Consider the following 104876-nt stretch of genomic DNA (forward strand, 5'->3'; position numbering starts at 1 on the left):
TTGTGGTACTAGTATAGGTTTGTACTCCAGAAACAAATATCATAAACTCTATGTCATGGAATCCTCATTAAAAAAGAAAGTATAATGAATGCATCTGCTCTTTTGATTATCTTCCTTTTGGAAAAGAACGTCCTTTTTGACTAGGTGTTGTAGAGAATGATTTATAGCTTATAATTTTACACACCTGATGCATGGAAGACTTTTCCAGTTTGCTATCCAAATCTTCCAAGTCTTGTTTCTCCTCTGTTACCCATATTCCTCCTGCTCTGGGCACTGTAGGAAGCTATACAGCCTTGCACCCTCAATTCCCAACCTGGGATGTGTCCTTCCCAGTAGACAGAAGGATTCCTAGAACTTATCTCTATACCAGGATGGCCAGCATAGTTATAGACAGAAGTGAATGTCAGTCACATAAACACGTAGTCCACTAAACCCAAACTAAATGCATCCTGACTCAACTTCCCCTGAGCCTAAACCCCCAAACACGAAGTCAGATGTGACAAAGTGTAAATCAAAGTGGAAAGCAAGCATACTCTTAACTAATTGAAGTTAAAATGTCTCACTCTCACAAATCTTTGAGGCCCTGAAGCTCAAGCTTCTTTAGCCTTTATGGTACATCTGCTTATGCAAATCAGATTATATTAATTAATTAATTTCCATATTCTAGCAACAAACATTTCTTCAGTGTCTGCCATGTGCCAGGCCTTGTCCTGGGTGCCGGACCTAACACAGCACGATCTCAGCTTAGGAAGCTCAGTTAACAGGTCGAGATGAGACAGTCTTTACAAAGCGCTGCGACAGGACAGGATTACACACATACATACGTACACAAACACAGCCTGGGGCATCTAATTTCCCCAACACACGTGCATATCTTCCTGGTATCTTTGCTGGAGAAAACAAAAGCAGTTCTGAGGCCAAAATTATTTGTCCTCAGCCATCTGTCAAGAATTACCCATTTGGAATGGGTATTGGCAAAATGATGAACACCCAAGCCAAATCTTCTGGTGACCCACATGGTCTGCCTTCTTTTAGACGCACAAGACTCTGGAGGAACCAAGGCATGTGTTTCCTCCTGGCTTTAAGGACCCAAGTGACAGCAGATGGTGATGGTGTAGCCATGAGCCGTTAAAACTGGAGAGAGAGATTTAGGCTTGTGTTTTGAGGTAATGAGGGAACTTGGGAGGACAGAGACAGCGTTTGTCATAAGCAAGATGTACACTTAGGTCTGAGAATTTCCTAGTTCTACTGCGCACAACTACACCCCTGCAAGGCCTGACGCATTACTTGGAAGAAATAGAGAAAGCAGCAGGAATTCATCCTTGAGTCAGAGGTTACCAAACTTTCTCAGGGCTTTCAGTGCCTCTGGTTTTTTTCATTACACTCCTAGGGCAAAATAAATAAGCCAACAATTCTGCATATTAAGTAGCATAGGTCCAAACAACTTAATGATGATTTATATCTTAACCACTTAGGAGTTGCTTGAAAAAAAAGCAATATAAATCAAAAGAAAAAAATATTTTTATTTCATTCTTAAATAACCACACTTCCTAGTTGGATGTGTGTACCTGTTGGGCCCTGCACAACGTTTCAAACTTTGGGAATCAGATTGGACACTTCACGTTGATTTTTGTGCAGTACTTGCTTTCCTTTTCGCAACAGCTAAAAACCTCAGCTTCACAAAGAATTTACATAATGCAAAGGAACGTAGCACCATTGAATGATTGTGAAGTCCCTTGAGCTAGTAGTTCACGCTGTGTCCAACAGATGTCGCTGTGTTTCCCTCATAATTTAAACCAATTCCACATGGCCACAGGGCATAGGTTTGGGACCGCCCAGAAACACTAACAAACGGAACAGGCGAAATAAAAGCCCCGAGAAAAGACTGATCTCTGTACCCAAAGGACCAGGGAATGGGAAGCTGAGCAGTACAGAACCCTTTTCACAATACCTGCTCTTTTCCAAATACCACGAATAAATCACACCCTTTCCTCTCTCCACTGGGAACAGTGCCGGTGTAGACTGTTCCCTGTCTATGAGCTGACACGTGGCCCCCATTCTACCAGCCCAGAGGTAAAGTGTCCACAGAGCCTGAGGGTGGTGCCCAGACTTCCACCAAATAAGGTAACTAGCTGGCCAGTTAGAAGATTTAAAGTGGAACTAGAAAAAAGTCCAGAATATCTTCAAATATTACTCATCACACCAAGAACCAGGAGCATCTCATCTCACCTCAGCGAGAAAAGACAAGAATCTGTGTAAGATTTTAAAGCAGTCATCATAAAAAATGCTCCAATGGGCAATTATGAACACTCGTGAAACAAATGAAAAAGCAATAATAAAGACACAGAAAAGAAATACGGGGTAAAAGGAAGAATCAATTGAAATTTTTCAAGCTGGAAAATGAAATAAAAGGCTCATTGAATGCACTCAGTAGCAGAAAATGGAAATGACAAAAGAATCAGTGAGAAACTCCCAAACAGGATAAACCCAAAGAAATTCATGCCAAGATACATCACCATAAAATTTTTGAAAATAAAAACAAAGAAGAGACTTCCCTGGTGGTCCAGTGGTTAAGAATCTGCCTTCCAATTACAGGGGATGTGGGTTCGATCCCTGATTGGGGAATTAAGATCCCACACACCACAGGGCAACTAAGCCCGCACACTCTGGAGCTGGTGTGCCACAACTAGAGAGAAGCCCACATACCCCAACGAAGAGCCCATGTGCCGCAATAAAAGATCAACTACTGAGCCCATACGCCACAACTATAGAGCCCGTGGGCTGCAGCTACAGAGCCCACATGCCACAACTAGAGAGAAGCCCGCGCGCCACAATGAAAGATCCTGCGTGCCGCAGCTGAGACCTGACGCAGCCAAAAATAAATAAAATTTAAAAAAAATCATTACATAGGAAAAAAGTTGTTAAAAAAAAAGAAAAACAAAGAAAGATATTGAAAGCACTCTCTGCTATTCAGTATCTTCCAGTGAAGCCCCGTTTTACTCAAAGAAAAAAATCAAAGTCCATACAACAGCCTCCAAGGCGCTATGTGATCTGGCTCTTTACTAACCTTCCAAGCTCATCTTATATTTCTCTTTTGTTGACTACATTCTAGCCACACAGGCCTCCTTTCTGTCCCTTGAATATACCAGGTATGCCTCCATTGGGGTCCTTGCTCTAGTTATTCCCCTTCTCAGAATTCTCTTTTCCCAAATATTTGTTGAATTAATTGAATGACAGGAGTGGTAAAATGAGAATATCTACCAGACACACATTCTAAAAGGCTTCCATTATTTCACTAAAATATTCTATACTGGCTTCCCCAGGTGCTACTCTGATAACATCCAGGTGTTATCTTGAATGATATGCACTTCTAGTGTCCAGATTATTGTCCCTTGTATTATCATTCAATAATAGCAACTAGTAGGATTTTTTAGAAATAGTCATTGCCAAGTATTGTGCCAGGGAGAGCAAGATGGACCTAGAGTGAATTCAGTCAAGTTACAGGATACAAAATCAATATACAAAAATCTGTTGTGAGAAATTTAGAAAACAATTCCATTTACAATTGCATCAAAAAGAATAAAATACCTAGGAATGAATTTAACCAAGGACATGAAAGATCTGTTCACTGAAAACTATAGGACATTAATGGAAGAAATTGAACAAGACACAAATAGATGTAAAGATATCCATGCTCATGGATTGGAAGAATTAATATGGTTAAAATGTTCATACTACCCAAATCAATCTACAGAGTCAATGCAATCCCTGTCAAAATTCCAATGGCATTTTTCACAGAACTAGAAAAACAATCCTAATATTTGTATGAAACCACAAAAGACCCCAAATAGCCAAAGCACTCTTCAGAAAGAAGAACAAAGCTGGAGGCATCAAGCTCCCTGATTTCAAACTATACTTCAAAGCCATAGTAATCAAAACATATGGTATTGGCATAAAAACAGACACATAGATCAGTGGAGCAGAACAGAGAGCCCAGAAATAAATCCATGCATATGTGGTCAATTAATCTACAACAAAGGAGGCAAGAATATACAAAGGGGAGAAGGCAGTTTCTTCAATAAATGCTGTTGAGAAAACTGGACAGCCACATGCAAAAGAATGAAACTGGACCACTATCTTATACCATACACAAAAAATAACTCAAAATTTATTAAAAACTTGAATGTAAGACCTGAAACCATAAAACTCCTAGAAGAAAACATAGATGGTAATCTCCTTGACATCAATCTTGATGATTTTTTGGATTTGACACCAAAAGCAAAACAAGAGGAAAACAGGAAGAAGAAGAAGAAGAAGGAGGAGGTGGAGGCGGAGGAGGGGGAGGACTGCAACAACAAGTTTCTGCACAGAAAAGGAAACCATCAACAAAAAAGGCAAACCTACTTAATGGGAGAAAATATTTGCAAATCACATATCTGGTAAGGGATTAATATCCAAAATGTATAAAAAACTCATACAACTCAATAGCCAAAAATCTAACGGAATCACTTTGCTGTACACCTGAAATTAGTACAATATTGTAAGTCAACTATACTTCAAGTTTTAAAAAGACAAGAAATAACAAGTTTTGGCAAGGATTCAGAGAAAAGGGAACCCTTGTGCATTATTGGTGGGAATGTAAATTGGTGCAGCCACTATGAAAGACAGTATGGATGTCCCTCAAAAACTTAAAAATAGAGCCACCATATGGTCCAACAATTCCACTTCTGGGTACTTATCCAAAGAAAATGAAAACACTAATTCAAAAAGATACATGCACCACTATGTTCATTGCAGTATTATTGACAATAGCCAAGACAGAAACAACCTCAATGTCCATTGATGGATAAATGGGTAAAAAGGATGTGATTGATATATATATATATTTTTTCAGCCATTAAAAGAAAGAATGAAATCTTGCTATTTGTGACAACATGGATGGACCTTGAGGGCATTATAATAAGTGAAAGAAGTCAGACAGAAAAAGATAAGATCATATGATCTTATATGTGGAATCTAAAAACAAGCAAAAAAACAAAAAACAAAAAACCCAAACTCATGGATGTAGAGGACAGATTGGTGGTTGTCTGAGGTATGGGGTGGGGTGTAGACGAAATGCGTGAAATGGATCAAAAAAAAAATCCAGAGGGAGAGGGAGATGGGGGGAAGCAATTCTATTACTTGCAGCAACAGCGATAGCTTGCTACAACTTAACATTCCATTTCTTCTAAAATTCATAGTTCCCTGCAGGGAGAACATACTACCAAATTCCTATATTTTTACTAATTTCATTTTACAACATATAAATTTCATATTTAAGATGTTTGCTAGTTTAAAAATAAAACAACTGTCAAAGATCTATTCCTGATTCCTCTGGACAACATATAAACAATTCCATGGCTTTCCCAGCAACTCAGATAGACATTCCCCCTAAATATCCAGAAAAGCATAGTACTGCATCTTAGCCAACTCATTAGTAGATTTAGAACATGCATATCATCATAGGATTACAAGAATTATTACAAAATAAGCCATATCACCTCTCCTTGCTGACAAAAATAGACTGGAACTCTGGAAAGGAAAGCTTGCCCTTCATCCAAGAATCTCAACTGATTGTGAGCTGCTGCACAGTAAATTTATCAGGACTCAGCATTACTCTGTGTTCATTCTAAGTTAACATGTCATCAGTTCTTCAAAACTCAGCTGTTGCTGCCGTATCATTTTCCAAAAGGAGTAAATACATTGCAATATGCATTCTATACAGCGAATAATACCGTCCTGATGCACAATGCAGAGCCATGTGACCAGATCGTGAGTGACCATTTCTTTAGGGAAGTTCTGTTGCCCCCGATGCCGGGGAGAGCTCATCAGCCAACACTAATCAAGCACCAGGCACGCTTCATATACATCATAACATTTACTTTCACGCGGACCCTGGCGTTATTACTCCCATTTTACAGATGTGGAAACTGAGGTTCAAAGTTTCGAAACTTGGGCTTCCCTGGTGGCGCAGTGGTTGAGAATCTGCCTGCTAATGCAGGGGACACGGGTTCGAGCCCTGGTCTGGGAAGATACCACATGCCACAGAGCAACTGGGCCCGTGAGCCACAATTACTGAGCCTGCGCGTCTGGAGCCTGTTCTCCGCAACAAGAGAGGCCGCGATAGTGTAAGGCCCGCACACCGTGATGAAGAGTGGCCCCCGCTTGCCGCAACTAGAGAAAGCCCTCGCACAGAAACGAAGACCCAACACAGACAAAAATAAATAAATAAAAAATAAAAAAAAAAAAAAAAAAAAAAAGTTTCGAAACTTGGCCAAAGTCACCAATTAAGGGGCAACATCTGAGTTCTACCCCCAGTCTAATTGCAAAGCCTCATTAGAGAGCAGGATACACAATTCACATTACCTTTAAGATCGGGTATGAGATTTCAAAGGCAGCTACTTTAGGCTGTGTTTCCAGACACAGAGGGGAGGCACTCTTTGGTCCCTCTTTCGGAAGCTTTGGTCTCCTCTCTGCCCCTCCTTGAACTTCTCCGCACTCCTGTTTTTCCAAAGCTGCTACTCTTCCCCAGCCGGCCAGCTGAAGCAAACAGGAAAGTGGAGAGGCACAGAATTTCCTGCCAGGAGACCATGGGGTCAGGTCCAGCTCTGTTACTATCTGCCCAACCTCCCTGGGTTTTCTATTGTAAAATAAGAGTGCTGTACTAGGTTAATGGTTTCCCCTATGTGAGCCTAAATAAAAGATACCTGACTTTTTAGCTGGCATAATCTCAGCTGTCTCCTAGCCTAAAATACCATGACTGGCAGTGAATTCTCATGAAGCCTTTCTTGACAGCTCACACCAGCCCATCCTCATCTCTTTCTTCTCTGAATTCATAGCTCATCATTTGTGTATACAAGGCTGCCCTGACATTTACAGGGCCCAGGGCAAGAATGCAAAGGGAGACCCACATACCATTTGTCTAAATATGCAAAAGTTATCAATAAACTAACAAGCCATTATATAAAACGTGTTCTATCCTTCAAGGTGACAAATAAATCTTCATAACGCACTGGGAGCCCGGACTCAAATTTAGAACCCTCAGACCTCTTGGAGATCTGCACGGGAAAGTGACAGTGCAGGAGGGATGTCATCTTGGCTCAGGACTCTGGCCCACAGCCCTCCCTGCCTCCTTCCCAACTTGGCCCGTTCCCACAAGGAAGGACATCATGTTTGCGGGTGTGAACACAGCAGCACACGCATGCAAGGTATACATGTTCCATCAACCTTCCCCAACACACACACATATACACACACACACACACACAGAGCATCATGAGCATCATGTTCCAGGTTCCATCAACCTTCCCCAACACACACACATACACACACACACACACACACACACACACAGAGCTGTCCCTTGCCCACCGCTGGGTCCTACCGTGTGTGTTCATTCTCTGGAGAAGAGACTTGGAAAAGAACACATTCAGACCCTGAGGGTTGGCTCAGGACCACTGGGATGGGGTGGAATCCTAGGAACGCACAGCACAGTCCGGAAGAAGGTGGGTGGACGCCTCGCCTGTCATACACTCAGCACACTGCTTCCCGGGAAGGTGGGCTCTGTACGGAAGAAAGCTGAGCCCACCAAGACATGGGTGCAGAGCAGGGGACCCTCTTGCTGGAGACTGAAGGCAAGAGGGTCATTCCTTTCATGCTTTCTTACTTTTAGCTCCCCTTATTTTCCTCTTGTCAGATAAGATCTTTAGACAGTTTTGCTTCCTGTGGGTACCAGGTTTAGGTAAGAGAACTGGATATTTTACTCCCAGCCTATTGACAGGGTTTCCTTTGCAGAACACCTTTTCTCTTGCAAGATTCCTTACTTAACATTTATACAGAATTCTAGAAACCCAATCTACCATCAACTGTTTGGATTTAACTATATATCACTAGAGTCATAGCTCAAAACTATTTCCTCTCCACTTCATCTTGAAGTTGATTTTCTAATTTACTTGTTGTTTATTGTAACCAGATTTCTCTAGTATATTCATCACATGAAATATCGATGTTTCAGTCTTTGAAACCACGTATGTCCACGTAGGTGTTTCTGTTGCTACCTGGATGTATGGTTCTTCAGCTGGATGTGGGAATCTTGGATTACAGCCTTTTCTAGCAGCAGTTCGTAAATACCATCTAACGGTCTCCCAGCCTCAAGTAATGACAAATGAGACATTCAACACTGCTCCAAATCTTTTTCTTCAGTAAGTTTCTTATATTTTAGTTCAGAAGCTGTTCTGCTTTGTAGGGGGTGAGCCCAGCAGAGAGTGAGGGGGAAGCTAGCAAGGTCCTCTGCACCTGAATCCTGGCAGATCCCCAGGCAAAATATGGAAGTCTGGAAGCCCAGCAGCTATTTTCCTCAAAAGAAGTAGTTGGGCGAGGAAGGGGGCACAGAAGCATTTGGGTCACCATCTTCCCAGAGAGCTCCCTACATTCACAGCACTTTTTAAATGCACCTGTGAAATCTTGAAGGATTCTGACAAATTACCCTCCACAATGCCATTCCCTACTCATATACCATAATATATGATAATGTTCTTTCTTCTACGACCTCGTAATGATTAGATACTGTCAACCTTTTAAAATTTTTCCATCTAATGAATATTAAATGGTATTTCATTGTTATTGTTTAAATAGCTTTATCGAGATAGAGTTGAACACAGTAAACTACATATTCTTCAATTGTACAATTTTCTAAGTTCAACACATCTGACACCCATGAAACCACCACCACAAACAAAATAATAAACATATACATCACTCCCCAAAATTTCCTTGTGCTTTTTAAAAAAATCTCTCCATCCTGCCTTTCTTCACCCGCTCCACCCTCATTCTGCAGGAAGCCACTGGTCTGCTTTCTGACACGATAATTAGTTTGCACTTTGTAGAATTTTATATAAATAACGTAATTATTTTGAGATTCATCCATGATGTTGCATATATCAATTGCTCATTCCTTCTTACTGCTAGGTAGTACTTCGTTTCGTCGTATGAATATACCATAATGTGTCAATTCACCTATTGTTAAACATTAGAGTAATGTCTAGCTTTTGGCTACTGTGAATAAAATTGCTAAGGGCAGTCATGTACAGATCTTTGTATAGATGTACTCCCTCATTTCATTTATGTAAACACCTAAGTGAATGGCTGGATTTTATGTCAGACCTTTGTTTAACTTTTTACTGAACTATGGAGCCATAGTTCTGGAACATGGTCCTGGGTTCACGCCCATTTCTCTATGGCCTGGAAACTTGATGCAAGAAAATGGGTTAATCATAGGGCTCACCTCTCTTGTTTTCTGTTTCTCTGGGATCACTTTCTTTTGTTGCCTGATGTTCAGTATGTTGGGAACCACTGTTTTCTACATGTTGCCTAGTTTTTTGTTGTTTCAGGCAGGTGGGTAAATCCAGTCCCATCTCAACCATATGCAGAAGTGTACCTTTTCCTAAGCTTTAAATTCTTTTTTATTTTTGTCACTCTTTAAAAAAAATAATAAATACATTTAAGGCTACCATTTTTCTGGTGAATATTTTTTACATATCCCCTCAATTTTTGATACTTAGTTCCTTCTCTGCTCATTTTAATGGCTTCTAATTTCTACTTTGTTATGTTATTTCATCTATTGTCTAAAAGACTTTAAATGACTTTATTATAAAACATGCCCCAAATTTCAGAGAACAGTGCCATGAATGCCTATATACCATTTCCCCAGATTCAACAGTTAACAAGATTTTTCCACATTTACTTCATCTATGCATGTCTGTTTTCTTTTTCTTTGCTGAAGTATTTTCAAGAGAATCCTAGACATGTCATTTCCTTCCAGCATATTTTAGTCCCTAAAATATAAAAACATTTTCTTCTTTAATCACAATGTTATTATCACATGTAATAAAATTAACAATAATTCTTCAGAACCATTTTATGATCAAGTTCTCCTGATTATCTCAAAATATTTGTACACATTGTTTATTCAAAATAGGATGGAATCAGGGTCCACTCATTACATTTGGTGGTTGTGCTTTTTAAGGCTCTTTTCATCAAACTGAGGCCTCCCTTTTCCTCCACCATTGGCTTGTTCAATAAGCCAGACCAGTTGTCCTGTAGAATGTCCCACATTCTGATTTGTTTTTTCGTATCTCTGTGATTTTATTTAACTTCTTTTCTATCCCCTGTATGTCTTCTAGTTCGCCCTAGAGACTTGATTAGATTCAGGTTTAACTTTTTTTTTGGGCAAGAATATGTTACAGCTGGTGCTGTGTTCCTCATATTGCATTACATCTGGAGGCACCTAATGTCTGGTTTCTATTTTTAGTGATGCTAAGACTGATCAGAGGGTTTGGGTGGTGACAGCCTGATCTCTCCATCATAGCTCCCCACCAATCATTGGTCAAGTGATATTATCCTTTGATGACTATTGCCTGATTCAATTATTTCATTAGGGGTGGCTAAGTGATACTTTCATATCATTTCTTTCGTATGTATTAGCTGGAATTCCTCTGTAAATAAGAACTGTCACTCTTCAGTTAGGGCTATTTGTTTATCCTGAAAGGCAAGATAACTCTTTCCTTCTAATTGCCAATTTTCAGAGTAAGAAATTGGTGTCCTCAAGTGGGAAGCAGCCGCATAGCACAGGGAGATCAGCTCAGTGCTTTGTGACCACCTAGAGGGGTGGGATAGGGAAGGTGGGAGGGAGGGAGATGCAAGAGGGAGGAGATATGGGGATATATGTATACGTATAGCTGATTCACTTTGTTATAAAGCAGAAACTAACACACCACTGTAAAGCAATTATACTCCAATAAAGATGTTTAAAAAAAAAAAGAAAGAAATTGGTGTCCTCAGACAAAACTACAATTCAAAAAGCTACATGGTATGATCATAGCAGCATTATTCACAATAGCCAAGACATGGAAGCAACCTAAATAGCCACTGACAGATGAATGGATAAAGAAGATGTGGTATATATATACAATGGAATATCACTCAGCCATAAAAAAAGAATGAAACAATGACATTTGCAGCAACATGGATGGACCTAGAGATTATCATGCTAAGTGAAGTAAGTCAGACAGAGAAAAACAAATACCATATGATATCACCTATATGTGGAATCTAAAATATGACACAAATGAACTTACCTACGAAACAGACTCACAGATGTAAGGAACAGACTTGTGGTTGCCAAGGTTGGGGAGAGGGATGGAGTGGGAGTTCGGGGTTAGCAGATGTGAACTATTATATATAGAATGGATAAACAACAAGGTTCTACTGTATTGCACAGGGAACTGTATTCAAAATCCTGTCATAAACCATAACGGAAAAGAATAACTGAATCGCTTTGCTGTACAGCAGAAACTAACACAACGTTGTAAATCAACTCGACTTCAAAAAAAACAAATGACATTGGCTCCCTGGTACTTCCAGTGATGTCCAATGAGCTGGGCCGCTCTCTCTCTCTCCCTTTCTCTTTTTCTCTCTTCCATATATTCAATTGGTTAAATTAATTGAAAGAATACATGTCTCTTATTAATTCCCCAGCTGTGCCCCTTTGTGAGTTGAGGGTCCCCTAGAGCCAGCAGCTTGGCTTTATGGAAGAGGCGGGGGATAAAATTTCCCTCAGAGAGCTAGCGGCCACTTTTTCACAGAGAGCTGTGATGCTGCTGGCTCAGGTGGGCTGAAACCTTCGCAAGCAGGGCTTGTTGGGTTCTCCGCACCTTGTAGTCATTGAGTTCAAGTTTACCCACCTCAGATGGGAATATCAGGCAGGAGGGTCACCTGGCCTTCATGAGAGCCCAAGAGCCTAGCAGCTGCTTTTCAAAAGCGGGAATGCGGGGTGGGAGCGATCGCATCGGGGAGTGACACGTTCAAGACCCCTAGGGGTGCGTCTGAGTAGAGGCTGCCTCTCTTTGCCTGAGACTCCAATGGGCATAATTGTTAGTCACAGTGACTTATAGCTCAGAGGAGTCAGGATGACAGGTCCCCAATGGTGGTAGTACTTCTCTACATGACCAGAATCATTCCCTCTGGCACTTATGGGACAAGATGTACAAGCACATAACACATCAATCCGTGCCATACGTCCAGATGTAAAAGCAGCTGCGCCAGCGACATTCATTAACTCCACACCTTATTAGAGAAATATACATTTAATATACTTGCTGAAAGGGACACTTGCTGATATCTACTTCTGCTTGGGTCCAGTCAAGAGAAAGAAACCACACCTTAGTTTAAAAGGGAAAGTTGAATGTAAAGAATTAATAACTGTAACAGGAGATTGGAATGATGAGGCGAGAACGAAAGAATGTAGAAAGAGCAGAAACAGGGAGCAGCCACAGTACTTAGGGCTGAGATGGAACCCCCTTTTCTCCACTTACCCCACCAGTTGGGCTGAAATCCACATCTTGTTGAGAGGGCAGGCTGCGGCTTGCTGAGAAGTTGTCGTGGTGTTGTGCTGGCCATATTCCTTGGAAATCTGCCCTAGAGGATGCCAGGGAAAGGTGTTCTTGGGGAAGGACGGAGCTACAAAACTGCCCAAGGGTGCTGGGGGAGAGGGCGGTACGCTGCTGCCACTGATGCTGCTGGCTGCCGGGTGCTGCATGCAGAGCAGTGGCGGAGCTGTGAGCTCTGGGGAAGCCGGGTCCTGGGCAAGCCACCGGCTCCAAAGGAGGCTAACCTGGGGATGTGTGCTGGGCTGAGGGAGACACCTGAACTAGGAGGCAAACCCTGTCCTCCTGCGCCCTCTACTGACAAAGTTTAGCATTGTTCCATCCGGCAAAGGAAAAATCTTTAAAGGACCTACACCTATTTTCGCAGAGCAGGCAAAAAAGGGTGAATGTGAAGCAGAAAGGCAGGAAGCCCGTGATTGGCACCATATACCTGTTGAAAGCGACCTTTGCTTGTATCGACATTTTGAAAAAACCCAGAATAAAATACAATAAAATGTTAAGTTAAAATTGTAAGTGGCAGGACTTTCGGTGTTTATTATATCCATTTTGTAACTTTCTAGATATTTTAAATCTAGTCTTGGTGAGAAAAAGTGCTTGATATATTACTTAAGCTTGAGAACCCTTGAGCTGGTAGATAAATCCCTCTACCTCTAAAGGAACTGATCTACATGAAATTTTTAAACTTGTATGATCTGAATTCTGTTGAAGAAATAAGAAAGAACTTGTTCCCATCCTTTATTCATACTTTAATTTATTCATTAAACATTAAGAGCATCTCTTCTACGCTGATAACCATACCGGGTCCCAACCCTCCTGTTCCTCACATCCAGGAGGCGAGAGACAAAATCTTGGCTAGTTAAACTGGACAGAAGAGAATGTAAGAGACGCTTACACTCATAAGGAGTTTTGGAAGTCCTCCTGGTGCAGTGGTGCCTGTGTTGTGCTGAAGGAAATAATAAGAATTATCCAAGAGAGAATATTTCAGAGAGAAAAGCAATTGTTTGAAAAAAGTAAAAAGTCTAGCTCAATTTTCACCTATGAATTAATTAAACCAAGAGAATGGAAAAATGTATACTCTAAACAAGAAACACCTAAAAATTTTAAAATGAGATATAGTCTAAATAAAGTGAGTAATAAGTTTGACGGAATTGAAGCATTTATAAATGACCTGTGATCCTACAGCTCTCGTTGTGCCAGAAGAGTTAAGAGAGAGAGAGACGCTAAATTTGGGTCACAGTCAATTTTCTGACCATCTGCAATGCTAAAAGTTGTAAATGGTTGGGATAACTCAGCACGCATTTCAGACTAGAACCAACACATTCTGGGACAGGTAACACATATACCTTTCATGAAATGTGCATTTTATCACATTCATCTTCTAAGTGAAAGAACATTTGCACATTCTCTCCTGTCTATCCTGGGCTTCTCAAAGAGATACTGCAAGATAAGATCGCTGTTTTCCATGTATGTGCAACTGAGTATTTCCGATCTTATTGTCTATGTGTTGAGGCATCCTGCAATCCTTTCCTTTCGGAGAAGCCACTGTGCTGTTATTCCAATACCTAGAGTGATTCATATGTCTGGAATGAAAAGACGATCCCAAATTGGTTCCACTGATAATGCCACTATCATTGCTGTGCTTGGCAGAGGACCAAAACTCTAATTAAATTGGCTGATCTTTTGACACATGTGTAAAACACTTAAGCTGCCCTGCCATTCGGGGTTTCAACTTGCACTGACTTGTCGACTGAATTCTGATTTCTACTCAGGGTTTTCTGTACGGGGTTAGAAAAAGATCGACTTGTTAAATTTGTTTCTTGCAGAACACTAAAATGGAACCCATCCTGTACTGCGATTAAAATCTCTCAACTGAAATGTTAAATCTTGAGGTTTTTTATTGTCATTTACTTTTTTAATTAATAACTTTATTTTTTAGAGAAGTTTTCAGTTCACAGTAAAACCGAGCGGCAAGTACAGAGAGTTCCCATATACCACCCCCGCTCCCTCACATGCACAACCCCCATCAACGTTCCCACCAGGGCGGTACCTTTGTTACAATCTATGGACCTGCACCAATACATCATCATCACCTAGAGTCCACAGTTTACATTAAGTTTCATTCTTAGTGTTGTACGTCCTATCACTTTTTTTTTTTAATTTATTTTATTTTTGGCTGCGTTGGGTCTTCGTTGCTTCGCGCGGGCTTTCTCTAGTTGCGGCGAGCGGGGGCTACTCTTCGTTGCGGTGCGCGGGCTTCTCATGGCCGTGGCTTCTCTTGTTGTGGAGCACGGGCTCTAGGCACATGGGCTCAGTAGTTGTGGCTCGCGGGCTCTAGAGCGCAGGCTCAGTAGCTGTGGCTCACAGGCCCAGTTGCTCCGCGGCATGTGGGATCTTCCCAGACCAGGGCTCGAACCCGTGTCCCCTGCATTGGCAGGCAGATTCTTAACCACTGTGCCACCAGGGAAGCCCACATCCTATCACTTTTGACAAATGTATGATGGTGTGGACCCAGCATGATAGTATCATACACAGTAGTTTTACTGCCCTAAAAATCCTATGTGCTTAATTCCCCTTTTTATCCCTAACTCTCCCTTAACCCCTGACAACTACTGATCTTTTTACTATAGTTTTGCCCTTTCCAGAATGTTGTATAGTTGGAATCATACAGTACATAGACTTTTCAGATTGGCTTCTTCCACTTAGTAATACATATTTAAGATTCCTCCATGTCTTTTTTTAGCTCATTTCTTTTTTTAGCGCTGAATAATATTCCATTATCCAGATGGATCACAATTTGTTTATCCATTCATCTACTGAAGACCATCTTGTTTGCTTCCAAGTTTTGCAATTATGAGTTTATGAGTAAAGCTGCTATCAACATCCACATGCAGGTTTTTGTGTGGGCGTACTTTTTCATCTGCTTTGGGTAAACCAAGGAGCAAGGTTGTTGGATCATATGGTAAGAGTACGTTTAGTTTTGTAAGAAACCACCAAACTGTCTTCCAAAGTGGCTGGACCATTTTGCATTCCCACCAGAGGTGAATGAGAGTTCCCGTTGCCCCATATCTTCACCAGAATTTGGCCTTGTCAGTGTTCTGGAATTTGGTCATTCTAACAGGTGGATAGTGGTATCTCACTGTTGTTCTAATTAGCACTTCCCTGATGATATATGATATGGAGCATCTTTTCATATGATTATTAGCCATCTGTGTATCTTCTTTGGTGAGGTGTCTGTTAAGGGCTGTGGCCTATTTTTAAATCAGGTTGTTCATTTTCTTACTGTTGAATTTTAAGAGTTCTTTGTATATTTTGGATAACAGTCCTTTGTCAGATATATCTTTTACAAATATTTTTTCTCAATCTGTGGCCTGTCTTGTTCTCTTGACATATATTTGTCCTTTGCAGAGCAGAAGTTTTTAATTTGAATGAAGTCCACCTTATCAATTATTTCTTTCATGGATGAAGTTTATTTTTATTTGACCCATTATTTTACTTTTAACCCTGATAAACATTGCTGTCCTCTAAGCTTGCTGCTGCCCTCATAGAGATGATTAATTGAAACTTTCCTCCTACACATTGATGCTGTTTCTGTGGATCCCACAAAATTGCTGTGAGCATCAAATGAGACGATGTTTATGAATAGGTTTTGGAAACTGAAAAGCACGTGTACCCACGTCAGGTAGCATTACTAGTCTCTTGATAGCAAACACACTTTTATTTTTTCTTTGGCCAATGGACTGTATTCATGATACCAGTTAAAAAGAGATCAAGTTCATATTACAGTCGACAATACCATTTGGAATCTAAGAAATAAGAGGCAGCAAATGTCATCTTTAATTCCAGAGGTTGTCAACTTTCACTCTCCTACAGAGAGAGTGGGTCTGTTTCAGTGCTTTCTTCTGTCTCTGGAAGCACCAAGAATTATTTTGTGATTTTGCAAGATTTTCCCAGTTTACATTCATCTCCTGCTTCAGGATTTTCTTTCCATTTATTTTGGTATAACTAAATAAAAGTGCAGTACACTTTAACTGAATAAGTGAAGACAAGAAAAAGAAACCAGAGAGAGAGAGGGAGAATAGGTGACGCTCCAAAAGTTTCTGAGTTTTCTTGCTGAAATTCTAGTCAACAACTATAGAAAGAAAGTGTCATTATTGGCAAATGTCCTAACAAAGTGGTTTATGACAGCTCATGTTACCTCTATCTCACTGTAATGAGAGTATATATTTGGAGCTGTCTTTCCACTAACTAGAGGGAAAGATCTTGAAAAAAGACAATTTCTTAGAGCATCTTCAATAGATTTATTCCTTGGTTCCTTATAATTTTGGTTATGTTGCAAATGGCATCTTTTAAAAATTATCCTTTCTAAAATGTTGTGGTTAGTGTATCATATAGTTTTTGTACATGATCTTGTACAAACTCGAACTCTTTCATTAGTTCTAACAGTTTGTTGATAGAATCTATTGAATATTCCATATAGGAAATCCTATGGTATGAAATTTATTTCTTCCTTTGTAATCATTATACCTCTGACTTACTTCCTTGCTTTTATTGTACTGTCCAGACCCGCAGCACAACGCTGACTACGAAGAGTGATAGCAGATGCCTCGTTTTTTTTTCCTGTCTTTGTCCTTTTTCTCCATTTAATATAATTCATGCTGAGGGCTCTCAGAGGATACCATTTATCATGTTAACGAAGTTTTCTGGCTCTTACGTTTGTTTAAAAAAAATCGTGAATGATGTTGACTTATAACAAATCTTTTTTTTGTATCTTTTAAGGACATCATATGGTTTTTCTCCTCTAATCTGTTAAAGGGAAGACTTACACAAATAGATGTTTTTTCCAACAATGAAGGTAGAATTCTTTTCTGATTAGCTCAATAATGGGCAGTCACTGGAGAAAATTCAACCAGTATATGAGTGTGTATGAGACACGCCTTGTGCGGCTCTTCAGATCCTGCTTTCCTGCTCTCTGCTGCCTGACCCTGGGCTTCTTCAGGCCAGGGGGTCGTTTTACATCATCAAGAGAAAGTGCAGAGAGCTTTGCTTGATAGGAACCTATTATTAAGCGAGAAAACAACTCTTTACAAGCGGGGAGACTTGGAGAGGAAAAGTGGTCAAAGCTGAGCTCTCATCAGCTACAGCTCTGCTAGTAAAGAGCAAAGAAGAAAGGAAGCCTGTTGCTTTCTGTTGTGATGGGTCCCTAGGAACTTACATCTCTTCTAGGGTAGCACACTGCAGAGGCCTGCTTGTTCCAGGCTGACCGGCCAGGATGCTGGAAGGTTACCCGACACGGGGAGATCTTGTGTTCAACTTGAGTTTTCTTGCTGAAGATCCAGCCAACAACTGTAGGAAGAAAGGTCATCATTGGCAAAAGTCCTAACGAGGTGGTTTATGACAGTTCATGTTACCTCTAACCCACTGAAATGGGAGTTTTGTTGAAGGTCAGAGTTAGCATAGTGGGGAAATCAGGACAGTTTAAACTTTGGTTATGTGACTACGAGTATTTGGTGTAGGGCAGTTTTCAAACTGGGGCTTCCATTTTGGTTTTTCTTTAATAATATCTTCATTTCCAATATTTTTACTGACTGTCTCTCTCCATCTATATATGAGAGTGTGTGTGTGTGTGTGTGTGCGCATGTGTGATACGTGTCCTTTCTCTCTTCATCAGGTATGTCCCCTTAAGTGCATTAATTTTTCCTCTCTCTGCATCTTGAAGTTCAAGTCCACAGGTGCCTGGAGTTCATGTGCTTAAGCATAATTCTCCTACCAGTTAATAAAAAGGAAGGAGTAATATGAACACATTGGGAAAAAAGATTAAACTTCTTACTGTTTAATATGAAATACTGACACTGAAGAAGATAAAAATAAAACTTATAATTCACTACAAAAACAAGGGCATAGATCACAATCTGGTCAACGAGTGTTGTCAATTCAAAGAATATTTACAGCCAGTCTCTTCATAATTTAAGTGCCCTGTAATCTTACAAGTCATGTATGAAAGAAGCAAATTTGATAACAACCTAAAAATTCACATGACATTACCAATAATGGGTTACAAAGCTAAAAGAAACTTTATCAAAATATCATTAATTATAATAGATTTAAATTAATCATGCCAGAAGAAAAAAACTTTATTAATGTTTTATCTTCTCTAAGAAATATGATATTATATTGTTACCATATAAAGTAATCAAAAAGTAGGCAGGCAAAAATTTAGGAAATATTTTTAAAGTGTGGTAGGAAGTTTATATATTGATAGAGTTTTTAATATATTATTATATAATAATGATTATATTATATAGTTATAATTATATAATGTATTATATAGTTATAATTATAAATTATATACAGTAAATCATGATTAATATATTATTTTTACGTACACTATTTTTCCTCTTTAAAGAATTTTTTTATTGAATGAAAGAGTCTTTAAATTCTATAGTGCTTTACAATTTTCAAAAGTTTCACACACATGATTTTATATAATCCCATAATAAGCCTTATTTTTCTCCTAGCCCTGTATTTCCCTCTCCCTGCTGGTAACCACTAGTTTGTTCTCTATATCTATGAGTCTGCTTCTTTTTGTTTTATTCACTAGTTTGTTGTATCTTTTAGATTCCATATATACTTATTATATAATAATATATTATATTATATATATTACATAATAATAATTATATAATAATATAATAATATTATATAATAATAATATATAATTATTATATAGTTATATTATATAATGCATTATATAGTTATATAGTTATAATAATTATATTTATTATATATAGTAAATCATGATTGACATATTATTTTAAAAATACTCTTTTACATCTTTTAAAATTTGTTAATTTGGGTGATTTCTCATTTTAAATAAATATTACTTTTGTACCAAATTTTGTATTTGTAATTAAAAATTTTTTTCCTTAAAGAGGACACTCCCCCCAGGTTGTATAAACATCAGGCCCTGCCCCAAACCTGGATTTACCCAGATTGCATATCCTGTCTGCCCAAGGACGTATCTTCTGTCCTCCAAAAGCATCAAAACCCCAAAGCCTTTGGATGCCAGGCCTGCACCCAAGTCTAATACACCCCACGCTGTGGTGGCATGAATTAGTTCACTTATTATTGTGGCTTTGATTTCCCTCTTCATTTATGGCATCTAGGGGTTTCCCTTTCTTTCAAGCTTGGATATGCATTTCTAAAGCATCTTTGAAAATACTTTATTGGGTATTTTATGTGTTGGGAATGGAAAGGAACGCCTGCACCATGTTCATCAGTACGTGGCCAGAAGTGAACACTTGCTTTCTTTTGTAACTTTATTGACGCACACATGACATAGGATCCAAATTCCTCTTGAAAGAACTAATGATAATGCTGAACAGGCCTTGTAATTGTCAAAGCTCTTTCATATACTTTGTTTCATTTGACCCCTAAAAGGATCTATGCAGTAAGTATGTAAGAGGTGTTATCATCCCCAACAGATGAAGGAAAGGGAGCCCGGGGACGTGACTTCGCTGGGATCCCACAGTTGGAAATTGGGAGGGCTAGTCTCCCATGGAACTGCCTGCCCCTCTCTGCTCCTCCACACCCCTCTCACTCCTTTTACCTGGCTTGGTACTGAAATCATTCAGCATATCTCCCCAAACCCATGACAGCACAGCCCTAGATGAGAACCCATGCTTCTCAAATGGAGCCTGCCCTAGAATGAGGGGAAAGAATGAAAGGAATTCTCCACTGTGGCCCATCCCAGAAAAGTCCCATCAGGTAAACATTCTTTCCTAGTAGAAATCTGTTGGGAAAAAATTATCTTTCTGAACACAGGTCAACTGCTGCTGCTAAAATTGGAGCATGATTAGTTACCACTAAAAAAAGTCCCTCTAAAAAGTGCCATTTCCAAGCAGCTGATGGCAATATGGAAAGAACAGATGGTATTGGAGGCATCCGCGTCTGGCGGGGAGCTGGAAGGGTTGTTGTAGTCATTTCTGCTTCCTGGGTAATAAAACTGGAACTGAGGGAAGGATCATCTCCCATCCTCATTCTCAAAGTTGAATTATTGTGAAAGGATTTTTTTTCCATACTGATAGATTCATTTGGTTCCATCTATCCTAGGATTAATGTGAGCTTCAGAAAGCTATTGTTTATTAAATGTTAACTTAAGAGGAATGTTACTAGCGAACTAACCCTTATTTCGTAGACACTTCGGTCAGAATTTCTTATCTAAACCTATTGCCCAAGCATTATGTTCCTCCATGTGACTAATATCACAGGCTTAAAGCTCAGCTCCAAAGCATTCTTGTCTCTTTTGATGACATGAACCCTGGCAGTAACCAATTGTGATTTACACACGGTTGCAGTCGAAGATTCTTCTAAAACAGCAATGACATTTCTTTGAGGGGAAATCTGTTTTAAGAACTGGCTTGAGAAAAAATTAAAAATAGAAACAAACAACCAAGTACATCCCTTCTTCGAAATGCATGTAAGTCCGTCAAGGTACTCACGGTTTCCTGTCAGAGCCACTTTGTACGGCGGATAATTTATGGGGAGCCATGCCTTTCCGTGCGGTTAAGTGTGGACTCAAATGCTTAGGACCCGGCATGTGCTATTTTTAAGATGAAAGGGCTATAACTTCACTTGCTGTTTCCAAACATACGGGATGATTTCACTCATACTGTTTCTTCCATCCTGACTGGTAATGTTTGTCATTATATAAAGGGCATTTAAAATGAAATAGAAGCAAATTCTTCTATGTCCACAAGCTTGACAAAATGTAAGTGCTGCCTGAATGTGTTTTGAACTCCTACTTTAAAATGTCTCATGGTGGTCTCTCTTTAACAAGACAAGTAATCCATCATCTTCATGTCTCAGTCAAACCAAGACAAGAAGAGTCCCATTTTAAGGTCCTGCTGTGCAGGCTTCCCATGTCTGAGCCTCCACAGTGCTAGCTGGTCTAAATCTTTACATCTCCCAGAGCAGCGTGAATGAACCCTTTCCTCTGGCACCCTCAGGGGCTCCCCGAGAAATCTGGCAAACGAGGGGGCATTGCAGCAGCCCTAAATCATTTGACAGAACGGATCATGAACTTTGAGCCACTGTGTTACCAAATAGTTGAGGGACCAGAAATTCTGGAATTGCACTTCACTGTGACTAAATATTTTCTGCATAACACACTGAAAATCACACACTTTTTGAATGTTAGTGGTTACCAGGGTTTTTCCGGCACTTCTAGTTTTCCGCTGAGACCCTCACCTCCCTGGAAGTGAATTACCACCGTAGCCTCCCTTATAAGTAAGGATGGTGGACCTATATCTGTCTGATCAGCAACCCTTCCGTTGTAGAATTTCTGGGGAAGGTCACGTGAGAAGCAGTGAGCCTCTCGTTCATATTCTGGGATGGGACTAGCGGCCTGTGGTAAATGGTGATGAAACAATTAAGTTAGTGTCTCTGGTCTCCTGAGAATGCCTGCCTATTGAGGGACAAGCGTGGAACTAGTGAAGAAATGCCATTGTCTAGAGGTTTCAACTTGAAGCATGGCTCCATTCTCTCCAGATGCAATAGCCAATGAGACTAAGATTATCTTCCATTATAGAGAGGATGGGTCCCCATTTTGAAATTGTATTTATGAAAATAAGGAAGTGTGTACGCATAGGGTGGCAGGGAGGGGAGGAGGGCCACACACAACTCTTGCTTGTTATGGGCTCAGCATCCCTCCCGGAGTTGCCTGCACTACTCCTTGTGATGTGGTCGGATGCTTCTCTCACCCCGACCAGCCCTGACTGTGAGGCAGAGCTTAGGACCAAGTTAAGACCAATCAGAGTCATGCCCCCCAGATCTTGAATCTACAGTTACACAAGGCGGAAGGTGAGTGCAGTGAGGGCCCCAGAGCACTGTTCAAAGAGAAGGCCATGAACGCCTGCTGCTGCTGAGATATGTGGGACCAGAGCCACCCTGGGTCCGTTATTTCTGAAGCCCCAGTGCTCAGCCTTCCCATTTGATTCAGAGAAATGACCCAGAGCCCTTCCAAAGAACCCTGCTTGTCCGACCCACGACTTGAATGGCATACAATTTAATACAAGACATATTACTGATGACCTTCTAGGACACCAGACGCTGTGCCAGATTCTTTCAGATGTATGAAACTTCACTTCTTACCATGGGTAAAGGAATGATACCATCTCACATCCCTCGGACACATCAGGGCACTCCATCCGCTGTCTCTGCATCTGTGCCGATGTGTTGGTGTAAAGACAGCCCAGAAACCCTCTGAACCTGCAGTAGAATAGTTCTGAGGTCTGTATTTTGCCTCATTTCCAAGTCTTCCCCCACGGGATTAAGTCTTTTATCACCCCCTGTGGTAGGTATTGCTTCATAAACACCCATTGCTGGTGGCCTCCCTTGCCTTGGATTATTCTCCCTTCCTCACTTCCCCAAATAAACTATTTTCTCTCAAATCCTTGTCTCTGGGTCTGGTTCTGGGAGAAACCAGACAAAGCCAGGGGCTGCAGCGTTGGATCTCTGTGAGGGTGTGGCTCAGAGTCTGGCGTGTATGAGCCACTCTGTAAACGCCAACCCACCCATTTTATGGATGAGGACGCTGAGACGGAGGCGGCAGGGATCAGCCTGCTGGTAGATGGCATTTGCAGGATGGCAATTAGAATTTACCCTGCATTCAACCCATCGCCTAGACTGGGGTTCTCAGCCTGGGCCCTGCTGACCTTTGGGCTGGATGGTTCTTTGCTGGGGGCAGTGGAGGGAGGTTGTCCTGTGTAGAACGTCTGGCAGCATCCCCGCTTCTCTGTACCAGATGCAAATAGCACCCTCCCCCAGCGGTGACAAGCAAAAATTGCCAGATTGTCTCCAAATAGCCAAACGGCCCTGGGAGGAGGGGAGGATTCCCCCTCGTTGAGGACCACCAGCCGAGAGAGCCGGAAGAAAGCCCGGTGATCCCTCGGAGTCCACACTGATGGAGAAATGCAGAGCGGCGGCATGTACGCAGCCTTCTCCTTGACCCTGCATAAACCTTTATCCAATCTTGCATCCTCTGACTCCAAATCTGGCCCACTTTCCATCCTGCTAGGCTCCCCGAGACCAGTTGCTCCATTGCTCAGCTTGTTACAAAATTCTTTCCTGTTGCACCCAAATCTGCCTCCTGGGAACTTACTTCATCAGCGTGTCCTGCGGGGCCAGGCAGGAGGCTAATCCCTCCTCATGAACTGGCACTTCAACTATGGGAAGACAACCCACACGTCCCCTGCCCTATCGATGGACACTACTGCGCGCCCGTGCTCAGACACGCCGGGAACAGCTGTCAGGCGGGGAGTTCAAAGTCCTAGACGCTTTCTTTGATCTTGAACAAGAACTTCCAGGAGCCCAGAGTCTATGTACTTTAAAGCTTCCAGTTAACTCTGAGGTACCCTGACCACAGCGCAGTGTTTAGGAACCTCGGACTAACTTATTCCAGCTCCGGGCAGTGGAGTTCTGATTTGTTTCCTAAAGCAGCTACCGAAAAGATGGTCTTTGAAGAAAGTATTGAAAAGAAACTCTTAAAATAATGGACTAGTCCATACTAGGTCAGAGAGATACATATTTCTATCCAGTTTCATTTTCAGTCAAATAGTTTTGATAAGGTTTATACAAAAAAGCCCAGAAGTTGACACCCAAAAATGTTGGTTCAGTTTCCTTCCCCAGATAGAGGGATTAAAGGAGATTCAAAACATTTTTCTTCTTTGTTCTTTTCTTCATTTTAAGGTGTGTAGAATAAACGTGTGTGTGTGTAAATATATATATATATATATACACACATATATTCGTATAAATTGCGATCAGTTTTTGAGTTATTTATTAAATTGTAATGATGACCATCTTTTTGCTGTTTCTTATAGGGGTGATGACACCTGGTGGAAATAAGTCACAGAAGAGCAGGATCAGTCACAGGTCTGGACCATCTGGGGAAGAAGAAAGTGTTCGAATGACAGGCTTGGAAAAGACTGCAGGTCACCTCCCTTTATTTACGGGAGTGAGAAAGAAGATAGTCATGGGGCCACAGCATGTCCAGATGAAGATCCCGAGTTAAAAGAAATGGACTAAAGAAAAAAAAAGTGACAGCAGAGAAGAGACTTCCAAAGTTGAGTAAAAAACTAAATAAAAATAGGCTCGTATCTACTCAAGCTAAATCACTCACTCAGCTCACTGGGTAAGCGTAGTCCCTCATAAATGTGAAGGATTATTTAATTCTCATTTGCCTAAGGCTTTAATTTACATGCCCTATAGTCTATTTTAAGGGTTTCCAGTCTTCCCAAATGAGCACATGATTTTCCTCCTTCCTTTTTAACTGCCCCTTATTCAACGAAATTAATGACAACGGCTGGCTTTTTTCTGGGAAGAGTTTTCTGATTTCCTGTTCACTGTTGCCCCAACTAACTTTACCCCTTAGGCAACTTTAAGCCTTTGACTCACATCCCTTCTTGTGGATAGATGTTCTCTCGCCCTGCTCTCAGTAGAGTCTTAACATTCTTTCTGGCTGCTGGAATCAGGGTCCAGGACAGAGCCCACATCAGTCGTGCCCCTCCCTTCAGCCACAGGAGTTGGGCTGATGGGCACCCAGCTTGCAGGTTTGTACAAAACTCCACCTGTGCACCCGCCCACTCCTTTTTAAAATGAAACGTAAGTCTACATTTCAAACCCCATCACAGCCACTGGATACCACAGAGGACAGCCTCTATTCTGCTTGAACGATTTTCTGGATCTTTTGAGAGTGATTCCATTTCATGTTGAAAGAAGTGTGTGTGTGTGTGTGTGTGTGTGTAAGACAGAAAACTGAGAACTGAGAAAGGGATAGAGAGAAAGAGAGAGAGTAATTCTAGCAAAGTAATGTGTATGGGTACTGGTGGGTGATGCTACCCTAAATAACTTGGACTTCCACTGGCTGGCTTTTGTTCATAGAATGCTAATCCCCTCAGGTGCAGACCTATATAAAACACTGGGGATTCAAGTCTGCACAGAAATCACAAACCTCTTCTGCTACATAAGGTAAAGACATGTATAAACTAACTGTTCAAAGTTATTTTGAGGGTACTAACAAGGGGTCCTTTTCAGAACTTCCCAATTCTTTATTAAATACTAACATATGATATAGATCATATGATGTGTTGAGCTACTAATGAACACTAGGTAGATTACTGTAGTTATTTTCTAGGTTGCTTTTTGGGGAAAGAATTAATGTCTCACGTCAACTATAATGATGGGGGAGGGGAGTCATTTCATTTCACAAGGAAAAATACTACCTGTTATTGGAGTGAAAACAGGTCTCCTTTTCTTGCATGCAAAATGAAGGAATGTCTAACTTTAATGCACAGAGTCCCGCGGTGCTGGGTGGGTGTCCTGTAAGGAGTGCTGTCTTGCCTGACTACTCTCTGGCTTTGGAGATGAGAATAACAGTTAGTACAGCTTGCGCAAGAGGCTTTGCACAGGTTATCTCACTGAATTCCTACGACCGTCATGTGAGGTCAGAATCACCATTATCCACATTTTCAACAAAATTAGTGCATGGCAGAGCCAGCATTCAATGCAGGGCCCTTCACCGCAGCGCTGAGGCTCTTCCCTGGAGATGCTCTGGGTACTCACCAATAACCGGTCAGCTGTCTTTTAGGGGAACAATTAACCTCCTGGAGTCGGGGGCAAGTTGACGAGAAGGAGCAAGTAAGTATCTGCAAGAGAAAAAAAAACTTCCTGAGTTGAAGAATTGGGGTAAATATTTGATTGTTTGATTCTAGAGCTGGTGAAAATGCTAAATTACCTTCACAGGAACCTCACTGATTTGAAATCCTGTTGCACATTAATGTGAGGGGCACACGACCCCTCCAGGTGTGGAACAGTTAGTAATGCTGTGGCTGGTTGCCATCCCCAGCTGGCCAAAACAATATGACGGGGCAACTCTGGTATATAAAAACCAATTAGGAAAACGATTTACATTTTGTAAAAAAAAAAAAAAAAGACTAGAAAACGTCACTGTGACAACTAAGCATTATGAGTAATTTCAGGGCAAACTCAGCCAGAAAACCCACCGCTGAAGCAAGGCAACTCAAGCCGTGTCCCACCTCATGGTCAAGAATAGAGATCTTGCAGCTGGACCTCCTGGATTTGACTCCTGGCCCTGCCACTGGCCGGCTGCATGCTCCTGGGCTGCTTTTGAATCTCTCTGTGCCTGAATTTCTCTCATCTGAGAGGAGGCATAATAATAGCATCCACTTCATAGGGTTTGTTGTGAGGATTAGATGAATCAATTCACCAAAAGCACAAGAACGGTGTTTGGCAAAAACACGCTAAGTCCCGCGGCGATGTCACGTGTTCTTATTTGGATGCTGATCAATGATCCCAACAGCCAGGTCCTTTTTTCTTAATCAGTAGAGTTTTTCTGAGCTGCACGAATCACTTTTGCTCCCCTGTTTCTTGCCCACAGCCCTAGGAGGTAGGTAGATGTCATCCTTCCCTTTTTTGCTGATGAGGAAATGGTGTGGAGGGGATTAAGTGAGTTGCCAAGAGTAAGAGTGGGGCGCCAACCAGCCTCCTGGCTCTCAGCCCCCAGCGCTTTCTACTGTCCTGCGCTAAAGCCTCAGATGAGAAGGGAGCAGCCCCGCATCTGGGGCAAATCCACGATGTCATTAACCCTGGATCCACAAGGTACCCTTAAAGATATGTACGGCTGGATCAGACCTTCTTCATCAAGATTCAGTTCCAAAAGCTCTTAGGAATACACCCTAGACTGCAGCAAGGCAGCACCTGTCTGGCTACAGTGGCCCTGCTTTTGCGTTTCTCCAGGCGATGGAAAGGTGGGGTGATGTTTCATGGTCTCCTTCCACTTTGCTCTGCAAAACCGGGATGGCAGCGCCCAGGGCGGCTGCTCTCCCCACCCCACCCCCGCCCCGGGGAACTAAGCTGAAATGCAGGTGTTCTTTCCGGCCCAGCGGATGCTAAGGCGATAAGCTGCACCTTGCAGAGGCTCTGGGCGAGTCAGACCCGGAGGAGCGCTCAGTCCAGGCCAGCTCTCTCCTCCCTGGCGGCTCCGGGATGGATGCGTGTCTGCGCTCAGGACAGCAGCCCCAGTCCCTGGACGAGGCACCGAGACCCCCGGATGAGGAGGGTCTACAGACAGACGGCAGCAGCGGACCCCCGGGAGGTAACCTCCTTCCTCAGCTCCACATCTTCTCCCCTCTTTTCCTGGGGATGGCGTTTTGCAGTGAACCTCAGGCACAAGAATATCCATTTCCTTTTAACCCTAGATCTTTTTCTTATCATGATGCTTAGTAGAAAAATGCCTTTATGCAAGCAGAAGCATGACACTAAAGGTAATCCCTATGTTTTTATTATTTACCTATCAAAGACCAAAACTTTGTTTTATCCAAATCTGAGAGAGTTAGATTTTTGTAACAAGAACTTTTAAAAAAGAAATGAAATCTAGATTCCTTCCTGCTTTCCGCCAAAATATATTCCTGGCAGCTGTGTCCTTCAGTGGATCAGTGTAAAGTCAAGTGTACTTTCCCATTATGACAACAGAACCCTTTAGTGTTGCTTTTCTGGGCAGGGAATCAGTAATAAATAAATAACAGACATAACAAATGATGTCATAAGAGCCAAGATATAACATTCAAAACATTTACAGTCAACAGTGGAAAATTATGTCCCAACTCTGTTAAACCAGGATGGTATTCATTTTTACTAAACTGTTTACATAAAAATGCAACTCTGCCTATCCTGAAAATCTGATGTCTCTAAAACTGTCAGACGAGCATAGATGCAATAATTGAAAATCATGTGCAATCAACATAAATTTCTTTTATCTTTGTAGCATGGAAAATGGTCTTATGGAGAATATTTATATGCCCATGTTTCTTTACAATGTTGATCCAGAAAGTACAACCATCAGCTTATGATCTGTCATCTTGTGAAAGGATGAGCCACTTAAAATCAGCACATAGACTTTTCCTACAGTCTTGAGAGAAAAGTTAGCCTTCAGCCGGTTATTTGTGGGAGGAGGGGAGGAAGGAACGGTCTGGGTGATATCGAGGGGACGGAAGCTGGCAGGAGGTGGCCTGGGTCCCTGACGGTCTGGCTGCTCCAGTGGTGACAGGCTCAGAGGTAAAGAGGGCAGCCCGGTACCCACTCCTCATACCAGATGGCCTGTACCAGCTCCTGCATTTCAGGACTTCTGCAAGCTGATTGTTAAACATGGCCATTGTTAAAATTTAAGTCATATAAACGTACAATGAAATGGATTATGTAAAAGGTAAAGGAATATGAAAAAACTTGGGTAATAAATACTCACGTCTCATCAGGAATTATTTTCCTACATTTTACGATGACCTGTGCCCTTGAGGCTGTTGAGGGGTGTCGTATCCATGTGGTAGAAATGCCTGTGATGCTGAGCCGCTTCACCTCTTTCCCAGGGATGGCCACTGTGGGAGCGTTGTCACCATGGTGACGGCCAAACCCTACACGTCAGTCAGTGCTTCCTTACCGCCCCCAGGCTGCTTGTTAAACGTTTCTGGGCACAAGATGGTCTGTTCCTCTGCCTTCTTATTTTCTCTGAAACAGAACTCAGAGTCAGCCTCTCAGCCTATGGGAGAAGCTGGGTCCTCTTTGTTGAGTGATAAATTTCAGGTTCATGTTTTTAGATGTTGGTAGTTTCCCTTGTAAGACATGGGTGAGGACCAAAGGTCCTCTCCTCTCTCCACAGCCTCTCCTGGGGCACATGACAGGGAAGGATGACATCTCAGGACTGACTTGGCCACTATTCATCAGCAGGTTCTTGCAAGCTCAGGGAAGTCCTGGGTTTCTGGAAGCTCGCCTTTGTGGTCAGGACAGAGAATTCTCCTTCCAGGAGATCAGAACCCACAGCCGAGAGCTGCAGGCATCATTGTGCTAATTTACAAACTGGTCATTTGGCCCACACTGTGGTCAAAGACCATTTGGACACTTTTTTGTAAAATGCAACACAAATGAATTTCTGGAAGAACAACATGAAAAGAAGTACAAAGACATACACAATACAAGCTTTGGTTTTTCATAATCAGATTCAACAGATATGGTCAAGTTGTTGTAAATGTTTCTAAGTGTTCACTGCACGTTTCTGGACTCTTCTGGCTGTGACCCTGTTACAAAGCGTTTGCAGAGCCGTGGCACAGAACTGTCTAGTGCGGGTGGAAATCAGTGAAACCTGAACTCTGAGGGGTGGACCCCTGATTAGGCTTCTTCAAAGGCCCCCTACCCCTCACCCTGCACTCATCCTGCCCTCACCCTCATCTACCTCCTTGAGTGTATGTTTCTGGTTAGAGACCCTCAGATGTGCACTGAGTGTTCCTTCCCGCTATTCCATCCCTGGTTACACATCCGCAGGTAGAGCTCAGGCAGCCAAGGCTGGTCTCATGCAAGTTCCCCCCCAAACTCCTCGCTGCCCGTGCCTCTCACCGAGGGTACCAGCAGCCCCCCGTCTTCTGCGCACGACCCCTCCGTGTGCTTAGCATCCTCATTCTGACCTTATTACTTGCTGTTCTTTTTACGCTGAAACCCCCTGCGAAACCTTTGACATTCTGGGCTTCCATGATGTCAGCCCCGATCAGGTGCTCTTTTCCGCTCATTTTATATGACATCTGAGAGCTGCTTGAGTGGGTCACGAGCGTAAAGGAGTATTTCAGGAAGAGTAATTTAATAGCTGGAGCTCATCTGACAACCTCCCCCAGGACTGCGGAGCTGGCCCGTCTTTGGGTGACCTGTACCTTTTGAGGAGCAGTTGTAGAAGGACTTAAGGAACACGTTCCAGCCAACATGCGGGCATGTCACATCACTTCAACACCCAAAAATAGTCAGGTCCACGCTTGCCTCGGTCCTCCTTATGCAGATGGCTCATTCGTGCCATTCTGTCCGGTGGCCTAGCTTCCTCCTCTCACCAAAACAGAGGGAGGGACAGATCGACACCGCACTGTCTTCTCCTAAATCGAGGGAAGGGCCCAGGGCATCCTTGGGCATTTTGTCATATGATAAAAATGTCCCATAGAAATGTTATGTCCCTGTCACCCCATATCATTCAGTTTGTGCTAGTTTGCAGCCACTGTCACTGATAGCACTCCCCCCTCTGCTTCTAGAAGATTGTTCAGGCTCTTCCCATCTGACTAATTGTACCGAGTGTAGATCTGCACTGGATCAACAAATCATGAAACCGATTTAATTTTCTGTCCCACAGATTCTAACAAGATAGAACCATCGCCTCAAAGCCTCCAGAAATTTGTTCCTATGAATTACGCCAGCTACACCCAGGAGTACTATTGGTTTGCAGGCAAGAAGATTGTCATTCAAGAATCGATCGAGAGTTACGGAGCGGTGGTGTGGCCAGGGGTGAGGGAGCTGTCACATTGGGGTGTCGGGGATTCTGGGGATGAGAACAGCAATTTTGTACAACTGTGGTGCCTTGGACGACTTGCCACGTGCTCTAACGTCCTGTGCTTCTCAAACTGAGGGTCCATGGATGCCCCCCCAGGGGTGTTGCTGGTGTACCTAGATGCTGCAGAAACACGGCATCTTTCCTAAAAACAACGATTTTCCTCTATGCCATGTTTCTTGAAACATTATTTTTTCACATTAACATAAACTTGAGTATATTGGGAAGTAGGATGAAAAATTCATATGAATTGTTAAAAAAATTAGAAGAAAAGTCTTTAGAGTTTAGATTTTGTAGCGGCCACCTTTGGGCCTCTCCCACAGAACGTCGGGTATCCACTCGCCTTTTACAGTGTGGCTAGTCCAGTGGAGACACTTAGGAAATGGTGCTTCATCTCATGCTCTCCCTGCAACAGTCCCCAGAGGATAGAGCTGAAACGGGGGCAAACACTGAATTCAGAGCCAGAAAACCTGCTATGTTCTGGCTGAGTGCACTGTTTCCCCTGGCGGGGCGCAGTGCAGAACCAGGCTGGGACGATGGACCTCGGAGGCCAGCGCCTTCGTTCTTTCCACTGCAGAGGTTCTCAGCCTGTGCTTGGAGAGGCTGCAGATCAGAACTGCTCCACTGTTAGCTTAGATGGGAATCCTTCTGGGTTCTTGTTAAATGCAGACTCTGATCCAGGAGGTCGGGCTGGGGGAGGTGGACCGGGGCTGCATTTCTGACCTACTCCCGGGCGACGCAGACCTGCTGGTCCACTGCGTGGCTGTGATCAGAGGTTCCTTGGAGCACCCTTTGCAGTCTGGGTACCAGTGATGGGGGAGATGGAAGGGGGGGAGCAGGGGAGGGACAGCCAAGGGTTCCAGGCTCTTAGAGCTCCCCCGTCACTGACCCCAGCCAAGGAAGCTCGATTTTTACCCCTTATGCTTAATATAAGTATGATTTCCTTCAGCTAAATGTTTTTCTTTGGCTTAACAAGTTTGAAACCACCAAGCGACTCCACAGCTTCCTACTATAGTTGGCAAACAGACACCCAGAGCTGGGTGATCAGAAATCAGGAGTGGAAAAAGATGATTTGTCCACTGGACTGTTTTATTCTTAATAAGGCCTCAGCCTTTCGTGCACCAAACCCTGGCCCTTCTCGGGACCTCAGTCTCCTGAAGGCTGCGGAAGGATCCGTATCGTGTGGGGAAGCACCCTTTCCTTGTATGACTTCAAGAGCAGCTGTGAGAGATGACTTTTCAGAGTTTGCTAATAGGACTAAGAAGCGGGGGAGTGTTTGCTGAAAGGTGTAGCTGTTCCCGAGGGAAGATCCGTCCCCAGATGGCACCCACCGGGCCAGCCTGTCACAGGGCAGGGCCCTTCAGGAAGGACGCCTACAGCCACCCCTTCAGGAACTCCTCAGAGCACACGTCTTGGTGGCTCTGGGTGACACTCTTCCAAATATTGAAACCCCACACAGTGAATAATGCTCCTTTCTCCTCAAGAACCAAAGAAGGCCTCTCCTCAAAACTGCCGCCCCCAGCTCCAGAGCTCCTTGCCACGGGCTGGATGCTGGTGCCACCTCGCACCTGTGCCGTCCCGCCTGTCCCCCCCCCCCATCCTCCAGCGCCCAGGGCCCCTTGACGCCCCTCACCTCCCTACCGTGCCATTGGGAATTGGTTTCCGTCCTCCCCCCACCCCCGTCCCTGGCCCCCGAGTCCCTTGAGAGGAGCCTAGGAGGAAAGGGAGGGACCCAGGGGCTTGGGGCTGCCACCAACCCTGGCGCAGGCCACCGTGAGCGCGGCATGCCTCAAGCGATCCAGGCCGCCCCCTACTGCAGCCTGGGCCCCAGACAGAAAGTGAGTCATAAGGAGCCCAGAGCATCTGCAGGAAGACAAGGGCTAGAAGTGTGTGCAAACGAGAGTGTTCACATTGCCTTTTCAGTGCAGGATTCGCACTCCCAGCTCCGGTAACGCCCTCGCGCCTACGTACCTCTCCCCAGTCTCCCCAGTCCGCGACATCACCAACCGCGACGCCCATTGGCTCACACGGGAAGGGACCTTGATCTTCTGTATAGAAATCGATCTAAATTTATTCTTTTTTTTTTTTTTTTTTTACTGTGTAAAGGATGTAACCTCCTTGCTGCTACCCCCCAAAGTGTGGTCCGTGGCTTGTTAGAAACGCAGCCTTGAGCCCCGTCAGCCCCACTACACGCGGCCGGGCGTCTTTCACCAGGCCCCCGGTGACCTGCGTGTGCGCTAGAGTTTGGGAAGCACTGCCCGGCCAGTCGAGTGTTTCTTAGATGAACTGCTTTAAAAGAAAAATTCCTACGCAGTTGTTCAGTGCAGCAGGCAAAGTCCAGAGCAACCTGAATGTCGGCGGAGTCAGGAGGGAGGGGATGGAGCCGCTCACAGCACAAGTCTTACAGCAGGTGGAGGCCTGACACGACTTAAGCAGAGGGAGGGCTTGCTGCCCTGCGGCCCCTCGTCTCCTGGTTCTGGAAGAGCCGAGCTGACCTTCCTGTTCCTGGAGGCTGGTCAAGAGTCTTCTGGTACAGGCGCTTTCACAAGTCTGTGTCTCTCCTTCCTCTGAGGCATGTTACAGCCTTCATATTCCAGAGGTCAAAACACGCCGTTGTACGTATATTTTGATTCTTGTGAGCCCCCAGTAAGCTGAAACTGTTAACATGTCTTTGAGTATTTAACTTGCGGTGGGGAACAGGGTCCCCGGTTTCCAGTGTCCAGGTTGACAACTGTGAATGTTTTTCAGGCCATGGCTTTGTGCCAGTATTTGGAGGAACACGCAGAGGAACTCAGTCTCCAAGGTGCTAAGACGCTCGAAATCGGTGCTGGACCAGGCCTCGTTTCCATCGTGGCCAGTATTCTAGGTTTGTCTGTCTATTCTCGGCCTTGTTTCAAAAGACGGTTGCGGTGACAACAGTGATAATAACCACTTACTACTGTGGGACGGGCTGTGGTTTAGGTGCTTGGCCGTGATGGCGCTCCCTGAATCTGCCCAGATGTCCAGGCTAGAAGGACTACTGTTATCCCCAGAGATAACTGTGCCTTAGAGGCTAACTCGTCCAATCCATTGATTGTTACCATATGAGAAAGTTGAAATTCTGAAGGTGTGACTCTTGAATTCCTGTTGTAAACAGCTATGTTATGCTGCCTCCTGCTTTTCAGTGCAACTATTATCAACTAATGTTTTGGAAAAAACAAAAAATAAGTGAGTCAATCCAAGGTGAAGGCAGATTTATACCCAAAATGCCAGTTGTGAGTCCTGGGAGCTGGGCAAGAGGCGGGTATGTCTGGCCTACTTCAGCCTACACTATTACAGGTCTTCTTCTATCAAAACCAATCTGGAATTATGATCTTGTGAACCTTTATCACTAGCATTAAAATGCCTAAAAATTAATTTAATGCATTTAGTAGGGGGGAGAGTCATTCAAAATAGATCATCCCTTAGAAAAGAAAACTAGGTGCTGACACCTCACGTAAGAGAAAACCAAAATCTTCAGATAAAGACAGTTTGGGAAGGAAAAACATTATAAATGATGACAGTAATCAAACGCTAAGAATCCTGGTATGTTTAGTTAATTATTTCGAAATCTCTCAAAACTGCACCGCCGTTTAACTTAGTTTCTTAAAAGACGGGAGTGTTATTCTATTTCAATGGTTCTTAACCAAAGGTGATTTTTGCCCCATGAAGGACATTTGGCAGTCTCGGGGGACATTTTTCATGGGCACGACTTGGGGTTTGGGTGGGGAGGTGCTACTTGCATTTCGGGGATGGAGACCAGGGACCCTGCTAAACATCTTACAGGGCACAGGGCAGGGCTCCCCAGGAGAATTATCCAGCCCATATGTCCACAGGGCCAAGGTGAGAAGCCCAGTTCCATTTCCCCCCCTGAGAGTATGTGTACCCTGTGGTTGCCCAAATGTTCCAGGTAATGCGTACAAGTTTCCTCTTTCTCTCTTAGGAGCTCAAGTCACAGCAACGGATTTGCCTGACGTCCTAGGGAACCTTCAATACAACCTTTCAAGGAACACACTAAACCATACAGCACATCTGCCTGAAGTGAAAGAGCTGGTGTGGGGAGAGGGTCTGGAACAGAACTTCCCCAAGTCCACGTGTTACTATGATTACTTGCTGGCTTCTGACGTGGTCTACCACCATTACTTCCTGGACAAGCTGCTCGCCACCATGGCATACCTTTGCCAGCCGGGAACCGTGTTGCTTTGGGCAAACAAGTTCAGATTCACCACCGATTATGAATTTTTAGATAAATTCAAGCAGGTTTTTGACACAACACTCTTGGCTGAATTTCAAGAGTCATCAATCAAACTTTTTAAAGGAGTGCTAAAATGGGACTAAATTAAACAAGATGCCTTTCGAAACATTAGTGTGTCTTTTGAACAGTGTTAGAAATTTTATAAGATTGCAAAGGTAGTGCACGGAAACAACTTGTATAACTAGAATAAACATAATATTACAGCAACTCTCCAAAGCAACCAGTTTAGGATTATCTGCTTCATCTAAATATACACAAATAACATGAAAACATGAAAGTAGCTTTGTTGGCTTCCGAGAGTCTCAATTGAGTGTTTAATAAATTTTACACAAATAAATTAACAAACAAGTGGATTTCCCCTCGTTATTTCTGCTGGAAAGCATGGTCTTAAACCTGTCAATATACTTTTGTCACTTGCTTTTTGAAAATGAGCTTGACAGGGTCAGTGTATCTTAATCTGAAGAGTCTACTTTGTACAGACTTTAACTGTAGCAAAGGGAAAGGGTAAAGAGTAATGGAAAACAGTTCTAGGCTTTACACTGATTAAAACTGAAAAATACGGAAACAGTGCTGGAATGAGAAAATGGATGTCATCTCAGGGGCCCAGAACTAGTGCCGAGCACACACTCTGCACCATCCCTAGTGCTTCTTTCAGAAGTTATTTATTTGTATCCAGCTCTTTCCGTTGTTTTCAGTGGTGTGGTGCAGACATTGGTCACCATTACCTGAAGTAGGAAAACTGTCCCGACTTTTAAAAGAATTTGAAAAAGAATAGATACATGTATAACTGAATCACTTTGCTGTACACCTGAAACTATCACAACACTGGCAATCAACTCTACTCCAGTATATAATAAAAAGTTAAAGAAAAAAAAAGAATCCACTTTATAATATAAAAATAAATAAATAAAGAACCATTTTGTCTCCTGTTATCAATCACACAGAAACGTCATAGTTTTGCCGGGGATGGCTTCTCCTGGAACGTTCTGTGTCGGCATGGAGGCACAGAATAATCTAGCCTGAAAGCAGGGCTGACAAGGCAGCTTGGCGTCACCGCCCCAGATCCCGGTATCACCCACCACGGGTACCACTGATGGACCAACCTTTCTAGGAATCACAGTTCAAAGCAGACTTTGCCAGTCTGTGGCTGTATTTCTAATTTCCACAGCAAACTTAATAATCTTCATTCTAAAATTTCATTATCTGAGAAAGACTTACACCCCACTGAAAGAGAGAAGTAGTAATTACGGATAGAAAAGTCCTTGTTACAACAGAGAGCCGGATGTGGCTCATAGATTTAAAAAAAAAAAAAAAAATTTGCCTGTCAACTTTCACGATGTAGCACGTCCTATTAAAAAGCGCCGTTATTCACCACCTCCCCCTGCAGACATGTACCTCACTCGACTGCTTCCCACTACCAGTCAGGACTGTGAGAGTACGTCCAAAACCCACCACGAACTTAACTTCTCCTTCCACATTAAAAAATATAGCGAAAAGACCAAAACCCGAAGAATAAAGTGAGAGATTAGGGAACTCTGCAACGATGGTGATTTTCATGTAAAAGTTAAGTCATATTTGAAGGATACCAGAATTTACTGTATCTTGACGTAACTCAGAAGGTAGTACTTACGTCAAAATCAATCTATTACTAGGAAGTTTCTAACATTAAAATTACACTAAAATTGGATACTAAAGGCATGTTCTAAAAAAAGGTGTGATTTCAGTGAAACTGGTAGAACTTTTTGTCAGTGAAAAAGCACCTCCGAAAATTCTTTCCTCCGTTAAAGTCATGAGAAAACTGACAAAAATTCTCAGAAGCATGTAGCAATCTTAACCAAAGGCATGTAGCAATCTGAAGCATGTTCACTCAGAACGGCTGAATCTCAGTTAAGAGAGCAACGTGCTTTGTGATGTTTTCAATGGCCCTGTCCCCATCCCATCTCCTGCTCCACGGCAGCCTTGAAAAACAGCAGCCTGGCAATCCCTGGAGACTGTTCCCCAGAAAACACCATGGGCAAGGCCATCTTTGACTGGACTCAGATCTCTCGCAGGCCGAGAAGCCTTTTCCCAGGGGTTTGTCTAGATGATTCCAGGCAACTGTACAATTTTGTGGCTGCCTTAGATGATGGCTAACCGTTGGGACTAATTAAAAAGCTTAAAGGGAAAGGCTGGGAAATGTCCAGAGGGGCTCAGAAAGCTGTCATATTCCTGGGTACCAGCCACGCACATCGCGGGGCTGAATGCATCCTCAGGGAAGACCTGGGAAGGACCCAAGTGCTCACCCCTGGCTGACCCTGGGGCTCTGTGCTGCAGGTAGTACTTACAGAGATGCCAAAGCCGGTTGTAAAACACGTTCTCTAATTAACATTCAGCCAGCAGCATGACCCTGGGGAGTCACCCTACCCCTTCTGAGCATCTCAGTTCCCTGACTGGACTGAACCTGTATATGTGGGAACCTGTATACGTGTAGGGGAAAGTATGTGTTTGTCAGAGAACACGCATGCGGTTGCTCATGGGTGGACTTTAGACTCTAGATGGCTCAGAAACTGTGCAAAATGTCTGCACGCATACTTGCAGCACTTTTTCATAAAGGGTCTAACGTCTTCATCAGATAAAGGAGTCAATTACTCAAAAAAGTTACGAATGACTAAGACCAGATCTCTGGTAGGCCTTTTACAGTAGTAAATTCTAAGGGAAGATTTAAACACCATAACACACACAAACACGTGTGCTATGAGACAGTAGAGGCCTTTTAATATTGTCTACGTGTGTTTATTTTACGGAGGAAGGATGAAAGAAGTATAGTAGCCAGAGAGATAAAAATAAAAAATTAAACCTACACAAAAGTTAATCACATAATAAGATTCGGAAATATATTCAAATAATTGCAAGCCTATAAGAAACATTATAAAAAAAATTATTTCATGTTGAATTTTTTGTCTATGGATTTAATATATTATTCATTTCTGTTCTAACCCCAAATTTTATTTATGAAAAATTAAGACCAACTTTAAGAAGCTTCAATATTCACTTTTATTATTTATTAAAAAATTACGGTATGAGAGTGCATATGGTGTAACTGCGATCTTGGGTTTGCACATTTATTCACGTGTTTACATTATTTCAACTTTAATATAAACATACCATATATGTATCTTTACAATACCTGACACAGATTTAAGCTGTCTTATTAGTTCATTCTGATGCTCTGCACGTCAAGAAGGTGTTAAAAGTGATTGGCCTGAAATAACTCCAAGATGAAGACTGACTGAAGCAGTTATGCTCCAGCGTCTGCCACGCATTTATTTGTGCCGGTTTTATTTTTTCCCCTTAATTGAATGTAAACGTTTGCCAAAAAAAAAAAAAAAAAAAAAAAATCTGGAAATGAAGTTCTGTTACTTTTTAGTCTAATAAATAATTTTAGCTACGCTTAATGTAGCTTTTTTAAGGCCTTCATACAATTGGAAAAAATTAAAGTCGCGCATGTTAAAACCCTGTTCATTTATAAAATAAAAAATAGAATTTTATAGGTTTGCAGTTAAAAGTTACTGTTCAAAACCTCTCATGCATGTAACAGCTGCAACTGAAAGTCCTTGGTGCTGGCAGCCAGGGCACAGCCCGCTGCCAGCAATGTGAGGCATTAAGAAAACACCATGATGTCAGAGGTCTAGATTTACATGTATTAAGCCACACACCAGCAAATTCTCTGATAAATACACATCATTTTAATAATCAGCATTTGATAGCAGATGAAAACATGCATTAGACTAAAAATGCCACAAATTTGTTTTTATATCCATTCACTATAAAACTTTCTTTTTTAAAATTTAAAGTCTTGGTTCCTATTTTAGAATACAGAGTAATCAGGAGGATACATGATGGGGAGCCAGTTTTCAGTAAAAGATGCACAATGGGTCCATCCAAGCAGCTTCATCAGCTATAATAAAACACACACAATTATTAAAGAACAGATGTTTCAAGCTCAGCATTTAGGGTAAATTCCGTATTAAATATTTAGTAATAATAAAGACGTAGCAGGTAGAACTTTCCTTCCATCAACTCACCCACCAACCTTCCTTCCTACCAACCAACCTATCGGGTGGGTGATTATCATCATCCCTGCCAACCCTCCTGCTTTCCCTCCCTTCTGTCCTCCTTTCTTCCTATCGACTTGACGTGACTTGCTCCTTTCCTTCCAACCACCCTAGTTTCCTTTCCCTCATTCTTTCTGAGTGCCTACGGTAGTCAAACACTGTTCTAGGCATTAGGAAAAAGCACTGAACAAACTCACTTCCCACTTTCAGGAAACTTAAGTTCTATTCAGGAAAGCCAAATAGAAAGTCAGCAAGCTAATGAACAGATAACAAATAAGTAAATAATAAGAAATGTATCAGGTATATAGTAAAAATAAAACTTGCTATAATACAGACTGGGAAGTGAGATGGTCAAGAAAGGGATCTCTGAGGAGGTGACACTTAAGCTGAAATCTGAATGACAAGAAGAAACCTACTCTGTGAAAATCTGGGGAAGAGCTCTCCATGCAGCTGGAAGAGCTGGGTCCTCGAGAGGGGAAGGGTGCGCTGTGTCAGCCAAGCAGAGAGGAGGCTGGGACGGCGGAAGCAGTGAGGACGCGGGAATGCGATATGAGATGCAGCTGGAGAGGCCGCTGGCAGAGGCCGGACCACACGGGCCTTACAGGCCACGGGGAGGAGTTTGGATTTTACTCTAAATGTGACGGAGCTTCACCAGGAGGGGTCTAAAGCCATCTTTTCCGGCTGCTGTGTGGAGAACAGACAGCAGGCGAGCAGAGTGGAGGGGAGACAAGTTATGAAACATCCCCTGATGTGAGCATCTGGGTGGATCGTGGGCTTCACAAATGTAAGAGCTCAGTTCACAGCCTACGTGATGAGAAGACATTAAGTTCCAGAAAGAGCTCTCTCAACCTCCTCAAAGATCTGAAGAAGTGAATTTGAAATGTCTTACAATTTGAACTGACAGAAAAGGTCTGAGAGTAAAGATAACCTATAGTTTACTCTAATTACCAGAAATTGCCCCAGGAACCTACAGGTGAGTTTTACATCCAAAGAATACCTTCAATATGAAGACCAGACCCTCGGCCGCCTTTGGCAGGACCAGCGCACCCCAACCTCCATATACCCTTTAAGCATAAACCAACTATACGTGTACAAAGACAAGGCTAGGCTGAAACAATTTCTGCAAAGTTCAGTAAGTTCTTACACTTGACATTTAATTTGTGCAGAGAGCTCAACCACAGAACTTCCCTGCATATAATACATGGTAAAATAAAAAATGGCCTATCATGTCAAATGAAGAATAAGATCAAACATATAAACTCTAGAAGTTCAACCGTTTTAGAACTGAGCCAACATGTATTTAAAAGAAATCATCTGTTTCCTTCGTAAAGGAAACCTGTCTTCTAACTACACAAAATATGCAATGCATTTTGCCTATGTTGAAAACACTAAAAGCCAAAAATATAGGTTTTCTGGACAGGAGTGAAAAATGTTTTAAAAATTTAAACAGCTTACTGACTACCTTTCATGCATTTATTTTATAGTTCATGTTATGTTAATCAGACTAATAATTAGTCATGATAAAGTTGGTACTGTTTTATCACTACCGTAAGGCTTTCTATCTTGTCACTCTACAATATTGAAATGACACCCAACAGTGGCAATTTAAATATCACTTACTTGAATACAATTTTTCCAGTTTTCTTTTGTTGGTTTTTCTTCCACAAGTTTAGTTGCAAATTTAAGGCCTCTCCCATACATTTTATTTACGAAGGCATGCTTGTATGCAAATGTCAAAACCTACGACGTAAAACAAGATACAGCTTATCTACAAAATATTTACAATTTAAGGCATATTGCTTTAATAATGAAAGAACTGGACTTCCCTGGTGGCGCAGTGGTTAAGAATCCACCTGCCGATGCAGGCGACACAGGTTCGATCCCTGGTCCGGGAAGATCCCACATGCTGCGGAGCAACTAAGCCCGTGCACCACAACCACTGAGCCTGCGTGCCACAACTACTGAAGCCCACGTGCCTAGAGCCCGTGCTCCGCAACGAGAGAAGCCACCGCAATGAGAAGCCCGCGCACCGCAACGAAGAGTGGCCCCCGCTCGCCGCAACTAGAGAAAGCCCGCGCGCAGCAACAAAGACCCAATGCAGCCAAAAATAAATAAATAAATAAAAATCCAAGAAAAAAAAATAAAGAAGAAAAATAATGAAAGAATTGAGGCTTTAACAGAAGTGTAGCTTTTCAAATGAACATGTTACATCAAGTAAATTTTAACAACTTTTTAAAACAACAATTAACATCTTTAAAAGAGCTGGGTATCCCACAGAACAGATAATTTATTTGGGGAAAGAAAGCTAGTATGATAAGTCACTAGCTGTTGGAAACCATACCAAAATACCTCTATGCAAAAGAAAGCAGAGCTAACATAAGTGATTACAAAATTGCAAGTCAGAAGTACAAAACTACAGAGGTCACTATGAATTCCCAAAATTGCAAAAGAGGATAAAAGTAAACAAATGAAGTGTCAGATTATATAAACATGTTCTTACTTTCAACTGCTTCCTTTTGTACAAGTTTTCTACCTTTAATTACTGCATCTGTCAAAAATACTCATAACCATTTGTTTATATCTTTAGTCTCCACTTTCAGAATGTGGAGCATGTCCTCAAAGAAAGGAATCCTGTCACACTTACCTGTGTCCTAGAGACAAGGAAAGGGCTCAACAACTGTTGCTACAGACACAGGAAACAGACAGGTGACATAACGCACGCCCCTAACGTAGGAGCGCTGCAGCAAGAACAGAATTCTTTATGACAGCTTTATCGCGATGCTCATCAAGTGTCTATCAACTTGATGCTGGACCAGGCTCTTATTCACCTTTTTCCCAGCACCGAGCGCAGTGTCTGGCACACAGCAGACACGAGATAACTTTGTTAGTAGTCACAGCAAGTATTGCTGACGCCCTTCCAGGTACGTGATACTCATTCATAAAAGCCCGCGGTACGCAGCACCACAGCCCCACATGAGCATTCAGTCACCGCCTACGGTCACATAGGTCAAAGTGGCGGGGGCAGAATCCAAGCTCCAGGGGCCTGATTTCAGATCCAAATTCTTAACCTCTGGTGCTGCTTCCTTCAGTTTCTGGAACATTACTGAGTTCCCTCTATAAATGCACTACTGCACTGAGGTGGAAAAACCTGAAGCAGATAGGAAGAATTTTCTCCTACTTCAGAAGTCTTTACTACCCATCACCATAGTTAATCTTGAAAACAAGCACCTGTCTACTAAAAAACCCCAATAGTTTGTGCTCGAAGAAGAATTCCACTGATTTCATTTCCTTTCTTCTTCCTTTATGTTCAGAAGAAAGGAAGACTGGCAAATACCCGTAGCTACATAATCTCTACTGTTAAGAATTACAGTAGAGAGCTAGAAGGCATTTTACATGTTTTTATACTCTAAACCCAAAAAGTTCATCAATGTTACTTTTTCTAAACTGGGCTTTAAAAACTGATCAGGTATAAATCAAGATGGTAGTTATTTAGAAGTTACAAGAGTTTGGAGAGAAATAACAAATATCTGAACTAACCAGAATACCCCCATCTCCATCCCTGACAAATGAGCACGGGAACAGGTGTGGGAAGGTACGAAGACAGCTTTCAGATGCCCTTAATTTTAGCTGATACATAAATGGCTTAGCCAAAAGCCCGCCACACACGTTCTCCAACTGTCTCCCAAGCTAGCGTGGTCCACCAGGCACCGTGCAGACAGACCAAACAATGGTCAAGTGCTTTCTAAGCCGGGAAGACCAGGGAGGCCTCGCTAAGCGCCTCGTCTTCTTCGGAGCCCAGCTCAGCCTCGTTCCATTTACCCTCGTCCTCTCCGGCCGGGCCCGCTGGGCACGAGGGATCTGGGATGCACCCCCAAGAACTGCAGCGAAACAAGAAGGAGAAAGGGTACCTTACTGTCGAACAGATCAGTCCATTTTGTGGCTTCCCAGAAAGTTTCCGTCAGAGCATCCAGGGCGCTCTCTCCCTCCTCCTCTCGCCCTTCCAGGTCGCTCGAGGCGGCGCCGTCCTGCTCCTGGGCCTGGAGAAGGCGGTCGGCCAGGGCGCAGCCCTTCCTACACAGGGCGTCCACGAGCGTCGACTTCAGCTTGTCCATGTCACTGTGCGCCAAACCGACACATTCCACACATCAGGAGAGCGGCTTCAAGAGGGCGGCCTCACCCGAAATTAACCTCAGGCCTTCTCTGCCTAAGATTTACAACGCAGGAATGTGGTGTGGCCATGGAGAGACGTCTGCATTGCACAACACATGAGCCACTGTGTTCCACACACAGACTAAATGAGTTAGGGTCGCTGTAACTGGTTGAAACAGCAGGCCCTGCGCAACACAGGGGAAAGACTGTTGGGTCCTCAATTCTGCCAGCTAAGAAACTCTCAGAACAGTATCTTTTAAGTGTTTCAACTTCTTATAAATGTCAGTCGCTACATACTTGTGTAGTCGTGAACTGCCACGCATACACAGAGCAAAGGAATACAAGGCTTACTCTAGCATTTTAACACATGAACTCATTTATACTCAAAATAATTCTATGAGCAAGAGACCCTCAGTTGCCTCTATTTTGCAAAGGAGGACATCGAGGCACAGAGAGATCAGGCGATCTGTTTAAGGCCCCACAGTCAGGCAGCGGCAGATCCGGAACTCCGAGCTCTGCGGCTGGTCCTGGAACCCCTGCTCCTAATCGCCGGGGCCAGCGGCCTTGCTCCAGGCAGGCAGCTTTGCTCCTGATGTGTTCCAAATGCCCAGAACAATGCCCGGCACGGAACAGACACTCAATAAATTGCTGCTGAATGAAATACAGCAACAGCCTACACTCCTGGGACAGTACTGGCCCCTAGAATGCTTATTTGACGCATCCTGTCCAACTCCTCTGTCAGATACGTCTAAAGACGAGGATTAAAAGTGCTGAGAAGATGACCAGGAGGCACTCAGATATGGGATGAACAAACAGTCTAACGGTAAGCATGATTTTGAAGGACCCAGAGTGAAACGTGCCACCTACGAAATCCGCTGGGACTATAAAATCAACAATTTGTACAAAAGACAATTAAAATGAGAAGAAGAAGAATTAAAACAAAAACCCAAAACAACGCCAATAACCTGCTACAACCTAAGTTACCCACCTTAATACATTTGCAATGCAGATGAAATTACGCCTAAAAGATGCCCAAGAGTTTATGAGCAAAGAGTTTCAAAGTTTAAAAGAGCCAACTTTCACTCTCTTTCCTGGGAAGCGTTTCTGGGGACTTGAAGTGCTTGGTCACTGTGGACTTAAGAACAGAAGGACGGTCGGGCTTTCATTTACCGACTCCCTCCTCACCCCACCTCTTAGATGCCAGGCGGCGCCTGACGTGTCTTGGCAGTACTTCACTCATGCTTTACAGCAGCCTCAGCGGTCAGCAGTCAAGCGCTTTCCCCACGTTGTGAGGGAGAACGGGGGCCGTGGAACAGAACTGGGCAGGCAGGGCAGGTCTGGATATCCACTCGCCTACGGCATCCTGATTGACTGTCCTGGCCGCCCAGAGGAGGGCTGTAGGATGCAGAGCTTGGAGGGCGAGCTGGGGTGACAGGTGTGCTGGACTCGCCAGGCCTGGATTAAATCACCTTTAAGACCCCTTTCTATTTCCGCATTCTCTGATCGAATAACCTAAATTCCACATATCTGGAATGTTCTCTTCCTACCCTCTTCTAATTTTGAACTGACCTGCTCAGATTAAGTACCTATTAATCCATGATGGTTTCCCTGCTCTCCTTCCCATGGGCTTTCACAGTTTAAAATACTTATTATGACTGTTAATCACAGTCCATCTAGCAATTATCATCTTCTGTATTAGGTTGTATGTTTTCTAAGAGTAGAGAGTGTCTTGTTCATTTTTTTTACATTCCTCTCAGTGGTGCTACATACAGTGTTTGGTCTCTGAATCAAAGTTAGTTAGGGACTGATCAAGGTGGTAATAGCTACATTTTAGGAAGCAACTTCAATTAGATACTTTAGTGGCCTAAGTAAACTGCAGTTTAATTAAAACTTAGATCCCCTACAAAAAGTTAATATTTTTAAGAGTACAAAATGGCCATCTTGCAATTTTTGACACGAGTGACTTAAGCGAAAGCAGCTGGAAATGAGAAATCCATGCCCCAAATAATCCTTTGGATATAACTGGCATTTCATAATGCATATAACTGGCATTTGTATATAACTGGCATTTCATAAATGGTGGCTACACCATCCACTATTATTATTAGCAACAATAAAATAGCAACGTTTCAAGAAGGTTCCTTTGGAGAGTGTGAAAGGGCGCTGACAATGGCCAAGAACCTATTTTGAACAAATTTTATTCCGCTTGAACACTGCTGCTTGTAAGATTCGTTGAGGCCTATAATATCAGTATAAACGATGTAAGGCCAAGAGTTCTAGCAGTTTAAAATCAAGCGTTTTGTATGTATATAAAAAAAATTCTGACCGAAGCAGATGGAATCTTTAAGGGAAACTACCATATTTTCAGGCAGCCTGCACGGTTTCCGTTTATTAGTTACAACAACGCTAAGAGGAGGAAACTTCCACCCTTGTAAGTTAAGGACCCCCAGGGCTGGAAATAAGCCAAAGCGACAGAGGGGAAACTGGCAGTGGGAGTGTTATCAGGAGATGATGGTAGGAGCTCCTGGAAGGGCGAACAGGAAAGCCGCCAGACCGCCACACCAGCAAGTGGAGACCACACTCTCACACGCACGGAGCCTTACAAACGCCCAGACCCAGCTACGCGCCTGCTGTGCACATCACGTCAGAGTTTATTAAGGCTAAACGATAATCCCCCCACCCCTGTTCTCCTCAAGTGGTACTGTAAACCCAGTTTCATAAAACCGAAGTTGCCAGATAATGGTTTTAACCCAATTTTATTTCTTACCACTTTACTAACGAGCATTATAAACTAAATTTGGAGTCTGTCACGTTATTGGTCAATAAACACTTGAAAAGTTAGTTTTATAGGGTGCTCTGTGTTTCCTTCTCCATGTGTCCAGTTCACACATATCCCCCAAACGGCTGGACTGCCTGACCACAGTCACTCAAATCTCTCCACCATGACAGCACCTGATGGTGGAGGAAGCAAACGACTTCTCTTTTGCTTAATCTTAAACGACTAGAGAAAACTACTATAAGATATTTAAGGATGGAGTACCCCCAAATCGGTAACTCCAATGATAAGGATATAAAAAATACCAGAAGAGAAGGATATTTTCAATAATTAAAAAAAGTAACTAAGAAATGAGATGCAAGAAAGAGTATTTACTGGTTAGGTACTTTTTTATAATAGCTGCATCGGGCCTGGGGTCAGTCTTCATCGCGATATAAACTGCTAGGGCCGTCTGATCTATGTGAGAGATAACAGCATTTGCAGCTTCGACAATTTCATTAAGTCTTTTCATTCGTTCCTGGGGAGGAAAAAAAGAAGAAATAAGAAAAAAATGGATGTACCCATGAGCCTCCTGACACATTGCGCTTCTGTGGGTCACGCCCGTGAGAGTTAGGACTCCCGTGGTGCGGGACCAGGTAGGCTGTGCAGCCCAGGGGCTCCGCACTAGCTCCTGGTGTGACCTTTACGACGGTCAGCATCTTTAGAAAACCTGAGCTCAGACGGGAAAATACCTACCCTACACTCCCCACTGGCGCTGAACAGAGTAATAAGCAAGATACGAAGTTCACAGAAATCTAAACTCTTTCCTACAGAGGCAGCTCTTTCCTTGGGTAACTTAAAAGTTCAGAAACGTGATCAGCTATGTTACCCCAGTCCCACAGCACATGACAACAGAAGTAAAAAAAGCGCTAGCTGATGAGACAAATTCTAATTTATTACTGAAATCTCAGAAATGAGAGTAAACAGGAATAGAACCAACAGAGTCTCACTACGGGCACCGGGGTGTCCTGGTGTCCTCAGCAATCTGGCTCCTCACAGGGCCTTCGGGCTCACACTCAACCCTTGAGGACTCTTAACTGATTATGGCTACAAGCACTTTCTACAGCCAGGACTCGCAGTGAGAGCTGGTCCACTGAAGACAGCTGGGAGCTACACGGCCAATTCTTAGAACTTAGAAACAAAGTTAGCCAAGTTAGTGCAGAGGGGCTCCGCTTTTGCTGCAGGTGCCTTAGACTTCCAGCAGGCCACGACCACTGCCTCCTGCTCCCGGCTCTTCAGGTCAAGGTCAGAAAAGCCATCCTTAGGGTTTCCTATCTACTCCTCCTCCCACTGACCAAACGTGAGTCCTGAGTCAGCTTAATGAAAATAGCTCAACAGAACATTCCATCTGAGGCAACACGTTTTCAGTCGGCGAGAAGAGAAGACAAAGACTGCCCCCTTATTGCAAAGGCAAACCTTATCTAATACTGCAAACGCAATAAGAGACTCATGGTAAAACTGAACATGCCCAACCTTTTCCGCATCCAACTGATGAAGTCGTGCAACGTACAGAGGGAGATAATTAGGGTATGTTTCCTTCAATTCATTATAAATGTCACTAGAATCCAGCCTACATATGTAAGAAAGAGAAACAGTCATTATTTCAGTTCTTTTAGAAAGAAAATAACTTGTCTTTTATATTATTTAACATTGTTTTGAAGTTTCCGTCAACGACCTAAGGTATCAATCTGAAATATAATTACTGACGAAGATTGTATTTATTTGTAGGCAGTATAAATATGCTTACCGAGAAAACCAAAAAAAAAAAAAAAAAAAAACCAAACCAGAAATTATTTCATTTATGAGTTCAATAAGATGGTCAGATGAAAGTAAGCACCGACAGCTTTCCTACGTACCAGCTATAAGTAGATTTATCAACAGGAGGGAAAAAAACATTCAAAAACAGTTAAGAAAGATTAAAAGATCTAGAAATGCCTAAGGTCTACAAAGAAGGAAAATTTACACTGTTTTGGAAGAATCTTAAGTCCTGAATGAACAAAGAGACAGAAGTTCCACGTTCCCAGCTGGGGAAGCTGAATAACACCTACGTCTGTTCTTACTGACTACACCGTGGGCGGGAGGGGCAGCGCAGCTGCGGCAGAGGCCGCGGTTCGCCCCGCCTGGCGGGACACCACGGCTCCCAGTAGGGGCGGGGCCGCCGGGCCTGCGTTCTCAGCAGAGCCCACCTGGCAGACCCTCTGCGCCACAAGCAGGGGCTGAGCAGGAGAGAGCCCCCGCCTCCCAACGCAATTCACCCAGGACTTGGCCTCAGCAGCAGGCCGCGGGGCTGGGGTGCCGGCCGACACGTGCCGACCCCCTGCTCCTCCCAGCAGGAGAGTCCTCCAAGCCAAGGGGACAGGGAGCCTGCGGTCCTGGCTGCAGCCAGTCTGGAGGAGGCTCCGTGTCACTGAGCTGGGAGCGGGAGGAGAGTGACCTTGGCTCACATACCAGAGTCTCACTTTTCTTACTGAACTTTTGTAGATATTCTTAAATAGGTGTTTCTCCGTTTGCTGTCTGTCCTTAGGATCAACTTCAGAGGTTTAAAAAGGTTGTTTTAAATTTGCTCGCAATCAAATAGTAACTGGAAAACCAGGACACGGTATCACTCACCTGCGACATGTATAAATACAGAGACAACTAATAATAACAGGACAATGATTATCTTTGGAAAGGGGACAAAAAGTGATTTATTTTCTTTTCTGGACCTTCCAATAAAATTCTCTTCCAAGAGCAGGTCAGAGTAAGGATTAAAATTTTAAAAATTCTTACCACAAAAGGGAATTAAAGACTAAATATAATTACAAGAAAATTGAAGAGCACTTGCAGGCCTATCCACTGTTAACGTTTCTGAATATATAGCCTTTGCATACACACACAATATTGTTGTAACTGGGAAAATAAAAGTAAACACTTAGAGGATTAAAATTCATTTAAAACTTACTTTGTCATCCACTGAATTTTAAGATCTCGTAACGCTTCAGTAAACTCTTCTTTTAAATCTTTCTCTTTTTCTGAATCTTTTTCTTTGTCTTTGCTGCCATTCTTAGTCTTTGTTGGTGGAGATATTAGGTAGTAATGAACAGGGATTACATCCTGTGAAAAATGAACGTGGAGAGAGTCTTAGATTAACATGCTTAATTTTCCTTATTTAAAAATCTTCAATAGCCGAACAGCACGTAACATCGGCTGCACTTGAGCGGTACTACACTGTATTTCAGATTCTAAGGGCCAAAATACATCTAAAGCTCCAATCTGAGATCAAAGTAATTTTCTCCCAAACTTTAAAGCTCATGCTTCTAATAACTCCTTTAAAACAAGGAAATAAGAACAAACTTTTCTCCATTTAAGTGTTATTTGGTATTCTTAGTTTTACTTGACAGACTGACTACAGAAATGTACTGAGCTTTCACATTTTACATCTGAGAAGAGAAAATAATTAAATTTTAAAGAAAGAAAGAAAAGATCCGCTTTTCTAATTAAATTTAAAGAGAAATTTCTTTCTTCATTCAATCCACAGGACTTACTGAGCTCCCGCGGTGCGCAAGGTAATAGCTCCGAAGAGGTGAGGGACAAAGCAGACAAGGGCCTTTCACCCTCTGGGAAGACAGCCAACAGACGTGTAGGTAAATAAACAACTTCAGGAACCACACGTGATATGAAGACAACAGAACAGAGTAAGGGGACAGAGCGTGACTGGTGGGTAAGGGGGGACCCGTGCAGACAAAGTGGTCATGGAGACACTCTGAGGAGCCGACGTCCGACCTAACGGAGCCTCAGTGACCTAAAGGAATAAACTGCAGTGAACCTGAATAACCAAAACGCGGAGAGGCGGAGATGCGCGGGGACAAGACGAGCACCTGCAGAAACCTGAAGGGGGCGCAGCACGCGCAGGGTGAGGTTCTGAGAAAGGGCAGCGGCCACAGTAAGCAAGCAGGGTTGACACAGCACGGGCAAAAAAAATACAGGTTTTATTCTAGGTGCCACAGGAAGAGCTGTATGCAAGGCAGTGACACGATTAAGGATTTTTGCTTTTTGTTTAATAACTCTGGATCCTGTATGGATTAAACACTTTGGTTTTGTTTTGTTTTTTAATAACTCTTGATACTACGTGGAGAATGGATGATAGAGGCCAAAGTGGAAAAAGAGAAAACAAGTTGGGACGCAGACCCAGGTGTCCCGACACTGCCTGGAACTAAAGGACAGGCTATAGAAAAGGAAGCAATAAATGGACACGAGATGTCCCGGGAAGGCAGGACCGATGGTGGTTGCTGGTGGCATTTAAGACGAGGGGCTGAATGAGACCAGCAGGTGTGGGGAAGGGGGAAAAGAGCAAGCCCAGGAGTGGTCCAAAGCTTTCCACTGCGGAGGGAGAGCCTGAGGTCACGGCAGCCCCGGGGAAAAGCCAGCATGAAGATCGAGCGTGGCCGGCTAGTGACAGCTAGCGGAAAGGCGGCGTCAGGTGGGAGAAGTAACTGTCAAACCTGACAGCACAGCGGCCGCTGATCACCGACAGAGCAAGGGCGGCAGGGGAGGCTGGCGGGGGGCAGGGGGCAGAGAGTAAAGCCGAGTGAGAGGGAGATGAGAAGTAAACAGGTATGGGTGGTCCTTTTGAGAAGTTTTGCTTTAAAGAGAGCAAGTGTAACTACACCTATTTGTGTCTATTTTATTAGCACGTGAGTCTTGTGAAAAGTAGTGCAGGATCTGGGAAATGAAATCACCTGTTATAGTTGCTAGATCCGTTTCTGGCACAATAACTAAGTGTCCCTAATTAAGTCATTATTTATTAAGACAATTTCTAAAATTCTATCTTTAGGTTTATATTAAAAACGCTGCTAAACTTAAAATCTTGTATTTGTTTTAATTAACAAAGTTTCTAAAACTGGAACAAATTACACTATCAAAATTGTTAAGGCCCTCATCACATAATTTCAGAAAAAACTTTGCACAGGTTGAGTCACAAACTAGTACTGGCCCCATCTTCCCCTGAGGTGTAAATACTACATAAATATGTCCATTTTAACAGTTTTCACAATTAAACTTTATTTGGGGATATAACAGTAAACATAAGGAGCTACTGTTGTCGTAGCTCTAATAAAATAGCAACCACCATTTCAGTACAACCCATTTAAAGCGCAGAAAACCACTGATGGACGAGAACTGCAGAAAGCCATTTTTAGCCATTTGAGCACCACTCTCCCCTGAGGTCAGGGGGCAAGTCTGCAAGCACAGGTCTTCAGTGAAGTGTGAGCCTGGGAAGGGGAATCAGCCCTCCCCTGGGCAGCCTCCTTGCAGTCCCTGCCACCCATCCTGCGCGCTTTCTCGAGGTTTACTCTGCTAGGGGGACACTGCCCTGAGCTTAAGCCGAGGTAAAAGGGTCTGCAACATTGAGTGGGTAACTGACCACCAAGTTCTCAGGCTAACAGCCCACTTCAGTGTCCTCTGTTTAGCAGAGACAACGCACCTAAGCATTAAAGGTGTACGTGGCCTCCAACATTTACTCTGTTAACAGGGCCCTACTTCCTGTGCAGTCAGGCTCCTGTGCCGCCCAGTGTGCTGGAACGTGCCTGCACCTGCGTTCACTGCGTGCACCCCCCTGCTGTCCCCTCCTCCTCGCCTGAGCAGGGAGAGGGACAAACTTCAGGAGGCCAGGTCTCTCTGTTGTGAGGCAATTCTTCCTCTGAGGCTCAGAGGTTAAGGCATTTGCTAAGATGTTTTAGTAAAGAGAGAAAACAGAATTGAATTTAAAGTGAATAATCCATTAAACTTAATCGATGGTCAACAATGAACTCTAACAAAGATCTGCAAATAGAGAGAAACCAGATATAACAGCAACCATAAACTATCCCTAAAAATGCAAAAGATACTGGGAGAGTTAATGATGAATGGCCTTGGGGTGGGGGTGGGGGGACCAAGATTTTGTAATCGGCATTTTACATAGTAAATCTGTACCAAATTAGTAATCATAAAGGCTGGTGTTATCCTGTAAAATATTTCAGGACAAGAGCTGCTTCTTCTTACTAAATATTATGGACACGGTAGTTTTAGCCCCCAACCAAAAGAGAAATGAAGTTATTTTTCATTTATTTTATCATGGTCATCTGTTCTTTTTGTCAGTAAGTATTTTTACAACTCAACTTCTCAAGGGCTTAGCATAGGGTCCATTTAACAGAAATGGCTGTGTACCATTAAATCATAAGAAATCTTGATTATGATTTAAAAAGACAGTCAAAGAAGAATCTTCAGAGCAGGAATACTACAATATAAGCTCTCTACAGCAGACACTTAACAGTAAGCATATTTTTTAAGAAAAAATTACTCCATTATTACAAAGTATTTCAACAGTGTTTGAATTGAATGATATTTAGAAAATCAAATCGATCTGCCAAACCAATAACTATTTAACATACCACCATTTAAGTTTCAGTTCAAAACATAATACCCTTAGCTCTTATATGATTAAAAACTATAAATGCAAAATTTTAATATCTTTACACAAACTAAAATAGCTATTTAAAAAATTAATGTCATATTTGAGTGCTATTTATGTTAAAAATAACTATATTCTTTCATATTACAATGAACTTAAAAAAGGGTAACATACATTTTCAACTCAAAAGTCACTGAAACCCAGAGGACAAATCCATTGAGGATTATGTGTACAAAGTTGGTATTTTGTTCAGGCAATAAATTATATATTTTGTAATGTGACTATAAAACTGTATATAATAACGATTATTTTTAAAACAAGAGCTTCACGTGCACTCGCACGGAACGTGGGGAGAAATGGGAGGAAGGGACTCCAGCTGCCCAGCTCTAGAAGCTTCACTAACCGTCAATTAACAATAACGTTCCTATTCGATAGTTTCCTATCTCAAATAATCTAATACAAACCAAAGACACCAAAACTCCAAAAGATCCACCAAACAACACAATAGAAAGAAAAACCCCAGCTCTGCCTTCGGGACGTGCACCTTCTCTTTAGCAGGCTCCGAGAATGCCTGCTCCTCATTCTCTGAAGCAGTGGCTTTCAGGCTATTTTCAAAATGAATCAAAGATAATCTGTGCATAAAATGAAATTACAGTTTTATGAGTCTGATGAACGGACATTTTCTGTTTTTATTCTGTTTTTGTTTTAATGCTGGCTAAGTTCCATTAAATGAATTTACATGGCCTTCAAGTGGGTAAAGACGCTCAGTTGAGAAACACGGTCTACAGAGAAGCCGATGTTCCTTTCCCTGGGAAGATAACCCCCAGTGGTGTATTTTGTTTGAACAAAGTCTTTACCACTACACAATCATATAGAATTTTAGAGGTCATTTTAATAAAGGCATTTTATCTATTATAAAATGGTGGTCCCCAGTTTCACATCACTATGAATGAAGAAACACTGAATTATCTTTTGTTTCTTCTTAAAACACTAATTCTTGCCCTGCAGTGCTCCCTGCACGCAGGAGAGAAGTCACTACGATGACGAATGATGTCAGCAGGTCCTCACCAGGCAGGTTTATTTTATAGTTTCAAAATTGTGCTTTTTGTTAAAAAAGCACCTCTGCCAGAGAGCTCATCGCCTATGTACCCCTTTCTCTACACTAGACCTGGAGTACCACTTTTCAAATTAAATTTGGCTCCAGCAGCCAATGAGAGACTGTCAGGTAAGCTGCAGAGAAGCTGCTCGGATCACCTGCTAGTTACGGTCTTACAAGCTTCTCCTGTTCTCGGTGTAAGTTTTAACGTGGGGCCAACAGTCCTCATTTCTGTTTCTGCTCCGCCCACTGCTCCTTCCGTCTCTGCCTTTCCAGAACGCAGAAGATGCAAGAGCAGGAAAAAAACTTCACTTTAAACACTTTAGTAATATTTTATTAATCAAATCATCCAATTTAAGAATGACTTTAAACTTCAAAAATAATTGTTTTGTCATATATAGCTAAAAAAAAATCATTCATCCTTCTATAGGATTTTAGATATGCCAAAGTTCAAATATTATTACTTGGTCATACCTGCAGTAAGAAATGAATAGCATTAACATGTTCTCTATACACATATAAACCAGGGGTCTTCAAGCAATGTATGGTAGGAAAAAAAACTTTAAGAAAGCAGTTTGTCAACACTGATAAGCTAAAAGCGCTATACTGCAGAACTTAAAGAAAGGAAACTAAGGGAGAGTTTTTTTTAAAAAAGATAATAGTGACAGAAAAAGAAGTTTAACTAATAGGCAAATAAGGCTTTAAGACATCTTTTTAAAGAACTGACAATCAGTACCTTTTTAAATTTTCCTTGTCGTTTTGCTGCAGACTGCCCCTGGGAGTTAGAACGACATTCTGTAAGAAAACATGCGTAATCTACACAGGATGGAGATACCACCTCTGTCTATTTTTCTGCCAGTTTCCGTCCCACCTGTATGCGTCACAGTACTTAGAAGGGTCAGGTCTGTCATCAAAATGGCAGGTTTTTAAAGAAAGCAATACTGCCACTTTCATTTTTTTTTTTTTTAATAAAAACGCACTCAAATGTGTTCTTCCTAAGGGTCAATGTTTTTCAGCTTTTTATTTCAAAAGTTTGTAGAGCAAAATTCATTAGTTACCCAAACAGTTTTGAAAACATTAAATTTAGGTGACGGTCCGCAGAGTCAGATGTTCAAGGCTGTCACAACAATCACACACGCCCATGCACTAGAAACAGCATGGTTCGAGGTAACTGGGAATGTCAGAGAGGAGCAAGAGGGACAGTTACCTTCCCAGCTGCCAGAACCGCAAGGAATGCGCCACGACTGAGATCCGGTGAAATAAACAATGTGCTGGGAATTATAATTAACTCTATAGCTTTAGGTTTTCTCAAGAAAATCTACCCTGGTAAGTAATAACTATAGTCAATCCCACCTGTTTCTAATTTAATTTCACAACGGCCTCTTAAAGAATGCAGCCAGGAAGCAGTAACTATCTCTGAATTGCTAAAAGCATACTTCTAATAACAGTGCTCTTCTTCTGTCTTACTCATCACAGGCAGTGGACACTTCAGAAGTTATCTGGATGAGAAGCCTCACTGTCGAAGCCCCATAGCAGAGGCAGCAATATTTCCCATAGCGGAAAATGAAACCTACTTAAAAAGACCTAGACCAGGACTTCTTAAATCAGTGCACCTATGAATTCCAGTAACTACTGATTCACTTCACATTCTACTAAGGCTATATTATACTGAAGTACTTATAATTTATACTAAAGTACATATAAGTAAATAGTACGGACTGAAATGAGACTCAAGAAATGTCAGGGCAAACGACTTGTTCTAAGCACAAAAGTCCTACGTGATGACGCTCCTATGACAGCGAATAAACCATCTTTGGTTCAGCAGTGGTTAAGACATGAGAATACTTGTTAAGATGTTTGAGCTCTATTCATTTTGATAACAGCACTTATAAATTCCAGAATTAGGTGGTAGACTTACTTTGTAAGAACTAATGCTAAAGAGAAATGCAAAACTATAAGAATGACAACTTTTACTGGCATTGAGCTAAAATGACATTATGAGAGGGTGATAGATTTATATAAACACTATTCTCACAATAAATTTGTAATGAAAACAGATGGAAAAACTAAAACAGGTACTATCAAACCATAACAATTATCTCTATAACAACCAGAAACATGTTTTTAACAAAAAGCACAATTTTGAAACTATAAAATAAACCTTAATGCCAAAAGAAATAACTACCTTGTAGCTAACTACATAACTACAAAAAATTCCAATAAGAGAAAGATCTGTACAAGTGAAAAATACTGTTTATTAGTAGTAATTGTCCTGACTGGTTTTTAGAAGTCACCCAAGAAGATCTGATTTATTCCTATATCCACAATATTACGTTAGTTAAAACTCTATAAATTCTCTAATTTTAAAAACATCCCATTCACTTAAGCCAAGTTTGATCTGGATCTACATATTTCACGGGAAGTTCAAGTATATTAGCTGTGCAAGGCAGAACAGGTTCAAGGCCCAAGTACTTAGGCTTGGGAAAAAGAATACTAAATATATAAAAATACAACCAAATATTAATTGACCTTTACTAGCAACTTGGGGAAAAAAACTATTAAATTTCTTTTTCCAGAGAGATCTTCTCTTTTACTCATTCTGAAATGTAGAATTAATTTCCATTTTTAAGGAAATGGAAATTTTGGAACAGGCACTTTCAGTGTAAAAAAAAAAAAAAAACCTAATACTTACAGCTTTCTTTCCGAGTTCAGTCTTTGACAACGTTAAGGATCCTGCAAGGTAGCATCCAGGTCCTGCCCCTTTAGGTATTCTAATAAGAAGATTCAAAAGAGGGGAAAAGGAACAAAAAAGAAAGTTTCACAAAGAGAATTAGGGGGAAAAACATCAAAACAATTGCATTCTGAAATAATTTCCGTAGCTAAGATTTCAAAAACCAAAGGGAGAAATAACCTTAGTCTAAAATGGCAAATGACAACACAGCGTAAGTGTAGCCTAATATTATAAACTAGCATTTAAGGATTACAGAGTGTAAGATGGAGAGTGAGTGTTAAGCAATGTTATCACTTACTTGTCATCAGGTAAGGAAGTAACAAAGAATGGCTGGTTATATTTGGGTGGTAATGTCAAGTTACTTGATTTCTTCTTTCCTAGAAGTGCAAGACTATGATTTTCATGAATATCTAAGCTCAAGGTATTAGACAACCTATGAGAAACAATAAATGGAAGATCTTTAAGACGTTCCAAATCACTGATTTGCTCATGACGAATCTGTAGTCGAATTGTATAATCTCCTTTCTCCAGTTTCAAAGAATACTATAAAAGAAAAACAACATTTGGGAAAAGTAAGGTCTAGCCACATGAACGAAAATTACAGTAAGAGGATAAACAGTAAGAATTACCACTTACAGAGTGCTTACAGTATGTGAGGTACAGTGCAAGTTACGACACACACATGACACGCACACAACGCCCCGACTGGACGTCCAGTGAGCTGGTCAAGGTCACATCCAGAGCAGAAGATAAGGGAGCTGAAGGCAGCCAAGCCCTCAGCCCTCAGCCCTCCCACAACAACAGGCCACTCCTAGGCGCCCAGCTGAATCAGCATCCGCTCAAGACTGGAAAAGGCAACGATTTTCTAGTTCCTGGGTCTTCACGGGCACGGATAAAACGACACCAAGAATGAGCAAAACTGAGGTGCTGTGTGATATCTACGACAGACACACACACGGGTCTGGCTACACATGACTGGTAACCTTTAGATCATAACCACCATGCCACGCCCATTTGTTGCAGACGGGAAAGACAGGGAGCCAGTGGAGACAAAGGAGTACAGATCTACCACGCTCCATCCAGGCAACCTGCTCAAGAGCACGGAACGCTGTATTCTGCAGCAGCAGTTTCTTCTGAGATTTTAAAAGCAACCAAAGGAACGGCTGCAATAACCCAGTCTGTACTGAGGAGATGTGCCAGGGCCTGGCTTTGAGGAAAAAAAGGAAACCATTCCTTGAATGACTAACTGAAAACCCTGCGTAAATTATTTTTATTATTTAGCATAAAATTATAAAGGTTACAGGAAATAGCTCATTTCTTTGTCACAGTCTTTCAATCAGGGATAAGATTTCTATAAATTATATGATTAAAAGATTTTTTCCCTTCCAAATGACAGTGCCAGGCACAGTGCTGGGCATATAGTAAGTGCTCACTACACAGCTGACCAAGAAGAAACATATTTCAAAGTTCTAATAAACTGAGGACACTTGGCACTGTCGTTGTGCTCTGGATCCAGTTCAGACCTGGGATCACTTCAAGGTGCTCACATATCCCGGATGATTTGCTTTCAACGTTCAGATAGGAGCAAGCACTGGGTAGGAAGGAGAAATACTAAAAATAAAAAGCTCTGCTGGCCAGTGTCTGCGAGCATCCTCCTGGCCCTCCTTTACCCCGAAGCCAGAATCAGCCCAACCGTGGGGCTGAAAAGCTGTCACGGTCTGTCCTGCAACAGGCAGCTGAGCTGCTAGCCGTGTGTCCAAGTACTAAACGCACAACCACACTGGTGTTTAAAAAGCAGGCACGTTACCAGAGCAAGAATCCGGGCTTCATCAGCTCAAGAAACAGCTCCTGTTAATTCTAAAAATCATACCTGATGAGGGTAAGCATCGCCGGAACCCATCTGTCTTTTGTTCTGGTCAAATATAATCCACAGCTGGCTGTCAAATTCTGATTCGTACAATAATTCACAAAGCAGGGGGCAGCTTGGAGTCACTTCCCCACTCTTGGGCTGTGGGGAAAAAAAAAGAATGATTATTTGATGTGGTTTATATGATTTCTAATGTAGATCTGTAATATTGCTATTGATCAGACTTTTACATTAAAAGTATTAAAAATATTTTCTTGCAGTAACCAATTTCAAAAATGCAGAACACATCCAGGATGTCACGACTAATAAAAGGTACTTCTCTTTTACGAGGTTTAAAAAACACAAACCTAGCTAATTGTATTCATTACTAAAGCAATACCTATTCTTCAGGACCTCTAATTAACTGGTTTTTTAATAAAACTAAAAATTTCTTTATAAAGTTGAAATTAGACAATCCACTGAAATCAATCATCTCCCCAACAGTAATTCATATTATGCTTCAATAAGAGTTTTACTAGAATCTTACTGATTCTCCATAAACTTCGATCTGATTTTTATGCCCGTCTCAACTACCTTTACCACCCATTCAACCTAGGAGCTATTCTGATGTCTCACTGTGCCAACACCTGCTTCACAGAGAGCAATCAGGCCTGGTTCCATAATCAGAAGGCATCTGGCTTTGACAAGACATCAAACCAGTGGACAGCTATCAGAGAACAGGCAGGTGTCAGTGACTACAAAAACTAATGCTCAAAGGCCAGGTCACCTACTAAATTAGAATCTGTGACTTCAGATCTGAATGGTACTTAGATCGTTCTATATCATAATTTCCCAAAGAATAATTCTAAATTAACCAGGGTTAATTCCTTGTTTCTATTTCATATATATGTATGTCACACACACACACACACACACACACACACACACACACACAGAATACACTGTCCTTCCATTTTTGATTTTATGATTCATAGAACACAAGAGTTCTTTGTAAGGGTATATAATTGGTTACACAAACACTTACTTGATGAAAGTTGTAAGTCAGGATCATCTCATAAAGTTGACGATTATTTGGCAAAACGTCCCTTGATCCTAAAGGTTTTGTTTTTGCACTCAGTGGGCTGTAATCAGACAATTGCATAAGAGTTCATTTAAATGAGAGAAAACTATAATCAGCAAAATCTATATCATATCACAATAAATGACAAATGAGCATTCCTAGACGCTGTCCTTTTCCGTGTATTTTGTAATATTTTAATCATTAACTTATATAATTCTTTATTGACTGAACCACAGCAATACACATAGTTAAATTTTGCAGTATTACAAAGGTAATCTTCTCATGATAAAAACATTTTCAACCATCAACTGACAGTCTCAACAGAATCAGATCCCAGGACTAGGTGACAATCCCTCACAGTGCTGAAGGACAGGGTTTGACCACAGACAGCCCTGCCCTCGTCACGGGATGGGTCCTGCCAGGTGCCACAGCAAGGGCTCTGGGCACATGTTACTTAAAGCCAGAAGCTGCTGCTGCGGCTGCCTCTCAGAGACCCGCCAGGTTCCCTGGGCTGGAACGTCATGAACTGAATTTTCACGTCCAGCATTCACATGATTAAAAATAAAAGAGACCCTTTCCAAAGAGTGAAGAGACGCCCATCCCCCCACCCCCGTCACACTGATACCCAACATTTGCAGCCCTAAAACATTGAAGATACCGCAGTGTTTGGACCCAGCTCTTCAAAGTTATGCAGGGCGCCAGATCTTCATATTTCAAGGAGGACTGAACATCAAAACGGTTGATTCCTTCTGATGCGTGCTACAAAGGATATTTATCAAATTAGTTTCTCAAACTTTACTGAAAACAAACTGCATTTTTAAACAATACTTGGACCTAAATGTGTCAAACACAAAGTTTATAAGCACCCATGAACAAAGACTATTGTTATTTCCAGAACCATAGGTAATCTCCCCATTAAAATGTAAACCCAACCATTGAAATTATTTCACAGTAACACAAATAACTGACATTGAAAATGATGGAAATGTGGAACTTACAATGTTTAACTGAGGAGCAGTACATACTATCCCATGAAAAGAAACGGTATAATCAATATTGACATCACTAAGACTTGCCCACCAACGAGCAATGCAAAACTCAATTGCTTTCCCACCCTGCAAAGAAAAATGAAATTAAATTATCAATGCGTAAATCACAAAACATAAACAGGTGTTTCAAAGCAGTTCTATGCTTTCAAACTTTTCCTATTTGTACAGCAGGAAAATTCAAAGAACCTTATCATTAGCTATGCTTGAAGTTACACAAATCACGGTTGCTGAGACAGAGTGCAGGTATTTAAATACACAGTTATTTACTCATAACCCTAAACTGCTTGTCGTAAGAGGTCTGAGGCAGCTTCTGAAGTACATGCAATAAAATAATGGTGAAAACAAACTGGAATAAACACTTGGGACCGAAGGAAAAATAATTAAGAACAACGACAAGAGAAGGGGTATGACAGCTTTGTGAGGCATATTCAATAGCCACAGCTGAGTTCTGGGCTCAAGAGCTGCCTGGCAACCAAAGCCAAATGAAATTATGGTCACTCACATCTTTCTTCCTATTAAAAAAATTAAAAACAAAAGCTGTTCTTTGAACACTGAGTTTTAAATTAAGTTTTCTAGTAATCAGTGTATTAGAAAGTTTAAAGTGAACCATATTACTCTGTAACACATACACGGACACAAGTCAAAGTTATCAGAAACATAAGAGATACAGGAAAGATGAGGTAGCCATCTGAAAACACTAAGTAGCAAGTTCAAGAAAGAACATCAGTGCATTCACCTTCTAGAAGGAAGGACTGGGCACCATTTCTAACACTACAGACAAGCCTGGAGATCTGCCACACTTGAAGTAATTTGTAGGAAGGAGTAGCAGTTTCACCTACAAAGCAAATTAACCTCATGGATTCTTAACAACAGGGCATTAATAAAATAACTAAAATAAGTAGAAAACACGGAGAAAAGTCTTAAACATGGATATAATCTACTGTGCGATGAGGAGACAATCTCAACCAGGGTCCACTTTGTGCGGCGTCAGCATCTAGCAGACCAGCACTTTCCTAAGAGATAAACATTTACCTCGACTCGGTCGCACGTATCCTAGTAAGACGACCTATCTTCCCACGTTATTCAGCATTAATAAAATATACAGTCCCAATGTGCTCTGAATACAAACTATAAAATCAAATTCAAATACTCAGTCTTGGCCCACACCCAGAACGAAAGGAAACTGTTTCAGGATTCCAGACTGTTCATTAAAACTTACTAAGACAGGAAAAGCTTCAGTCAGCGTTCCTTTCTCTGGAAGGGAACAAAACTTATAGAACTCATGACTTCGATAGGCTCTCTGCTTCACAAGCTGCACCGCATGAAGAACAAACTTGGCAGACACCTCAGAGGAACAGGAGCACACCGTAACTTCTACGACCAGAAGGGAAGAAGCAACACTTTAACTGACAAGATTTAAAACGGACACAAAATGGCTTTCATAACGCCTACTTCGGGGGAAATACTGTATCAAGAGAATGAAATGATATATTCAAATGAAATCTGCATATTTCCTTAAAAACAATGAACTGACAGAGTATTAATAAAGATGAGAGGGTAGAAAATTTAGCTAATGGAAAATAAATAAATCAGGACTAAAATAAGCAACCGCTATGCTGCAAACAGCAGGAAACAGCAAGCTGTCCACAGATGGACACACAATTATCCTAGTCAGGTAATTTTTAAAATCCCTCCCTCCTCTGTTACTAAGTTCAACCTTTCCCCTTGCTTTAGCTAAAAACCAATCAATTCTTGGTAAAGAGGATTTTAATTTTAGAAACCTCTATTTGTTAGCATGCCTAAGTTCCATTAGTATCCATTTATCCAACTTCACTGGTAACTTTTCCTAGTCTCTCGCTCTTGGTTTATCTGCACTGTTTGCTTCTGGAAAGTATGACTATCAGAACTACATATGCTTAGCTGTGCTCTGCGGCGGAGCTGGAGATGAGCCAGGATCACCGTGAAGCCAGGTCAGCAGCTTATCTAACGAATACCTGGCCCTGAGACAAGGAACTGAAGCAACGCTTAATTCTCTGCTTCACAAGATCAAGTGGGCACAGGGCTCTGGGAACCTAATCACTTGCTAAGAACACAGAATCTAGTGTTATGACAATATGTCTAAGTATTTGAAATAGGAATCATCTGTAGTACGTTTCTTTTTTTTCCCTGCTTTGACTCTTTTTCCCCCCAGTTTTACTGAGAAACAACTGACATATAATATTTTCAAGTTCAGGGTGTACAACGTGATGATTTGACGAATATGTATATGTTATGAAACAATCATCACAATAAGGTTGGCTAACACATCCATCACTTCATACAGGTACCAATTTTTTTGGGTGGAGAGAACATCTAAGATCTACCGTCTTAGCAAATTTCAAGTATACAATCCAGTATTATTAAGTACAGTCACCATGCTGAACATTAGATCCCTCAAACTTTTTCATTTTATAACAAAGTCTGTACCCTTGACCAACATCTCTCCCACCTCCTCCACCTCCCACAGTATACATCTAATCAAAGACTGCTAAATGCTCTGAGCTACTTCTATTCTGGATGATCTGATCAATTCTTATTAAAAACAAAAAACAAACAAACAAAAAAACCAAAGAACTAATTATTTTCAATACCCAACCTAAACAAATCATAATTACGGCATTATAATCACTGACATTTACCAGTAAACAGACATCATGTTCAATATGAATTAACTATAGATCTTTATTCTTTGGTATGATTAGCGCACGTTTTATTAGAGTTCAATGTTACACAATCATTGGGCTTATGTGAGTGGAAGCCCTGAGTTGTACCACGATGCAACTCTGACTCTGATCGTGAACAGAGAAGGCATTATTCTGAACCAAATTAAAATCCTGACTATTAAAACATCTTAAGATAGCCTAGATCAGCGGTCCCCAACCTTTCTGGCACCAGGGACCAGTTCCATGGAAGGCAATTTCTCCATGGACTTGGGGGGGCGGGGGGTTGGTTGGGGATGGATGGTGCAGGCGGTAATGCGAGCGATGGGGAGCAGCAGATGAAGCTCCGCTGGCTCGCCCGCCGCTCACCTCCTGCTCTGCGGCCCGGTTCCTAACAGGCCCCGGACCGGTGCGGGTCCGCAGCCCAGGGGTTGGAGACCCCTGGCCTAGATAGATGACTGACGTATGAGCCAATGCAAAATAGGACTAGATCTTTAAAAAGGTTTGAACCTAATAGCAAATCTAGGGTGCCAGACACCTATTACTGTTGTGAGAAAAGTCTACTGCAGATATATGAACTTTATATGGTCATAATCAGAGCAGAGATAGAATGCACATAAATGTAAATGGGCAAGACAAGACATTAATTTTACTTACCAGCCCATGTTGCACCCTCAGGAACCTCAATAAAATGCCTTCGAATTTGACCAGGTTTAAAATGTACATCTGTCAAGGCTAGATCATAATGGGTTGATTCATTTACTCTGAAAATTAATAAAAATAAATGATTAAACATGACACTCTCATTAAAAGAGCTTTATATTATAAACCCACTGGTACTCTAGATTTCAACAGTTCATGAGAAATGAACACAGGGAGTTAAAAGCTGGTAACAAAACAGTACGCACAATGTCATCTCAGTTTTGCAACACGTTAGCAGAGATACACTGTGGAGATGCTTTTTCCGCTTTTTACCTGTTTGCTTTATAATTTGTCTGAAGTCAGACACATAGCTCCATCTTTTTTGGTTAAAGAAATTCTACAACATTCACAGGATTTTCCAGTTACCAGAATCTGGACTATTGTGAGTCCAAAATATTAAAATCAAAGGTAATGTTTTGTGCCACTGATACCGCCTTATAGTTGAGAGTGATATTTAAATTTAATCTCTTTCATAGCTTCAAAATGCACCCATGCCATAAATGACACAGTAAAGAAGAGAAAGTACTTCCATAGCGTTTCTGTAAGGGATCAGTGAAACATAAAGGTCAAATGTATAATTACCCAACCCAGAAACCTAAAGTACATACTAAGGACAAACTCTAGTCAGTATGACAAACATTTAATGAGTGCCTACTATACCTGAGGCACTGCTATTAGGTGCTACAATTACAACAATGAACATAATGTTTTCCTTTTCCCCAGCCAATCTAGTGGGGACGGAAAACCCAACAGGGACGTTGAACGTAATATGCTCTGGGGAGACAGGAAGCGTTAGTGGAAAAGATGCAAGCTTCCTGGTTCACGAGGAGCGGTCAGGGAAAGCTTCCTGAAGGAGATGAGGTCTCAGCCGACTCCTGAACCTGTACATTACCTTGTCGAAGTTCCTACGGGACTTCTAGGGAATATGCGGCTAAGAATTTAACTGTTCTGCAATTTTTTCACTGTGTGTCACTTGTTACCTCCTCAGTTTCATCCTATGTTTCATATGGGCTGAGACCTACTGCATATTAAATATTACTGTGCAACTAACTCAATAGAAGCTGTTAACTCAGAGTTCTCTATTGTTTCCAGTACTCTCCTCTCCATCTTGCCCTTCATGAACTGAATAATTTGTTTTGTACATTCTGTACAACGGGCTCCATATGGGGTCACGTAAGATGCAGTCCCCGTGTCTTCCGTGGGCTCACAGTCAAATGGGGTGAATTAAAAATGACAACACACTAGCTAAAGTCTGTACCACAGGCAAGTGAAAAGCGCCATGAAGCAGCAGGGAGGGACTCCCTTCACCCGGAGATGACCAAGAACACGCCTGGTCATTAAGTTAAGGGACAGGAAACTGAAGCAAAGAAGTCAGCTGTGCAAATGCACCCGTCCTGAGGAAACCGGGGGGGTCAGCACTGGTGACCACCAGCACTGGTGGTCATGGAAACGTGTAATTTGGTGATGGAGCCGTGGGAAACACTGGCTGTGAAGGGCCACCGTTTGCTATTTTAAGGAGCACGATCCTTGGGCACGCCGCTGAGGTACTTTATACAGGAAGCAGTGTGATCAGATTTCCGGGGTAGAAGACAAGATGGAAAGGGAAGAGTCTGGAAACGAGGAGATAATGGTAATGCCAGAGATAAGGGGGGAATGTGGGCCGGGGGTGGGAGGGGACAAAGTCATTGTCAAACACTGCAGAGGCATCAGGCCGGATGAAGGCTGAAACAGCCTCTGAATCAGGTGTCAGGAGGGCGCCGTCATCCTGGTGGAGGGCGGGTGACAGATGCCATCCTGGTGGAGAGCAGGTGACAGATGCTGTCAGTTACCCTCACCGTGAACAAGGAACACCGTGACTGACTACGCACCACCTTGAATGTTAAGCAAGGAACAGAACCAAAACCCAGTCACCTGGTTCTGGCCTATGGATCCTTTAAAAGTTCACCCCACTTCCATAAACAGCCATTACATAATTACACGTAACAGCAAGCTGTCGGTAACTGGGCACTTACTTTGCTGCAATAGCTGCAGTGATTGGGACTCTGAACAGAGGACCTGCGTTAGGCGATGCTATATCATAGCCACACACCTTGAAAAAGGAATAAGTGTCAGTATCCATAAACAGACTTTTTTAAAAAGAGAAAATAAAAGAAAAAAAGGGTGAATCTACTCAAAGAATAAATTAACCTAATATTAAAATGTAAAGGTCCTAAGTACAAGTTGGCATCAATTTTCTGATGTCAGGCCACATAATTAATGGCAAACAGCCTGGACAAATACACACATGACCATCCCTGACTTACTCAGACTAATGGGGAAATGGACTGTTACACCAAGACTTCTACCCATTTTAAAGACTAAAGAAAGTAAAAATGAAGACACCCCGATAAATACCTCTGTATAATGCAATCCTTCTCTTAAGCCCCTGGGATCCACACGTATGTTTATGTGTCTGCATTGATTCATGAGTTCCAAATGGCTGGGACACTGAACCCATGATGAATTCGAAGTTAAAGCTAAATGAAGCTGAAGGGATATTTTCTCAGAGTTTTCTGGCATTAAAAAGACCAAAAAGTAAAGATTAGTTATTTTCTCCTTTTCTTCCATTTTAAAACGTTCTGTCGTCAAGAAAATTCCGCAGATAGATGTGGTTGGCTGTAAAATGCGGTAGGCACGGGCTCCCGGAACACAGCTTACATACAACAGCCACAGAACCTCCCTCACACTTATTTTAGGATGCTCGGAATCCATTCATGTGTTCCCCCAACACGGCTACAACCTCAACACAAACCATTTTAGTGAATATTTTTCATTACTGCATACAGTTAACAGAATCTGACTAAGAGAAAAGACTCCTAAGTGATGACCATTTTGTTTACACTCGTTGAGCTGGGCTTCTCCCTGGCCACTTCTGCTTCCCACTTGCCAACCAAAAACTCTGTCTTACACCCAAGTAGTAAAAGTGGGAAAGAAAAGGAATTTGATGCTTTACTATCCACAATTTAATAAAAGCTCCAGGTCCCTAAAGGCCCATTCTACTGTTTTTCTGGTAGTCACACTGCTAACCGAATTGCCATTGTATCAGGATCCCTAATTGCCATCAGTGTCCCCTACATCTCTATGAAATACAAAATAATAACATTGTCAATTCCTGCCTTCTCTTTAGAACATTAGCCTAAACAGCATTTCTCTATTGTGGTACAATTCATTCAAAGCATAAATGTGAGCACATCAGCTTACTGTCCGGTTATTACTCACCAGTATTTTCTGGAAATACAGGTTCAATGCCAACACCGTGATCTGAAGGTGCAGCCACCTGAACAGGATCTCGGAGGTAGATGCCACGGTTATTTCCAACAGTAACAGTGAAACCTAATTTATTAGCAAATGATGTATTCTGAACGAGGTAGTCATAGGCTTTATCAACCTAATTAAGGGAATACAAACAGTAAGATATACACGGTTGGGTCAAGAAAGTACTTTATCGCAGATCACCAATTTCTTTTCCGTTGTAGCAAAGTACAAGCAAAAAGTCAGTTTCTCCATCTGCCTCTCTGACCTACACGGAAACCCCATTTAGGAGGGCAATTCTACCTCACTGGACAAAACACTGGTCTAGCCACTGGACTCGCCTTCCACTCCACCCTCTTTACTCCCAAGTGACGAAGCTAGGAAACCTCCACATGCCGTGACGACTGGCCGGCTTCTGCCCTCTGCTGCTCTGCCGTGAACTCCACCCTCTACGTGCCCTACGTCTATTATGTTTCTCCATCTTAGCCCCACAAATCTGTCTTAAGTACAAAATTTGTTTTCATACCCTCTTTGCTTATAGTTCAGAGACTACTCTGGCATATAACCAATTAGAAAAACTCAATCGTCATTATAATAGGAACATTATCCAGTAATCACTAAAATACTATCCTGCTGATTTACAACCCGTTTTTCATACAAATGACAATACCTGAATAATACCGTGTCCTTGGGCAAATACTTCTATATTGTCAGCCTTCACTGCAGTGTTTTCGAGAGCTCTTCTGACTGAATGAACCGTGTAGTTAACGTTATTAGCTTTCAGACCTAAAAGCCAAAAACAGAAAACAAGAAAGTAGTGCCCATCAGGTGAGCTGGTTACTTGAAATGCTCTCCGCTCACTAGTACGGATAGCGTGTACATCCTCTGGTTTTAACGTCTTGTGTTTCAACACTCACTTTTAAATCTTTTTTTTATTAAAAAACAAAAACAAACAACTGACAAACAATCTAACTCAAGCTGCTTGTGTTAACGCAAAGACTTCATTCAACGAAAATTCCTGTGCGCCCACTAGGCAGCGGCATGAACGCGGGCTCTGCACTGGGAATGTAAACGTCTGAGCAAGTACCAAAAGGCATCGAGTGACACCTTCCTTAAAATACTGCGGGTCAAACAACATGGTCACTGGCAGAAGGTCTCAACCCGGGTGCCCATTATAAACAGCAAGGGTACTGAAAGGAGCCAGAAAGATGCTGAGGTCCCGCTGCAATTAGATCAGCACCTTTGAGACTGGATCCCAGGCATGGGCACCGATTAGAAGCTTCCCTGGCAATGCCAGGGAGCAGCGAGGCTGGGGCTGACTGTCCTCTGGGAAGGATGCGGAGGCCGCCAAGCTGTCCACCTGCTGATAACGACTGCTGTTAGAGGTGCAAGATGAGTAACAGCGCACCCCTGTCCTCTCCAGCACGGAACACGCAGACACTCAGGAGAGTGAGCCCTGAGCAAAACAAACATGGGAACGCTACGGCGCTGAGAGCCAATCAAGAAGGTGACCGTTGTGTCAGTGAGAATCCACGAAAGGGTGACGCTCCATGAGAAGATACGTGAGTCGGTATCCCCAGTAGTGTCTATCAGAGGAGACACAGGGAACACACAGGCCGAGACACGGCAGAAAGGAGCTCCAGGCAAAGAGAGCAGCGTGCCACAGACAAGAGGCGCGAGCGACGCCGAGATCCTCGGTGAAGTTGAACAGGACCAGGAGTGTGGGTGGAGAGCCCGGGACTTGACCAGAGGGACGCTGCTGGGGAGGGATCTTCATGCCTGCCGGGCTGCCCGGACGCTGAGCCCTCGTCAGGGCCGATGCCCTCCCGTCCAACACCACGGCAGCCTCTCGCACGCCAGCCTACCGCCCCGTCCGCTTCGCTGGCTCCGTGCCAATATTCACTGTCTTCTCACGTGTAACAGAAACCATTTTTTATTTTGTTCACAGTCTGTTTCTCCTCCAACTTTAACATCAACTCCACACAGGCAGGTATTTTTGATGTTCTGTTCACTAATTTAGCCCCAGAGCTAAAATAATGCTTAAGAGTCATTAACAGCCAATAAATATGCTTGCTGAATGAGTGAATACACATTCAAATCATTATCATCACATAAACTATTCTCCACCTTAAACTTTACTTTGGGCCAGGACATTCCCAGTTGTACCACATTTTCTCACCCTGAGAAATTCAGGAATTAAAAATATCTGCCTGAAATAAGAGAAATTTATTCAATTACTTTTCACGGCCACAATCTGACTTTATTTTACGCTATGAACTTGAAACTGTCTAGATACTTCACACCTACTTAACTAAGCTTATAAATAAATCATACATTTTAGAACCAGGACCAAGATGAAATATAAATGATACTTTTAAAATCCATTTTATCATGGTACTTCTATCTTATTAAGAAAAGTAACGAAACTGTGACTGAAGTACACGCGGAACAGCCAACAACTCACTGTCGCTTCACTGGGAAGCGGAGCAACGGTAGTAAGGTGAGTGACGTCATTACCTGACAGAATCAGGGCGATGCCTCCGCACGCGTTGGGAGAAGACATGGACGTCCCGTTCATAAGCTGAGTTCCGCGCAGCGTCCAGTTGGGAACAGAGGCTATGGCGCCTCCTGGGGCGCTGATGCTCACTCCAAGGGCCCCGTCAGCACTGAACGAAAGCAGTTAGAGTCGGCTTACGACGGTGGACACTGGATAAACAGGGCCTTTGTAAAAAGGCCACTGGCCAAATAAATTACAGTACAACACACGACCATCTGCAGTCACGGCTATTTCGCTATTACGCAGCAGTTTTTTCCCTCGTAAGTGGACAAAACGTCTGTGTGTGTGCGTGTGTGCGTGTGTGCGTGTGCGCGTATCTGGGCTTACGTGTGGCAGGCCATAGTATCAAGTATGTGTTATAGAAGGACAGTAAATGAGTGTCGCTGCTCAGACGCCTGATGAATGTACTTTTCTCGTCTGTAATAAGCAGAAGCACCTGTCCAGGAGAAGCACGTGGGACACACGTGGCATTTCAAGTTTTCTAAAAGCCATATTTAAAAAAAGCTAACCAAAAGATGGTTTACTTAATTTTAGTAACATATTTTATTTAACCCAACATATCTAAAATATTATAATTTCAATATGAAATTGATAGGAAAAAATGAGTTAATTTACATTCTTTTTTGTACCAAGTTTGCAAATCTGGTGTTCATTTCATACTTGCAGCACAGCTCAGTTCAGACTCTCGTGTGACCAGTGGCTGCCATGCTGGACTCGAGCCAGCAGGGTCTGCTGAGTTAAAGCCTGCAGAGTTCACCATCGCATCGTCACCAAACACCAGCTCAACAACTACTGTTGTTCCTGGCTAGGAATATTGGGGCTATTTGGTTTCACATTTTAACAGAGAACTGAAAGCAATGCAAACAACTCCTGTAACGGGTTGGTAGCAGCCCTTCTAGTGACTATCCTAAAACAAATATTATTGGGTAAATATCTGTTGACCTGTAAAGATGTTCTCACTGTATTACCCAGTGACAAAAGTAGGTTATAAAAGTGCCTGAGTAGCGTGTGCTTCCACTTAACGCACACGGCGGTGACTAAAAAGATGCTCTTCGAAATCTGACCCACACACACGACAGATGATGAGGTTTAGGGTGATTCCCACTTTTCTTTTTGCACTGTCTATGCTGTCTACCAATGTTTACACTGAACCTTGATATCTTGTAACTGGAACAAATAACTGGGAAGACTCATGAATTCTGACTACTTCCTTACTCTCTATTAATTTTCCACTAGTCTGTTAAAGTGGCTGATCACAAAGCATTTCTGGTGTTGGAAATAGTGTTCTAAAAATAGGTTCCATAAAATGTAAATAAAACTTTCATTGAAATAAAAAAATAAAATTTTCCTTATATAAACTTTATATATTCTTAGTGAAGGATTGTAGACATGGGCGTAAAATTTATAACAGAATAGTTATGTCATACATCTAACAATGAAATAACTGTAATTTATTTCTTTAATTACCTGTTTCCCTAAAACGAGATTGTTAATCAAAATGAAAATGCAAAAGCCAATAGAAAGAATCAGTAAAATGACCAAAACTCTGCCCCTCCCCACCATGCAGTTTAACAAAATATTTGTAACCGTCCCCTGTAATACTCTCAACCTACCTGGGGCCTCTAGAAGACCACGTGTACTGATTTGCAGGTAATTTCTCTCTCAGAGAATACTCGGCAACCATCATGTCAGGAGAAACGTAGGCACCAACACCTGTGGAGTGGATCCGGTCATTAACAGAAAGACACAAGACAGGGATCCTGATCCTAAACCCACTGCCCCCTCAGCTGTGTGGCCCTGGTAAATCACCTACTCCCCCGATACCACAGTTCTCTCTCACAAAACGGAAAGATAAGAAAATTTAATAACCAAGGCAAGTTTGCTACATGCCAGATGTTACACTAGGTGCTATGCTTTTGTATATAAAAATATCTACCAGGATGATTATGTGGATTAAATATAATAATGTATCTAAAAGTGTATCTATGTGTAAAAGAGAAAGAGAAATGTGTTTCAAATTTTAAAAATATAACTTTAGAAAGATAAGGAATCAGTTGATTGGTCTTAAATTTTTTCTTTTTTTTTTTTAATTTTATTTATTTATTTATTTATTTATGGATGGCTGTGTTGGGTCTTCGTTTCTGTGCGAGGGCCTTCTCTAGTTGTGGCAAGCGGGGGCCACTCTTCAGGTCTTCATTTTTAAATGACCACTGTATCTAAAATTCTTCCAGCTGGCAGCAGCCCTCCCCACAAAAATGGCTGTAGTAAATAACAAACATATAACATACTACAGTCTTTTTTTTTTTTTAGATTTTTAAAAGTCCCTTTTATTTATTTATTTATTTTTAACATCTTTATTGGAGTATAATTGCTTTACGATGGTGTTCGTTTCTGCTTTATAACAAAGTGAATCAGTTATGCATATACATATGTTCCCATATCTCTTCCCTCTTGCATCTCCCTCCCTCCCACCCTCCCTATCCCACCCCTCTAGGTGGTCACAAAGCACTGAGCTGATCTCCCTGTGCTATGCAGCTGCTTCCCACTAGCTAGCTATTTTACGTTTGGTAGTGTAGATATGTCCATGCCACTCTCTCACTTCGTCACAGCTACAGTCTTTTAGATAAATGTGCAGATGCAAACTAGTTAGACTCTGAAATCGCAGAACATAGAGATCAAACTCAGTTCCTTCATTCTAGAAAATTGGAAGCAGAGCCTAGAGAGATTAAAAAAATTTACTGAAGAAAATGACCGGCAGAGACAAGACTTAGAGTCGAAGTCTGCCAACTCCTCACTCCTCTTCACAGCACACATTTTCCGAGCAGCAGGCTGGATACGACGAGTGAGCTAAGAGGGCTCAGGTTAATGACGCTGCCACGTAAAATTGCAATCATTTTGTAAAATTTAGTTTAAAATTTTCAGTGAAACTGGGGATAAGAAAATGACAAAATACTGAGCATTGTGGCAGCGTAGTGTATTTTGACCATTAGATACCTTTGAGATCTATTTTCTGTTTCATTTTAATTTGTGTACTTAAAAATATCTCGAGATCTGGAATACACAAGGGATGTATCACTGGCAGGCACTGTTATCTTAACACATGATTTAACAGAATTACTGAATCAAAAAGTTTCAAACTACATAAAGGGGTCCAGTGGTAAAGAATCCACCTTGCAACACAGGGGACGTGGGTTCGATCCCTGGGAACTAAGATCCCACATGCCGCAGGGCAACTAAGCCCGTGTGCTACAACTACTGAGTCCGTGTGCCTCAACTAGAGCCCGTGTGCTGCAAACTACAGCGCCCATGCGCTCTGGAACCCACATGCCACAACTAGAGAGAAGCCTACGCACCACAACGAAAACGATGGTGCATGCCTCAACGAAGATGCCAGGTGCTGCAACAAAGACCCGACGCAGCCAAAAAAAAACCAAAAAAACCAAATTACATAAAGCAAGCTACACCTTGCTTAAAATTTACAAGCTATAAATAAAAGCACGTCCTATAAACATAAGGTCACTGATATTTCAAAACAAAAACATTTTCAAAAGGACCAGTTTGTTCTAGGCTTTGATGCCCAAATTTTGTTGTGTGTCTATAACATCAATAATATCTTTACAACTATAATAACACCTATGATATGTATGATATGTACATATCTGTGCAGTTTTTGATGGATAGACCAGAAAAACTGTTTGGGACCAGTTTTTATAGTTATGCATCCAATCACAAATGTTAAGAAGTGTAAGCCTTATTTTGATCCCAAATTTAAAAATAAACCAAAAAACTTTAGGCCTCATTTACTACATAAGGGATCTCTCAATTCATCCTCCTCATTCATGCTCATATTAAAAAAAATCAGCGGTGGGTTTCATGTTTTGGGGGGGGGGGGCGGGGGTTGCACAAGGTGGCAGCTACTGTACTATAATGGAAGTTAATTTGATTATTTTCATATTATGACTGCAACTAATTTTGCTCTCCTACAACTCCTGTTGACAGGCATTTTTTCCCGTTAGATTACAGTGAAACAACACTGCATCAGATCCTGAAGACCAAAGAGCGGGAAAAAGCCACATTCATAGAAGAAATGTGATTCGACTGCTTTTCACAATAATGAAGCTCCCTTCCTCTACATCTAAATCTTTCTGCATGTTCCAAGAGAAATTAAAGGAGGAAACGCGACTATAAATAAATTGCCCTACACTATAAATAAGAAGTGAAGCAAGTGTCTTTATTTATGCTGTTTACTTAGCCTGGAAAGCCCTTTCCTTGCTCGTTTCTACCTATTAAAATCCTCATTCTCACACTGCTTACAGAAAGCCTTGCCCAAATTCTCAAAGCAGAGGTAACTGCACATTTGTAATCCCACAGCCCTGGATCTGTACTTCCAGTAAACCCCTTACTCCAGGCTGCTGTAGGGGAAATTCTAGATCAGCAAGTCCCTACTAGATTTCACTTTCCTAAGGATCTACTTAAGGCTCACAGTGTCTTGCATAGAGTAGAGATACAGTTAACATTGGATGAACTGAGGTTTTTTGCCTGCTTGTTTTTAAGTCTATTTGTAAAACAGGAAACTAACCTATCACACTTGATGTGGTTCCTCCTGGGCACCCGACTGTAGAAAGGCAGGGGCCGTTATTCCCAGCACTTGAAACATAAATTACGTTATGCTTCCACACGGCTTCACTAATTACTTCACATATTCTCCTGAAAGAGAGAGACAATTCCGCTGAACATATAAAACTGTCCCACTTTTCAAGAAATATATTACAATATGAAAATATTTTCAAACATGGTTTATATGAAAAAACAAACCAAAACAAGGGTTCTAAGTAGCAGAAGTAAGATGGTGGTCACGGATCAGGAGGGGTGCTTTAGAATCACTCAGGGACATTCTCAAACTACAAGTGCTTAGCTCCTATTCCCAAAGTGTTTATAATACCAAAATACGCTCAAACGCACGGTTAAGTAAATTTCGGCACATCCACCACTGGTGGAACACGATACAGCCATCCCAAGAGATACACCCTAGTTGGATTTTAGTGGAGGGAAGGAGTTAGGAGGCCCCAGGTTAAACATGGGGAAAATGCTAGATACAAAACTGAATATATGTGGGGAAAATAAACTACAAAAGGACCAAGAGCAAAGACTGAACCATTAGCAGTGACTGGGTGGTGGGACAACAGGGGGTCCACCTCCATCTACCACTTAAAGTATTCAGAAATGACTCCTCGGGGATCCCCACACACAGTCGTGACGAGTGGCAAAGGTGAAAGTGGAAATAAGGCACTAAGAAGAACTTAAGTGTAGGATTTAAAATATGAGAAATCTGGTTAGAGCTTGACAGCAAATAAGAAAAATGTACTGGTATTAATTAAAGGAGACGAAGTTAGACCACAAGGAAGAAAATGGGGTCAATATAAAAAATGTAAAGGGCCAAGGACACTCCAAAGTGATAAATGTGAAGGAAAGAACACTAGGGAAAGAAGACTTTAAAAGAAGGAATGTTAAAGGAGAGAAAGAAATACACTGAGGTAATCAAGCTACTGAAGCAAGAGAAGAAGAGGCGAGATTACGTTCATGGATGAAACAACTGAGAGACAGAGGGTACTTGTGAGACATTCCTTTCCTGCCCCACAAGGGACTTAGTACCAGTGATCTGAGAAAATTAAGGTGTTTTTTTTTTCTTTAACTTTTTAAACTTTTTATTTTTTAAATTAACATACAATAAAATTGACTTTCTCTTTGGTGTACAGTTCTATGAGATTTAACACATGTATAGACTGTGCAACCACCACCATAAACACAGTAATAATTTTAGCACCTCATTAAAAAATCTCCCTGGTGTTATCTGTCCATTTGTAGTTACATGTTCCCTTCTAAGCCCTGGCAACCACTGATCATTCTTGATTCCAGTCATTGTGTGTTTTTCAGCATGTCACATAAATACAATCTTGAGATATACAAGATTGGGTGTATGTGGATGGTGGGTGCATGTGGATGGTGGGTGTATAGGGATGGTGGGTGTATGTGGATGGTGGGTGTATAGGGATGGTGGGTGTATAGGGATGGTGGGTGTATGTGGATGGTGGGTGTATGTGGATGGTGGGTGTATAGGGATGGTGGGTGTATATGGATGGTGGGTGTATGTGGATGGTGGGTGTATAGGGATGGTGGGTGTATGTGGATGGTGGGTGTATAGGGATGGTGGGTGTATGCGGGTGGTGGGTGTATGCGGGTGGTGGGTGTATAGGGATGGTGGGTGTATAGGGATGGCGGGTGTATGTGGATGGCGGGTGTGTGTGGATGGCGGGTGTGTGTGGATGGTGGGCGTATAGGGATGGTGGGTGTATAGGGATGGTGGGTGTATGTGGATGGTGGGTGTATGTGGATGGTGGGTGTATGTGGATGGTGGGTGTATAGGGATGGTGGGTGTATGTGGATGGTGGGTGTATATGTATGGTGTGGTGGGGAGTGGGGGAGAGGTGATCAATAAGTAAACACTCTAAATAAGGTAATTTCAAAGTTATTACTGTGAGGGAAAAAGAGGCAAGGCAACATGAGGTCAAGGCTAAGCCAGTGGACTTGGCGGCAGGAAGATCCTAACGGCACAGGGAGGGGGTGGGGCAGTGAGACACGTCCATGGAAAACAGTGAACATACATAACTAAGTTTTGCTGAAAAGTTAAGTGAAGGCCGTGTGAAAAGAAGAGGTTTTTTAGTTAGTTAGTTTTAAAGCTAGCAGGTACTAGAGCATGTCTGTGTAGTAATAACGACAACCCAGGAAAGGAGAGGGATGATGCTGGAGCAGTCTTTGAGGAAAGAGGAGATGAGAGCCAGATCGTAAGTGCTTGAGTGGCTTTTGATCCCGGCACTTCTTTCATTACAGAGGAAGGGAAGGCAGAAGGTTGGGTCAGACAGGTCACAGGAAGGGCATGGAAGTTCCCTCTGAGTGCTTCTATTTTCTCTGGGAAAGAAAGACGTGAGGAGATCAGCTGAGGAATGAAAGGGGAGGTCGCTGAAAGTCTCCGAGGAGAAAAGAAGGTGTACAATAGCCATCCAGGAGTGGAAGGGCACGTGCAGTGTGACCAAAGACGATGCTGACGAACATCTCCGATTCGCGGTCATAAACAAAGTATGACATCAGTGTGACCTCCACAGACCCAGGCAGATGAGTTGTGTGATCACTGAAGGATCTGCCGGGCTTCCACAAGTCTAGATTTTGTCAGGAAAGTACACCTGGAAGAGGTCAGGCTGCGTGTGGATGAGGAATTCTAGTGACGGATGGGCCGTCGGGTCCACCTGGCTGGCTAGGAGGGGAAAACTACATCAAAGGTGTCACTGTGGGAATGGGGCGGGGTTCTCGGAGACAGACAGTTATGATCTACCCACCGAGTCTGCTCTTTTTCAGTTGTAATATCCAATCCAGTTCTAAAAAGCGTTTAATACTTTTCATCAGCTAAGCTTCTATGGCTGACAAGTGCCAAAGAACACTCACCCAGAATTTGGCCAATGAGTTGCTTCTCCATAGCTGTAGTTGACAAGATCACACTTATGATTTATAACCTCTATCATCTATTGAAAAGATTAAGAGTCCAGTTTAGGCAGCCATTTATAGAAACAGATGAGCCAGTACAATAAAGGCATGGAATCCCATAGTTTCTTAACCAATCGTATTCCAATTCAAATCTAAATTTATAAGTTATCCTCAGGCATATGGTTGATAAACTTAAAAAAACGTAGGAGGGAGTCACAGAGTACAGGAAGTAGTCAATAAAAAACAAACTAGCATTTGCAGAGTGGAGTCGGGGAGAGGAAGGGGGATGGAATGGTTCTTATTAAAGTCTAAATTCGCTGAAGTAAAATGCAATTCATATGTTAAAATGAAATGCAGAATAATAAATTCTTCTCACTGATGGAGCGAGCTGGCTAAGAGGTCCTTTTGCTTTTTAAATTAGCTCAAAATAGCTTGCTAAGGGATTTACTAGAAGTGAGAGTATAATGTAAATAATATTTTCATAGTTTCCAAAAAACTTTATCCTAATAATTTCCAATAAAAATATTTTCTAAATGAATAAGCATTTTTGCTTTTAAAAACAAAGTCCTATACACCAAATACAGTTCCACATGTTTTTTGTAAAGCCAGAGCACTTTATAAACCTGAAAATATCCATGATCATTAATCATCAGTCTTCGAAGCCGACAGCTCACAAGTACTCACGGCTCTGATAAGGCCTGTGCCTGTTTCCATGGTGCTCAGTCTTGTGTCCCCGACCTTGATGGAAAGAACCTGAGCACCGGGAGCCACGCCGTTCCGTTCAGGCTCTTCTGGAAAATGCCCAGCAGCTATACTAGCTACGTGCGTTCCGTGAGCTCCTAGAGGCAAAAAGGGGAGAGGAGGATAAAACATCCTCAGAGACTCCAAGTTTTAACCATTAGAGTCAATCTGCACATTATTAATCACAATACAAGTAACAGAATAAAAACAGTCTTATCTTAACATCTAATAGTGTATTATTATCCTAAGTCTCGTAACAATAATTCACAGAAAATGAATTACACACACTATTCTGTCACCCTGGATTCTACACCCCGTTCACTGAGAGTGAAAACGTAAGTCACAGAGGCGAGAAAATATCTGCAACATGTGTAACTGACAAAGAGCTTATATCCAGAACATAATCTTTCGAATTCAAAAGAAAAATGGGAAAAACACTTGAAAAACCATTTCCCAAAAGAGAATAACCAAATGGCAAATATACGTATGAAAAGATGTGTAACGTCATTAGTCACCGGGAAAATACAAAAGAAAGCCACACTGAGATGCCTCTTACTACAGCTCTGAGCCTCACAGTGGCAACTGTGGGTGGGGACGTGCACACACCCCCTGCTGCGGGGCGTAAAGGGAGCAGCCGCTGTGAAGAGGAGCTCCGAGAGTCTTAAATAGGTAACCACCACACCCAACCAGTTCTCCAAGATACTGGTCCAAATTAAACAAAAACATATTTCCACGAAGACCTGTACACAACTGCTGAAACAATCCAAATGTGCATCAACAGGTGAATGGATAAACAAACCATGGTGGATGCACGTGACGAAATACTACTCAACAATAAGGAACAAGCTAGTTACAATCACAATATGGATTCTGAAATAGGCAGGCAAAAAAAAAATTTTTCTTTCATTCCATTTATATAAAATTCTAGAAAAGGTAAAGTAAGCTAGAGAGGACAGAAAGCAGTTCAGCGGCTTCCTGAGGATGTGCGTGGAGACAGGGCTGGGTTATAAAGGAAGACGTGCCAACTTCTGGGGTGATGAATACGTTTGTAATTTTGATTGTGGTGATGGTGTCCTGGGTGTATGCACATATCAAAACTCACCAAACCGCGTGTATGCACACGTGCAGTTTCCTGTACCTCAGCTGTACCTCAACAGAGCTTGCGGAGGGGGAGGGAAAGAGCTGGCTGTCCTACTTCACTCTCCTTCTCCCGCCCCAGAAGTAACCACTACCCTTACCCTGAAGCTGGTACGCACATTCTTCCCACCTATGTTTTTATATTTTTACCACACACACACACGCATAAACATAATATTGTTTGGCATGTTTAAAAATTTTACACAAATGTTTTACCATGAGTACTTTTTTTTCAGTAAAGTTTATGTATCTGAGATTTATGCATACAGGTATATGTAGATTTATTCATTTTCATTCCTATATAATGTATTCCACAGGATGAATAACAGAAGTTTTTTAAAAAACCTATTCTTTTGTTGATGGGTATTTAAAAAGTTTACAACTTTTTCAAAATTACATAGAATGCTGTAGTGAGGATCCTTTTACCTGACTCTTTGCACTCATGGGTGAATTTTCAAGGGTTAATATTTGCAGGTGAAATTACTGTTCATAAGATGAATTATGCTGATGTATTTTTTGTGGTTGGACCATGCTTATGCTCCTCGAATGGAGCCTACATGGCTTTAAAAAGAAGCCAGGGAATTCCCAGGGAATCAAGTCACATCCATTATTCCAGACCTAGTTCTTTAGTAGGGATCATTCGATTAAATGCTCTATAAGGCTGCTTCTGGCTAGAAGAATTTGTCATCTTACCACTTTGTAAGTTTATCTCTAGTTAGCAAATCTGAAGCAGAATACCTCCACTCGTCACTATGGAGAGCAGGTTTCCATCTTCATATATATTAACGGAGTAATTCAACATCTCAGCTGTGCCAAAGGAGCCATATTCCTGGGCCTCTCTGTAATTTCTCAAAACCGTAGATTTACTCAAATCCCCATCTTCATTCGAAGCAATGCAGGCTCTGTAAGATGAGAATAAAGAGTAGGTAATGAAATTTATCTTATTTTCTTACTTTTTAAAAAATCACGCAATACTGTTTCTCGGCTGTCTTCTCACCACTCTATCTGCTTTTACCATAACAAACATGGCAACTGCCTGTTTCACAGAGTCGACAGTAAAGATTAGGTAAAATAACTTACAGGAACCAGCCCTTAAATGAAGTTATGTACAGAGAGCTTTAGGAACTGTCCTTCACGAAACTCCAGGCACAAGACCATCTATCTGCTTAAGGAATCAGACCAAAGCTTAGCCTCGACCTTTAGAATAGTTTAGGGTGATTCTCACAACACAGTTTAGGCCCTGCTTCCTTCTGCTTCTTTTAGAACTGATTTCATGAATCCAACAGCGTAGGCAGGCCCTCGAAACTAGATGAACTACACGGAGCCTTGGACTCATATTTATAACAGCCTTAGGCAAACATTTATTTTTCACAAGAAGCATTTTCTACAGTTTCACGGTTGTCCTCCTGTCTGCTCTTTCCTCATTTTATTAACTTTTTAATTTTTAAAATATATATCCAAACACTTTAGAAGATAGTCTGATTAAAACTAAATAAATCTAAAACAGTCATAAACGAAACGTACGTCATTTAAGGGTCAACATTATGTGTTTAGCTATTAGACCTTTCTGCTCATTTTCTAAATAAGAAGAACGGTGTTTTAACAAGCTAAGTACATCAGTCACAATCGCTATAATGAATTAACGGAAGCCCACTAGTATAGTGTAGAGCGGGCGTTATTATAAATACTAAGGCATACATTTCATTAACACACTACAACAATTTGGAAAGAAGAATCTCTGAAATCATCGGTTCGTTTTTATGTATACTCCAATGTGTGCCTAAAATGATTTACGGCATTTCAAAAAAACACGTACAATGTAGCAAGACACAGGAGAATGAACACTTATGGGGAAAGTGAGGCAAAGAGAAAACAAGCAGCATATCAAATGGAATCAGAGCTGAGGTTAGCGGATAAAACGTATGCCAACAAAGCTTCCACGTTTGCTAGAAAGCGGCACCGTTGATGCCAAAATGTAAGTACCTGGCCAGCCTCCATGCTGGAAGTCACTCTCAAGTCCTCCCTTTCCCTCACGCGGCCCGTCACGCACGGAACTGCTAACAGTTCCCCCATCGTCTCTGGGTCTCCCCCTCTGCCCTCGACCCCTTCCTACCCTCTGCTCAGCTAACTTGTGCTGACCCTTCCGTGACATCTCCTGATGCTTCCTAGTCAGGGTCAGATGTTCCCAGGGAGTACGTGCTTCCAGAGTCTGGAGTCCATGGAGCAGCTTCTAGAGAGTCTGCTTGGTACAAAGAAGCTATTTGCCAAATGATGAAAGAAGGCATCAACATCCTTTAACAACATTCTCACAGCAAATACTGTGACACATTTCACAGAGCACTTCTTATAACCACCATCTACACGGAGGGACTCAACCATTCAAGCACCATAACAAAATATAAATACAAAACTTAGTGACTTCACTAAATAACTCCACAGAGGGCAAATGTGAACATGGTGCAAGGGTATACGTTTCTGAAGGTCTGGTTGGCTTAACTCAAGGGACAGTTGTTAGAAGACAGAGAAGGCCTGTGGACAGGATTAGAGTACGTGTGTGTGAAAAGAATCCACACTTTTCATCAAACTCTCAAAGAAAAACTGAAACGAGGTCAAAAACCACTGAAAAGAAACCAATTAATAGTCTTTCCTTTACGTAGTCCTCTATAAATAGTGTTTCTCCAACCAGGTTTTGCTCCCTATTGAGGGACAGTACTTGACACTATGCATCCTGGCAAATACTTGAGTGCAGTCACACTAGGTTACCTGGTTCAGTGCAGAGACAGGGATTTAACAATTAGCAGAATTGTGTCAGGGGGAGGGCAGACCTGACATTCTTGAAACAAAACAGATTCTTAAGGTCACTTTACCTCCCCTCAGAAATGGTTGGCATTTCTGACATGAGACGTGAGAACACCTGCAGACAGTGCCGAGGTTTGCCTTAGGTGATTTGAGATCTTTAAGATTCGCTTCAAAAAATTCTGGATCTCACCCGGAGATGGGGTGGGGGAATCAAAGCCCCATACAATACATAGTATTGTGCAAAAAAAGTTAAGATTATTTCTAGTAGCGCTTGAAAGCATGATTCTGCTGTATTTTTCATTGATTATACTAACATTTTCTAAAATGTTTTCTAGTTATCACAGATTTCACTTCACTTAATATTTGATTAAATTTCATTTCCAACACAAAAATTCCTCAAGATGTCTCAGCATACTGTTGACAAACTATTACACTTATCACTTTCTTTGTCAATTGCCTTAAAGACCAAGAAAACCTCCTGGAAGCATACACTGGCCCCCTGAAAATCCTAACCCCAAGCCCTTCCCCTCAGGACAACGTAGTCTGCAGCGCTTTCAGCATCTGTAGAAACACTTTAATTGAAACCACCTATTGCTCCGCTACCCAATCCCCACTAACATTAAAGGATTTCCTCAAGTCCTCTTGCGTGTTTTGTAGTAAATTTTCCGCGTACACTGAATTTTGTATCTAGTATTTTCCTCACACTTAACCTTGCTTCCTCTCCCATGACAAAAATCACTGAAGGTTTATGACTGGGATTGACTGTATCGTGTTATACCACGGGGTAGATGTCCCAAAATTTACTAAACCATATGTTTGAACAACTTTTTAATATTACAAACACTTGATCAAAGCTTCTGCAAAGCTTTTGGAAAAAAACTGTCCACAATGTGTGCACACCTGCACATATACACACACCAAAACATACTACAATACACGGAAAAGTGGCATGAATATTAACTATCATCTAGATTGAAATACTGTTATATGCAAATATTTTATTACCACTTTCAGGCCCAAATGGAGTAGAGATTTCCTATTCAACTGACAATTTTACATACCCATTATCAAAGATGAGTTAGTACCCGCATCTGTGAGAGGAAAGCCCCCTTTTAAGTCAGTGCATTATAAACGAAATAACTGGAGACGGCAATCAAATCACTGTATCTTGTTCTGTGTTTGCCACATCTTGGGAAACAATTCTTTGCATATGAGCAGGGACTCAAACTACAAAACAATTTCTGGAAAGGTCCCTGGTTTATTGCAGCGACCCTGAAACATATATATGCCTAAATATCTGTATTAAGAACATATTCCTGCTTCTACACAGATAGTAATTCAAGAAGACATACTAGCTGACACAACGAAACACAACTGCAGTGTATGATTCACTAAGAAAGAAAGTGGAAAATGTACATGACAGGTAACTTGGTATAAATCATCATTAGTAGTAGTAGCAGAAGCAGCAGATACAGCTTACACTTATCCAGCAGCTACTACGTCTAGAAACATCAAATTTACAAAACCCTCTAAGGAGGTACGATTATTATCCCAATTAACAGATGAGGAAACAGGCCTAGAGAGGTGCAGATACAGCATTCAAGCTCACATGCTAGGATTCCGTCTCAGATCTGAGCTCTACGCTGCCGCCCGCATCTCGCTGCCTCGCTTCAACTTAGCTACTAGGTCTCTGTTGGTAAATCTTTACCCAACTTTCCTCCTCTGCTCTTAAAACATTTATAGTAGATGCTCTGCAACATCCTCGTGCACTTACTTTCCAAACTGCCCAGCTTCAATCAGGAACATTTCTACATACACCAATCATCAACCTGCTAATATTATCTGTTTCATGACTACTATCTGGTTAATGAAATAAGATTCTTTTAAAACAGATAAGGGTCAGCTTTCGTGTCTGAAATACTAAGAGGTTCAAAAGGCTTATCTACTAAAACTACCCAAAAGCCAATTTGGCCCTCAAGTAGCTTTGCTTGGAGATATTAATGTCACATAAACCAAATCTCTGGGCAGTTCTGAGGGTTTAATGTTCTTCAGAGCAAATAAAATGATTTTTAAATGAAGAACTGGAAACACACGGCTTACCCCCAGGTCTCACCATCATGCCACACCAAGCAGTCATATACAGGGCCGGGATCACTGTATTTTTTCTCAAAAGAGTTAAGCAATTCCACTTGACTCTGAAGCTCCTCCTTGATTAGTTTATTTGCCTAAACAATGAGAACAGATGTTAATATTAGCACATTTTGTGCTCCTGAAAAGTGATATTAACATACAACCAAAGACACCAAAGACACAGTGTGACCCAATAGTAAAGTCATTTTACCCTGGAAAAATGTAGGAATATTTTCTTTTTATATCCGTGCAACTTGTAGTCCAGTTTAGTGGCAGTAACAATTAAAATATTAAACAGTAAAAAATACTTCTTTTACTATCATATTCAGTCACTCCCTACAGCTGCTTTGGGAAAGACACGGTGCTACATGGTAGTGCTATCATTTGGCCAAGGGTGTTGGTCACATACCTATAATTGTATAACTCATTTCCAAAAGTAATGCTAAAATTGTTATAAAATAGTTTCTCTATCGACTTTTAGATTTTTATATCAGGAACATTTCCATTTCAAATTTGTTTCTTAAGAACCCAAATAAATAACAGGAACCATGAATAGTCTTACCTCTTTTAGAATTCGCTAAGTTAAGTACATACTATGTTCACGACCAAGTATATACAAGCTGCTATTCAACCATTTTGATCTACAAAAACGGGAAATTCATATGCTTCAACCTAGGCACTTTTTAAAACTACATACTATATTAGACTGCCCTACATTCACCTGAATAGTCCTAATGAATAAAAATTTAAGTTTCACATGTTCCCAAAATCTGAAGTTGTGCTTCATTTTTACTTATCCAATATATTCAACATTTACTCCTCCTTAAGGAAAAAGACAATTATATAAACAATTCTGGCATACAATATAAAAAGGATAATTAAATCCAGATCCCTCTTCTATAAAGTTAGTTGTCTATATGTAGCACCTGAAATACTCCATTTCATGTCTCCAATAGGAGGCTGAAGAACAAATCTTGGTCTAATAGAAGATTATACAGCTGTTAAAAAAGGATGACGTACACAGATTAATAAAAGTTAAATGTGTACGTAGATCTATACAGGCCAGTGGTCCTTGACCCAAGCTGCATGTTAATTAAAACTCCTGAAGAGTTTTAAAAATGCTTACCTCCCCTGCAAGGTTTTGATTTAATTCCTCTCTAGGGCACAAGCACTGACAGTTTTTAAAGCTCCTGATGTGACTCTAATATGCACCTAGGGCTGAGAACCACTAATACAATTCCATTTCTGATTAAGAAATGCATGCATTAGAAGCCTAAATAGACATTTCTCCAAAGAAGACACACGGATGGCCAATAGGCACGTGAAAAGATGCTTAGTATCACTAATTATTAGAGAAATGCAAATCAAAACTACAATGAGGTATCACCTCACACCGGTCAGAATGGCCATCATCAAAAAGTCTACAAATAATAAATGCTGGAGAGGATGTGGAGAAAAGGGAACCCTCTTACACTGTTGGTGGGAATGTAAACTGGTGCAGCCACTATGGAAAACAGTATGGAGATTCCTTAAAAAACTAAAAATAGAGCTACCATATGATCCAGCAATCCCACTCCAGGGCATATACCTGGAAAAGACGAAAACTCCAATTCGAAAAGATACATGCACCCCAGAGGTCATAGCAGCACTATTTACAATAGCCAAGACAAGGAAGCAACCTAAATGTCCATCAACAGATGAATGGATAAAGAAAATGTGGTACATATATACAATGGAATATTACTCAGCCATAAAAAGGAACGAAATACTGTCATTTGCAGCAACATGGATGAACTTAGAGATTATCATACTAAGTGAAGTAAATCAGAAAGAGAAAGACAAATACCATATGATATCACTTACATATGGAATCTAAGAAAATGATACAAATGAACTTACTGACATAACAGAAAAGACTCACACACAGAAAACAAACTTTTGGTTACCAAAGGCGGAAGGCAGGAGGGGTAAACTAGGAATTTGGGATTAACAGATACACACTATTACACATTAAATAGATAAACAAGGACCTACTGTGTAGCACAGGGAACTATATTCAATATCTTGTAATAATCTATAATGGGAAAGAATCTGAAAAAGAATATATATATATGTATGTGTAACTGAATCACTTTGCTGTACACCTAAAACATTGTAAATCAACTATACTTCAATAAAAAAATTCATTAAAAAAAAGAAATGCATGCATTAAAAGAAAAACTCAGAAGGACGAATGTCAAGTTGTTGTTACCATCCCTGGGCGGTGGCATTTCAGAGGCTTTCACTTGCTAAACTTTTCATACCTGTGTTGCCCCAAAGTTTCTGCAGCTACTAGCACTCATTATTTTCATAATAAACCAAGAATTATTTTCATTCTATAAACTGATTCACAAAAATGTAACAGCAAGGATGTTGAACAATGGGAGCTCTCGTACGCTTCCTGTGGAATTGGTTCGATCACTTTATAACCCATCAAAAGACAGGCACAAGAATTTTCAAAATAGGATTTTTCATAATAGCCAAAAACTGAAAACAAAGCAAGTATCAATCTGCAGAATGGATACATAAATCATGGCCCATCAATTATATAGCAAGGAAAGTAAACTACTGCAACACCCCACACATGGAGGAATCTCACAAAAAACAACGAACGAAAGCAGCTAGGCACAGAAGAACACACACTGTATGATCCCATTTTACAAAATTCAAAACAGGTTAAAGTCATTGGATAAGTGTCGGAAATCAGGATGGTGGCTGCTTTGGGGAGGAAGCAGCAGTGAGTAGGAAGAGGCAAGAGAGGGGCCGGGGTGCTGCATATAGGGGATGCTCACTTTGTGGCAATTCATGACAATACACTTAGGAGTTATGCACTTTTACGTGTGTGTATTCTATGTTTGTTAAGAACTTTTAAACAATTGATAGATACATATATAAACTGACTTCAGGAAAAATAAGCAAAGAAAAATTAGTAAAAGTAAACAACTTAAAACTTGTGAAAAAGAGTCTATTAATTCTCTAAGAACTCTTAATTCTCTGAGGACATGGTAACGTTTAAATAAAAGCGACTAGCACCAACTTGGGAAGGGCAATTGTTGGCAACGTCGAATTCTTCCTGCTTTCGACAGGCTTCTGCAAGGGCGACTCTGTGAACAGGGTCCCAAATTTTTTCCTTCCGTTCTTTCTGCAAAGACAGAAAAATGACCTTCCGATGAGGTTGACAAATATTCAGGTAAACCTAGACAGTCATTTATAGTTGTTATGAGCTGTGATGCTATACAATTCTCCTATAAAGGTTAAGAAAATCATTTATAATCAAGCTGATAAGGCAATGGATCAGCTATAAAAAATTGATTAGTTAACTCACCACATCTAGGTTTTAAGAGAACAAGTTTACCAAGGCACAACCAAATGTATTTTTACACATCGTATGTCCCAATTTAAATCCTTCCCTTCTCCAAGAATAACTAATACCATGTCAGGTAACTGACTGAAATCCCAGTCATTGAAGAAAAAGTGTATTCTGAACCCTTACAGAACTGGGAAATGCCTTCAGCCAAGAGCAAGCAGAAGACAGGAGTAAGAGTGCCTGCAGTTGCATTTTGATGGACCTGCCGGCTTCCTCAATCTCCTTCCTCTCTAGCCTGTTTTTTTTCCCCCACCCTCGTTGACTTGATAGGGTTCTTTGCTACTGAAATTGGTCTTACTTTCATCTCTAGTGCCTCCCAATGGAAGTCTGCTAGTTAAAGAAATCCTTTCCAGTAAAATAATCAACTCCACTGAGCTAAGGAAGGGGATCCGCTTTAATTTGACCACTCTATTTGTATGTTAATTTGTACCTTAACATGGTTGATTAAATTTAATATAGTGCATAAAAATACTATGCATTTCAGCCTGAAATTTTAAAATAAAATAGTATCCAATAAAAGTTGAGTTATGTGCGCTTATTTTTTGTATTTTTTTTTTTTTCAGAATGATTGGAATCTGACAAATAAGTAAAGGTTATATATGTAAAGTACTGAGTGACTTCGGTTCACTGACCCCTGGAGAAGCAAATCACAATACTAGATTAGATAAAAGGGCCCACAGGTCTTACCCGTGAGGCCCCTTTGCAAGGATCACATCTTGTTTTATAGTTGAAACGTGTATGGGCTACTAGTGTCAGCAGTTCTCTAAAGCAGCACTGTCAAATACGGCAGCCACCAGCCACACGTTGCTATCAAAACTTAAATTTTAAAATATTACATAAAATTAAAATTTCATTTCCTTAATCATACTAGCCACATTTCAAGTTCTCAATAGCTACTTGTGGCTCATGGCCACCACGATGGACGGATAATGAACATTTCAAACCTTTCCATCGTCACTGAAAGGTCTATTGCGTTGTCTTAAAGCAGGCTCCTTCTCTTTCATTTCACAGTTCTTATCTCTCTAATGACAGACTGTGTTTCCTATCCTTCAGCTGCTTCAGGTCTGAGTGATTCTTTCCCTAATACTGAATGATGACTGGGATCAAGAAAGCTAGGTAAAGACTAAGAAAATGGGACAAATTACCATAGAAACAATAGGAACGGGAATAAATAAGGCAATCCACTTTAAATCGACTGTCTTTAACTTTTCTGAAGTTAAAAAAAAAGTCCTTCAAAAATCCAATGAAAGCATATCCCATCTCCCAGAAAAACACAAATACACAAAATTTGAATATAATTTCAAGGTACTCACAGATTCCCTAAACTTATCCATATATCCAAGATTAAGAACCACGAATGGGTGACATTCCATTGAACAGAATCTTGCTTTAAGCAGTCACCATTTGAAAGCCTCCCAGACCCCCCAAACAATTAAGTTAGTGAGATTTTAGGAAATGTTTTTCTTCAGTATGAATAAAATTTGAGGAAGAAAAGAAGTCACTGATAGTAGATCGCACGTTACCTGTATTCTTTCCTTGAGAGCCTTTGGATAGAAATCGTAGCCGTTTTTTATGCCAATGTGGTATCTGCCTGAGGGATTTGTCCAGCTCGCAGGAATCTATAAAAAATAAAAAGTAAATTTCTCACTCACTAAATGCTTCCCAATTCCAATAACGTAGCACCGGGGAAACAGGTGTTCAAACGGCTCCACTTGGGTCAGCAGGCTCACGTGTTAGAGCAACGTTTTTAATATTCTAAGTTGCCACTTAGTATCTCTCTGGCTCTTTTTTTCCATTAATGAGATGGTTTAAGGAGAATATCTTTCATTTACACAATGCTTTATAAAGTGCTTTCAACATCACATTAAACCACTAAGACCTTCAATTCCCACGCATCAAGGACACCTCACCTCCCCCTTCGCCACTCCACTGCCCATCAACCAGGGGGAGGGAAGCAACTTACAGAACCTCTCCACCCTGAGATTTCCCATTAAGAAAAAAAACTTCACTCTGTCCTCTACGATACTACAGGGATATGCCCAGATACTAAAAAAAAAAGAGCTCCTTAAGTTCTTAAGAAAAAAGTTCTATAAAATCATGTTAATTACATATAACATGTTACAATAGTCTTTTCCACTATCTCAAAGTATTTAAAAATAACACTTCCAGCTTTTAATTAACAGAATGATGTAAAGAGTATGCCCAGCTTACAAACGGAGAAAGCAAAGAAGCAAAAAGAAATTAAATTGCTGGCCCAAACAACAGAAAGGTTGAAAAGAAAACTGGAGTCTAGTTCTATCACAGAGACAAAAACGTGGTGTAAGGGATATGGAATTTAAAGTCAGATACACCTGGCAGTGCGCCCAAACTCTGCCACTAACCAGGTGGGACCTACAGGCTTCTGCTCCCTCATATGCAAAGGGAAGAAAATAATCTTTACCTCCCGATTTGCATGCACAGTAAGACGCATGAACATCAACCAACTGGAAATGTCAATCAAGACAATGGGGACCCTTCATGCTCTTTGTCATCACAGGACCCATGATCACTAAAAACAGCTTTTAAATGCGTACAGATTATGAAGCTGAGCCATCAACCACTCAGAGCTGGTGGACTGACCAGTGATTCTTACTCGTGCAGGATCTTCAACCGACTCATCCCCAAGCCCCTCTTCGTCAAATTATTCCCCAGGTAGGAAGCCTTTGGAGGAAATTTTCTCACAACTAAACAGAAGAAGACAATCATTCACAGAACTTCAAAGATGTACTGACTTTAAAAAGCATGCATATCAGTAATCTTTTCTGAATCAACTGGATGTCTGGAGTTTGTGAAATTTCAAATATGTTGGCACACAAACTAGTGCTTTTCATTCAAAACTTATCAGCCTTCTTTAGAGAACAGAGATTCTTAACTCTAACATTCCTGTAACAGCCCGCGACATAACAACAACAATAAATAAAGCGCTGCAACAACAAAAAGGTAAGTAGTCACTAGCTGGCAAATCCAAAGACTATTTCATCACAGGTGTCTCACGACACAGGTTGCTTTGTAACCCTACGCTAGCGACAACGTCTTTGGGCAAAGAGATTACAAAAAGCTGTGAAATGCCAAAGGATTAAATGGAATAACTAATTAAAATGACTGCAAAATAATCAGGTGTTAAGACAATCACAATTACTTAAAATACATATATAATACAATAAAAATAATCCAATAGACATAATTTATATCTAATTAAAATGAGACCAAATTCTGCAGGGTCCAGGAACCAGATACTTCTCAAATCACTACTATATATTTTCCTCAAAGTAAAGGCAGACTAGTTACTTACAAAAATTGAGCTAAAAAAAAAAAAATCAGAAAACAGAAATTATGTATAATCATGGTTCTGCCAGCTAACCTTAACCAAGTTAGAGTGAAGCTAACTTTACTCTGAGGCAATTATCGAGTATGTCATTTTACATACTTGAGTATTTCATAATATGAAGTTACTTTTGGTCTCTTTTAAGAATCAAAGTGCTAAAAAAAAAAAAAAAAAAAGAAAAGAATCAAAGTGCTTATTTTGACCATTTTAAGCTGCTCTCTCTAAAAGAGTTCTAATTACGTGGTAACTACAATGTGGTAAGACCGATTTTCAAACGAGAAACACAATCTCTTTAATTTCTAATTACACCTCATTTCCCTGACTCTTTTTTAAAGAGAGGATGCTTAACGAATTGAAGGTTTTCTTCACTAGACAAGTGTCGTCATGAGTTGGTTAACGTTCCACGCAGGAAAATCTGAGTTTCTGCCTCAGAGCTGTACTTCAGACTCTTCAGCCTCATGGTCCTGCCAGGACACATGGACCCTCTCTCCTTCAGCTATCACTGCATCTAACTACAGTGCTAAACCTGGCCAAGGCATTCACGGTCTCTGGGCTAACCGTTTTTTTTACCATGTGCGGCTAAATAGCGATGATTTTAAAAAATGACTTCAAGTTAAATGTGGTAAAATTTTAGAAAGCACTGTGCTCCCTTCCAAATGCTACTAAAATTAGAATAAGGAAAAGGAAAAAACCAAAAACCCAAAGGACAAAGAATGGGTCACGAGGCTTTAGAAGCCAAAAGTCACCACGTTTTGAAAGTCGCAAAGTAAAAAGAAGGCCCTGAAAATGAGTGGGGCAACTACGGAATTTTAATACATGGTGTTGGGACAAGTGGGTCTTCAGATGGCAAAAAGGATACAGGACTCCTATTTCAAACTAAGCATTAAATCAATTCCAGGTGACTTCTAAGAACAAATATGAAAAGAAGAACGATGAAAGTTTTCAGAAAATAAATATGGGAGAATATCTTCATGATTTGGGGTCAGGAAGGATTTTTTTTTTTTTGCTATCAAATACGATTTTAAAAAACTCAAAGCAGCCCATCATGTTTACTCATTTTGCTTCTTTTGCTAGTGCTTCATTTCTGCTGCTCCATGTTTTCTTCCTGTCTGAAAAGCCTCTTTTTACTATTTTTTAAAAGTGTATCTGCTGGCTATAAATACTCTTAGATTTACCTTATCTGGGAATGTCTTTATTTCACCTTTTCCCCGAACATATTTTCACTGGATATAGAATTTGCAATCGACAGATCTTTTCTTTCTGCACTGGAAAAATGTTGTACCACGTCCTTCTGGCCCCCAGGGTTTCTGAGGAGAAAGCTAAAGTCATTTGAGTATCTTTGCCATCTATACAATGGGTCCCTTCTCTCTGGCAATTTTCACGATTTTTTTCCTTGTCTTTCATTTTTGGCAATCTGATTAGAATGTTTCTGGGCATGAATTTCTTTTGGTTTATCTTACCTGGGGTTCACTCAGCTTCTAGAATTGGTAGGTTTATATCTTTGCCACACTTGGGAGATTGTCTGCCACTATTTTTTCAAATATTTTTTTTTTTCAGCAGCACGCTCCTTTTCCTCTTTCTTGGGGTCTGATGATGCAAATATCTGCCCATTTGTTATTGAGCTACAGGTTCCCAAAGCTAAGTTAGTTATTTTTCAGTGTTTTTCTCTTCATTATTCAGAACGGATATTCGCCATTGGTTGATCTTAAAGTCCACTGACTCAGACTCCTCCGTCATCTCCATTCTGCTACTACATCCACCCAGCGATGCTTTCTTAAAATTTCAGTCATTGTAAATTTCAGTTCTAAAATATCCATGTGAGGGTTTTTACAGTTTCTATATCTTTGCTGAGTGTATTAGTTATTGCTGTGCTATAAATACGACAAACTTTGTGACTTAAGAGAACACACTATTTACAATCTTACACATTCCGTCAATCAGAAGCTGGCACAGCTTAGCTGGATCCTCGACTTGGCTTCAACCGAGGTGCTGGCCAGGGCCCTACTCTCGTCTGGCACTTGACTGGTGATGGCTTTGGCGGAGTTCGCTTCCCTCTGTCTGTGAGACTGAGGGCCACTGATTCTCACTGGTTGTCAGCTGGAGGAAGGACTTCTTAAGACACAAAAAGCCCCAGACAAAAAGGCAGAAGATTGATATCCAACTACATCAAATTTAAGAACTCCTACTCATCAAAAAGCATCATCTGGAAAGTGAAAATACGAGTACAGAGTGGGAGAAGACACCCGAAACACATGTAACCCAAGGACAGGTAATCCCACAAATCATACAGTACGAAAACAACAGACAACTCAGTATTAAAAACAAAGGGCAAATGAACTCGAAGAGGCACTTCACAAAAGAGGAAATCCAAATGTCTAAGCAGCACATGAAAAGGTGCTCCACCTTATCAGTACTTAGAGGAAGGCAAATTAAAACCACAACGTGATACAGCTAGATGCCCAGCCTATAAGCAAAATTTTAAGTGCCTAAAAACACCAAGTGTTAGCAGTGCAACTATTAAAACTCCTATATACAGCTGGTGGACACGTATCTTAGTACATAAACACTTGGAAAACTGTTCGGCATCACCTAGTAGAGGTGTATCTCTATCAGCAACACCACCCCCAAGCACACATCCTAGAGCTACCTGCACATGTGTGCACAGGATCTGTCTGCAAGAGTGTTCTCTGAAGAATTGTTAGTGACAGCTCCAAACTGGAAACAACTCAACTGTTCCCCAGCAGAATGGACAGAATGTGGTACATGCAAACTATGTCACCGGCACAGCAATGAAAGTCAACGCATCATCGCTCCAGGCAAATCATGGCTGAATCTCATGAATCCTGCAAACACCCAGGAAAAGAAGACATGAAATGACACACAAACGAGGCCATTCATATAAAGGTCACAGTAGGCAAAACTAACAAATATATTCCATGTATCCACATAGAGGTGGTAACACTGTAAAGGAAAGCAAAGAAGAGATTATCACAAACGTCAAAATGCACTGGGATCTGGAGAGCACAGAAAGCTTCTGAGGTCTGGCAACGCTCTCGGTCTTACCTGGGGTGGATAAAATGGCGTCCGTTTAAATTACTCATTAAACGGTACATGTGTGCTTTGTGCACTTTTCTTCTTGCCTGTACAATTTACCATGAAAGGTGTTATCCTTCTATTCACTCTTTTGCTTCTACCTGCTCCTACGAGTACCGCTGGCCATAAGTAGCGGACTGCCAGTTTCTCAAGACAGCTTAGGAACAGCATCCTTAGAGAATGAGACGGCAGGAATCTTCAACGCACCTAACCGTCGTTGATCTTAAACTGGCAGAAGAATTAGACATTAACCGTCAGCAGTTTACGGGCTATTTGGAAGAAGCAGAAGTAGAATACAGGTATTTAACTCACTTTAAAGCACGGTTAAATCAAAGAAACTTGAAGACTTTACTGTGCTGCTTTCTGAAAACTGTGTACTAAAGAGTTCTGAGAGATCCCACTAGCTAGAATCCCAGTGACTAACAACATTATTCTTTTTAATGACTACTGCAAAATATGTGAACACCTGCACATGCTTGAAAAAAAATTAACTGAATGTGCGTGTAGCTAAGGTCTGTGTACGGCTGGAGAAGGGAACTGTAACCAAGACGACGGCTGGAAAGTTGGTATGAGGACCACTTAGTCCCCCGCTGCCTACCCCACATCCTGCATGAAGCTGATGAGAGACAGCTGGGATGTGAACTCTCTAGAGAGGTCTGTGGAGCAGAGGGGAGAGATGAGACACAGTGAAGAGTCTGCAAGAAATCTCCCCCGGTGCCTTTCAAGGCTCAGGTCCCCGGATGCTGACGGCCAGGCTTCTCTCTCACTCCTCCGCCCCCAAACTCCAGGCCAAACAGGCGAAGGTCGTCCTCTTTGAGGTAACGAGGCATCTCAACGGAAAAAATATACCATATACGGAGATCCTGGGGCCTCCCATGATAGTATCGTGACCCTACAGTGAGACCCACACCACAGACTCTCCACAAGCAGAGAACTTCCAATCACCTTTCATGTGCCACTAAATCAGAGACAGCTGGGGTGAGGGAACACCCAAGGAAAAGCGCTCATGTCAAAAGCAAAGCACAAGGAAGAACAGGCAGGGGAAAGAGGAGGAGGGTCGGGAGGAGGTGAAGAAAAAAGGAGAGATGAAGAAAAAAAGGAGAGCAAGATCAGGAGGAAGAGGGAGAATGGGAGGAAGCAGAAGGTGAGTAAAAAGAAGAGGAACAGAAGAAATAACGAGACAAAACTTTGCAAGACAATGATATTCTCACAGATAAAACGCTGTACACATGATACAAAAATGTGCTCTGAGGGAACATGAACAGACTTCTGCAATTAAAAATTGGCAATATTCAATACATGAGTTAGAAGAAGATGTTGAGAAAATCTTGGAACTCTCTCAGGAAGGAAAAAAATCAAACAAAAGCAATGAAGAAAAGGTAGAAAACATAAGAAAATTGGAGGATCAACTAAAGAGGCCAGTGTCCACTTAACAGGAGTCCCAGATAAAAGAACAGCAAAAAAGTGGGAGGAAGTAACCCAAGAGACAATGCAAGAAAATTTCTCGGAAATGAAGGACCAGAGAGTTAAACCCTCTTCTTCCACTTTTAATTCTACAGATAAAGTCTAACACTAGGGGGGAAAAATTAAGAATAAAAAGTATTTTAGCTTGTCATTTAAAACTCTGAAGATAATATATCAAAGCCTTAACCCTGGTTGAGCAGGAATTGGTGGTGAACTATGGAAAGGGGACTGAACTTTTCTTTAGAAGCCTTGTAGAAGGTTCTTTAAACTATGCAGACATATTGAATACAATTAAAAATTAAATTAAAAAAACTCACTATACTGATGGGCTGAGAACAGTTAATAGCACAGCTAAAGAAATATATCACCAAGTTGAGAAAGGATGTAAATACCAATCTATCAATCTTCTGATCTTACTTCACAGCCATGTATACGATACACTAATTCTACCTTTAAGCACCAGTAACATTACAAGTGTGGATGGTTTATCTAGAGCATGGGCTACAACTATTCAAAAAAAGATTTTTGAGATATTATTGATACTTTATATGATTCTAAATCTGCCTGACTTACTAAGAATGCTCTCTAGTTTCCCAGAGTACTGTAACTCACAGGAATCCCATGTTTCTCTTCGAAACATACTCTAAATAACAAGGTTGACTTGGGAAAGACAGGCAAAACTAGAGCAATTCAGATGTGCAGACAGTCATTTCCCTGCAGTGTTTCTTTTTAAAGCACGTGGTGCCTCTGTCAGCTTGGGCTGCTGTAAGAAAACACCACAGACTGGGTGGTTTAGGAACAGACATTTGTTTGCTCACAGTTCTGAAGGAGCACGAGATCAGGGTGCTAGGCTGGTCGGATTCTGGTGAGACGCCCTTCCTGGCCTGCAGGCATGGCTGTCTCATGGTGTCCTCACAGAGCAGAGAGCAAGCAAGCTCTCCCTTGGAAGGGCACTTACCAAGGTGCTAATCCCATCACGACGGCCCCTCCCTCATGACCTCATCTAACTAACACTAATCACCTCCCAAAGGTCCCACCTCCCACTACCATCACATTGGGTGTTAGGGCTTCAACATACGAATTCAGGGGTCACACATGCAGTCCACAACATGCGGAAAAAGAAGCAAAACTGGGATATGAATGCCTGCCATCTGCCTGTGACAGGCAGATTCTGCCTTAGAGAAGGCGGAACTGTGAACATAAGGAGATATTACTCCTGTGATTATGTTATGGGAAGTAATATGGCAAAGGGGAAGGGCTTTTTCAGATGCAATTAAGGTCCCTAATCAGGTGACCGAGTTCATCAAAAGGAGAGTGCCCTGGTGGGCCTGACCTAATCAGGCAAGCTCTTTAAAAGAGAGACTGGGGCCACCCCCGAGGTCGCAGAGATTCTCCTGCTGGCCTTGAAGAAACACGCTGTCATGAATGAATTCTCCCAACAACAAGGTGAACCTGGAAGATGATCCTGAGCCTCAGTTGAGACCACAGTCCCAACCAACACCTGACTGAGGTCTTGTGGGACCCTGAGCAGAGAACCACAAAAAGTCACGCCCAGGCTCCTGACCCACAGAAACTGTGAGATAGTAAATGTAGGAACGTATGTGGTAAGCTGCCGTTTGTGTTAATTTGTTGTGCAGCACAGAAAACTAATACACTGCCGTGACGATCTTACTCGAGAGACAAGGTCTAAACATGATTCAGATAGATGGTAAAACATGGGAAGTTAAATATAGCTCTTTAGATATCTAAATAACCACAAAGTTACCTTCCAAACTAATTCTGCTTATTGTTTGAAAAGACAAGAGTACTGATACACAATCAAATTCTTGCCATCTAACAAACCCATTAGCTAATATCTCATGAACTGCTTTATGTTTGTTTCCTAATCATCTTTCATGTTAGCTCACCCCAGCCTTTCTACCAAGTACATGGAATAAGACAAAGTCAGATATTTAAGTACACAAATATTAAAGCCTAAATATTTCAAGTTCAAGTTCCCAGAAGGGAAAAGCAGAAGGCAAAACTACATTCTCATCACTTTTCCCACCTTTCCACTTAAATCTTAAAATTTTTAGAATTCAGCAGCCATACTGGGGAAAAAAAAAAAATCCCAATTCCAAGCCCACTATCAAACAACAAAAACAGTAACTTCCACCAAGATGGACCCTAAGGGTCCACACCACCTGGTACCCATGCCCTTGTAAAATCCCCTCTCTGTAAGCGTGTGCTGGATCTCCTGACTCACTTCGAATGAAAAAAACATGGTAGAGGTAATGGGCATCACTTCCAACCTCATTTTATAAAGGGACCAGAGCCTCCACCTGGGCTCTCTCTGACTGCTCACCCGGGGGAAGGCAGCTGAACGCTGTGAAGCAGCCGCATGGAGAGGCCCATGTGCTGAGGAACCAAGCCTGCCAATAACCACAAATTCCCCTTCCCCAGCCACATCGAGCCTTCAGATGAAATCACAGCCCTGGCCGACAGTTAGCAAGCTCAGGAGAGATCTTGAACAGAGGCACCCAGCTAAGTCACACCCAGATTCCCGACTCACAGAAACTGTAAAATAACAAATGTTTGTTTTTTTAAAGCATGAAGTTTTGAGGTGATCTGTTATACGGCAATAGGTAACTAATACCATACCATGAAATGTAAGGTAAAAACGTAAAATGCTTTGAGGTGATAGTACAAAAAAAAAGAAAAAAATTCAATAAAAAGATAAAAGCTCCAACCTTAAGCACTCTTCCTGAAAGACCAATAATTTCACCATCTTTTGGCTCTACCACTGTAGCAGTGTTCACATCACCACTTCCTGTTGTGTCAATGATATCAATGATTTTCGGTCTTCCATCAGTTGTAACCTGAAAATTGAGACAATTAAAATATGAATTACAGATTTTAGTTTTTATCCTTAAAGCAATGCCAGCTCCCGTATGTGTGTGTGTGCATGCACATGTACCCATACCTAAAATATCCTATAAAATCTGCATTCATTTTAAAAAGAGAACTGAATCGTTTTAAGCCAAAAGCCTGACAGATACTAGCGAGAAGATTTAGTCACAGGAAACAGCACAGAATCCTTCAAGTGGTTTCATGTGTTCAGGTAGATACTTCTTGAGCACTTACCACAGGCCACACCCTGTTAGGTGTCAGGAGTACTGCAATGATCAGTACACAAAATTCCTGACCTCACACACTCTGTGTTACATGGACTCAATAAACAAGTCAAATACATAACATGTCAGATGGTAATCACCACTACGAAGAAAATCAAGCAGGGAAAGGAGACAGGTGGTATGGGGCTTTCAATACTAATTAGGCTGGTCAAGAAAGGTATCACGGAGAAGTTAACATTTGAGAAAAGGTCTGAAGAAGGTGAGTTTTTGGTTGGACAAAACTTTAAGGGGAAAATGTTTAATAACATTTCATTATTGGAGGCCACACTAACACTCAAACTTCTTAAATCAACTTCAAACTTAGCACTCAAACTTGTCTCTCCCCAGGCCTTGCCATCTCAGGAAGCCAACACACACCCAGTTGCTCAAGCCAGAAACTTAGAGAGTCCTCCGATTCTTCAGTTTACGCCTCACAGCAAATCTCTCAGGAAGTCCTCTTCTTCTACCTCTGAGGTACAGTTCAGACCCACCTTCCCTTGATTTTTCACTACTGGTGTCCTGAACCCCTCCGCCACCGTCACTTCCTGCTCACAAGGCGATGCCGGCTCCCGGGAGGCCCTCCACGAGCAACAGTAAAGCGAGCCGGGTTGTGCCGGTCCTCCAGTGAACACCCTCCGTGGGCTCACAGAGCTCGGGACCGGACCCGGCCCAGGGTGCCAGTCACTCCCGCCTCTGGCCACTTGGTCTCCTTTCAAGTCCTCGGACGTGGCCACCTTCCTCCTGCCTCATGACTTTCTGCGCCAGGTCCTTCTGCTGGGAATTCTCTGTTTCTTCAGTTGTTCCACAGGTATCCCAGCTTCACCTTTCCATTTTCTAGTAAAATGCCGCCCCCTTCAGAAAGGCCTCCCTGATGGTCTCATTTAAGTGCCCGTCATCCTAAGCCTGATTTCTCTTTCTCACTGTACCTTGTTTCCTTCACAAAACTTAACTCAATTCGTAATTACAGTTTGTGGCTCTTTACCTGTTTGCACTCTCAGAAGATAAGGTCCATAAGGGCAACGGCTATGTCTATTTTATTCACCAAACTACCCCACACCTAGCAGTGCCTGTTAGGTACTCAAGGCCTATGGGATTGTTGGATGGCCTGACACGAATTACTTAGCATTAAGACTGATTTTCCTCAGCTCTGGTTTCTTGGCCAGCCCCAGACTTTCATTTGGGCCATGCTGACTGCTACAGCTAACAGTAATACTGAATATCCTTATTGTCTTTGTGGGAAAAACCATTTGGGGGCTCTTTCTGGGCTAGCTTTGCAAAGGGAATTTGCAGCATTCAAGATATACATGCTGAGTTACCAGCAGGAATCAGGTGTGGAAACACAAAAAATACAGAAAAATGAAGACCCCCTCCCCCCACCCTCAAGAGAGAAACGGGAATGTAAAAAAATGCCTACAGTGTGACAAGAGTACAGCCTTCAGATTCCTTTTCCACCCGGAGAATTCACCCTCTTTAAGATGAAGTGTAGTGTCCATCACTAGGCGTCTTTCTGGTCTCACGCCCTCCTCCCCAACACCAACCGCAGCGTCCTCAGAGCCCTGCTGTTAAGGTGTACCCGAAAGGAGGCGGGGGAATTCACTATGTGGAGGAAACAAACACACGTGTTTTTTTTCGACAAGGCAAAACAATGGGGTGGCTGGTGGATCCCGGATCTCACTCCAATCATCGACCAACTGGGGGCTGACAGCTCTGTCAGGGGCCGCACAGCTGTTATTTTTATGTACGGTAATTCATCAGCTGGATGTTTATTTCTGGGGGGCTGTCTATACTAGTAACAAGTATTCTAATATACTGAGAAGGCTCAAAATCATAATTAAACAAAAATCACTGCAGAAATCATACGAAACCCTGATAAAATTATGATAAAACTTAAATCAGGGGCTTCCCTGGAGGCGCGTGGTTAAGAATCCGCCTGCTAATGCAGGGGACACGGGTTCGAGCCCTGGTCCGGGAAGATCCCACATGCCGTGGAGCAACTAAGCCCGTGCGCCGCAACTACTGAGCCCAAGTGCTGCAACTACTGAAGCCCACGTACCTAGAGCCCATGCTCCACAACAAGAGAAGCCACAGCAATGAGAAGCCCTCGCACCACAAGGAAGAGTAGCGCCCGCTCGCCGCAACTAGAGAAAGCCTGCACGCAGCAACAAAGACCCAACGTAGCCAAATAAATAAATATATTAAAAAAAAAAAAAGAAAAAAGAGAACAGCAATATAGAACAATAAATAATAATGATAAAGACAGTGTCTAGGAAAGCATGTAAGAACACAAAAGCCAGCTTGGGGGAATCAGGAAAGGCTAACTGAAAGGGAGGTAATAAAACTTAAATTAATGGAGAGCACCCACTATTAGTAACCAAGTACATACCTATGATAACCTCCTTACTGTACTCCATTATAGTTTAGTGAATGTAAAATTAGATAGACTTTTACAGGACTACTTCCTCCTTCCCAAACTATTTTTTCCCCATGAGGAAATTGCGGACATTATCACATATATACATTTTTTTTCCATTCAACACAAATTGTTACAAGCACATTTCATACAAAATGAATTTGGATATATGCTTTCAAAGAATTTTAACTGAACCAGGAAAAAGGTATATAAGCCGATATACTAAAATGAAACATTTTAGGGAGTTCCCTGGCGGTCCAGTGGTTAGGACTCCGCGCTTTCACTGCTGAGGGCCTGAGTGCAGCCAAAAAAAAAAAATGTTAAGTGCTATAGGATATGAAAAAAATTGCTATGAGAGCAAACTAAGTAACTGTCACCAGGGACTGGGCCTTACTCCTCTTTGAACCCCCAGGTCCTAACACAGCGGTTGGCACATACACATAAATACACAGCGGGGGGCTGAATTAATATCACTAGATATCCCCAAAGGTAACAGGTGAAGGCCCAACTGGTCTTAAGGGATTAAGTAGGCATTTACAGGTGATTGTAGAAGGCCTGCAGGCAGATTAAACCCCACATGCAAAGGCATGTGTTGGGGAAAGGCCTGGAACATCTGGGTGAGAGGAAAGCTGTGAAATGCTGTTGGTGGAAGCACAGGCGGGGTGCTTCAATGGTGGGGTGGAGTGGATGTGGACAGAAGAAGCGGTGGGACCGAGGCTACGCAAAGAGCTGGAGCTGAATGGCAAAGAGCCGTGCAAAGTTCAAATCTGGGGGTTTTAATGCAAAGACAACTGGGATGCCCAAATAGTTCTGTTTTATATCAAGCAAAGGTGTGATGGGTTGTTTTTTTGGTTTTTTTTTGTTTTAAGGAAAGTAACTTTGGCAATGTGAAGGGTGACCAATGGCAGCCGGGAGACCCGCTGGCTACCGTGGGTTTATTTCCAGGTCCAGTCCAAGCTCCATCTCTTGTCCGCGAAGCCTGATTGCTCCAGCTCTCACTGGTCCCCTGATCAACCTCTGTTAACAGTTATCTGCAGGACTACATCACCTCTTAACGCAGAATGTTAGGGACCTGGCAGGTGCCTGAATATTTGCTGAGGAAAAGACTTAATCATTTATTTAATTACTCCTCCTCTCATGCTGGCCACCCTCTACATTTAACGAAGCCTACACGCTATCACAAAGGAGAACTGGGCCCAAGGCCGTCACCGAAGAATGGGACTAGAATGGGACTCCCCACTGTGTTCCTGAAAACGCTCCCTTGCAGCCCTAGTGCCCTACTCAGACACCATCTGCCTTTCCAAATGTCCAGTTCAACCTCCTCTTCCTATTTCACTCTTTCCTTCCACTTTATTTCTATCCACCTTCTTATCTTAATGATGTATACACAGATCTACAAAATACATTTGTTAAAGGTAAAGGGGGGGAAAAAAAAACCTTAAAAATTCACTCATGTTTGCAAGCCACCTTAGTGAACTTCTTTCAGATGGCCATGTTTAGGTCAATTTCTCAGAGTTCAAGTTGTTAGAAGGTAAGAGTTATGTTTTCATTTTACTTCAAACATGTTGTTGCTCAAACATTTATGATTACATGCACATAATATCTAATGCGTATTTATCCTTCAGAGAGATGGTGATTCAAGATCCAGCATAAGCTCCCTCTACTAAATAGCCTTGTTTAAAAAAATCAGTGTTTAACACTTTTCATGAGCACTTTAAGAAGTCACATGTAATTAATCGCCTCAATTTTCAGAGCAACACGGTGGGATGAGAATTTCTGCTACTTTATAGAGAGAGTAACGGAATCATTTGATAAGCAGGTCTGGGAAATTCTACAAAAGCATTTTTACTGAGACACTTCTCCTCCAAACTCTTCCGATCCCCTTATTATCCTGACAAAAGAGCCAGTGAACCACTTACCCAGCTGTTCTCCTCCCACTTATCCCTATAAAAAGTAAACACACACCACACCAGAATGGAAACCATTACTGCCCTGTAATGAAGCCTCAATGAGGTGATAGCCGTCACTGCTGTAAGCCTTCAGAGTTCTTAAGAAAACTGGACCACCAGAGCCGCCAGGAGGGAAGGTATCACCTGCTCCCCTTCTGACGCACCAGAGCTGCCTGGCAGGGCCGCCATGAGGTGTGTGGCGCTTCAGAGAGCTGTTGAAGAATGAACAGGAGAGAGCAACATTCCCACAGGGATTCTCTACAGAGTCGGCCAGACCGGGAACCAGACTGGTTCCCCTTTCCCCCGGCATTACATCCTAACTTCCAAAATGCTACCTCAGTTATAAGAGAGCACAATAAGGGATGCAGAGGAGGGAGAGGCATGGGGGAGAAGGAGAATTATTAAACTTCAGGGTTTTAAGACATACAGGGGAAAGACTGATACAAGGAAGAGATCAGCATACAGGAGGATTAGCCAGGTTAGACATTTGGGAGACGAGTCTTGAACAACTGTGAAATTCTGTTTATTGCTGGGTTTCGGTGTAAGGCTCAGGCTACTAAATTTACAAAAGTCAAACTTTGAAGACTTTAATGAGAATGCTTTCAACAGAGAGACACATTTTAAAAAATTACCTTTCGGCATGGTACCTTGATCTAACGATTTCAAAGGTGGCTAAGGCAAAACAAAATAACTTTAAAAAATCATGAAGTATGTTGTCTTACATTTTGAGGCTGAAAAAAAAAAATACGGAAGCATAATTTAATGCAGTCTGAAGAGTTCGCCAAAAACAAAGTTGGGTTCTTCTTTATATCAAAGACTAAGCCATGCGTTTCACTGACCCTAAACAAGTACACTGCGGAAGAGGGTTAAAAATAGAATACATAAAACTACCAGAGGAAACAATTCCGGAAGTTGACCGAGTTATCTTCTTGAAAGCCGGCTTTCGTGTTTCAAGATAAACTATTCCTCCCCAAACCAAACCTCCCGAACGACACCAATAAAAATGAAGTTCTGATAGGTCATTTGCCCCTTCCCTGTTTCCTTCCCACCCCCAGCTCCCATGAATAACAAAACAGTAAAATCCTCGTTTGCAAATAACAGGCACCGGCCGGTCGGTGCGCAAGACACGAGGCACCCGCGGGAGAAGGCGGTGTGCTGGGCAGGAGCCCGAGGGCCCGGGCCTGGAGGCGCCTGGGTAGGAAACGGCTTCCTGGGCGACCGAAGGCCCCGGGCGCCCCGACCAGCCGCTTTTGTCTGGGCCGGGATCAGGGCCCAGCCGGGGCGCCCGGCCGCCGGTCCCTCGCACCCCGCCCCCCGCCGGGCCCTCCGCCTCCTCCCGGCGGCTCCCGCTCGGCCGCAGAGCGGGCTTCGGCCTGCGAGGCTCCGACGCCGCGTCCCCTCTGCGTCCCCGGCCCGGTGGCCGGCCGCCCGCGCCCCCGCGCCCGGGCCCTCGGCGGCTGCCGCACCTGCATGCCCGGAGCCCCGGGGTCAACCCCCGTGTCCAGGACGGCGATGAGCACCCCCCGACCGTCATACTCCGGGTAGCGGCAGAGGAAGGACGCGGCCCCAGTCTCCTTCTTCGGGAGGAGGCCGTGGAAAGGGAAGGGCTCCTCGTTCGCAGCGGTGGCCATGGACGCAAGCTGGAGAGCGAAGAAGAGGCAAACTGCCAGCCTGCGCGCGGACGAGCTGCGCGAGGACACCCGGGCGGCCGCGGGCCTGGGCGGGGGCGAGGGGCGGGGCCAGCCGCCGGCCAATCCCGGCCCGCCAGGGAGAGGCGGCCAATCACGCGCTGCTACGTAAGCCAACGGCGCCGCTCTCTGGAGCTGGGCCCGAGTGTTCCCCGGGCCGCAGAGGAGGAGGCGGAGTCGGAGGCGTTGCTGGAGGCTTCAGTTCTCGAACCTGGGGTCTTAAAGAGACTCGCGTTTGGGATTTTTAGGGGATGGCCGGCTCCCAAGCAAAGGGTCTGCGTGTTCCGG

General features: G+C 42.0%; 2 protein-coding genes across 3 annotated transcripts; one reads left to right on the forward strand and one right to left on the reverse strand.

Annotated features, from left to right (window-relative positions):
* Positions 1–27545: 27545 nt before the first annotated feature.
* On the forward strand, positions 27546–35265 carry METTL21C (methyltransferase 21C, AARS1 lysine). The gene is made up of 4 exons (XM_061171169.1): positions 27546–27654; positions 30715–30866; positions 33658–33775; positions 34871–35265. The coding sequence occupies exons 1-4, from the start codon at positions 27546–27548 to the stop codon at positions 35263–35265; spliced, it is 774 nt and encodes a 257-aa protein (XP_061027152.1).
* A 2947-nt stretch (positions 35266–38212) lies between these two features.
* Positions 38213–104569, reverse strand: TPP2 (tripeptidyl peptidase 2). Of its 2 annotated transcripts, XM_061171245.1 has the most exons (29): positions 104367–104569; positions 98119–98247; positions 88992–89087; positions 87139–87243; positions 84033–84157; positions 79872–80035; positions 77940–78094; positions 77217–77293; positions 74299–74426; positions 71333–71432; positions 69680–69828; positions 67833–67948; positions 67130–67298; positions 66266–66423; positions 65884–65960; positions 63827–63933; positions 61690–61844; positions 60420–60536; positions 60080–60180; positions 59386–59482; positions 58365–58502; positions 56793–57037; positions 56456–56534; positions 49182–49333; positions 47714–47810; positions 46588–46718; positions 43185–43392; positions 40897–41016; positions 38213–39119 (listed from the first exon to the last, which is right to left on the reverse strand). In XM_061171245.1, exons 1-29 carry the CDS (start codon positions 104529–104531, stop codon positions 39030–39032), a joined length of 3750 nt encoding a protein of 1249 aa, XP_061027228.1. In that variant the 5' UTR covers positions 104532–104569; the 3' UTR covers positions 38213–39029. The 2 variants fall into 2 exon arrangements, with proteins under 2 accessions (XP_061027228.1, XP_061027229.1); XM_061171246.1 differs by lacking the exons at positions 38213–39119; positions 40897–41016 and having other exon boundaries at positions 43279–43392; positions 46577–46718.
* Between the last annotated feature and the right edge of the window lie 307 nt (positions 104570–104876).

The sequence above is a fragment of the Eubalaena glacialis genome, chromosome 16 (assembly GCF_028564815.1).
Source record: "Eubalaena glacialis isolate mEubGla1 chromosome 16, mEubGla1.1.hap2.+ XY, whole genome shotgun sequence".
In the NCBI taxonomy this organism is placed as follows: domain Eukaryota; kingdom Metazoa; phylum Chordata; class Mammalia; order Artiodactyla; family Balaenidae; genus Eubalaena; species Eubalaena glacialis.

Bases quoted from the DNA above. Each gene is read 5' to 3' on its own strand.
- METTL21C (XM_061171169.1), top strand. From the start codon at position 27,546: ATGGATGCGTGTCTGCGCTCAGGACAGCAGCCCCAGTCCCTGGACGAG. The intron at 27,655-30,714 runs GTAACCTCCTTC...TCTGTCCCACAG, and splicing joins CAGCAGCGGACCCCCGGGAG to ATTCTAACAAGATAGAACCA. The intron at 30,867-33,657 runs GTGAGGGAGCTG...AATGTTTTTCAG, and splicing joins GAGCGGTGGTGTGGCCAGGG to GCCATGGCTTTGTGCCAGTA.
- TPP2 (XM_061171245.1), bottom strand. From the start codon at position 104,531: ATGGCCACCGCTGCGAACGAGGAGCCCTTCCCTTTCCACGGCCTCCTC. The intron at 67,949-69,679 runs GTAATGACGTCA...TTTGGCTTTTAG, and splicing joins CATCGCCCTGATTCTGTCAG to GTCTGAAAGCTAATAACGTT. The intron at 67,299-67,832 runs GTATTGTCATTT...TCCCTTAATTAG, and splicing joins AAGGACACGGTATTATTCAG to GTTGATAAAGCCTATGACTA.